This window comes from Gadus chalcogrammus, chromosome 18 (assembly GCF_026213295.1).
Source record: "Gadus chalcogrammus isolate NIFS_2021 chromosome 18, NIFS_Gcha_1.0, whole genome shotgun sequence".
Lineage (NCBI taxonomy): Eukaryota > Metazoa > Chordata > Actinopteri > Gadiformes > Gadidae > Gadus > Gadus chalcogrammus.
Window position 1 is genome coordinate 1167064 of NC_079429.1, and position 112500 is coordinate 1279563.

General features: G+C 47.5%; 8 protein-coding genes across 16 annotated transcripts; 3 read left to right on the plus strand and 5 right to left on the minus strand.

The window, feature by feature from the left end:
• Positions 1 to 344: 344 nt before the first annotated feature.
• nif3l1 (NIF3 NGG1 interacting factor 3-like 1 (S. cerevisiae)) lies at positions 345 to 3155 on the plus strand. Its single transcript, XM_056577194.1, has 7 exons — positions 345 to 502; positions 1001 to 1577; positions 1707 to 1863; positions 1955 to 2078; positions 2294 to 2432; positions 2605 to 2688; positions 2797 to 3155. The coding sequence occupies exons 2-7, from the start codon at positions 1004 to 1006 to the stop codon at positions 2979 to 2981; spliced, it is 1263 nt and encodes a 420-aa protein (XP_056433169.1). The 5' UTR covers positions 345 to 502; positions 1001 to 1003; the 3' UTR covers positions 2982 to 3155.
• A 2877-nt stretch (positions 3156 to 6032) lies between these two features.
• Positions 6033 to 10536, plus strand: tbx6 (T-box transcription factor 6). Its single transcript, XM_056577572.1, has 9 exons — positions 6033 to 6102; positions 7097 to 7301; positions 7500 to 7767; positions 8056 to 8199; positions 8320 to 8390; positions 8502 to 8555; positions 8723 to 8986; positions 9384 to 10053; positions 10276 to 10536. Exons 1-9 carry the CDS (start codon positions 6033 to 6035, stop codon positions 10534 to 10536), a joined length of 2007 nt encoding a protein of 668 aa, XP_056433547.1.
• Positions 10537 to 11006: 470 nt separating this feature from the next.
• On the plus strand, positions 11007 to 16686 carry prodh2 (proline dehydrogenase 2). 5 transcript variants are annotated; one of them, XM_056577097.1, is made up of 12 exons: positions 11007 to 11099; positions 11394 to 11551; positions 12210 to 12521; positions 12993 to 13183; positions 13404 to 13530; positions 13607 to 13681; positions 13808 to 13888; positions 14235 to 14378; positions 14630 to 14796; positions 15075 to 15185; positions 15596 to 15684; positions 15821 to 16686. In XM_056577097.1, exons 1-12 carry the CDS (start codon positions 11066 to 11068, stop codon positions 16003 to 16005), a joined length of 1674 nt encoding a protein of 557 aa, XP_056433072.1. In that variant the 5' UTR covers positions 11007 to 11065; the 3' UTR covers positions 16006 to 16686. The 5 variants fall into 5 exon arrangements, with proteins under 5 accessions (XP_056433072.1, XP_056433075.1, XP_056433073.1 ...); XM_056577100.1 differs by lacking the exon at positions 11007 to 11099 and having other exon boundaries at positions 11402 to 11452; positions 11489 to 11551; positions 12281 to 12521; XM_056577098.1 differs by lacking the exon at positions 11007 to 11099 and having other exon boundaries at positions 11419 to 11452; positions 11489 to 11551.
• A 288-nt stretch (positions 16687 to 16974) lies between these two features.
• Positions 16975 to 28519, minus strand: eif3c (eukaryotic translation initiation factor 3, subunit C). 2 transcript variants are annotated; one of them, XM_056577248.1, is made up of 24 exons: positions 28380 to 28519; positions 27712 to 27829; positions 27452 to 27517; positions 27046 to 27235; positions 26355 to 26480; positions 26197 to 26248; positions 25903 to 26027; positions 25693 to 25820; positions 25094 to 25241; positions 24674 to 24771; positions 24440 to 24581; positions 24212 to 24340; positions 23930 to 24023; positions 23485 to 23672; positions 22709 to 22933; positions 21082 to 21273; positions 20447 to 20618; positions 19741 to 19900; positions 19550 to 19615; positions 19377 to 19464; positions 18846 to 19011; positions 18149 to 18193; positions 17827 to 17874; positions 16975 to 17506 (listed from the first exon to the last, which is right to left on the minus strand). In XM_056577248.1, the coding sequence occupies exons 2-24, from the start codon at positions 27807 to 27809 to the stop codon at positions 17166 to 17168; spliced, it is 3087 nt and encodes a 1028-aa protein (XP_056433223.1). In that variant the 5' UTR covers positions 27810 to 27829; positions 28380 to 28519; the 3' UTR covers positions 16975 to 17165. The 2 variants fall into 2 exon arrangements, with proteins under 2 accessions (XP_056433223.1, XP_056433222.1); XM_056577247.1 differs by having other exon boundaries at positions 25088 to 25241.
• A 466-nt stretch (positions 28520 to 28985) lies between these two features.
• On the minus strand, positions 28986 to 35090 carry LOC130371435 (kelch domain-containing protein 1-like). Its single transcript, XM_056577208.1, has 13 exons — positions 34667 to 35090; positions 33417 to 33487; positions 32851 to 32968; positions 32477 to 32589; positions 32236 to 32326; positions 31560 to 31658; positions 31371 to 31445; positions 30930 to 30988; positions 30708 to 30838; positions 30345 to 30420; positions 29857 to 29941; positions 29615 to 29694; positions 28986 to 29415 (listed from the first exon to the last, which is right to left on the minus strand). The coding sequence occupies exons 1-13, from the start codon at positions 34760 to 34762 to the stop codon at positions 29217 to 29219; spliced, it is 1293 nt and encodes a 430-aa protein (XP_056433183.1). The 5' UTR covers positions 34763 to 35090; the 3' UTR covers positions 28986 to 29216.
• Positions 35091 to 35503: 413 nt separating this feature from the next.
• plekhm1 (pleckstrin homology domain containing, family M (with RUN domain) member 1) lies at positions 35504 to 48085 on the minus strand. 2 transcript variants are annotated; one of them, XM_056577261.1, is made up of 12 exons: positions 47917 to 48085; positions 47146 to 47235; positions 46037 to 46278; positions 45071 to 45724; positions 43231 to 43777; positions 42562 to 42715; positions 39699 to 40736; positions 39441 to 39586; positions 38839 to 39032; positions 38230 to 38293; positions 37755 to 37912; positions 35504 to 37233 (listed from the first exon to the last, which is right to left on the minus strand). In XM_056577261.1, the coding sequence occupies exons 2-12, from the start codon at positions 47197 to 47199 to the stop codon at positions 37125 to 37127; spliced, it is 3360 nt and encodes a 1119-aa protein (XP_056433236.1). In that variant the 5' UTR covers positions 47200 to 47235; positions 47917 to 48085; the 3' UTR covers positions 35504 to 37124. The 2 variants fall into 2 exon arrangements, with proteins under 2 accessions (XP_056433236.1, XP_056433235.1); XM_056577260.1 differs by having other exon boundaries at positions 47886 to 48085.
• A 25839-nt stretch (positions 48086 to 73924) lies between these two features.
• Positions 73925 to 77433, minus strand: LOC130371528 (B-cell antigen receptor complex-associated protein beta chain-like). 3 transcript variants are annotated; one of them, XM_056577337.1, is made up of 5 exons: positions 77339 to 77433; positions 76655 to 76969; positions 75103 to 75221; positions 74924 to 74977; positions 73925 to 74423 (listed from the first exon to the last, which is right to left on the minus strand). In XM_056577337.1, the coding sequence occupies exons 1-5, from the start codon at positions 77388 to 77390 to the stop codon at positions 74331 to 74333; spliced, it is 633 nt and encodes a 210-aa protein (XP_056433312.1). In that variant the 5' UTR covers positions 77391 to 77433; the 3' UTR covers positions 73925 to 74330. The 3 variants fall into 3 exon arrangements, 2 of the variants coding, with proteins under 2 accessions (XP_056433312.1, XP_056433313.1); XR_008893198.1 differs by lacking the exons at positions 73925 to 74423; positions 74924 to 74977 and adding an exon at positions 76302 to 76539 and having other exon boundaries at positions 75204 to 76210; XM_056577338.1 differs by lacking the exons at positions 73925 to 74423; positions 74924 to 74977 and having other exon boundaries at positions 75204 to 76539.
• A 7891-nt stretch (positions 77434 to 85324) lies between these two features.
• On the minus strand, positions 85325 to 109564 carry LOC130371647 (sodium channel protein type 4 subunit alpha A-like). The gene is given in 29 exon segments (XM_056577493.1): positions 85325 to 85582; positions 85783 to 85887; positions 86088 to 86150; positions 86152 to 86226; positions 86338 to 86370; positions 86372 to 86392; positions 86887 to 87126; positions 87128 to 87169; positions 88163 to 88285; positions 88607 to 88780; positions 89247 to 89401; positions 89794 to 89947; positions 90106 to 90141; positions 90374 to 90838; positions 92585 to 92941; positions 93185 to 93358; positions 94015 to 94253; positions 95113 to 95254; positions 95782 to 95943; positions 96487 to 96684; positions 97013 to 97154; positions 97449 to 97512; positions 98338 to 98595; positions 99079 to 99170; positions 99987 to 100115; positions 100797 to 100884; positions 101651 to 101771; positions 102628 to 102940; positions 108935 to 109564. Coding segments are annotated over 28 exon segments (4362 nt in total). The 5' UTR covers positions 102895 to 102940; positions 108935 to 109564; the 3' UTR covers positions 85325 to 85339.
• Positions 109565 to 112500: the final 2936 nt, after the last annotated feature.

Genomic DNA, 112500 nt, shown 5'->3' on the forward strand with positions numbered 1-112500 from the left:
ATATCCAGTGATGTAAAGGCATTCCATACATGATAGAATGCCAAGAGTATTTCAGCACTGGGACTTTTGACTATACATGCATCGGCCCGCATTACTGTTGCTTGGCAACAGCCCAGTCCCAGTCCAGTTTCAGAACTATTTTTGTGAGCCAAAAACATTATTTAATAAATAAATAATAATCCCTTGTCTCTTCATTGAGTTCTGAGAGTGCTTTAATACTAAAAATAGTCAAGGCTGTGATTAAATTCCCCGTATAACAATTACAACCATGCTGACCTCCAGAATAACCTCACTCGCTCTCGTGGGACAGCATGGAAGTCGCAATTGCTTATTTTGCCCCCTGTCGTTTGCCGTCGTCTCGAAACGGTTGCGCGCGCATCATAAGGTGGCCGACAGCAGCATGTCTTCCAAAACAAAACATATGTATTATACTTCTTTTCATTGCATGATTACTCATGCATGAGTTAAATATCTACCTGTGACAATATATTCGGACTGCAAGGTATGCAAGTACAAACTAAATCATGTCAATGGTTATTTTGTGGATACATACTTATTACGACCCGTACAGCTGTGCAACTTGTGTCACTAACATATTGCATTGCGTTTAATTCCCAATATAACTGGTCCTTTTATCGCCGATATAATGACATAATGTTTGCCATTCCACAACAGCTGCGTACGTTGTTTGTTTGTCAGTTGTCTGCAGTGACCGAACTTTTTCTAATGCCCAATTCATGCTATTTATATTATGTTAGTTTAAACGTTTAAAGGGTTTGTTTGTTACCCGGTAAACGGACAAATAATGCGATTAACTTAGCACGAAATGCTACTGGATCGCTCTGACAGTTCGTTTGAACATTGGAAATTGGGATCAGAGTTTGATTTAGTGCTGAATTCATCTTAGCCTCTTCGGTCAGATCTTATTTTTGTTAGTCCGTTTGTTAAAATGCTTTGTTTGTTTCTCATGTTGTTGACATGCCGTCTGTTTGTTTGACAGGTTATGTTCATGTGGTCTCGGCAGAGGACAACTTCTACTTTCTTGGCGTTTCTGCGGATCAGCAGAGCTCAGACCAGCAAGGAGATTCTGTCACTCACCTGTCACTCTTCCTCCTCCTCCTCCTCCTCTTCTCCCTCCTCCTGCTCCTCCGGCCTCCATCGCTCCGTCCATCAGCCTCTTTTCTCTCGCCTCCTCTCTACTCCCCCTTCCCCCTCCCCTCTGATGGAGCTAAAGAAGGTTCTAGAAGTGCTGGAGCAGTTCGCTCCCCTCTCATTGGCCGAGCCATGGGACAACGTGGGCCTACTGGTGGAACCCAGCCGGCCTCGACCAATCAGCACCATCCTGCTGACCAACGACCTCACCGAGGCCGTGATGGACGAGGCCGAGGCCCTGACCTGTGACCTCATTGTGTCGTACCACCCGCCGCTCTTCCAGCCAATCAAACGACTGGTCCAGAGGGACTGGAAGCAGCGATTGGCCGTGCGTGCGCTGGAGGGCGGGATCGCCGTCTTCTCCCCCCACACCTCCTGGGACAGCGTCCGGGGCGGGGTCAATGACTGGCTGGTGGCCGGGCTGGGTAAGGAAGTCACACGGGGTTCCCTAGAGGGGAACTGGGTTAGCTGAGGTCCTTGGACCCCCCCATGTTTAATGAGCTCTCTCTCGCTCTCTCTCTCTCTCTCGCTCTCGCTCTCTCTCTCTCTCTCAGGGTGTGGCCAGGTGAGTGTTCTAAGCCAGGCCCTCGCTAGCGGCCCCTGCAGGTTCAAGCTGGAGTTCAAAGTGAGGAACGCAGAAGAACTTCAGCCAATCGCAGAGCAGCTGAAGAAAGAGGACAGCAAGACCACACTGACCCACTCCGTCAATAGGTGACGCCTTAATCTGTTAGCTGTGATTGGGATTCATTGGTGTCCTCTGTTCTCTTGGTTGTGTCTGATCTGTTGCTTGTGTCTGGTCTAGCTGCGAGGCTGAAGGATTAGTGGCTAGTGTACTCTGTAGTGATACAGCGCTGCCCTCTGCTGTCCAGACGCTGCTACAACACGGAGTCGCCAGCCAGGCACTTGCCATACTAAAGACTGAGCAGGTACAGACAAAAACACAAAAGTGCGGCTCTGACCCAGTTCTGAGTGGGAGGTGTCACTTGGGACTCATGTCGAAATTGACGGTTTACTTTTATATCATTCAATTGAAACCCACCAAGTTCATGAGTTGAGGTCTAGTGCACCAGAGGACCGTGGGGTTGTGTTTGTTCCCTTACTGTCACCTTCTGATGATTATTGACCTTTGAACTCCGGCCAGCCTCCCCTCCCGGGTCACGGCCAGGGCCGACTCATCGTCCTGGACCAGTCCGTAACCGTGGCCACGGCCGTGGAGAAGATGAAGTCTCACCTGGGCATGAAGCATCTGAGACTAGCCCTGGGCTCTGGACACACACTGGGTGAGACAGACAGACAGACAGACAGACAGACAGACAGACAGACAGACCATCTAATACATTGTGTGTGTGTGTGTGTGTGTGTGTGTGTGTGTGTGTGTGTGTGTGTGTGTGTGTGTGTGTGTGTGTGTGTGTGTGTGTGTGTGTGTGTGTGTGTGTGTGTGTGTGTGTGTAGAGTCCACAGTGAGCCGTGCTGCAGGGTGCGCTGGATCCGGGGCGTCCGTTTTGAAGGGCGTCCGCGCCGACCTCTATGTCACAGGTAGGAGGCGGGACTTCCTGTCCCCTGTTGTTATATACAAACTCATCAGTTAACTCACCGGAGATATCTGAGGACCTAATAGAACACCTCTGTCCCCCCCCCCCCCAGGGGAGATGTCCCACCATGAGGTCCTGGATGCGGTTGCCAGTGGAGCCAGCGTCATCCTCAGTGACCATAGCAACAGCGAGCGTGGCTTCCTGGCCGTGGTCAAGGAGAAGCTGGGCGCGCGCCTGCCGGACTCCGTTACCGTGGCGATCTCCAAGGCGGACCGGGACCCCTTGGAGGTGGTCTGACCGTAGATGGTTACCGTGGTGATGATGATGTGACCATGACGACCAGGTTCTGCTGGTGGACATCAAGACCACCTGAAGAATAACAACAATATCAACAACAACAATAAGAAGTCCTCCATGTACATGCTGTCAGATAATAAACGGTTGCTTATCCATGTTATGCATCGTTATTGTGCCATCCTGGAGATATGTATTATGAACGATTTGTATCGATTAAGGATATTAAGATATTTAATGGATATTATTCAATATTTATTAATTTAAGGTTAGAAATATACATATATTCTACTCCATTTGGGATAGATGTGGTCACTCCAGACAGCGGCCTTATTGGCTAGAGAGCTCTGTTTCTGGAGAATGAGGATGAAGAGTTACTTTATTAATCCCAGATGGGAAATCAGGGGAATGAATCCCATGGCTGGTGTTTACTGTGACCCGTGAACCCGGCTGGAGACAGAGCACGGTCCAATGAGCTTTGGATAAACCTTAAAGCCTTGTCCTGTGTGGCCGGTAAGAAACACATTTCTGAAGAAAAAAGTGGTCTGGGCAAGCATGTTAGCGAGGGTTTGAAATAAAACATTTGCTGTGGATGGACCTGTTGAAAGATGCTGCAAAAAGAGTTTGAATGGCCCGAAAACGTTTAACATTAAAGCATTGTGTTTTTTATCCAAAGCAGTAATGCCGTGGCCTGAGAGCAGATTATATAGTTTGTCAACAGGCGCGACCTTAAGTCCTCTTAGAGGTGAGCAAAACTTCACATCAGACCACTTAGCACCTGGATGCTACACACTCTGAGAACCCGTCCTGCAGCCGAAGACCCCCCTCCCCTCCCTCTTCTCCCCCCTCCCCTCCCTCTTCTCCCCCCTCCCCTCCCCCTCTTCTCCCCCATCCTGTCCTCAGCCTCACTCCGAAGTCCTTGTGAATAAAAGTGTCTGCTAAATGACACAATGTCCCCCACCCTTCTCCTCTCTCCTCCACTCTCTTCCTTTCTCTCCTCTCCTTTATCCCTCCCATTCTCCTTCTCCCCTCTCCCCTATCTCCTACGCTCCTCACCCCTCTCCTTCCTCTCTCTCCTCTCTCCAGGAGGAACCAAAAGGCTCTACGGTCTCCATCATCAGCCATTACAGTTCTGTTGCTGCTGACACTTGTGACACACACCTGTCCTCCATAAACACATTACAGGGCCCCCGGCACACCCCCTCACACCCCCTCACACCTCCACTTCCCCTCTCCTGCAGGCTCCCTTTCAACGCGGCCCCCGGACCTCCCCACACACTCGCCCTGTGTAAACACGCGCCCCCAGAAGGAGCAGTAGGAGCCACACGTCACCACTTCCTCCGTGCGTCGGGCCCAGCTGTCTGGAGGGGTAAGAGGAAGGGGTAAGGGGTAGTAATGGGATTGGGCCTTTAAGGTGGAATTATCCTCCTTGTTGATGAGCAGACAACTCTTAGAATCACAGACCCACAGCATACCAATGGCAGCCACACACACACACACACACACACACACACACACACACACACACACACACACACACACACACACACACACACACACACACACACACACACACACACACACACACACAGAGAATGAGTGGAGAAGCTTCAAGAAGGTCCTGCTAGCTAGGCTGAGGTTTCTAGAAGAGATTTTCATGAGGACGTTTCGGGTCAACATGCAATCACATCCGTCTATTGGTCGTTCTGAACCGGAATAACTTCCTCCAGACAGGAGTGACCAAACTGGTCCTTAAAGTCTCCCGCTGAGACCATGGGGGTCCCAGGGTACACATAAACACACACACACACACACACACACACACACACACACACACACACACACACACACACACACACACACACACACACACACACAAACACACCCTCATACATTACGAGGGTTATTAGTCTGGCTAGTCAAAATAAACAACATTTCCACTAAGGTGTTTCAGAGTATTTCCACCTTATTAAGTACAAAACCTCAATATTATAAATATAAATCCTCAACAAAACATCAACATTATACATTTAAAACATTGTCAACCCTGAAGAAGAACATTCAGACAGAGATAGGAGAGATTAAAGTCTAGCTCAAAGTCTTTAAATATATGAACAGTTCTTGAGGTCTGGTTTAAAGCCTCTTTTAGTATCTGTAAAGTATGAACTGTGAGTAAAGCCTGCTTTAAAGTCTTTTAATATGTGTCAACTATTAGCAGTGAGTAAAGTTTGGCGGAACGTCTTTTAAGACCTGTGATTATGAACATTCATGGTATATAAAGTAAGGCTGGGGTTCTCAGAGTCTTATAGACCCAGCTGTCAGGTACCTTTGGCCCCGGACCCACTAAATATTCTGGTTTCTAAAATAGAGAAGAGAAGTGTCACAGAAGTGGGATCATTTCAAAATGTCTCTGGATACTTTTCATCAATACGGTCTTCACCTTGTCTTCAAACATTCAGATTAAAATGTAATGTAATATTATATAAAATTACTTGAAATTAAGTATTTTTTGTAATATAAAGTAATAAAAAGGAAATTAATTTGATATTAAGTAACATCTATTTATCATATATTACTTACTTACTTATTATCTAAATTTATGTCATCCTATATTTCTTACCTAGGGGGAATATAAGTAATATAATATAATACATACTAACTCTATATCAACTGTATTTCTTACCTTGGTTTGTGTGTGTGTGTGTGTGTGTGTGTGTGTGTGTGTGTGTGTGTGTGTGTGTGTGTGTGTGTGTGTGTGTGTGTGTGTGTGTGTGTGTGTGTGTGTGTCGGGGTTGCAGCAACATGAGGCTGCAGAGTCATGTGTGAATGTGGGGCCCCATTTGGCCCTATGTGTGAAGGCCCCCCACACCTATATAACCCACTGACCCACTCCCACACACATTCAGACACAGAGAGACACACAGCGACCAGGTGAGAGAGAGGCAGAGACGGGCAGATAGAGAAGACGTCATAGACAGAAGTAGAGGGAGAGCCAGAGCTCCATAAGTACGGACAAAGGAGGAAGTCAGGAACACGTGCCGGATTAGAGGAACCATGCTGAGCATTGAGAGGTACCCCGGACTGGCCCCGGGGCCCCAGAGACTGGCTGACTGCTACTACAGAGGTGAGAGAGAGAGAGAGAGAGAGAGAGAGAGAGAGAGAGAGAGAGAGAGAGAGAGAGAGAGAGAGAGAGGGAGAGGGAGAGGGAGAGGGAGAGAGAGAGGGAGAGAGAGAGAGAGAGAGAGAGAGGGAGAGGGAGAGGGAGAGAGAGAGAGAGAGAGAGAGAGAGAGAGAGAGGGAGAGGGAGATTGTGTGTTGTGAGTGGGCTAGATAGAGCATGTAACTGAGTGAGTGAGTGTGAGAGAGGCAAAATAAAAAGTGTGTTTGAGTTAGAGAAAGTGTTCGTTATATAGTGTGGGTGTGTGCTGTGTTTGTACATGCGTGTGCGTGCGTGCGTTTGTGTGTGTGCGAGCACCCGTTTCTGTGAGGCACAGAATGACAGAGAAAGTATGTGTGTGTGCGCTGTGTTTTATAAATGTTATTATTTTGATAGATTCAGTAAGTGGATCACAGCTGTATGCCAGCAGCTTCAGGGTTCAGATGAGTTTGACATGGTTTCCTAATTCCTTTTGAAACATTTGATAGTCTCTCTGGGGCCGACACACACTGCTGTGTCTCAATGGGCTTCTGAGGGCCCCTTCGTTGGCCCCTGAAAAAGACACAAAATATATTGAATAGGCTGAATCTACATATTTGGTGATTCTTCAATGAAATATATTATTATTTATCGCAATCTTAAAATACTTTTATATAGTTTCAAAGATTCAAAGGTTTTGATTTGTCACATAATCATACAGGATTTGCAGTCAAATGTTTGTGTGGCACACTATTTCTGTGCTTAAAATATAAATGAAAACAATACAATACAATACAATACAATACAATACAATATTCTGTCTATAGATTTGAACAGAAATGAATATTATAAATAATACAAAGTTTACATAACTGATGTGTTTGGAGGGAATAGGAAACGATGTAGGGAACAGGGAGTGAGGGAACAAGTGAGCCGAATGGACCCGGCTGGGGCTGACCCCTGCTGTCCCTCCCCCACACAGAGAGAGAGGCTCCGCCCCCACAGGGCCTGTTTCCTACCTCCTGTGACATGGCAGCAAGAGCTCCGCCCCCGAGGGCCCTGGCCCCGCCTCCCGTACCCACGGAGACCGCCGGCAAGGAGCAGGTGAAGATGGAGCTGGAGAACGCGTCGCTATGGAAACAGTTCAGCGCCGTCGGCACGGAGATGATCATCACCAAGAAGGGCAGGTGAGGTCCGGCCCCCAGAATGCACCTGGGCACACAGGTGTACACGTCTGGATAATATGGTCGAAGCTCTGCTCGCCCAATCAGAAACATGCTCACCTTTCCTCTCTCCTCTCCCCTTGGCTCCCCCCTCCCCTCTCCTCCCCCCTCTCCTCTCCCCTTGGCTCCCCCCTCCCCTCTCCTCCGCCCTCCCCCGTCCAGACGGATGTTCCCGGGGCTGAGCGTGAAGCTGTCCGGTCTGAACCCCGCCCTGCGCTACATCCTGCTGCTGGACATCGTCCCCCTGGACAGCTCGCGCTACCGTTTCCAGGGCGACGCGTGGCAGACGGTGGGCGAGGCGGAGGCCCGGCTGCCCGACCGGGTGTTCATCCACCCCGACTCCCCCGCCACCGGCGCCCACTGGCTGGGCCGCAGCATCGCCTTCCACCGCGCCAAGCTGACCAATCACACGCTGGACTCACAGGGACACGTACGTACCGGCGCTCTGATTGGCTAGGGACACGTACGTACCAGCTCTCTGATTGGCTAGGGACATGTCTGTACCGGCGCTCTGATTGGTTTGTTTGCACATATCTATATATATATATATATATATATATAATCATGTTTGCTTATGTATGTGTTAATTCCAGTGTGTTTATCCCTTTGTTTAATGTGTGTGTGTGTATCTCTACCATCGTGTGTGTGTGTGTGTGTGTGTGTGTGTGTGTGTGTGTGTGTGTGTACTGACCCAGTGTGTGTCCTGCTCTCCCTCCAGATCATCCTCCACTCGCTCCACCGCTACCAGCCGCGCCTCCACATCATGGAGGCGCGCGACATGCTGCGCTGGGGGGGCGCCCAGCACTCCTTCACCTTCCCCGAGACGCAGTTCCTCACCGTCACCGCCTACCAGAACCCCAGGGTAACACACACACACACACACACACACAAACGCACACTTACCCTTTAACCCCCTAACCATCTCAACCTCGCCTCACCCTCTCACCCCCTAACCGTCTCACCCCCTCTCCCCCTCCCCTAGATCACTGAGCTGAAGATCAGGTCCAACCCCTTTGCAAAAGGCTTCAGAGAGGATGGAAGGAACTGCAAAAAGTAACACACACACACAAAACCATATAACATGCACCCCCACACACACCAACACACTCACTCACACACACACACACACAATCAAACGTTAACAGACAGTTTTGTTTCCCAAAGACAAAGAGACGCACGTCAGAAACGCAAGATGACAGAACCCCTGGATCTGGGTACGTAGAAATATCAGTGAATAAATGAATAAATATGTGGAAACTCTGTTCTGAAGCACAAGCCTATACCAACTCTTTATTAAGGCAATAGTACTTACTCTTTATTTAAGCAGTACCTGTATATCAAGGCAGTAGTACTACCTCTCTACTAACTCTATAGTATGTCAGCAGTACTTACTCTCTGGTGTGTCTCCCAGACGGCTCCGAGCCCGGCGCCTCCTCCAGGGACCTGCAGGGTCTGCTTCTGGCCGCGCTGCCCCCGCTGCAGGACTCCTCCTGTGGGTTCAGAGACGAGGACCCGGCCCAGGTCCCGGAGCAGCACCTGGACCTGGGCCACTCCTTCATCACCTCTCACATCGACCGCATGGCCGCCAGCCTGGCCAATGAGATGCAGGACACTGCAGAAAGTCACGTGTCGGACCAGATGATTGACAGGTACGTGATAGACATGATAATTGATAATACCCAGAAAAGTGCTGTAGAGCAAAGTGAGTACCAATGTGTATTTCCCACCTGGGTGATGCAGCGGTTATTAGTCATAAAGCTAGGTGCGTGTTAGCATGCAGCTAGCGGTGTGTATGAGCATGCAGCTAGCTGTGGTTTAGCAGTACAGCTAGCTGTGTGTTGCGGTACAGCTAGCTGTGTTTAGCATTACAGCTAGCTGTGTTTTAGCAGTACAGCTAGCCGTGTTTTAGCATTACAGCTAGCTGTGTTTAGCAGTACAGCTAGCTGTGTTTTAGCAGTACAGCTAGCTGTGGTTTAGCAGTTCAGCTAGCTTTGTGTTGCGGTACAGCTAGCGTTAAAAGCTGACGGTGTGATTTTCCTTCCCCAGGTCTGAAACCTCCTACGAGCCAGGGTTCATGTCTGCTCCTCCTCCCCCCTCCTCATCCTACACCTCTCTCCCGGACGGATCCGACGCCGCTCTCTCTGCTGGGGGGTACCCCTGCCTACTCTCCTCCTACCCAGACCTCACCCCCCCGCCCTCCGCCACCTCCTCCCCCCTCCCCCTGCTCCCCACGTCCCCCCCGGCCTACCCCGCCCTGACGCCGGGCGACCCCCAGGGCTTCAGTCCCCACACCCCCCTCGACGCCCCCTACCCCCCCACCCAGCTCACCCCCCCCACCCAGGACCACGCCTCCCCCGCGGTCTTCAGCTACCCTCCACACGAGGCCACGCCCCCCCACGACCCCACGGCTCCGCCTCCCTCGGGGGCGCTGGTCAACACGTCGAGCGCTCCCACCGCGTTCCCCTTTCCCCCTCTGAGCCAACCCCAGACCACCTCCTACAGCCCCGCCCCCCCTCTCAACCAATCACAGCTCTCGTTAGCGTCCACCCCCACCCTTAACCAGACCCAGGCCCCTCCCTTCTTCCCTGCTCCAACTCTCAACCAATCCCAGTTCTCCTACCCGCCTCTGAACCAATCCCAGCTGTCCTCCTTCCCACTCAACCAATCACAACTCTCCTACCCCCCGCTGAACCAATCCCAGCTGTCCTTAGCCCAAGCTCCTCCTCTAAACCAATCCCAGTTCTCCTACCCCTCCGCGCCTCCTCTCAACCAATCACAACTGTCCTCCTTCCCTCTCAACCAATCCCAGCTCTCCTCCTTCACACACAGCTTCCCCTCCCCCTCCTTCAACCACCCCTCCTTCCAGGGTAACTCCTGCTTCTCCTCCCACCTCCCTCCCCCCTCCTTGGGCTTCCCCTCCTCCCACCTCCCTGGCCAGGGTCAGAGCCCCTCCCCCTTCTTCCCCTCCCCCGCTGAGCTCCACCCCGGCTCCCCCTACCTGCCGGACATGATGCTGCACCACCCTGGCCTCTCCTCCGTCGCCCAGGGCCCCGGCCTCTACTCCTCCTTCCCCTCCTACCCGCTGCGGCTGTGTCCGGACCCCCGCTCCTCCATGCCCGTTCCCCTCAGGCACGTCTACAGACCGCCCCCGCCCCCCCAGGGGTCCTACCGGGACATGGGCCCCCGTGCCGCCTACTGAGCGTGTGCAGTTCGGATCGCGGCGGGAGTCGATCGTGTCGCCATCGATGAGTTAACTCTGGACGTTGGACAGCGCTTTTAGAAGTGGTAGCTCCGGTAGAGTCGTAGTGGTACCGGCTGAATGACGTCATGAATACAGGCTGTTCATGTTAGGAATATGTTAGGAATATGTCATGGAAACAGAGTGATGATGTCATAAGGAGACTGACGTCATGAACAGGCTGAATGAATACGTGGTGATGACGTCATCATTTGTATACAAATGTGTAAATAGATGTTTTCTTGGATGTGTTTTTTTTACAAAGCTCACGGTAGGATGAAAAAATAAAAATGTTTGAAAAGTATGTTTGTCTTTCTATGCATCAGAAGATTATGGATCACGTTGTGTGTCCGGAACCAAATTCCCAACCACCTTACAAATGACCCTCATCATCACACACTATGATCCTAGTTGGCTGTAGGCTGGGAATGGTAGCGGTCTGTCCAGCTGTGACCTGACGGCGCTCCAGATAAAACAAGACCGGAGGTTAATGATTGGTCCTGGTGCTTCTCAAAGTCCAGCAGGTAAACACTCGGGCTCAAGTGAACCCGAGAAATGTAATCTTTTTCATTTAAAACCCGTCGGTTCGCTCACAGATTGTTAATATACACTAATAATATCATTTGTCTATATATGAAATAACACAGACAAATAACATGAGTTTGATTTTTATCATAACTCATAAAAAAAAATTAGTTCATGGTTAGCTAACTGGAACTACTCTAGCACTGACTGTGAGACCAGCGCCCAGACCAAGCCAGTGGTGGGGCTGGTGTTTGTTGAGCACTGGACACTGATTAATCCACGCTAACGCGTAGATCCTCCACCACGAGCACCAGCACTCCTGGACAGACACGCTGTCCCTGCTGCTGCCCCAGCGCCCGTCTCCCCTGGACCCGTCTCCCCTGGACCCGTCTCCCCTGGACCCACGCCTCCTGGTCCCGAAGATCCACTCGCTGCCACTCAAACTGAACTGGTGAGAACTCTCGTTCACAGCGGGGGATCAACTCTAGCCGAACAACTTCCGTCTGTCTTTGTGACTGAGTGTGTGAGTGAGGCCGACAGTAAGTGTGCGTGTGTCTGTATGAGTGAGGGGGTGAGTGTGTGTCTGTATGAGTGAGGGGTGAGTGTGTGTCTGTATGAGTGAGGGGGTGAGTGTGTGTCTGTATGAGTGAGGGGTGAGTGTGTGTCTGTATGAGTGAGGGGCTGAGTGTGTGTCTGTATGAGTGAGGGGGTGAGTGTGTGTCTGTATGAGTGAGGGGGTGAGTGTGTGTCTGTATGAGTGAGGGGTGAGTGTGTGTCTGTATGAGTGAGGGGGTGAGTGTGTGTCTGTATGAGTGAGGGGGTGAGTGTGTGACTGTATGAGTGAGGGGTGAGTGTGTGTCTGTATGAGTGAGGGGGTGAGTGTGTGTCTGTATGAGTGAGGGGGTGAGTGTGTGTCTGTATGAGTGAGGGGGTGAGTGTGTGTCTGTATGAGTGAGGGGGTGAGTGTGTGTCTGACTGCACACATGGTCGGTTGTATATGAACATACATCCTACCCTGACTGATGTTATTTGGCGGCCACTGTAGTCGAGCCACTCTTGTGAAAGAGAATGTTGCTTCTCAATGTGTTTTTTCCCGTTGATAAATACAGGTTGGGATTAATAGACAGAAGCTCACTCACCAGCAAGCGTTTAGACCAATCAGACCTGCTGTTGCCCTCAGGTCTCCAGCGGTGATGATGATGATGATGAAGACCACAGTCCGACGTCTGCTCCCCCTGAGGTTCCTCAGTACAGGGGCCCCCTCCTCCTCCTGCTCCGCCCGGGGGCCCAGGTTGGACCCCGGGCCCCTGAGCTTCCAGGACCCAGGGGCCTTCAGAGTGAAGAGCACGAAGGAGCTGCTCCGAGCCCTGGCCGTCTTCAGGTTCTGCTCCATCCCGCTCCTCGTCAACAACTGTGACAAGGTCAGGACTCCGTCCCTCCTCCAGGGCCGCCAACAGGAGACGTTCTGCTACGTCCTCTGTTATCTAGACAGGTCCTCAAGGAGCTGGGAGGGGTAAGGGCAATCTTGGTCAAAGGTGATCGTTTGATTCCCATCAGAAAGGTTCTATTCCCAATGTCCACATTTTGGTAGACCCCTACAGGCTCATTGATGACTTGTTTCTGAAGTCAGTGTAAGACGCTACAGACGAGAAGTCATAATTCATCACCTCAGTTTTCGCTCAATCTCCCCACCTCTGTCTGGGTCTCTCTATCCATCTCTCTCACTCTCTCCACCTCTGTCTGGGTCTCTCTATCCATCTCTCACTCTCTCTCCACCTGTCTGTCTCTCTCTCTCTCTCTCTCTCTCTCTCTCTCTCACTCTCTCTCCACCTCTGTCTGGGTCTCTCTATCATCTCTCTCTCTCTCTCTCCACCTCTGTCTGGGTCTCTCAGCTGCTGACGGTGGCAAGGGGCGTGTTGGGGAGGCGTGGCCTGTCTCTGTTGCTCCGCCCATTCGTCTATGCTCAGTTCGTGGCGGGGGAGACCGAGGGGGAGATCTCTCGCTCCATGACCAAGATGGCCGACCTGGGGCTCCGGCCCATGCTGGCCGTGCCTCTAGAAGAGGACCTAGGAGAGAGCACCGGGTAACAAAGCTGTTACACACTGCCTACCAAAGTTAAAGTCCTCCCTAGAATATCCAGTGCAGGACTTTTACTTTGGTAACCTGGGCCTGGAGCTGGACCCTCTAGCGCTGCGTGTGTGTGTGTGTGTGTGTGTGTGTGTGTGTGTGTGTGTGTGTGTGTGTGTGTGTGTGTGCGTATGTGCGTGTGTGTGTATCAGGTGTAACATCTCATCTCTCCATAGGGAGCAGAGGTATGAGGAGAACATGGCATCCATGTTAGAGTGTGTGAGACTGTCCCACAGCAACACCTGGACTACAGATCCCATGATGCAACTGAAGATCACCGCCCTGCTCAGCCCGGAGCTCTGTGTGAGTCACGGCCAATCAGAACCTCTTTCAGAGATCGTGTTCTAATGAGTTCTACTAATTCTCTGGTTGTCTTCAGGTGAAACTCACAGAGCTTCTCAAACACCAAACATCAGTCGACCTTGAAGTCCTGCTCAGAGGTCTCAACGGAGAGGTAAACACCAAACATCCTACACCGAGCCCCCATTGGCCATACATGGTCGTCAGGAAGTACAACTAGAAGAGGTGATGACCTCATATGATCACAAGCAACAGAAGCATGCCGCCTGGTCTCTTCCAGCCAATCAGGTTTCCCGGTTTGGATGAGCGGGAGAACGCCCACTTGCTCTGTGGTTTGAAGAGGCTCAACACGATAGCGGTGGTACGTATGTCGAGGATGTCGATGACGTCACGCTGACGTCACGCTGACGTCACGCTGACCGTCACGCTGACGTCACGCTGACTTCACGCTGACCGTCACGCTGGCCGTCACGCTGACTTCACGCTGACCGTCACGCTGACCGTCACGCTGACGTCACGCTGACCGTCACGCTGACGTCACGCTGACTTCACGCTGACCGTCACGCTGACGTCACGCTGACTTCACGCTGACCGTCACGCTGACCGTCACGCTGACCGTCACGCTGACGTCACGCTGACCGTCACGCTGACGTCGCGCTGACGTCGCGCTGACGTCTCGATGTCGCGGTTGTCCCGCCGTCCCTCAGGCGAGCGTCCACAAGGTGCGGGTCCTCGTGGACGCCGAGTACACCTACATGAACCCCGCGCTCTCCCTGGTCACCATGGCGATGATGAAGAAGTTCAACCAAGGCGGTGTCTGGATCTGGAACACGTACCAGTGTTACCTGAAGGTCAGCTGACCGCCCCCCCCCCCCCCAACGCAACGGTCAACAAGACACCAAATATATCACATACAGCTGTATAGCTATGGACGTGTGTTCATGTTTGTTTGTGTGTACTTGTGTATGTGTGTTCGTGTGTACTTTGTTTGTGTGTTTGTGTATGTACTTGTGTGTGTGTGTGTGTGTGTGTGTGTGTGTGTGTGTGTGTGTGTGTGTGTGTGTGTGTGTGTGTGTGTGTGTGTGTGTGTGTGTGTGCGCAGGAGGCCCGCGGCTTCCTGCAGGAGGCGCTGGACGTGTCCTCCAGGGAGGGCTTCAGCCTGGGGGTGAAGCTGGTGAGAGGAGCCTACATGGACAAGGAGAGGAGGCAGGCGGAGAAAGAGGACCGCCCAGACCCTGTTCACGACAGCTGGGAGAACACTAACCACAGGTACCCGCACGCACGCACGCACACGCACACACACACACACAGTCACACACACACGCACACACGCACACAAACACACATATAGGAAATAATCAAGTATCTGGATAAGCAATGAATATGATGATAAATTATGAATATGCCAACATAACCGGAGGAGATATTGTTTAATACATCGATATTATAAGCCTTTCATAGCCTAGCCTAGTCCGAGTTCTTGGCCTACAAGCTTGGGGTTAGCTAGTTTACAAATGCTAGCGACTCTTACTCTTTCTTTTCCTTAGCTACAACGGAAACATGGAACTCCTGATGGACCTCATCTCCCAGGATCCTCAGCGGTACCGCGTCATCATCGCGACGCACAACGAGGAGTCAGTCCGCCGCACCGTCCAGAGGTTAGCAGTAGGAAGAACCCGTGGCTAGCATGACGTCACACCATAATGTTAGCATGATACCTACCGAGAGGTACGCACGATGACTCTAAACCAGAATAATTAAAAAACATTGGGTCTGATGCTTTTTTTTGGCACTTTGTGAATCTGCTTCCAAACCAGTCAGTCCGCAATCTCAGTTGATAATAAATACATGACCTTTATGACTCCTATCAAACCATTTAAACAATTCATCATCGAAAAATAAAATAAAAATATCTAGAGATTATAAGGTAGTTATCGCCTGCGACCCCATATGCTTATCAGGCAACCAAAAATGGGGTCCCGACCCACTAGTTGGGAAAATTGATCTATAGACAGCAGTTCCTCTGTTTGTGATTGGATTAATTGTCTGTTGTGTGTCTGACTGACAGGATAGAAGAGCTGGGAGTAGATAAAGGCGGCGGCTCTGTGTGTTTCGGTCAGCTGCTAGGGATGTGTGACCACGTCTCCCTCACACTGGGTAAGGACCTCACCTCCTCCTCACCCCCTCATCACTTCCCCATCCACCAAATTACTCTGCATCCCATTCACCCAAAATGCTAATCAATGTATTCTTCCTTCCCCATGGCCCCCTCCCGACCCTGGCCGACCCCCAGCGGAGCAGGGCTATGCGGTGTACAAGTCGGTCCCGTACGGCTCGGTGGAGGACACGATGCCCTACCTGGTGCGCAGGGCCCAGGAGAACCGCACCGTGCTGCAGGGGATCCGCAAGGAGAGGGACCTCCTCCGGCTGGAGTTACACCGGAGGATGCGCCTGGGGAGAGGCGCCGCTAGAGCGTGATGTCAAGCATGGCAAGCGTCTACTAATGAGCAGGAGAGAGGACGGGAGAATCTGGGATGTCTTGAAACGTTGTAGACAGACAGTCATTGTTAAATGTATTATTTTGCGATACAAATAGTATCACACTTAGTGATGTAAAACAGTGATGAAGATACGTTATGTTTGGGGGGATTACAATTCATTGGTTTTAATGAGGAATATTTGGTGGCAATGGGAGCTTGCCGCATTTTCATACGTAGCCTACTCAATGTATCTAGACTAGAGGTTTACTTTTTTGTTAGCCTGTAGCTTATGTTTTGTTCAGCACATTCCTCTTTAAAGTCCCTTTGTCAACACGAAAAAGGGGCAAATGTGAGAGAAGACAGGATGACCGTCTTTTCAAACTTTTAAAATAACAGTCACTTGCCAAATGGAGAGAAGGAACGGAGGTGGGATATGCGACACTTGCACCGCGTCACGAGTAAACCTCCAGGACCTGCAGCCGCTGAAGAACCATTAACACCTCCGGTAATGGTGACAATCATGTTACACGTTTACTTCCCACTGTACAGACTCTTGACTTGATTAAAAAGAAATACATTGTTACATGACTAATCTCCTGTGAGTAAACATTAATTACCCTAGCACATTGTACATATTGCAAGTATTACTACCGTACTTACAATAAATGAATAGGCCCATCAGCTCACTCCATGCGTTGTTCAGTACAAGTCAATTAATAACCCGTTTCTCAGTTACTAAATGGGGTGCATGCTGCCATCTTTTTACCCCCCCCCCCCCCCCCCAACATCCCTGTACCCCAGACGAATCTGCGAGTTTACTGTATTTGCTGAGTGCTTTTCCGATTGACCTACTGACGCGTCACTTGAGATCAGCGCATCTAAACACTATTGCGAACCCGAGGCGCTATACTGACCCCTAGTGGCCAAGAGGGTAACGCACTGCACACGGCTTTAAAGGACAAACGGTACACGGTATAATTGGGTTGAACAGTTTATTTATCAACCAATAGGAATAGTTCACTGTGATCTGGTTGCGGTACAATGGCCGCACTTCAAACACCGTCATCACATAATAAAAGCCCGCCAGTGTAGAAAAGGAGGCTTGGAGAGGAGAGTATGGGTCTTCAGGCGGTCTGGGTTCAGGAGGCAGGGGGTCGTCTAGTAGTTGCTCTGGTCCCGGTTCTGGTGGTTCCTGTAGCCGCCGTAGCCGCCGCCACCGCCGCCGCCGCCACGCTGATAGCCCCCCTGGTAGCCGCCCTGGTAGCCTCCCTTGTAGCCGCCCTGGTAGCCACCCTGGTTGCCGTCGCGGTTGCCTCCCTGGTTCCCGTCGCGGTTCCCGTCGCGGTTCCCGTCGCGGTTCCCTCCCTGGTACCCGCCCCGGTACCCGCCCTGGTAGCCACCCTGGTTGCCGTCGCGGTTGCCTCCCTGGTTGCCGTCGCGGTTGCCTCCCTGGTACCCGCCCCGGTACCCCCCCTGGTAGCCTCCGCCCCGCTGGCCGTCTGTCGGGAGACGGGAGAGAGGAGGAGCAGCGGAGGTTAGGCTCAGGGGTCAAACCCACTGTTGCTAGGCAACAAGCCCGGCCCAGACACTTCACAGCCGGCCGGATACTCTTGTGTGTGAGTGTGTGTATTTGTGTGTGTGTGTGTGCGTGCGTGCTTAGATTTGTATGTGTGTGTATTTGGTGAAAGAAGGAAACATCAGATGCGAGGTTAACTGGACTACGAGATGAGGAAGAGTTGACGGTGTCATGAGGAAGGAGGTGTGGCTTGTGATTAGCATAGAGAGCTAGCTTAGCATGGTGAGCACAGTCGGTACCTACCTCCACCCCGGTAACCACCCTGCCGCTGCTGGTAACCTCCGCGGTTTTCTGAAAAATTAAGTTAAAACAAGTTGAACACCTCGCTGGCGCAGTCACACACTCCCAACATCACACGCCAGCATTCAGGAGCCAAGTCACAACCTTCCTGGTCATCAATTCATACAAATCCACCATACAGCATCCGAGCTCGCCGCTCAATTAGCAACCAAGCTACATGCAAAATAAGTGACAAATATATGCTATATTAGCCGCCAATTTAAACCAGCGTCCGAGCTGGTTCTCAGTCGTTTTGGGCGTCTGGTTTCAGACGGTCTTCACGTACCTCTCTGGTAGCCTCCCTGCTTCTGTTGGTAGGAGCCCTTCTGGTCTGAAACACAGGGCACATTGATAGAGTCTTTAGAGACTATCTTTAGAGTTATAGTAGCGGTGGTTTCTAGTGTGCCTGATGCTAGACTAGGTGTGTACAGGGTGTGGGCTCAAATACATAATAAGGACAATAGTTATTCATACAATCAGCATCTTTTATAATTTATAATATAATGGTTAATTGTTGTATACAATGCTCCTACTCCATCTCAAAACACACGTCAAACACTGCAGTACTCATGAGAGATGTTGACTGCCTCGTGTGTCTCCTGATATTAATGTGGGTGGAATATTTCATCATCCGGCCCGAGAGCTGTAAGCTCGTGGGCCTTTCCTCTTTGGTCCGGCTCGTTGTGTGTTTAGGCCGAGTTATTGTTCCACGTTGACGCAAAGACCACGCAGCCGCGTCCACGCAGCCGCGTCCTGGCAGCCGCCAACCCGTTCTGGTTCTAAGTCGGGGTTACGTCAGCGGACCAATCACAGCCCTTGCTGCCGAGTCGCCTCGACTGATGGTTACAATTCTTGGGAGGCGCACGTCAGGGACTCGAGGAGGGTCCGTGAACCCCCTCGCGTTGTGTCAACGTGGAACCATACCTGAGCCTTTAGCCCCTTGAGGCGGCCATGCCTGAGATAAGAGGGTCTCGCGGCCTCACCTCGGTTGAAGTAGCCTCCGTACACGCCCTGCTTGAGGTCGAACACGCGCTCGTTGTTCTCCACCAGGCCGCCCAGCTTCTCCGCCAGCTGCAGCGCCATGTTCTGCAGGGAGGTGGGCTCCGTGCGATGCATCACCACCGTCTGGGTGGGCTGGTCCAGAGACGCCTGGGACACACACACACACACACACACACACACACACACACACACACACACACACACACACACACACACACACACACACACACACACACACACACACACACACACACACACACACACACACACACACACACACAAACACAAAGGATCAGACATGTTCCGATACCTCGTTTCTGAAACACTAATCAGATATTTAGTCAAGAATGATTTAAATATGGCCTTTGACTGACACACACCCACCCGTATCGATAACAGTAATCTGATATTTAGTCTAAAATCTAGCAGTGGTCATGAATATGGTCTGTCGGATATTTCTTTGATCTTGAGGAATTGGGACCCTAAACCAATGCAGTGGTGCGACTCTTTACCATGAGCTCCTCGTTGATGATCATCTTGCTGATGATGGAGTGGACCATGGCCAGCTCCAGCTCAAACATCTCGGACAGAGTGCCCATGCTGGAACACAACACACAACACTGTCAGACCGCTGGACGCACAGCACCGTGCGGGCCAGGTGAGCTCAGAGGGGCCGCGCGGTTACCTGATGGAGTCGTACACGCTGCTGTACGTGAACAGGTAGGTCCTCAGCGACTCCTCCTGGATCTTCCTGCACGACAAACAACCAACAAATACTTTAGGCTACTTCTTCAGCAGCCCGCTATGGGTGGACTGTAACGCGTGTTACTAGGGGCCTGTGGTTGCTAGGGGGGGGGGGGGGGGTGTCCCTCTCACCTGACGAGCATCTCCCTGACGCACTGGGTCTCGGGGAACAGGTCCCACACCTTGCTGTTCATCTTCTCGTTGATGATGAACGAGTGGCAGGTGCGCCAGTCGCCCATCTTCATGGCCTTACTGGCAGCCACCACGTGCTCCCTCATGCTCTCTGGGGGGCCTGGGGAGGAGAGGAGGGGTTAGGACCAGGCGGCAAGGACCAGGCGGCAAGGACCAGGGGGCAAGGACCAGGGGGCAAGGACCAGGGGGCAAGGACCAGGGGAGTACCAGGAGTAGAAAATAGGGCTGGGCGATTAATCTCATTTTGATCGCGATTCGATTTGAATGTCAAACGATCACAAAATGAACATAATCGAGTAAAAAAAAATAAAGATATGTCTATATGTTTTTTTATGTTTTACAGAAAGGGCAGAACAGCCGGATACATATCTGTATATCAATATAGATTGGAACATTGTCTTTTTGACCATTTTGGGTATTTCTAAAGGCGACTTTTCAAAGTTCTGACTTGCGTTTTTTTGTTATGCTGGATAAATACAACACGTCTTCAAACTCAAAAACAATCGTTTGAATAATCGTGATCTCAATATTGACCAAAATAATCGTGATTATGATGTCTCCCATATCCGAGGCGTCCTAGTAGGGAAGGAGTCCCGTGTGGCCCTGCAGTGGGGACCCAGAGCGCCGCGTGGTCAGAGAGGCTCACCCAGCAGCGGCTGTCTCTCCCCCACTCGGAGCTGGTGGTGGAACTGTTTGCTGATCATGCGTCGCCGGGCGTCAAACTCGTGCGCCGCCATGTAGGGGATCTCCAGCAACATGGCCGACACCAGGTACACGCACTCCAGCAGCTCCAGGTTGATGTGCATGTGGAACGGCACCTGAAGACACAGGGGTCACGTGTCAGCGCCGTAGGACACTTTAATGTACACATCTGGGGACGTATGTAGGGCCCTGTTAAATACCCACAATGCACCATGAAAGAAGTGCACAACTGCTATGCACTTATCCGCGCATTACCTCCCACTGCGCACAGCAGTTTGCACTGAGCACAGAAACGTTCTGAATTCCCCATAAACTTAAATCGCATACTAGTGTTCGTTATATCTTGAATTAGGGAACTATTGGACCAATTACAACGAGGCCTTAGTTTGGTTTGTCTAACGAGCAGGAAGCAGCTGTGTGTGTGTGTGTGTGTGTGTGTGTGTGTGTGTGTGTGTGTGTGTGTGTGTGTGTGTGTGTGTGTGTGTGTGTGTGTGTGTGTGTGTGTGTGTGTGTGTGTGTGTGTGTGTGTGTGTGTGTGTGTGTGTGTGTGTGTGTGTGTGTGTGTGTGTTGACTCCCACCTGTCTCCTCTTCTCGATCTTCTCCTGCTCTGCGTTCCTCTCCTGCATGTTCCTCATCAGCAGGCCCTGTCCCAGCAGCTCCTTGGCGCGGCCGGACGACTGGATGTCCAGCAGGGCGTTGTGGGCGTCCTTGATCATGCCCTGGCGGAAGGCGCAGATCCCCAGCTGCACCATGGTTCTATTGTACAGGATCTGGATGAGACGCACGGGTTAGGGCTTGTTTACCTGTACAGGTGTGAGTGCAGCAGGTTACCTGTACAGGTGCGAGTGCAGCAGGTTACCTGTACAGGTGTGAGTGCAGCAGGTTACCTGTACAGGTGTGAGTGCAGCAGGTTACCTGTACAGGTGTGAGTGCAGTAGGTTACCTGTACAGGTGCGAGTGCAGCAGGTTACCTATACAGGTGTGAGTGCAGCAGGTTACCTGTACAGGTGTGAGTGCAGCAGGTTACCTGTACAGGTGTGAGTGCAGTAGGTTACCTGTACAGGTGCGAGTGCAGCAGGTTACCTATACAGGTGTGAGTGCAGCAGGTTACCTGTACAGGTGCGAGTGCAGCAGGTTACCTATACAGGTGTGAGTGCAGTAGGTTACCTGTACAGGTGTGAGTGCAGCAGGTTACCTGTACAGGTGTGAGTGCAGTAGGTTACCTGTACAGGTGCGAGTGCAGCAGGTTACCTATACAGGTGTGAGTGCAGCAGGTTACCTGTACAGGTGTGAGTGCAGCAGGTTACCTGTACAGGTGTGAGTGCAGCAGGTTACCTGTACAGGTGGGGGTGTAATGCTAAACCTTTAAAAGGTGAGCAATAAGCAGTTAACCTGTACCGACAGGTGTAGACTAGAACCACAGTTCAACCAGAATTTACATGTACAGGTATGGAGATTTACCCACAGAGATGTAAATGCAGTGGTTTACTTTTATAGGTGTGTGCGTAGCGGCTTAACTGTAGCGACGAGTGTAAGTGTTTACCTGCACAGGTAATCCGCTAAACTAACCTGTAGTGGTTTACCTGTACAGGTAATCCGCTAGTCTCAAAGTTTTGACAGCTGAGGGCTAATTTAGGAACCCAAAATTTGACTGATGGCCGCCAAAGGAACAAAAATTAGGCGGGAAACGCCGTCAGCATCCCAGTGGTGGAAAAAAAAACATTACCCCGTGGACCTCTGGGAGGGAGGCCAAGTGAGGTCTGAATCACAAAACTGAGGTTCATCCTTTCAAAGTAATGTACAGTCGGATTAAAACTAACAAATGTAAAAGGATTTAATTGAAAGCTAGAGAGTCGACTTTTCTCTTTCTATTTATTTATTTTTGTTTAAATTAATATTGATGTAATAAGTATAATGTATGTATTATTATTTTTTTTACTTACATCTGCAAGTCATTGCGGGCCGGCAGGAATGTTTCTGCGGGCCGCCATTGGCCCGCGGGCCGCACTTTGAGAACCAATCCGCTAGTCTAACCCGTGGCGGTCAGTATGGTCTTACTCCGTAGCCTAGCCTGTAGCGGTCAGTATGGTCTTACTCCGTAGCCTAGCCTGTAGCGGTCAGTACGGTCTTACTCCGTAGCCTAGCCTGTAGCGGTCAGTATGGTCTAACTCCGTAGCCTAGCCAGCTGCAGTCAGCGGGTCTCACCTGTACGGGCGGGTCGGCGTGCTGGATGTTGTCCTGCAGGTGGCTCATGAGCATGAGGTCGCGGGCCTGGTACCAGCGGGAGTGCAGTGCGTGGTGGTAGATGTGGCAGAGGATGGCGCAGGTCCTGATGCGGTCGGTGCGGTCCTTGGCGTAGATGAACTTGCAGAGGCGGTCCATGATGATGGCACTGTCCTCGCCCTCGCTCTCCTCCTGGTCCTGCTCAGACTTCACAAGGCAAGGTCGTAGGTCAAAGTCAACTTTGTTCTCATTGGCTAAATATGGACCACATGCAGAGGAATCGAAATCGGGATTATCACCGAACCACGTCCCTGTCCCATTGTTCCGTTTAGATTCAGGAGATCCCCAGCATGTGAAATAACACTTGATTAACAAGGTGTAAACTTCTATTTACGTTCAGTAACCTCTGCCGGTAGGTCCAGTTGTATTTCTGAATTCCTTATTCATTAGCCTGGGGATGACACGGTTATGTGAGCTTGTGTTATGTTGATGTGTCGCAAGTTTGCATCCAGAGGAATTCTACTCTGTGCTTGGAAATCGAAAACTAACGGAGAGATTCCGGAATACTACGCAGTTGGGAAGTGGCCCGTCTACCTGATCACAGGTCAAAGTGTAAATCACATCAAAATAACCATAAGACACAAAATATATAAATGTTTTCATGAACGGAACATTAAGGCGGCCACATGAACACAGGCCAGGTTAGTCTCGAACGCCTCCGTAGGAACACGGCTGTTTGGACAAAGACCCCCCCTCACCTTGGTCTCTGCCACTAGGCCGAGGCTGCGTCGGTGGGCCTTGTAGTCAAACTTGTAGTAGGTGTGCATGATGCGGCGCAGGTAGATGCGGCACACCTCCTCCGTGCTGCCCTTGGTCTCCAGGTAGGACAGCAGGCGGTCGATGATGCCGCACACGTGTCCCTCGTCCTTCAGGTTGTCCACGTACTCTGTGCACGTAAACAGTCACAGTCATCTTCAGCGTGGGGGTCACAGGGTGAAGCACCAAATCCCTTTTTACACTTCAGGAATGCCAAAGAAATACGACCCTACAGTTGAAAACTGTAGGGTCGTATTTCTTTTGAAAGGTGCAGGCAGCAGTTGCTGAACCAGGGTTATACCCGAGTGTGTTTCAGAGTGACGGGGGAGTCCGTCATGGAACACAATGTTGAATGGGGGTCAGAGAGGAGGAGTGAGTCGGCCATACCTTGGGAATGGGGGTCTGTGTTCTGCATGATCTTGGTGAACTCCTCGTCCATTCTCTCCACGAGCGTCAGGATACACCCTCGCACCCTGAAGGGCTGCAACACAAAAGGCAGATTACGTCTCTGTTCGCTAAAAACATTTTCTGATAGTAGAGATAATATTCCAGGTTACTAAATTACCTGATCTGATTGGCTCGTTACGTTGATTTACAGTTCATTTAATGAACAGCTCTGATTGGTGACATCATAGACCAGGTAAGTAAGCAGATCGTTCTGATTGGTACCTGTGACTCGATTATGGCCAGGTTCTCGCTGTCCTCGGCGATGTTCTCCCCGATGAAGATGTTGCTGTTTTCAAACAGGATGTCCAACAGCTCATCGATGCACTCCAAACACTTCTTCCACATGTCCGCCTGCAGGGAGAAGAAGGTCCATGAGGATACCGCCGCGGGTGCAACGCGTCACCCCCCCACAGCTCCATGAAGCAGCGGCCGCGTGCCCCGTGAAGTTACCTTCATGAACGCGGCCAGGTTGGGGTTGTAGTCGTAGAGGGAGGCGATGATATTGAACTTGATCTTGACCAGGATGCCTTGGCCCAGGTTGTGCTCGCCTGAGATACCAGCCAGCAGGTGGAGCAGCTCGATCTGGGCCGCTCTGGAACCAGGAGAACCAGGGTTAGAACCAGGAGGAGAACCACCAGAACCAGGCTCGGAACCAAGAGCCTACCGGTTGGGAGCGGGGGTTACCTGTCAGTTCCCTTCTTTCCTCTGGCCTGCAGGATCTCGTTGAGCTTCTTCACCACCACGGTCGTGTTGATCTCGGTTCCCTTGGCGAACATCTTGGGCTATTCCTGCCAAACAGGCAGAAGCGTTGAGACAGGAAATCCTCATCGTACCACCTAGCCTAGTCTAGAGTTTACCAGTAATTATTTAATCTAATCCTTCTATATTGTACTTAGAATTACAAGACTGAAAACAAACTAGTTGATACACAAATGTTAGAAACACAGACTCATCCATGTCGATTGAATTTGAGGCGATGTAGACAACGTTGTTCTAAAAGGAGGTGTTGAGCTCTCCGTACGTGACCGTTCAATGAAGCTAATGGAGTCTAAAACATGTCTAACATGTTACCTCACTACAGAGGGTAGTCTCCCGCACCTTTACCAGAGGAACGCCGCCCTTGACTTTCTCCCAGCCTCCCTCGCCCTCCTCGCCGGCCTCCTCCTCCGCCTCCTCCTCTAGGCGCTCCTTCTTCTGCTTCTTCTTCCTCTGCTCACGCTTCTTGTCCAGACCCTTCTCTCCCTCCTGGGTCCTAGGAGGCAGGGTACACACACACAGCCTGGTTAACACACAGCCTCCTCTCACCCCAGTCAGTCTCACACGGGGAGCCACCCGTATGTGATGGGTGGACCCCCGTCCTGATGCGATACCGATTATCTCCTCCCTCAGCCTAAACTGATGACCGATACGGCCTGCCGATTGTCTTGAGACGATACTTGGAGCCGATACTGCTTTCGCTCCCTCAATTGACATCGTAAAAATGACACAATGATGATTACAAATCCCAAATTGAAAAGGGAACAGTTATTGAACTGTCTGCAAATCATGCCAAGGGAAAAAAGAATAATAAATAAATAATAATCTGCGAATGTGTATCGGCCGCTACACTTAAAAAAACGCAAATATCGGCCGGCCGGCCAGCAAGCCAGTCTTATAGGTCTGTTTACATCCGTTAGCATGCAGGCTTTAGCACTCGTACTCACTTCTTGAGGAAGCGGCAGGCGAGCGATGAGCTCTTTCCCTCTCCATCTTCGGAGCTCGAACTGCCGCTGTCCTCCGAGTCCTCACCCCAGTCTTCATCATCCTCATCATCACTTGATGAAGCCTCATCCTGAGGAAGAGTTCAGTATTAGTGTATATTATACCTGTGTGCGTGTGCGTGCGTGCGTGCTTGTGTGTGTGTTTGTCCTCACCCCAGAACCCTTGGCCCCCTTAAGGAACTTGTTGGCCTCAGGTACGGCCTCCTTCTTCAGGAAGTTCTTAGCTGTCATGCCCTCTCCTCCCTCCTCCTCATCATCACTACTACCCGAAGAAGAGCCTGGAGCACAGCAGGAAGTCATCACACAGTGAACACCCCGTCACAATGAAGGCTACACCCATTTATTTTACGAATACTTAGAATCTGAAACGTATGAATAAAAGGAACACCTTTTGATGAAAACTTCTCAGTCCACATCAATATTAAAGTATCTAAACATTAAACTTACCCGATTCCTCCACCTCTTTCTCCTCTTCCTCATCGGCGGACTCTTGGGGATTCTAGGAGAGAGAGAGAGAGAGAGGGGGGGGGGGGGGGGGGGTGAGTGAGGGTCTAACGGCCATCCAGCAGAGCATGTAGTAGTGGTAGTAGTAGTAGTTCCTGTACCTCTTTGTAGGCAGCGATCTCCGTCTCGTAGTCGCGGTTGTACTTGCGGATCTTCTGCCGCAGGGAGCTCAGAGACTTGGCGTTGTTCTTGTTCATCTTCTTCTTGCCCTCCTTGTCCTCCCACAGCTGGAAGGAAGTGACATCACAACACATCAGTGCTCTGGTCCAAGACCGATAAGGATGAAAAGGCCAGCATGCTTAAAACATCCCTTAAATGTATGGATGCCATTCAGCATCTAATCTGGTTGAGGTCAACTAAAATGGTTAACCAACCTAGCTGAGGTAGTCCTCTAGTTATCTACCATGGTTGCGTGGTCCTCTCGTTAACCTTAAGTGTTTACTCTGGTTGATGAAGTATTCTAGCAAACTAACCTGGTTGAGGTAGTCCTCAAAAAAACAAACCTGCTGAGGGCTAACTAGCCTGGTTGAGGTAGTTCTCCAGTAGACTAACCTGGTTGAGGTATTCCTCCAGTAAACTAAGCTGGTTGGGGTAGTCCTCAAGCTAACTAACTTGGTTGAGGCAGTCCTCAAGCTAACTAACTTGGTTGAGGTAACCCTCTGGCTTACCAACTTGGTTGAGGTAACCCTCTGCCTTACTAACCTGGTTAAGGTAACCCTCTGGCTTACTAACCTGGTTAAGGTAATCCTCTAGCTAACTATCCTGGTTGAGGTAATCCTCTAAATAACTAACCTGGTTAAGGTAGTCCTCGAGGTCAGCCAGCAGGCGGATGTAGAAGGGGGGCACCCCCTCCTTGTCCACTATAGTTTTACTCTTGAGGAACGCTCGACACAGCTGATCAAACTCCTCCAGGCACTTCGCCATGTCTCGGATCTTCATGGCGTTCCGGATGGTCTTGATCAGGTTGGTCAGCTCCTCGAACCTGGCCACAGTTACACAACATCGGGTCAACACACCAGTCACTGATTCAACATACTGCAATGGCTTATAAACTGAAAGGAAGTTCTGAGTTAATACAAACAACCATCAATTGTTACGGTTTGGTTGGGTGTAGAGCACCTTGCATTGTTTGTTATGGCAGCGTTTCCCAGCTGATGGAGTTCACAGGTTAACAGACACTTTCTCATGGTCCACTCACCTCTTGTCCTTGGCACTGCGAACAACCCTCTTGGTGTCCTCCTCATCATCGCTAAGCAACAGCGACCTGGAGGGGTGGGCAACAGACGGTTGAGATCAATCCACTACCAACAAGGTCTGGTATGTCAGATACTGGCCAATGTTCAGAGTCTAGTTGGACAGATATACTTGTAACAGGTACAGGTATTGATTGGGGAGGTGGCCTGGTTACGCCTAACAGCCTGAAGTGTATGACACCGCTTTAAAAACACAGGTACTCACTGCCTGAAGTTGGGTCCCGATGTTTTGGGGGTGATCTCGTCCGCAGACGAGGATTCCTCCGACTCACTGTCGGAGCCGGTGGCGAAGAACCGCGACATGTCTCCAGGGGGGGGCTGATCTGGAGGACCCGACACAGTACGTTAGTTACATGCTTTCACTAAGCACACCGATACTAATCAACAGGTCATGGAACAACGATAAGTCAACTTTTTTGTTGCTTTTTGTATATGCTACCGCTATATGACCGCTTCAGTACTATCTCGATCTCATCATCCACATGCTAACAACCCCGCTATCGCTAGCCAGCATCACATGCTAACAACATGCTACAATTACGCGACGCCGGCTAACCATCGGCACTGACAGCCGGTTCTCCGGATTATGATGTCGTCATATTTCGCTCAGAGCCAAAGCTTTACGTATGGCAGTACTTCAGTAAAGACGCATAGTCCTAAGAAGCTACTGATATATTATGGTTGTTTATCAGCTGTGTGTGTACCACACCGGCCAGACCTAGAGGATGTGGCGCGGAGCTAATGCTAGCATTCCGCTACCGCTACCGCTACCACCACGGGGGTAGACCAGGGCCTTCCCATATGCCGGGGCGAACCTCCCCAACACACGCACCCGACACCCACAATTACAGCCACGGGTTCCCGGGGACTTACCTAGGTCCTTATGGAAATAGTTCTGTGGTGTACGAGGTCAGTTTTGTACGTTTTATAATCCAGGTTTGCGATTGACGGCCGCAACTGAAAGCGTGCAGAGTCGCGTAGGACACTGGCGAATGAAAAGGAAGTGGCTCCGGATCCGCGGCCGATCTGGTGTGGAGTAGGAGGGTGGTAGTGGTGCTGCCGCCTAGCGGATACTATACGAATATTTACGATTGAACCTTTTGGGACCTTACGTGTTGGACCAAAACAGTCCAAAAAAAAACATTTCACAGAAGAAAATGAAGTGAAGGCCCATTTATTGCCAAGCAAAAATCATGTTACGAATCTCACATTTCTTCAAATCCTTTTGTGTCGCTATAATGATGAGGCCCTAATCTTGGTACCACCCCTGGAACATCATAAACTACACACGCCCCCCCGTTTAGAATCAGATTTAGGAGCAGTGTTTATCTAGTGCTACTTAGTTAAACAAACTGGAGACACAGGACTTCAGTGCGGGGAGGTTTCACTTCAAGCCCATACAGATGCATTACACTCCAATTATGTTTTATCAGTATCTCTTTGACAAGGTACACAAACCAAATTACTTTTGTTTCAAGATCCCTTTAATTCATGATTGAGTACCGAACAATTAGTCCATGACAACCACTAAAGCGACAGACAGAAATGGCTTTTAAAAATGTTTATTAGATAATTTAAAACAGACTATTAACAGTACAATCAAGAACATTAAAATATATTTTTGAACCATTAAATCATATACAAAGATTCAAATTACAACGAAAACAAAGATGACTAAAATTAAAAAAAGATTGCCCATTCGTCAGCTCCTCAAGCTGTGGCCTCTAGCTGCCGCGTGTTGGCCCCTGGTTGCTGTGATGGGGGCCCTGGGGGCCTCGTTGGGGCCGCTGGCCGCTGGCTGGAGAAGAAGGCCAGTCTTTTCCAGACCTCCTTGAGTGTCCGGCGCGGCAGCCATGACAGCTGCTGCGTTAAAAGGGTTTGGTTCCTCGCCACGGCGTCCTCGCTCAGTCTACAAGAGGACCAAAACAACAACACATTTACCCTTCCAGTTGCCATGGGCGACGGCCGCTGCATTTTAACGACAAGTGTGACCGTGTATATAATCGATAATCCCCGACAGACGAGTATCAATACGTTTAAAGTAGTGTGAGGGTTAGGGTTCAGGGGGCCCCCGGGGGTCCGACTGTCGGGGGTCAAGGGGTGCCTACCTGCTCAGGGAGGAGGGCTGATTCTGGAAGACAAACATGTCCTTGGAGTGCTGTTGGCGTGGAGACCGGAGAACCGCCACCTTAAACAAACAAGCATTGAATTACGTTTTGGGTCAGTCCAGACCGATGGAATACAGACCTAAAACCACCATTTAGGTTAAAGTAGCGCATGTGCTTTGTTGAAATTAATTAATTCAAAGAAGACGGCTGTATGATGAGAACAAGGAGATCTGCTGACGTACAGAATCCATCTGGATGCAGAAGTTGCTACTTCCTCCGAACACGACCACCTGGTCGCCCGCACCACGACACGCAGAGTGACACACCCTGGGAGGGATGGAGCCACAGGCGAGCATGTCAGCTGATTGGTTGGAAAGGTTATTCCTGCTTGGGCTTGTGGGGAAATCACTTCAAGGTCCCATGACATTCCACCGGGTGTGAGTGTGATTAGCCGGTACAAGCCGTTTTGAAAATCTGCCTCTTCTGACATCACAAGTGGGCGTGTCTACCTAGATGTGTGCTGGATAGATCAGTCTAATGGCCTACCCGGTGAACTGTAGCAAACGTTGCTCATCTATCCGTCATACATCTAGGTGGACACGCCCACTTATGATGTCAGAAGAGGCAGATTTTCTAAACGGCCTGTAACGGCTGATCACTCACACCCGGTGGCATGTCATGGGACCGTTCATGCATGAACGGTATTTTCCGGCGTGGTCCGCCTTTGTACCTGGGCTTGTCGTGGTGTGGATGATCGGTTCTCTCCGTCCACTCCTTCGTCAGTGTGTCAAACTGCCAGGCGTCACCTTAGAAAGGGACACAGGTTCACGGCTCGCTGCACACCATGCTCCTTACTACACAGCATGTTTCCAAAGCGATTGATCATTTGACACAAACAAATCTTTTATTGATTTTAAATGATTTAGTAGCTGCTGCTGCAGCAAAGAAAAAGTCTGACACATTCTCCAGTTGCAAAAAAATTGTACGTAGCAACGGCCTGCTGTTCAGAATTAACAGACAATGGAATTCCATTATTGACCAATCAGAATAGAGTATTCAAAAAAGCTGGGAAAACCTTTACAGCCAGACTTACTGCGCCCTCTGGTTTTGTCGACGCCCACCTCGTTGGCCCCAAAGCCTCCGTACAGGAGGAGGGTGTGGTCAGACGTGGGCGTGAGCGTGTGCATGGAGCGACCAATGGGCACGGGCGATGGGCAGACGTCACTGGGCGGAGCGAGACACAGAAAGAGCATCAGCTTCAGTGTTCCTCATGAAGCGGACATGATTGATCAGTGAGAGACGGGGAGGGACTTACTAGCATGTCCAGGTCCAGGTGTCCAGATCCAGACAGTACAAGTCCATATCCTTGGAGTCCTGTCCATAAACACACCATCGTCAGTAAAGTCAAGATACATTCCGACACATCAACAGTGGTGTGGACTCATTTAGTTGGAGTGCACCCCCCCCCCCCCCCCCCAGATTACCCTAGGGGGGCACTGGACCACCACAGTCTAGTTTATAGGATGCTGGAGAGAATGCCTATTTTCTTAAAACAAACAAAATATTAATTACGACAATCAGTTACCAAACTGGAAACATAAAAAAATAAAAAACTATAAAAAAAACGTTGCGAAGTTAAAATACGTTTCGAAATATGTTCGAATCCTAACAACTGCCCGATTCAGTTAATGGGTTATCCAGTGGATATGGATAATGGACAACCCAGTCACCCATCTCCCTCAAACAAATGACTCACCAGCCCTCCACAGACAAAGCCTCTGTTCCCCAGGACAGCACTGGCATGGCAGCCCCTAGGGGGGGGGGCCGGGCCCTGGGGGGGGGAACGAGGACCGAGGGAAGGGGTCAAAGGTTAATGCAGGCAGAGTCAAGCACTGTGAGGCCTTAGAGGAGACGGTGGGGTGTGCCGGTCGTGGAGGATGCACACCTGCGTCTCTGCCATGCTCCAGGTGTTGGTTTGCGTGTCGAAGACGTTCACCTCGTTGTTCCAACCCCAACACCGGAAATATGTTGTCCCGATCGCCGACTGAGGGAAGAACAGTGACACCGGTTGCCAAGCAACCCATAGAAAATATTATGATTCCATGAACCACTTTTACAGGCATACATATCTTTATTTAAATATTATATGCAAATGTATATTGCCTGGCCCCCCTAGGGTAATCTGGGGGGGGCACTCCAACTAAATGAGCCCCCACCACTGTTGATGTGTCGGAATATATAGTTGACTTTTAGGCATTTTATTTTCCATTAACCATCACAAATGTAACAAAGGATTTTCCCCAGGATCAACCGTCATCCGAATACGCAGACAAGAAAAATGTTATACCGGCAGCTAATAGAGTTCTAAAGGCGTTCTACTACTGACCAATAGGAAAGTAATTCTGGAGGCTAGTGCTACCAAACCATCCGTCCACCAGCCTGGAGCAGCAGCCGGGTCCAGGCTGCTGGTCCAGGCTGCTGGTCCAGGCTGCTGGTCCAGGCTGCTGGTCCAGGCTGCTGGTCCAGGCTGCAGCCTGGAGCAGCAGCCTGGACCAGCGGACTGCGGGCGGGCAGTTCCACCGCTGTCCTGCTGAAGAGGAGGTGAAGGTGTGTTTGTTTACCCAGGACGTTTCCTCCACGATGAAGCTCTCCGCCGACGTGTTCCTCACCTCCTGGATGGTCTTGCAGCCGTAGCCCCCGAAGTAAATCAGCCTGTTGCCATGGAAACAACCTTTATTATGGGATGCAAAGAAACCGTGCACACGCACGGACTGGCAGAGTGTCGATCACTAGGATACATCGTAGATGGGCAGGGTACATCCTTTGTGGATTCCCTATATTTCCGAAACTCAACATTCCGACCTGTCTTTGTGGACCCAGCAGGAGTGTTTGTTCCGGGGCGAAGGCGTAGTTCCATTGGTGTCAGTTTTCCGCCTCCAGGTATAGCATTCCTCCGTCAAATCCACACTGAAAAACTACAAACACCACAACACTGAAAACCGTAACGCAACCCTTGGTTCACGGACAAAAGTACAAATACAAAACACAGTTCCCTGGAATACCAATACCACACAAAAAACAACAACACTTGAGGCAATGAGCAAACAAAAGGTTCCCGGTCCCCATTCGCCCAGTGCCAGGACATCGCTCTCACAGCCATCAGGGTCTGATGTCAACCTGCCGCCAGAGGCTAATGTCAACTGGCCAGGTGGGGTCATCAGGTGGCAGAGCCTCACCTGGTTGGTGTAGCCCATGGGGTCGCAGCCGGCGAAGACGTACAGCGAACCGTCGAGGAAAGAACCGCAAGGCCCAGACAACTCTGAGGGTGTGTCACCCCCGATCGCCCGGCACACCCTGAGAGAGTGAGTGTGAGTGAGTGAGTGAGTGAGTGAGTGAGTGAGTGAGTGAGTGAGTGAGTGAGTGAGTGAGTGAGTGAGTGAGTGAGTGAGAGAGACAGAGACAGTCAAATATACACAGATAACGTTTCATGCATTTGTTTATGTCAATGCAGAGCTTTTACTGTAGAGCCAAATTGAAAGGTACTCCACTAAGCCTGTATATGTATTTATTACTAAACAATGCATGGCAGTGAGCATGCAGGAAATAACCTAATTAACCTACCTACCCAACCTATACCATGATCATCTTCAAATACACCAGCCTCTACCCTGACCACAAGGGTTTAAACTTGGGAATCTCAGCTTTCTGGGAGAACGTTGGGAGACCTTGTTTCCATCTGCGATAACAGTCTGTAGTAGTGGCCTTCACGTCAGCCTGATGATATGAATTATGATAATCTCACCACTCTCCGCTGTCAAGATCACATTCCCAGATCTCTCCAGAAGGCAGGATCAAGTCTACCCCTGCTGCCACCTGACAACACAAGAATCCAGTATTAAACATATTTAACAAACACATTTCTGTATCAATGCCATGTTTGCGATCAGATCTGGCCACCTGATCACAAAGTAAACACAAGCCCGATAATCAAGTAGAATACAAAGCTGAACAAACACCTGCGTGGGTGGGTCTCAACTCAACATAATGAATCATAATATTTAGTTGCCTTCTGCCCCCCCCCCCCCCCCCCCCCCCCCCCCCCCCCCCAATTAAGTAGCTACTCTCCAATATGTATTTGTACATAGGTTTATGCTTTGATCTGATCTCAGGAATGGACTGGCCATCGGCCCTACGGGGCACTTACCCGGGGGGCCGACGACAGTAGGCCTATTCCATCTTTTTTCTTATCTTCTTTTATTTACATTTTGTTGTCCGACAGCCACAACCCAATTACAGGCCAAACCGGCTGGTGGATGAGCTCATACGTCATTTGTGTTTTTTAGTTAACCGAGGCCGTACGCAGACATGGCTCAGCGCACTGCTTGTCCCGCGGCCACACAGTAGCCCTACTACGACACTTGGTTTAACCCCTCCTATTTTCCCAATTGGCACACAGTAATCTTTCATGCCCTGATGAAGGCCTACAATGACCGAAACATGTTGGCAACTTCTTTAGAATTATATTATGAAATAGCCTATTTATTAAATCTTTTTAAACTTTAATACGAGTGCCTTGGTCTGCTTTATCTTTTTAGAAACTATGTCTTTTGTATACTAAATAGTACCCTCACACTTACTGATTCACTTAATCAGAACTGCGCCGTAGCCCTCCAATCTTACCGGCCAAAGTAATGTTGGAAACAAGTGAGGGCCCAGTGCTGCTGCCGCCCTATCTGTTAACGCATTCTCCCTTTTTTTTTTTTTTTTTTTTTTTTTTCTTGCAGTCGAGACCAGTTTAACACTTCTAATACAATCCCATCTACTTTTGGAGATCTTCCCAACATCTGCATGTAAAATGCATTTTGTGGAAGATCTTGATATGATAACTGCTCAGCTCAGAGTCAGTCCTGACATAAACAAAGCCTTATTGTTTCACTAAACAGCTGGGAAGTATGTTTAGATGTACCCCTCCTCAAACTTTACCAGGAATCTTTACCAGTTCAGGGTCGCATATCTTCCCCATTCCCCATAAAGCAAGATATCCATGGTTACCTGGTAGCCTCCCCACACGTAGAGGATGTTGTCGTCTATGAACGCCGTGTGGTTGCTCCTCTCCGGGGGGCTCTCGGACGCGTGCAGCCGTTCCATCTTGGAAGAAGCGCTCAGCGGGCTGGAGCTGGTCCCAGCCTTCTGTCTCTAGACGGGCTGACGTATGGAAGAGCTGGAGCTCAGGAGATTGGGAGTTATTGTGTTTGTACGAGAGCGATAGTAGCCTGCGGCCTCAGGTTACTTGGTTTCCGTCTACGGGACAAAGGCGCAGGAACGTGAGCTAACGCGTTGGACAGGATTTGAGGAATTACATTCTTCTCCTCCTCCTAATTAAAAGACACTTGAGTTTTAGCGAAAGCGATGATGATGATGGGCGCCCTCGCTACAGTCCTGTCCTTAAAGACTCACACAGGTGACAGCTGTGCCCCTCCGCCTATCACCGTGTTATCCCGCACGACGTCATTATTGACAACGCGGTTTGATTGGATGCGTCTCCTCGCTCAATAAATTGACGGGGAGCAGGTATGAAGGAGGCGCGTGCCGGTGTTACACCGAATTCTGAGACCCACCGAAAAGTGTGACCACAGGGGGCGCTGTTGCACATTTTCTGCAACATGCACGAAGCACGAGTTTGCAGCAGACAGACATGAAGTCAACAAAACGGTGTGCATTATAACAAAAACATAAATAAAACATAGGATCTCCCCCCACCGCCTCACCACGTTATTTTCAATATGCTTAATATATAGATTTGATTATCATTCAAATCTATATAACAGACCCAAACATTGGATAGGGCGCGAAATGATCACACATTTTCACTATTATTTGTCAACTTATTCTTCTGCACCCTTTGAGAAAAAAACATCTAGGATTTATGTTAAAAGCATTTATTGTTATAATAACAGCAACCTACTGTACAAATGCAGAATGTAGAAAACTGACCATTCATAAACACAAAGTACACACACCAAAATCCAACTTCCAAACGCTTTATTTGACTTTATCACCATTGCCATGTAAGCACTAATATAAATGTGATGAGATTGATTAAAAAAACACATTAATATCCTGAGCCTAGTTGTTTTGGCAGAGTTAAGATTCAAGCGCTGACCGTTACCCCAGGTTCTCTCCGCATGCAACTCCCAACACCACAATCACCAATCATAAAGAGGTTAAAACCGTAGTTATCAGCATGTTTTCCTGTGATCATATATCACATGAATAAGAGCCGTGTGCGAGGGACCCTAAGCGTCCCTTTAAGAAGAGGGCCTCTTTAACAGTCATGCTTCAGTACAAAAGAGCCACACGTCAGACCTAGCTCCAAGTTTAAAATCTTTAAAAATCACAAAATCCTTGTTATATTCTGTTTAAATTCATATACATTCAACACATGATGTTCAGAATATTTTCATTAAGACCCCATGGAGATGACTCAATTATAAACAGACAAGACAAACCGTGACCTCCGTTCACACCGCACACGCCGTCTGGCATGCGGTGTGAACGGAGGTCATGGTTTGTCTTGTGTGGTGTGAATGGGAGTTCTGGTTCAGATAAGGAAGGCACAATACCACCCAGAAGAAGGTCACCTGTCCCAGGTTCAGGACCACAACTCTGTAAGCATGGGCCGGAACAGGAATTGTCCTTCAAACTTAAGAGCAACAATGGTGATGAGGAAACGTTGGATTAGCATTTCAAATGTCCTTGGCAAATCATCCTTGGCACCGACCTTCCGTTCCCCGTGGGCTCTCTGGTGGTGAGGAGCTATGGACGAGTGCGGGAGCGCTCGCATACCCGGGACCACAGCAACAGCACCAAGCCCCGCTGTGATGCAGCCCCAAGGGGGATGAAGCTGGCCCCCGGTGGGGCCTAACCCATGGGTTGGTAGAGCTGGCCCACAGCCTAGCATGGCTACATTGGAGAGTGGCATAGGGTAGCTGCAGTGGGGTATGGCTTAAACAAAGCACTGCGTAGCTACAGTGTAGCATAGCCTGGCTACAGAAAAGTGTAGCCAAGATGTGGTATGGCTTCAACATAGCCCATTGTAGCTACAGTGTAGCATAACCTGGCTAAAGCATAGCAAAGCATAGTCTAGCTACAGTACGGTGTGGTTACTACAGTATGTACCCCAGCTACAGCATGGAGTAGCTACCATGTAGCGTAGCATAGCGGCAGTGAGGTAACGCTTAAAGGTAGCGTAGCTAGTGTGTGGTGTGGTGATGGCGAAGAGAGCTCTTCAGGTATACCGCTCGACTTCCGAATTGCTTCCAGTCTTCAGAATTGCACTTGAGGTTTCCCCACGTAAGAAATAAATAATTGATCTGAATCATTCTGCTTCAGTCTGACCCGGGGTGGGCGTTCCTGGCCCGGCCGCCTGTCTGTCTCGGGGTGGATCTGCCCCGGTCAGGTATGCCTGGTTCAGCCCTGACCCCGTGTGGGTCCAGGTGAGGGGGTGCGGTCAGTCCTGGAGGTCTCTCTCCAGGTACTTCCTGAAGCGGAGGCAGCGGGGGCAGGAGGAGGAGCCCAGTTTACAGGTAGCGTGGAACACGGCCTTACACTCTCCACACCTGGAACACAGACCCGTCACCGTCACTTTCACCACATGGCATCACTATCAAATCATTAATACCATCACAACATGGCATCACTATCACAACATTAATACCATCACAACATGACATCACTATCACAACATTAATACCATCACAACATGGCATCACTATCACAACATTAATACTATCACAACATGACATCACTATCACAACATTAATACCATCACAACATGGCATCACTATCACAACATGACATCACTATCACAACATTAATACCATCACAACATGACATCACTATCACAACATTAATACCATCACAACATGGCATCACTATCACAACATCACAACATGACATCACTATCACAACATTGCATCACTATCACAGCATCACTATCACAACATTAATACTATCAGAACATGACATCCTTATCCAATAATAATAATGACAATATGACAATGACAATAATTCTGTTAACATTACAGGAAGACTGAAAGGGAAGCCGACGGTGTGTTTGGGCTGTAGGTCCCCCACCCACCTGCTGGTGCGGTCCAGCTGGAAGGGGAAGATGATGTCATCGGCATGGCAGATCTGGCAGATGAAGCCTCGCTGGGAGCAAAGGTCACACTGGTGCACATGCTCAGAGCACACCTGGACCAGCGACGACAGGTAGGCTGAATACTGGCCCTCGGCTATCTACACACACACACACACACACACACACACACACACACACACACACACACACACACACACACACACACACACACACACACACACACACACACACACACACACACACACACACACACACACACACACACACACACACACACACACACACAAGATAGTGTCCGGATGAGGTGGCAGGGACGGTGTGAGGGGCGACATCATCAACAAATACACCAGATCATCAAAGGGAGGTCAAATACAGTCAGTCAAGTGAACAGATCAATCAGGTAAGGCCAGTAGGTGACAGGTGAGGACAGGTGAGGGCAGGTGAGTCATGGTACCTGGCGGAGGTCCCTCACACTGTAGAGCTGACTGGACTCCAGCAGGTAACTGCGTGCCCCCATCCTGAACACCAGACCATAAAAATATAGAGAAACACGTTTAAAACTATGACAGGTCAACCTCGTTAACCCCATCACCTTAGCTATTATAGGGCAACCGTAGCTTCCATTCATTTCTGCTCTTAGTTATGAGCAATAAGCTGAATGCAATTTAAGCAGTGTATTGTTTTTCTTTCAGTGCAGGGCCAGGTGAATGACATCAGAGCTACGGGGCCAGGTAAGTGACATACATGGCCACCTAAGGGGATGTCATGGGTACCTGGCCAGGTGAGTGATGTCATGGGTACCTGCCCAGGTGAGTGAGGTCCTGTGTACCTGGCCAGGTGAGTGATGTCATTGCTACCTGGCCAGGTGAGTGATGTCATGGATACCTGGCCAGGTGAGTGATGTCATGTAAATGTTACCTGGCCAGGTGAGTGATGTCATGTAAATGCTACCTGGCCAGGTGAGTGATGTCATGGGTACCTGGCCAGGTGAGTGATGTCATGTATACCTGGCCAGGTGAGTGATGTCATGGGTACCTGGCCAGGTGAGTGATGTCATGGGTACCTGGCCAGGAGGGTCTTGCGGGCTACGCTGCGGCAGGCTGACAGGTAGTCTCCCAGCGAACACAGCGCCAGCCTCAGCTGGTGCACCTGGGCCATGGGCCGGGCGTGGCCCAGCAGCCCCGGGTTCAGCTGCTCCAGGTTGAGGAGGGGTTCATCTTCCACCTGGCCCATGAGCCCGAGGACCCGCCGGGACACCTGCAACGCACATACAGGCCGACTGTGTAGTAGGGCTGCTCCATTGTGGGAGAGAATCATCATCACCCTTATGATGGTCAATATTGAGATCACGGTTATTCAAATGATTATTTTTGAGTTGAAAACATGATGCAATATTCATGATTTCTCTCCAAAAAAACCTTTTTAATTGAGGACTTTGAAATTTCTCCTTAAAAAAATTTACACAAACAATGTACTGATACGTGTCCAGCTGTTTTATACAACAGTCAATGAATAAAAATAAATATTCAAAGAAATAATAATTATTTCGATCAAAATTAGATCAATCTCCCAGTCCTACTGTATGTAAACATACGCACATAGTAACACATGGTCACTTTGAGGAAGACACAGGACGCCACACACACATCCCTCTTGCCGCCTTACCTGTCGGGGAGTGAGGTCCCAGTTGTGGACCATGCGGGAGGGGATGATGCTCAGGTCACCATGGTGACAGGAGTCACAGTAGTACCGGCCGGAGAAGTCACACAGCCGCGCTTTGGCCTGGGACAGACCGATCTGCCGGGGGCAACCTGCACACAGACAGTCAAATGGACGCGCACACAGAAATACACATATTCAAATACACACACAAAAAGAGACACCTATAATCACAAAAACACACACTCTGATTTGCCTGCTCACCTGCACAGGTGAAGCCCTGAGCGTCCAGGCCGACGTGCGCAGGCACGCTGAACATCTGCTCCAGCATCCCCCCGTCCTCCTTCAGCGCGTGCTGGACCAGCCGCCGCACGTTGCCCCCCGACCCCGCCCCCGTCCCCTCCTCCCCGCTCTCCAGGTAGGAGTCCAGCGCGCCCCGGATCAGAACCCTCCACGACCGGGCCTCCTCGGCCGTCTGGGCCCGCAGCCGCAGCATCTCCCCGGAGCTGGTCAGCAGCTTGAAGAACTCGGGCCCCCCCAGAGACACGTCCGGCACCACGTCCCGGATCTCCTCCACGGGCAGGCTGACCCGGACCCCCCCCTTCTGGCCCTCCTCCGGCACCCCGAAGCCCCGCAGGCGCTCCAGGGACAGGGAGAACACCAACGGCTCCCAGGCGCTCCCCCGGGCCCCGGGGCCCCTCGAGGAGTGGGAGTACAGCACCGCCTCCATGATGGCGTCGGGCTCGGCCTCGCCGCCGCCGCGCCCCCAGTCCAGCTCCTCCGTGGGAGGGGGACCCGGGGCCGCCGACCCAGGGTCCGCCCCAGCTCCCGCCGCACCGCCACCGGCGGCCTCCTTCTCCCCGCCGGAGAAGGAGGCGCGACGCAGGGGGCTGGCGGGGGCCGGGGACGACGAGCCGGGCGGGGCCCTCTCGTCCTTCTCCCTGTCGTCGGCGAACTGCAGCTCCTCCCAGTGGTCGTCGTGGCGACTGGCGGGCTGGCACTTCTTAGCGGCCTCCACGATGCGGTCCACCCAGTCCTCGGCCTCGCCGCGGTCTGCCGCCCGCAGGTAGAGCCGCTTCCGGGGGAAGGAGAGCGTGAAGCGGCCGCCGGAGGGCGAGGTGTGCCGCGCCCCCTCGCAGCGCAGCAGGGAGCAGTTCTCGGCGCAGGTGCGCTCGTCGTCGTCCAGGTAGAGGCGGAACTCGAAGGGCGACAGCTCGCAGTAGTAGTCCTTCCAGATGCCCATCCCCCCACGGCGCTCCAGGTGGCCCAGCTTCAGCAGCCCGCGGAACGGGTTGGACAGCCCTGGTGCATCATGGGAGACGGGTTCAGGAGCGATACTAAACTTGGCTAACTGACCCTTAACGGTTGAGGTAATTGAGGAATGTGGGCTAACCCGTGTTCAACTCACCTTAACCGATTTACTACCAACCCTCGCCATGTCAAACTAACCCTAACCATCTCCGACTAACCCTTCATACCCAACTCGCCCTAAAACTGCGTTCACACCGAAAGCGACGGGCCAACGCGACGCCAGACAAGGTCATCGCAGAGACTCGGATCAGGCGACTTTTGTCGCTAGAAAAACCTGCGACGCGACTTGATGCAATGCGCGGCGTGAACGGCCTGGTACAGGCGAGAGCGTTCACGAGGGTTTAGTAGCGCGACACGATGCGACACGTCACTCGAGTTGAAGCATTTGAACTTTGCCCGCGACATACGGCGGCCATCTGCGTTCACTCCCTGAGTGACGTAACATAACGGCCAATCAGCGTTCAACCGGCCATCCGTTCCCTGCAGTGCAGATCGGAGTGAACCGCAGCATGGAGGAGACAGTGATGGTTGCCGTTTGCGGCTCCCAGAGGCCGACCGATATATCGGCAGGCCGATATTATCGGCCGATATTAGGCATTTTTCTAACTATTCGGTATCGGCATTTATTATGGCCGATAAATGCATATAAAAAATAAAAGTTTGTCCACCAGAGGGCGCTCTAACGCCCCAAACCCGCTGTTTCAGCCAGTCCGGCAGAGTGAATGACGGAGATCGACGGAGATCATCGGTGTTGTTCATGTGTGTTCATGGTAAGTTGGCAACTGTCACGAGACATACATTGCTTGAATAACAATTAAAAGAACATCCCCATCAATTCTCTAAAGTCGATAAGCATGACTTAATTCATGACTACCAATGTCCAGTTTTGCTGTTGTTACGTGTTAGCTGAGAGTGAAAAGGATTTAAAGGATAACTTCAAATAACCAATGTTAGGGAAATCTGTTTGTTTTGTTGGGCGTTTCTGGATTTTTTTTAAATATATATATATCGGCCGATATATCAGCATATCGGATTTTTAAATCACAAAATATTCGTATCGGTATCGGCCTTAAAAATCCTATATCGGTAGGCCTCTATGTATAATAGCACATAATATAATATAACATATAAATATCTATATAATATAATATATAATATTTCTTTATCTTTATTCAGACCCCATTAGCTTCCACAGCTGTGGTCGCTAATCTTCCTGGGGTCCACATAAAGCAAAAATAATAAACAGACATATAAACATACATGCAGTACAAAAACCTATCAATATCACAAAAGTGAGAACACTGTATATACAACACTTCAATACATTGTACAAACATCACTAAATATCACGGCCAAAAGCTGTGTGCGCCTCCGGATGATATTATGAATTGCGTCGGGTTCTCTGACGTCTCTGGTACAACCACAACAACTCAACTTCCTCAAACACGTTGGACTAAAGTCGCCTGATAAAACTTGCACAAATCACTACCGCAACGGATTTGTGACTGTGTGACTATGTCACGCTACCAAACTCAGTATATTTGGCTGCGTCATCCATTCCCTCACTCTGCACCTCAAGCTGGTTTGTGGTGAGCGTTCTGGCGCCGATTGGCTGCCGTGCATCACCCAATAGGGTGCTAAACACTGGTGGTGGTTAGTGAGGTTCCCCCCTCTATAATTGAATGAATTAAATTAAATTAATTAATACCCAACTAACTCTAACCTAATCACGTCAAACCAACCCTAACCATCTACAACAAACCCTAACCTCACCATGCCCAATAGGGACGGGGGGGGTTCTAGGAGATTGGATTACCGGCCTGCCTGCGATGGACCACCCTGGCGGGGGGGCCCTCAGGTGGCGGAGCCTCGTTGGTCTGCAGTCCCGACGCGCCGTCCTCCTCCGGGTCCGACTCCTCCCCCAGGTGCGGCTTGTAGATGTCGTCGTCCGAGATCCAGGAGCGGGAATGCTGCGCGGGGATTGATTGGACACGCTGTTGGGGTTAGACAGCCGTCGTCTGACCAGAGCTCACCAGCAGGTCGTGATTTCACCAAAAAGCGTTACTTAGTTATCAAATCTTACTTGATAACTAACTTATTTATATTGTGGTTTAAACAGAGATACAAAAGGGAACAAAACCACAAGCAAGTAAGTCATTTCCAGGAAAAACAATCTGAATCACAGGGACGCATTTAAGAGGAACCAATGAACCCACAACTAATATGGTTTGATCACGTGTCAAAACGTGATGGTTGAGATGCGTGTTGGGCAAGAGGAACTATTATTTTTTTCTATTTTTTTGTTGCATTTTTATGCTTTATTATAGAGCGAGATAGAGAGGAAGGTCTGGGTGACGGAGGGGAGGACGGGGGCGAAGGACCACGGGCCGGACGCGAACCCGGGCCGCTGCGCTCAGGACTGAGCCCATAGGGTACCCGTCTACCCGCCGAGCCACCGGGGCGACCCAGGACCGGAGGCACTCACCGACAGAGAGTCTGACGACTGCCTCCTGCTGACGACGCAGGCCGAGCGGGGGCGGACCCCTCTGTTGGCCTGCGGCTGCAGGTACCCCTCCCCCCACGCCTCTCCATTCGGTTCCTTCTGCAGCGTCTCAGGACCCCCCGTGGGATCGTCAGGGTCCCACCCCGACCCCGCAGGGTGGCGCGGTGCGGGGAGCGGGTCGGCCCCAGCTGGGACGGAGAGGTCCACGTTGTTGACCCTCAGGGTTGGGGGGTCTGGGGCGGGCGGGGTCTGGCTGAGGGTCGGTCCGCCCCGGTTCGGGCTGTGCTGGACCTCCTGGTGGTGCTGGGACGGGGGGGTCTGGTGGTTCTGGGGGTCCTTCTGGGCCGGGGGGTCCCCGTGGCTCTGGGGGGAGGGGCCAGGGCTCCTGGTCTCCCCGTCGGACTCACTGGAGCCCCCCGAGGTGCTGGTCCCGGAGCAGGGGTCCCGGCCAGCGCTGGACACAAAGGAGGCCTCCCTGGTGGAGTCCTGGCTGTCTGGTGCGCCCCCCCCCCGGGGGTCCACGCCGACACTGCGCACACACACACACACACACACACACACACAGACACAGACACAGACACACACACACACACGCACGCACACACAGACACACACACATAGACAGACACACACACACGCAAACACAGACACACACACACACACACAGACACACGCACACACAGACAGACACGCACACGTACAGACATGCACGCACACACACACACACACACACACACAGACGCAAACACACACACACACACACACACAGACAGACAGACAGACACACACAACCAGCAGACACACACACACACACACACACACACCCTTTAAAACTATGACTTCAACAAGAAGGACCTTTGGACTTCACTAAATACCTCTAAAACATTGGAAAGAGTGAATGATTTCCACTGAGTTACATTATATTACTAAAGTTTCTTTCTAAAGTGGTAATAATACTCTCGAGGATCCCATTAGTGATCTAGACTAGAGATAATATAACACTCTTGGGTGCTAATGGAAACCTTCCAGTGTGTTAATAGGCTCGGATGTCCATCTAGTGATAGTAATAGACAGGGTAGTCCTACTAGTGATAGTAATAGACAGGGTAGTCCTACTAGTGATAGTAATAGACAGTGTCGTCCTACTAGTGATAGTAATAGACAGTGTCGTCCTACTACTGGTAGTAATAGGCAGTGTCGTCCTACTAGTGATAGTAATAGACAGTGTAGTCCTACTAGTGGTAGTAATAGACAGTGTAGTCCTACTAGTGATAGTAATAGACAGTGTCGTCCTACTACTGGTAGTAATAGACAGTGTCGTCCTACTAGTGATAGTAATAGACATTGTAGTCCTACTAGTGGTAGTAATAGGCTATGGGGACCTACTAGTGGTAGTAATAGGCTATGGGGCCTACCAGTGGTAGTAATAGGCTATGGGGCCTACTAGTGGTAGTAATAGGCTATGGGGCCTACTAGTGGTAGTAATAGGCTATGGGGCCTACTAGTGGTAGTAATAGGCTATGGGGGCCTACTAGTGGTAGTAATAGGCTATGGGGCCTACTAGTGGTAGTAATAGGCTATGGGGCCTACTAGTGGCAGTAATAGGCTATGGGGGCCTACTAGTGGTAGTAATAGGCTATGGGGCCTACTAGTGGTAGTAATAGGCTATGGGGCCTACTAGTGGTAGCAATAGGCTATGGGGCCTACTAGTGGTAGTAATAGGCTATGGGGCCTACTAGTGGTAGTAATAGGCTATGGGGCCTACTAGTGGTAGTAATAGGCTATGGGGCCTACTAGTGGCAGTAATAGGCTATGGGACCTACTCTCTGGGGGCCCTCCGGCTGGGGGCCAGGTCCAGGTCCAGCTCCTGGCCCTGCAGGAGGCTGTCAGAGCTGATGCTGGAGGACAGCTGGGAGGACGACCCACACGTCTCCAGGCTGAGGGTAGAGGAGTGCAGGGTGGGCTGCTTCAACCCTGGACCCCCCTGGTCCCCTGGGGGCCCCTGGTCCCCTGGGGGCCCCTGGTCTCTTACAGGTTCCTCCTGGACCCCTTCCTGAGGATCCCCTACCTCAGACGAGCCCGAGGACTGAGACGCCGTGTCCCGTGACTCCTTGCTCCCGGGCGTGGCGGGGCGGGGCCGGCGGTTGAGCAGGAGGGCGTCGGCCTGGGAGGCGGGGCAGAGGCCGGCCAGGGCGAGGGGCGTGGCCGTCCACTGGTTGAGCACGGCCGACTTGTACGAGAGGCTGAAGGAGAGCGAGGCCAGGCCCTGGACGTAGCTGAGCAGCACCTCACGGTCCTCGGGGTGCAGCAGCAGGGCGCTGGGCTGGTAGAAGGCCGGCAGCTCCGAGCCGTCCCGGAACAGGGAGGCCAGGTAGCACTCCAGCAGCCCGTGGTTCAGCGCCAGGCGGAGCCAGGCCCGGCTGCGGCCCACCTCCGTGCCCACGAAGCTCAGCTTCTCCAGCTCCGTGATGACGTCCCTGGGGATGGGCGTGTTAGAACCCCGTGGAGCTTAGTTTATATGCACGTGTTTTTCATTATCCAGAGAAACTCTCTTTGGAAATGTGTGCTGTAGAAAGCCTACAAGTGGACTGTGCACACTGGCCACTGAACCCAGTTCCTTTCGCCTGGGCGCAGCACACTATCTGCTAGACTATGCTGCCCCTTACGAGGTTAGGTCAGGTTAAGGGTTAGGTCAGGGTTCAATTAAAGGTTAGGGGGGGGTTATGGCAGATTAGGTCAGGGTTAAGTTGAAGGTTAGGGGTTTACGGCAGATTAGAGGTCCAGCTCACCAATGAGTGACGGTCTTCAGGAGGTTCCAGAAGGAGGGTTGGGGGAGGGGCCTGTGGTCCTTGCGGCCCCGCCCCCCTGCCTCACAGTGGACGTACTTGTTCTTGAGGCGGTGGATGAAGATGGCCTCCAGTGCGCAGCACAGCAGGTTAGCATCGCTGTCGTCGCTGGTCACCGCCGTGTCCGACTCTACGTAGCGCTTTTGCAGCGCCTTGAGGGACAGGGCTAGCTTCTCCTTGATCAGCTGTACAACAGAGACACCCGTCACCATACTAGCACACAGCAACCAGCAACTACAGCATATAGCACAAGCATGCTAGCAGCATACAGCAATAGCAACTAATGCTACATCAGCATAGGGCGACTAGCAACTAGCGCTACCAACTACCATTACAGAAGCATACAGCAACTGACAGCAACTAGCAACTACAGCATATAGCACAAGTATACTAGCAGAATGTAGCAATACCAACAATGCTGCAATAGCAAAGGGGAACCAGCAACTAGCGCTGCCATCTACCATTACACTAGCACACAGCAACGTGCAACAATGTCATATAACACTAGCATACAGTGCTACCGACTATTTACACACGCATCAACAACTAGCATACAGCAGTAGCACACAGCACTGACATGACACTGGCGTGTAGCATCAACAGCTAGCCCACCCGTCATATGCGGTGTCCCTCAAGGCTCAGCCTAGGTCTCGTTCTCTTCGTCCTATATCTTGGCCATATCATCCGACGCCTCAACACCTTCTTGCACACCTGATGATACCAAGGTATTTCTCAATTCCACCCCCAACCTAAATGCCTGCCTCGATGAGAACATATCCTGGATGACAGACAACTTTCTCTGACTAAACAGCAGCAAAACAGACATGCTCCTGGTCGCCACTCTTCATCGAACCCGCGGTAACCCATCAACCTCGCTCTGCATCGCTGGCTTCTCTATCACCCCGTCATCTGTTGTTACAAACCTCTGCATACAAATCAGACATCTCTCTGTCCTTTGAACAGAGACACAGAGTGTGAAGGTGTGTTGTGACTAGTATCGCATGTCTCTGTGTGGTTAAGGTGTGGTTCAGCCTTAAGAGTGGTGTGTTTACCTGTCTGATGTCCTGGCCTTCTGCGGTCAGGTCTGGAGTCTGTGTGGCCAGCATGGCACCTCATATGAGATACCAGTCCCCCGCAGCTTACTGGAAAATATAAAGAACTCACTATTCCCTCAGGAGGAAGGAATCACAGATAGTGATAAAAAAGTAACATGCTGAAGACCCCTGACTAGCCACCGGACTTATCTGTCTGGAAACAGTATTTCATACAAAACGTGATTTTTCCGTTCGCTACTAAACACGCACACACACACGCACACGCACGCTGGCACACACACTGTGCACTCTTTGTAATGCAGTCATGTGAGGGAGATGTTGCTGCTGTAACGACACGTTCAAGGGAAGTAGAGAGGACAGAACATGTACTTCCTCAACCTAATAGTACAGGATCAAATGGACGTCACATGACACTTCCTGCAGTAGTGCTAAAGATACACGTTTATAAATACGCAACAACAAACCATTTATCACTAAACGACAAACACGAGATGAACCGTATACAGTATATACAATCCAATAAACCAATCATAACTAACTAAGTCTGCTAACCCAAACAAGCTCACCTGTACCGTCTGACAGTAGCAGAAGCTGCTTGACCTCGGTGTTTAGACACAGAACAGAGAAAACCTCTTAAAGCTGTATCCAAGTCAAACTTGTTTAATTGATCCTCGTTTCAATGTTTATTGTCACGCATGTTTACGTTAACTTGCTAGTTAGCAGTGATAACTACTCACCATGCGAGCTACATATCTTGTCATTACACACCTCAAACAGCGACACGGCTTCTGTCAGGGTGAACAGATACCCGAATCCTTATCTGGAACACGGTATTCATTAATCCGAAATAAAAGTCAAATCCAGGAGTTTGTGTTCCTCGACAAGCGAGCCGATTGACATAAGGGAGGAGCGGTGCATCATGGTAGTTTGAGTGAAAGGTGTGCCAACCAAACCCGGACCACAAAGAGGTGCATCCTGGGATTTGTAGTGAAAGGTAGCAATTCAAAGCCAAACCAGTTGAATCAAGTTCAAATTAGTTTAAATATATGTAGGCCTACAAATATTACGCATATTAACTCTGTGAGGGTGACATTCTCAGGTTGAACCGTTGGAAGTCAAGACATGCCAGATCAATTGGTATCGCATGGAATAACTTTATTAAGGGCCTTTTTCTCTAAAATTAAGATTTTATTCATATCATATATATTGTACGGAAAACATTACATGATGCAAGCCACATATATAACAAACATCCCCAACACCACATCAATGCAGAAAAATATTGTAATCAAATCCAAATAAGCCACAAATAACTTACTTACACACCTTTTTATATTATATATATTGATATTTTATAATTGCTTATATTGAGTATATAGCTATTTATTTTTTGTACAACTTTGGGTAGTCCTTGAACTTGTAATGAAAGGAACTAATTTAACTTCTGCTGTGACACCAACAGTTTATCTCCTCAGATAATGTAGCAACCAATTTAGGCAAATCCCCGAGTAAAGCTTACTTCATACACGTATAGTGATCAACTCCATTGCCTTGGATAATGGTTTAAATATTGTTGCAAAATTGAGTTTCCCCACTTTCATCAGATAGAGGGCGGGCATGAAGACAGACGTTAACTCTAAGGGAATCAGGGCCGGGTAGTTGATGAGACAGAAGTAATTCTCCTCACTCCTCACAAAATATTTTCCGAAGAGGATCATGATCATCGTAGGGAGGTAGTTGGCGACGTTGACAAGCAGACTCGTGGAGATGATGTCGAGAGCTCTCTTCTTCAGTTGGTGAGGCTCACCTCGGGACGTCCTGGACCTACTCAGTGTCCACAGGAGGCAGCAGTCACAGTACACGATGACCGCCGCAGAGGAGAGGAACGGCCACCATATGGCAGCCACAGACAGCAGTTCTTCGTTCATGATGAATGCAGCCCCGGTCACCAAGGAAGTGAGCCAGATTACAGCGGTGATTATCACCCTGCTGGAGAGTGTCTGAGAGCGGTAGCGGAGGGGGTGGTGGACGGCCATGTAGCAGTCCAGGCACATACAGGCCATAAGCAGGGGACGCCCGGTCAAATTGAGATTGAAAGTCACAAAGCTGATATTCAGGAGAATCTTGTTGTCAATAAAATAACCGCGGAGAACATCAACCGGCAGGAAGGCCAGGAACACCAAGTCCATCACGGTGACATTCAGGGTGAACACGGTGTTGGGGGTCCAGGGCTGACCTCCTCTGTAGTGTTTGTCGACCAGGTCCCACAGAACCCAGATGGATAATGGGAAGCCCAAAATAACCACCAGAATGCTGAAGAAGGCCCAGAAGCCTTCAAGCAACTTCGGACAGTCAATCACACTGCTGTTGTTTAAGGATGGGAGCGTAGCGTTCAGAGCCGGAGAGTCCATGTCCAGTACCACCTGAATACCAGGAGAACCGACGCTGCCAGGTAGAGAACGTAGAGTAGCAACGCAACACTGATCTGCTGGACTGGCATCTCTCTCTCTCTCCTTCTCTCTCTGGTGAAATGGAAGCATTTGCATGCGTTTGGCAGTGATGGATTCCGACCAGGCGCATATATATATATGTATATATTGTGGCATCCCGCCCCTGAAAACTCGGCCCGGACAGGTCCGAGGGACAGTGGAGGACGACGGGGTATACCGCCGCCACCCACCAGCCGGGGACAGGGAGCACCTGGACCTTCCCCCCAATCAGCGGGATGGGGGACACCTGGCGGCTGGGAGGAGGAAGACACGGAACCAGCATAAAAGAGGCTACGGAGCGGGGGCAGGGACAAGGCAGGATTACGCACCGAACGAGAGACCTAGAGGCTCACGGAGACCCTAGAGCGCCATTGCATTAAGAGAGACTCCTGAATAAACGCTGAAGACGGCTTAACCCATTGCTGCCTCGTGTTTAATCCTTGGAACCCGGCTCATTCCCGGAGCCGGTTACCACAATATATATATGTATGCATATATATGTTTGTATATACACTGTTTATAGTAATGAACCTTTGGCTCAAACCTTTGCGGCTGTCCTGATTTATTTCTCTCGTCACAAATTATTGTAAAGTTGCTCAGCTTCATTCTCACTATTTGAGGTCAAAATGTGCTCAGCAGCCATCTAACAGCTGCAGGACCTCAGGTAGCAATACAGGTAGGAATAAAAGACTGTAGGACCACAGGTAGACCTACAAGTAGGAATACAGAGGACATCAGAACTACAGATATGATCAAGAGTAGGACTACAGGCAGGTCTGCAGGGAGAACAATATGACAACACGGGTAGGACTAAATGTAAAACTATGAGACTACAGGTAGAATTATAGGACAGTCACAAGTTGACTTTGAAAGAAAGCTGGACTTTACGGTTCTACATCAACGACGCTATTCAGCTTTATTAAATTCAATTATTAATTTGAAAGCTTTATAAAACGAAAGAAAATGATTGGGTTCAAGGCTTACTTTACTGTGCTTTATTTCACCGGATGAACAAGTAATAATAATGCTATTATACAGTTCAACTCACATTTAGAGCTAGCACATAGACCTTACTCTTTGTTGATTGAGACAGTTGAGATTTGACCCCCAAAAAATCGATATGTATTTTGTAGGAAATAAAATAGTGACGGATTTGTTCTGGTTTTTGCCACGATGTACAAGCCCTGTCCTCATAGAGCGCTCCCTCACACATTCTCACACACACACACACACACACACACACACACACACACACACACACACACACACACACACACATTCAGAGAGAAACATGCAAAGTGATAGATTTGAATATGGTGAAGTTTTCACAAAGGCATCTCTAAACTGTTGTGGAATGTTTTGACAAGCTGTGTGTGTGTGTGTGTGTGTGTGTGTGTGTGTGTGTGTGTGTGTGTGTGTGTGTGTGTGTGTGTGTGTTACAGGTGTGAGAGAAGGCGGTTTCCAATTTATCTAAACAATGATCACATGGTCATCTGCCATGTGACTTTCTAATTATGAACACTATTAATACAAACTAGAAGATGCATTCCCTGCAGATATTGCAAGGAGCGCTGCAGTGCAAAGTGAGTTTGTAGATATGTTTTAGGAAAGCCACATAGTTTACGACGTAAAGAAATGTTAAATGGCTGAAATCAAGGGATCTGAACAGTCTAAATGGAGTAAACAATGTGAACATGCACACCATTTGAAAAATGTAATATGGGGGAAATAAATAAAGTGACGAGTTAAACAAATAGCTAATGCGATAAAGTTTGAATACATTTTAGATCAGCTATAGAATGGCTGAGCTGTTCTGTGTGTGCGCGTGTTTGGGGTTGTTTTTTGTGTGGTTTGCTAGTAACTTGGAAAGTTATGTTATTGGCCTTATTCCTTCACATCTAGTTAATCTAAATAAGGAAAAAAATTATGAGGCCCATACCGTTGGACTCCTTTGAGTCTCAGCTTTAATGTGGCATATTGTTTGTGTAGATAGCATGCGTTGCCAGATCGGTTGAATTTCCATCCCAACTATAGACCAAAAACCATCCAATCACTCAAGGCATGTAAAAGACCAATGGTGAGCACATTTAAGACCGGAATGCGACCTCATTGACTTAATAGCTTTTACGTTGCACACATATTATTAACGCTGTGGATGTGAACTTCTGATTTTGGACCTTTTGAAATAGAAACACGTCAGATCAATTGGTATTGCAAGGAATCACTTTATTAATGGCTTTTTCCTCTAAAATTAAGATTTTATTCACATCTCTCACATTACGCTGGCTTTCAATCCTGCATTGTACAGAAATTACATGATGCAAACCACGTACATAACAAACATCCCCACCACCACATCCATACAGAAAACATTGTAATTGAAACCAAATAAGCCATAAATAACTAAAACACATTTTTATATCGACACTATATATTTGCTAATAATGTGAAATGTAGTGAAAGGCACTCATTTAACTTCTGCTGTGACACCAACAGTTTATCTCCTCAGATAATGTAGCAACCAATTTAAAGGCAAATCCTTTTTTTGTAATTTAAAAGAGTACCGCTTGCTTCATACACGTGTAGTGACCAACTCCATTGCCTGGGATAATGGTTTAAATATTGTTGCAAAACTGAGTTTCCCCACTTTCATCAGATAGAGGGCGGGCATGAAGACAGACGTTGACTCTAAGAGAATCATTGCCAATGAGTAGATGAGACACAAGTAATTATTTTCAATCTGAAAAACTAAATATCTTCCGAAGGGGATCATGATCATCATAGGGAGGTAGTTGGCGACGGTGACAAGCAGACTCGTGGAGATGATGTCGAGAGCTCTCTTCTTAAGTTGGTGAGGCTCACCTCGGGACGTCCTGGACCTACTCAGTGTCCACAGGAGGCAGCAGTCACAGTACACGATGACCGCCGCAGAGGAGAGGAAAGGCCACCACATACCAGGCACCTCCAGCAGTTCTTCGTTCATGCTGAATGCAGCTCCGTTCACCAAGGAAACGAGCCAGATTACAGCGGTGATTATCACCCTGCTGGAGAGTGTCTGAGAGCGGTAGCGGAGGGGGTGGTGGACGGCCACGTAGCAGTCCAGGCACATACAGGCCATAACCAGGGGACGCCCCGTCAAATTGAGACTGATCGTCACAAAGCTGATTTTCATTAGGATCTTGTTTTTAAAAAAAATAATGTTGACAACATTGACCGGCAGGTAGGCCAAGAACACCAAGTCCATCACGGTGACATTCAGGGTGAACACGGTGTTGGGGGTCCAGGGCTGACCTCCTCTGTAGTGTTTGTCGACCAGGTCCCACAGAACCCAGATGGATATTGGGAAGCCCAAAAGAAACACCAGAATGCTGAAGCAGACCCAGAAACCTTCGAGCATCTCCGAACAGTCGGAAACAGAGCTGTTGTTTAAGGCTGGGAGGGTAGCGTTCAGATCCAGAAAATCCATGTCCAGTACCACCTGAATGCCAGGAAGCAGTCCTGCCAGGTAGAGAACGTAGAGTAGGACTGATTTGCTGGACCGACCCCTGCTGGTCTCAACTCTCTCTCCCTTTATCTTTCTCCTTTTCTCTCTCACCCTCCCCTTCTCTCTGTTCTCTATTTGCATGCTATTGGCAGTGATGGATCCCGACCAGGTGCATATATGTGTCTATATGTATGTATATAGTAATGAACTTTGGCAGTTTTGAATCAAACTTTTGCTATTTTTGATTAATTTCTCTCATCACAAATTTTGAGAATCTGCTGATATCCATTCAACCTATTTGAGATCATAATTTGCTAAGAAACCATCCAAAATCTGCAGACCATAACTTGACCTCCAGTTTAACAGGACCTCAGGTAGCAATACAGGTAGGAATAAAAGACTACAGAACCACAGGTAGACCTACAAGTAGAAATACAGAGAGGACAGGAGAACTACAGATATGATGGACTACATAACTACAGGTAGGTTTTCAGGAACAATATTACAACACGGGCAGGACTATATTTAGAACTATGAGACTACAGGTAGATATAGGACAGTGACAAATTACCATGAGAATTTTGCCTGTGATATTAACAATGAAGGCGTTACAAAGATGGTGGTGGTTAGTGAGGTCCCCCCTTCACTGTAGGCGTCTTTGAGTGTTATTAATTATTATTATTCTTCATGTTTAACCTCTGTTTTTCTTTTATTCCTAGTCTGTTTTACATAGTTTTGAATGATGACTATATGCTCTGTAAGGTGACCTTGGGTGTCTTGAAAGGCGCCTCTAAATTAAATGTATTATTATTATTATTATTAAAGAGAGCTTTGTTTGTATGGTTCTACATCAATGGCACTATTCAGTTACAAAACGCAACCTAATTATTAACTATGACGTTATGTGGTATACAAGGAACATCTTATACATCTCCCGCACACACAAACCTCACAAGGTCTGTGCAAAGAACCCACTGCCAAAAGCAGAAAATGGGTCTTCAATGAGATGACATTCATACACAACGCACAAAATGGCGTGTAAAAGACCGATGGTGAGCACAATTAACACCTGAATGCGACCTAATTGACTTTAACGATGCACACATTAAATCTATGAGTGAGACATTCTGAGGTTGGACCTTGTGAAGTCAAGACACGTTAGATAAATTGGAATTGCACGGAATAACTTTATTAATGCCTTTTTTTCTATATCTCTCACATTACACTGGCTTCCAATCCTGCATTGTACAGAAATGACAATACATTACATGATGCAAACCACGTATAACAAACATCCCCTCCACCACATCCATACATAAAAACATTGTAATCAAATCCAAATATGCCACACATAACTAAAACACAGCTTTCTATTATATATATATTAACACTATATATTTGCTATTATTATGTATAGATTATTTTATATACAATTTCGGGTACTCCTGGGACCTGTCGTGAAAGACTCAAATTAAACTTTCTGCCTTGACACCAACAGTTTATCTCCTTAGATATTGTAGCAACCAATTTAAAGGCAAAATAATATTTTGTGGTTCAACAGAGTAAAGCTTGCCTCATACACGTGTAGTGATCAACTCCATTGCTTGGGATAATGGTTTAAATAATGTTGCGAAATTTACTTTCCCCACTTTCATCAGATGGAGGGTGGCCATGAAGACAGACGTTAACTCTAAGGGAATCAGGGCCGGGAAGAAGATGAGACAGAAGTGCTCCCTGAAACCCATAAGAAAAATATATCTTCCGAAGAGGATCATGATCATCGTAGGGAGGTAGTTGGCGACGGTGACAAGCAGACTCGTGGAGATGATGTCGAGAGCTCTCTTCTTCAGTTGGTGAGGCTCACCTCGGGACGTCCTGGACCTACTCAGTGTCCACAGGAGGCAGCAGTCACAGTACACGATGACCGCCGCAGAGGAGAGGAAAGGCCACCACATACCAGTCGCACCAACCAGTTCTTCGTTCATGCTGAATGCAGCTCCGTTCACCAAGGAAACGAGCCAGATTACAGCGGTGATTATCACCCTGCTGGAGAGTGTCTGAGAGCGGTAGCGGAGGGGGTGGTGGACGGCCATGTAGCAGTCCAGGCACATACAGGCCATAAGCAGGGGACGCCCGGTGCAATTAAGACTGAAAGTCACAAAGCTGATAAACAGGAGAATCTTGTTGTCAATAAAAAGAACGTTGAGAACATCAACCGGCAGGTAGGCCAGGAACACCAAGTCCATCACGGTGACATTCAGGGTGAACACGGTGTTGGGGGTCCAGGGCTGACCTCCTCTGTAGTGTTTGTCGACCAGGTCCCACAGAACCCAGATGGACAATGGGAAGCCCAAAAGAACCACCAGTATGGTGAAGAAGGTCCATGAGATTGAGCCTTCGGGCATCTCTGAACAGTCGTACACAGAGATGATGTTTAAGGTTTGGAGCGTAGCGTTCAGAGCCGGAGAGTCCATGTCCAGTACCACCTGAATGCCAGGAGAACAAACGCTGCCAGGTAGAGAACGTAGAGTAGCACTGATCTGGTGGACTGGCCACTGCACACTACTCTCTCTTTCTCTCCTTATCTCTCTAGCATTTGCATGCTTTTGGCAGTGATGGATTCCGACCAGGTGCATATATACATATACGTGTATTTTTGTATGTACACCGTATATACAGAACAGAACATTTATCTGAATCCCAGACCATCCGCACCGGATCCCCCCAAGGCTGTGTTCTTTCCCCTCTGCTCTTCTCCCTGTACACAAACAGCTGCACCTCCAGTCACCAGTCTGTCAAGCTCCTGAAGTTCGCAGACGACACCACGCTCATTGGGCTCATCTCTGGCGGGGATGAGTCCGCCTACAGGTGGGAGATTGACCATCTGGTGACCTGGTGCAGCCAGAACAACCTGGAGCTTAACCCTTTAAAAACAGGGGAGATTATTATGGATTACAGGAAGAACCCAGCCCCATACACCCCCATCATCCTGTGTGGCTCCCCAGTTGACTCTGTGGAGTCCTGCCGCTTCCTGGGCACCATCATCACCCAGGACCTAAAATGGGAGCTCAACATCAGGTCCCTCACCAAAAAAGGCCAGCGGAGGATGTTCTTCCTGCGCCAGCTGAAGAAATTCAACCTGCCAAAGACTATGATGGTGCACTTCTACACTGCCATCATTGAGTCCATCCTCACCTCATCCATCACTGTCTGGTACACTGCTGCTACGGCTAAGGACAAGAGCAGACTGCAGCATATCATACGCTCTGCGGAGAAGGTGATTGGCTGCAACCTTCCATCCCTCCAGGACCTGCACAGCTCCAGGGCTCTGAGGCGGGCAGGCAGGATTATGGCCGACCCCTCCCATCCTGGTCAGTAGCGGTTCCTGGCCGAGCTCACCAGGGAGGCAAACATGAACGCGCATTCATGAACGCGCGCAGTGCACCCGCACATGCATGTATTTTCTAAAGCGTAGGTCTACTCGCGTGACGCCTCGTTTGGTGGCGCCGTTAGAGATTATAATAATAACTCAAAAAAACTAGACACTTGATAGACACAGTGTATCAGCAGAGTGCAATGCTTCTAAACTTTTAATCAAACGTGCAGACAAAGTTCAACTTCAAAAAGTAAAGTTCATTCATGGTGCGTGCTACTTAAATGTAATGCAGCGTGCAGGTTCAACGACACGTATCTTCCAATCATATAAATATAATATTGTGGAAATTGCATTAAATCGAACGAGACAATTTCTCATGTTGAGCACACAAATGCGTGACTCGTTTATTTCGTTAGAAAACCAAAACATTAAACTAACATTTAATGGGAAAGCGATCCCTGAACAACCAAGACAGAGTAAGGTTAACAACATAGGTGAAGGTGAATTATGATAGATGTATTCACTACGATATAATTAACGAAATCGTAGGCAGCAGGCAGTCGGACAGATTTTTTGGTGTGTTGTGAATAATTATTCCAAATCAGTCTTTTCGGTTTTTCCCAATGATGTCGTTCTGTATGGCTTTTGATGTCCCTTTGAAAACTGTGGCTGATTCTAGATGTTGAGCTAGCACAGGGTCTACCTCACAGTAAGACTCCACCAATTCAACGTAATTGCCCTTATTAAGGCTATCAGCTGACTCATTGTGCCCACAGAAGGCCTGCTCTTGCTTCCCAAGATATACCACTGAAATAATCATTTTACGTAGTATCTCCCGATTTCTTCTCACAAGTTCATTGTGGCGCTGGGTAGTGATGCTAGCTGCCTGGCTAAGGGCTTCATCAATCCGCACACGTCCAAACAGTTTCAACTTTAAGTTGGAATTAATGTGGCTCTTGGACTTGCCATGTCTCTCCATGGCTCTTTGCAAGTTCTTCAAAACATCAAATCCAATGCTAATCCATGGGTTAGGTGTAGGTGATTCATCAAACAAAATGCAAGGCCAGCAGAATAACTTCAGACCCGAGCCAGCTAGCCATTCCGTCCGATCGTAGTTCTCCTCCTTGAAGCTTTGTGTGCCACCTGCTTTTGTGGTCTGGATCAAGTTCAGTTTCGGTGTTGGTCTTCCATTCTCTTTTATCTTCAGCTGATGTTCAAACTGTAGCCTCGAAAATTTGTGTTCTTTTAGAAATTTTATTATATTGTCCTCCATGTTGTTATCGTTGTTAGTCGTTATCCTTGTTAGCCGCGGCAACTAACAAGAAAGAACGCTAGCTAATTTGCTCAGAACATTATAAAAAAAAAAAAGATATGCTGACTTGTGATTGGTTGCAAGGAGTAGATGAGGCTGGCCTCCCTTCCTATGTTTAACATGGTATCGAAGATTTACCTCGCAACAGTGAAACTGAATTGTGATTGGTTATTTTTTATTCCCAAAGGCGGCAAAAGTGAGTTTTGGCCTCTTTGCCGCCGATGCCTCCAGTGGCCAACCTTGGACACAACATACTGAGAGTAACGTTGGCTAGCCTCCGCGCTTGTAAAGGCACTTTACAAGCGCGTAAAGGCACTTTACTTTTTGAAGTTGAACTTTGTCTGCACGTTTGATTAAAAGTTTAGAAGCATTGTACTCTGCTGATACACTGTTAAGTGTCTAGTTTTTGTTAGTTATTATAATCTCTAACGGCGCCACCAAACGAGGCGTCACGCGAGTACATGCATGTGCGGTTGCACTGCGCGCGTTCATTAATGCGCGTTCATGTTTGCCTCCCTGGTGAGCTCGGCCAGGAACCGCTACTGACCAGGATGGGAGGGGTCGGCCATAATCCTGCCTGCCCGCCTCAGAGCCCTGGAGCTGTGCAGGTCCTGGAGGGATGGAAGGTTGCAGCCAATCACCTTCTCCGCAGAGCGTATGATACGCTGCAGTCTGCTCTTGTCCTTTGGCAGGTTGAATTCCTTAACAGGTCCCAGGACCACCACCCCCACTGACTGACACTGACTCCGGCACTCATACTCCCACAATATAAACAGGCACATCATTTAAAAAAAAGTAAATGGTTGGAAACAAATAAAGTGACCGCTGAAAGAAAAGCGCATGGCATTGCTAAAAATACAGAAATGTAAAATGAAACGTCAAATGTATTGCCCTGCACTGTGTGTGTGTGTGTGCCTTTAAAGGGAAACTTCACCCATTTCCATTAAGCTTTGTATCGTTAGAAACCCACTCATATTTTTGAATGGTCGTGCATCATTCCCTTATTTTCTGGAGAGACTGGAGGGATCCGTATCGATCTCCAACACTTCCTGTTTAAGATGACGCAATATGACGATTTTTGAGTAGAATTAAATAGGAGGTGTACGAGGGGAGGATTCTCGTAAGACTACAAGCAATAGTCCCACCCGGCGCAGATCTAGATCAGCGGGAGTGGCCAGCGAAGCAGGGCATCGTGGTGCATGGTGGGAATTGTTGTCTTCAATCCACAAGCGCCAAAAAGTCACTTTCTGCCTTTTCTCGGTCAAGACGGTACCAAATTAGAATTGTAATTTGTAGAATTTATTATTCGACTACATATAGGACCCAATTTCAATACATATTCATGCCTCCACCGGTGAAATGCTCCTTTAAGAGAATAGCGAGCCGATGCGTGATTAAAAGTAGCTCAATATAGTGGGAAAACCGCCCAATCTGGCAACACTGCCCAAACATCCTCAGAAAGTAGCCAAATCTGGCGGGAAAAGTCGCCCAATCTGGCAAGTAACACTGAACGTGATCACGCTAAATCAATGAGACCAACTGAAAATGGTATGAAACCAAAACTGTGATTCTGAATAAAGTTTAAATGATATCGAAATTCCGTTGGATATTATTGAAGATACAAGTGTGTATATTTGGTAAATGGTTTGAACGAAGGTAAACGGTTGAAATTTGACAGAGTTACGATGTCTTAAGTAATTTAAGTGTCGGAATGGGAAGACGGCTTCAATGGGACCAACTGTAGAATATGACGGTTTGAAACTAAAACTGTGATTCTGAAGAGAGTTCAAATTATATCGAAATACCGTTTAGATATTATTGAAGATACAAGTGTGTAGATTTGTTAAATGGTTTGAACTAAGATAAACGGTTGAAAATGTATTTAGTTACGTCTTTAACAGTTGAAGTACCAGAGGACGTCTCTGCTTTCCTCCCATTGATACCCATGTTAAAAATAAGATAACATTTTAAAAGTTGAATATCTTAAAAAGTATTAAATATTTATAAAATCTGAAAAGAAGCATGTTATTATTCCAAGTGTAACACCTTTTTGGATTTGCATATTAAGAATTCTTTATGCAACAATATTCTGGGCCAGATTACTAGGTTCGACTACTGGAGCAAGATGGATAATTAATGAGACGACACACTTAGTTTGACGACTTATTATTCAAAAGTTGTTTCTTTAAACAGTCCAAAACAAACATAACCTTATACTTTATAAGTCACATAAATCCCGTAAACGACATAACCTTGTGCCCAAGTAGGAAAATAAGTTTAAAAAAATGTAACCCGGGATTGTAATTGTCTCTTGCGTGTGGTGATTGTTCCGTGTTGGATTCTCGCACGATATGCGGATTAGTAGTGGCCGTGCGGAGCCTACCACTCAGTCGATTACTCACAACCGGTCCAAAGAATTTAAAATGTTCATCTCAGTGGATCCTGGTTCAATGGTAGCTCGCCATCTTTGGACGGGATCGGTCAGTGTGGAATCAATCAAGCGTCAAAAGGAAAAACCTGACCCTGTATAACACAGTCTGAATAATATTCAAAAACCTGCATTCTCAAATTACTCATTCAACACAGTCAGAATAAATCTATACATTTAAATCTACATTCAAAAGGTCCTCGTTATACATGTTGCATGAAACTCTTTACCAGTGCAAACATTCATAAACCAACAAGAGAAACCAAATATCAATGAGGCATTTCTCTTACCAAAGGTTAAATAACTTGCTGCGGCTCTCCCGCAGCATCAAAACGGCGCCCGCGTGGCAGCGCGAGGCAACGGTAAAGAAGGGAAAACCCTATCTTTAGTTCATCACACAATTCAATAAAAGAGCCCTCAATGCACTTCGAAATGTACACAGCCTCTTTAACATCAGTATAACTTATATTTTTCTCATAATAAAATGTGCAGAACTAGTCAACTACGTCGACGTGTAGAAACAGCATTCCTTACAGACCCTCACGTAGACAGGCTTAATGAGTGGCGCTAGCCGTTAGCATATGTTTAGCTTCACACGTTCATGAGTCAGACCACAGTTAAACTCACCGAAAGTATTTTCACAAGAGAACTGCGTCGCTCTGACGGTTCATCTGTTTGTATCTGCGTTTGGTTATCTGACTAAAGGAATAGCACAGTGGCTTGTTCTGGCTCGGAGCATAAACACATGCGTTCTTCTCCCTCTCATCTCCCTACGTGCGCAACTCACGGCACTCTCACGCGACCAACTCCTCCCGCAAACAACAGCTCACACTTCAAAATAAAAGTAACTTATATTGAACTTCAATCGAAAACCAACGTAACGTCATACACTTCAAACTAAATAGTTCGATCAATACAACATTTTAACCAAGTATATTCCTTCAATAGCCCTCCAATTGATGCTTAGCCCTTATATTGACAGGGGGTTACACAAGCTATTCTGAATATTAATTTGAATGGAGTCTCTAGGTAAACAAATTAGGAAGGAGATAGGTCCCAAAGTTTGTAGAGATCAAGAAAGAAAGAAAGAAAGAAAGAAAGAACCAAAGAACCAAAGAACGAACCAAAGAAAGAAAGAAAGAAAGAAAGAAAGAAAGAAAGAAAGAAAGAAAGAAAGAAAGAAAGAAAGAAAGAAAGAATACAACTAACCCTAGAACAATAGTTGAGCGCTGCATGCAGCACTCGCCTAATTCAACTGTTAAACTGTGATTCTAAAAATAGTATAATTGATATCGAAATCCCAAATATGCGAAAAAAAACACAGAGGAAAACCATCGAGTCGAATGAAGACGCACAAGGACACGCATTGGGTCAGCAGTTAACAACCAAAAGCACCCAAAGAGCGTTGATTGATCTGCTGAAGAAGGCCCAGAAGCCTTCAAGCATTTCCGGACAGTCGAACACAGAGCTGTTGTTTAAGGCTGGGAGGGTAGCGTTCAGAGCCGGAGAGTCCATGTCCAGTCTCCCTTTATCTTTCTCCTTTTCTCTCTCTTCCTCCCCTTCTCTATTATCTATTTGCATGCTATTGGCAGTGATGGATCCCGACCAGGTGCATATATGTGTCTGTATGTATATATATAGTAATGAACTTTGGCAGTTTTGAATCAAACTTTTCCTCATCCTCATCGTCATCCGCTTATCCGGGGTCGGGTCGCGGGGGGAGCAGCTCAAGCAGGGGGCCCCAGACTTCCCTTTCCCGGGCCACATTGACCAACTCTGACGGGGGGATCCCGAGGCGTTCCCAGGCCAGTGTTGAGATATAATCTCTCCACCTAGTCCCGGGTCTTCCCCGAGGTCTCCTCCCCACTGGACGTGCCTGAAACACCTCCCAAGGAAGGCGCCCAGTGGGCATCCTTACCAGATGCCCGAACTGCCTCAGCTGACTCCTTTCTAAGTAAAGGAGCAGCGGCTCTAATCCGAGTTCCTCACGGATGGCTGAGCTTCTCACCCTATCCCTAAGGGAGACGCCAGCCACCCTTCTGAGAAAACTCATCTCGGCCGCTTGTACCCGCGATCTCGTCCTTTCGGTCATCACCCAGCCCTCATGACCATAGGTGAGGATAGGAACGAAGATCGACCGGTAGATCGAGAGCTTTGCCTTGCGGCTCAGCTCTCCTTTCGTTACAACGGTGCGGTAAAGCGAACGCAATACCGCCCCCGCTGCTCCGATTCTCCGGCCAATTTGTAGGTGTAGTGATCAACTCCATTGCCTTGGATAATGGTTTAAATATTGTTGCAAAATTGAGTTTCCCCACTTTCATCAGATAGAGGGCGGGCATGAAGACAGACGTTAACTCTAAGGGAATCAGGGCCGGCTAGCTGATGAGACAGAAGTAATTCTCCTCACTCCTCACAAAATAATTTCCGAAGGGGATCATGATCATCATAGGGAGGTAGTTGACGACGGTGACAAGCAGACTCGTGGAGATGATGTCGAGAGCTCTCTTCTTCAGATGGTGAGGCTCACCTCGGGACGTCCTGGACCTACTCAGTGTCCACAGGAGGCAGCAGTCACAGTACAGTATGACCGCCGCAGAGGAGAGGAACGGCCACCACATGGCAGCCACAGACAGCAGTTCTTCGTTCATGATGAATGCAGCTCCGTTCTACAAGGAAGCGAGCCAGATTACAGCGGTGATCATCACCCTGCTGGAGAGTGTCTGAGCGGTAGCGGAGGCACATACAGGCCATAAGCAGGGGACGCCCGGTCAAATTGAGACTTAACGTCACAAAGCTGATAAACAGGAGAATCTTGTTGTCAATTAAAGCAACGTTGAGAACATCAACTGGCAGGTAGGCCAGGAACACCAAGTCCATCACGGTGACATTCAGGGTGAACACGGTGTTGGGGGTCCAGGGCTGACCTCCTCTGTAGTGTTTGTCGACCAGGTCCCACAGAACCCAGATGGATAATGGGAAGCCCAACAGAAACACCAGAATGCTGAAGAAGGCCCAGAAGCCTTCAAGCAACTTCGGACAGTCAATCACACTGCTGTTGTTTAAGGATGGGAGCGTAGCGTTCAGAGCCGGAGAGTCCATGTCCAGTACCACCTGAATACCAGGAGAACAGACGCTGCCAGGTAGAGAACGTAGAGTAGCAACGCAACACTGATCTGCTGGACTGGCATCTCTCTCTCTCTCCTTCTCTCTCTGGTGAAATGGAAGCATTTGCATGCGTTTGGCAGTGATGGATTCCGACCAGGTGCATATATATATATGTGTATATATATGTATGCATATATATGTTTGTATGTACACTGTTTATAGTAATGAACCTTTGGCTCAAACCTTTGCTCTGTCCTGATTTATTTCTCTCGTTACAAATTATTGTAAATTTGCTCCGCTTCATTCTCACTATTTGAGGTCAAAATGAGCTCAGCAGCCATCGAACAGCTGCAGGACCTCAGGTAGCAATACAGGTAGGAATAAAAGACTGTAGGACCACAGGTAGACCTACAAGTAGGAATACAGAGAGGACAGGAGAACTACAGATATGATCAAGAGTAGGACTACAGGACTACAGGTAGATGGAGTCCCTGAGCCCACACACACACGCACACAAGACTGAGTACACACACACCCCCCCTGGACTCACCGCCTACTGGACTCCCTCCCCCCTCCCCTGCCCCTTCCCCCCTCCCATATGCGTTTGTGATGTTTTGATGTGATGCTTATGTGTTGAGGTGTTTTTTTTTTTTTTTTTGCTAATCCCTACACTGTGCCCCCCTTATAGGAGCATAGTTTGGGGTATTGACAATTTTTTTTCCCCCTCGTTCCCTCTTGTCTTAGCTTTGAAACTTTCTTATATAACGCGGGCCGCATGATTCTCCGTGAACAAGCGCCTGACAGTCTCTCCGTCCTGTCTCCCCACACTGTCTTCTATGTTTCTTGGACGGATTGTTACTGGGAATTTGTCGATAGTTTAAATGCTCTTTTCCCTCACTCTCCACCTCATCCCTAACTCTCCACCTCAAGCTGGTGTGTAGTGAGCGTTCGGGCGTCGATTGGTCGCCGTGCATCACCCAAGTGGGTGCTACATATTGGTGGTGGTTAGTGAGGTCCCCCCCTTCACTTTAGTCGTCTTTTGAGTGTTATTAATTCTTCATGTTTAACCTCTGTCTTATAACTTTATGCTCTGTAAGGTGACCTTGAGTGTCTTGAAAGGCGCCCTTTAAATAAAATTATTATTATTATTATTATTATTATTATTATTATAGGTAGGTCTGCAGGTAGAACAATATGACAACACGGGTAGGACTAAATGTAAAACTATGAGACTACAGGTAGAATTATAGGACAGTCACAAGTTTCCGTAAGAATTTTGCCTTTGAAACTACAATAAACGGGTTCCAAAGAAAGCTTGACTTTACGGTTCTACATCAACGGCGCTATTCGGCTTTATTAAATTCATTTATTTATTTGAAAGCTTTATAAAACAAAAGAAAATTATTGGGTTCAAGGCTTACTTTACTGTGCTTTATTTCACCGGATGAACAAGTAATAATAATGCTATTATACAGTTCAACTCACATTTAGAGCTAGCACATAGACCTTACTCTTCGTTGATTGAGTTTTTTGAGATTTAACCCCCAAAAATCTATATGTATTTTGTAGGAAGTAAAATAGTGACTGATTTGTTCCAGAACAAAGTGCTAGGTTGTAGATTTTCCATTGCTTTCCAAAGACCCAAAGTTGCTGTCGAACACGTCAATATGAGTACTGAATATCTATATTGTATCTGAATAAGTAAACATTGAAATTATATTTGAAATCTTGTTTGATAATCAGAAATTACCTTGTTTTCAAAGTATAATATATCATGCATAAGATTCAATGGCTTTTAGAATTCTAAATATTGAGGCAGTTTTTTGCCACGATGTACAAGCCCTGTCGTCATAGAGCGCTCCCTCACACATTCTCTCTCACACACACACACACACTAACACATTCAGAGAGAAACATGCAAAGTGATAGATTTGATTATGGTGAAGTTTTCACAAAGGCATCTCTAAACTGTTGTGGAAAGTTTTGACAAGCTGTGTGTGTGAGTGTGTGTGTGTGTGTGAGTGTGTGTCTGTGTGTGTGTGTGCTACAGGTGTGAGAGAAGGCGGTTTCCCGTTTATCTAAACAATGATCACATGGTCATCTGCCATGTGACTTTTTAATTATGAACACTGTTAATACAAACTAGAAGATGCATTCCCTGCAGATAATGCAAAGAGCGCTGTAGTGCAAAGTGAGTTTGTGGATATGTTTGAGTAAAGCCACATAGTTTACGACGTAAAGAAATGTTAAATGGCTGAAATCAAGGGATCTGAACAGTCTAAATGGAGTAAACAATGTGAACATGCACACCATTTGAAAAATGTAATATGGGGGAAATAAATAAAGTGACGAGTTAAACAAATAGCTAATGCGATAAAGTTTGAATACATTTTAGATCAGTTATAGAATGGCTGAGCTGTTCTGTGTGTGCGCGTGTTTGGGTTTGTTTTTGTGTGGTTTGCTAGTAACTTGGAAAGTTATGTTATTGACCTTATTCCTTCACATCTAGTTAATCTAAATAAGGAAAAAATGATGAGGCCCATACCGTTGGACTCCTTTGAGTCTCAGCTTCAATGTGGCATATTGTTTGTGTGGATAGCATGCGTTGCCAGATCGGTTGGGCAATTTCCAGCCCAACTAAAGACTAAAAACCGTCCAATCACTCAAGGCATGTAAAAGACCAATGGTGAGCACAATTAACACCGGAATGCGACCTCATTGACTTAATAGCTTTTACGTTGCACACATATTAACTCTGTGGATGTGAACTTCTGATTTTGGACCTTTTGTAGTCAAAACACGTCAGATCAATTGGTATTATAAGGAATCACTTTATTAATGGCTTTTTCCTCTAAAATTAAGATTTTATTCATAACTCACATTACGCTGGCTTTTCAACACATTTTTATATTATATATATCGACACTATATATTTGCTAATAATGTTTACATAGATATTTATTTTTTAGTAACTTTGTTAGTCCTGGGTCTTGTAGTGAAAGGCACTCATTTAACTTCTGCTGTGACACCAACAGTTTATCTCCTCAGATAATGTAGCAACCAATTTGAAGGCAAATCCTTTTTTTGTAATTTAAGAGAGTACCGCTTGCTTCATACACGTGTAGTGACCAACTCCATTGCCTGGGATAGTGGTTTAAATATTGTTGCAAAATTGAGTTTCCCCACTTTCCTCAGATAGAGGGCGGGCATGAAGACAGACGTTAACTCTAAGAGAATCAGGGCCAGGTAGTTGATGAGACACAAGTAATTCTTTTCAACTAAATATTTTCCGAAGAGGATCATGATCATCGTAGGGAGGTAGTTGGCGACGGTGACAAGCAGGCTTGTGGAGATGATGTTGAGAGCTCTCTTCTTCAGTGGGTGAGGCTCACCTCGGGACGTCCTGGACCTTCTCAGTGTCCACAGGAGGCAGCAGTCACAGTACACGATGACCGCCGCAGAGGAGAGGAAAGGCCACCACATACCAGGCACCTCCATCAGTTCTTCGTTCATGCTGAATGCAGCTCCGTTCACCAAGGAAACGAGCCAGATTACAGCGGTGATTATCACCCTGCTGGAGAGTGTCTGAGAGCGGTAGCGGAGGGGGTGGTGGACGGCCATGTAGCAGTCCAGGCACATACAGGCCATAAGCAGGGGACGCCCGGTCAAATTGAGATTTGACGTCACAAAGCTGATTTTCCTTAGGATCTTGTTGTCAATAAAAAGAACGTTGAGAACATCAACCGGCAGGTAGGCCAGGAACACCAAGTCCATCAGGGTGACATTCAGGGTGAACACGGTGTTGGGGGTCCAGGGCTGACCTCCTCTGTAGTGTTTGTCGACCAGGTCCCACAGAACCCAGATGGATAATGGGAAGCCAAAAAGAAACACCAGAATGCTGAAGAAGGCCCAGAAGCCTCCAAGAATATCTCTCTCTCTCTCTCTCTCTCTCTCTCTCTCTCTCTCTCTCTCTCCTCTCTCCTCTCTCTCTCTCTCTCTCTCTCTCTCTCCTCTCTCTCTCTCTCCTCTCTCTCTCTCTCTCTCTCTCTCTCTCTCTCTCTCTCTCTCTCTCCCTCCCCTCTCTCTCCCTCACACCCTCTCTCTCTCTCTCTCTCTTCCTCTCTCTCTCTCTCTCTCTCTCTCTCTCTCTCTCTCTCTCTCTCTCCTCTCTCTCTCTCTCTCTCTCTCTCTCTCTCTCTCTCTCTCTCTCTCTCTCTCTCTCTCTCTCCTCTCTCTCTCTCTCTCTCTCTCTCTCTCTCTCTCTCTCTCTCTCCTCGAAAGTAAGAATTCGCCATGCTTATGTTGGCCCCATGTGAGATTCTGACCAGGTGCCATATTATATGTATGTATATGTAACCCTTGTCCCAGTGCTAGTTTAAATAATTAAATCCTAGAGTGGTTAATACGAATAAGACTGAGGCCTGGGATCGTTGATTTAGGAAACTACACACTTTGATTCATATGTTACTGCTTGGATAATTTTAATAACTGACCACCACAACTGATCTTTAATCATATAAAGTATTCAATCACATATTTTATTCACAAAATGACAATACCTAGTCCGAATGTATTTTATGAAAGAAACAAATAAACAAATAAAATAAATAAAATCAGATGCACGGGATTCTCCACATTTTACAACAATGCAAACTCAATGTACCACAAACACACACCAAAAACTAACCAACAACTTAAACTTTAAATGAGGTTAACCCGTTGCAGGCCTGTTAGTTGAAACTTGTGTGCGGTGGGGCCTAAAAACTGTACTGGCCGCTTCACTCAGCTTGAGCTCAAAATGAAAGCAAGTGCAATGTGTAAATCCAGTACTCACGAATATCCAGGGTGTAATGGTAGTAGGGGCAGAAAGTGATTGGGGAGGATATTCTCACGAAGATATGATGGCCATGGCGGTGGCAATTCCAAACACACACGTGGGGCAATGGCGGTGGCTAAGTCACAAGGAAGAAAACACAGAAAACAGCAGGGCCATCTGCTGGAAACACCCCTCTCCGTCTCCAACGTCCAGCTCCTTTAAGCATATTAATCCATGAGAGCCATAATATCAACACTATTTCATATCGGAACTAGCATTAGCTTTGCGATTAACTTAAGTCACAATACAAAACTACGATATGCGGGCAACATTAACACAGAATGCTACCGCTAACTAGCAACGTCGCTAACCGCGTTACACATCCAGTACTCTTTGTTACTATAACAGTTAGATATAGCACAATGGAGGCATACACATCGTATTCACCTTTTTGCAGGTCACAAAGAAGTTTAAATCAGGACCACGAGTAGTCGACCTCACGATAAAACGTAACTGCTTCCCACACTACGATGCCTCTTCTTAGCTCTCAGTCCGGTCAGGTTTCTTTCTCTACATGTGCTCACTACTCCCCACGCTAACCTGCTGCACTAGTCCCGCCCTTTACACGTTGAGACTTTATTCGGATTGGCTTGTGAAGTTTTAATACAACCAAAGACAAAACAAATTAAATGATTTACGTGTGACAGGTAACAGGTTAAGTTAAACATAAACACGGCTTCTTCCTCTTTTATATCCTGAATTCACAAATATTTTAGACTTGATAAACTTAAAGACCTTTATATTAATTTATCTTTTAACTGTAAATAGTTTATTAAACGTATTGTATTTATGCTTTTAACCCGCACACATTTAACCTCCATTTATTATTATGAACTCTATTTATTTATGAACAGTTAACACAGCAGTTTATTATACTGTTAATTAGTTGTTTAATGCTCTGTAACTTATGGGTTTTGTACAGGGCTACATACATCATTAGATCTGTCAGTTAAACGCGTTATTAACGACGTTAACGCAAACCAATTTTAAAAACGGCGTTAAAATTTGTATCGCACGATTAACGCAAATTATTTTATTTACAAAACAAAACAAAGAAAAATATTTTTTTTTTTTTTCCTTTGGCTCAAAAACAAAGGAAAGCAGTAGCCTGACTGGCTATGTTCCAATGACATGTGTTCAAAGCAGGTCCGTTAAGTGCACTATAGGCTCTTTTTTTTTGTATCCCCCCTGTTTTGCTCAGTATATGCCAAGGTTTTATCATAAAAAATAATTTGCACCAGGCAAGCTGATGCACTTCAACATGTTGATAAGAGAATTAAAATGAGAAGAATTATGGACAAAAAATCAAGGGATATTTAGCATAGAAAGATATTTTGGCGATCAAAAATCGTGAGTTAACTATGACATTATAGCGATTATCACGATTCATATTTTAAATGCGCTTGAACAGCTCTAATTATCATTAGTGCTGGTCTGTCAAGGTTGATAAAAATTTAATCGCGATTAATCAGAATATTCATAGTTACTCGCGAATATATCACACATTTTTTTCTATTGTAAACCCCTCGATGTTTCGTGCTGCTAAGCCTTTTAGTGAGATCAGAGAGTGTTGAAGAAAGTCAGTAAGAAGGAGACAGAGCCGCAGTGAATTCAAACCCTTTCCACTTTCCTCGGTAGGTGCTGACAGTTGGTAAGGCCTACCGTAAACTTAACAATAACAACAACAGTTTCTGTTGTTTAGTTACAGTGTCCACAAAATACAAGACAAACTTGTAATTGACACCAATAAGAAGCCACACAACTAAAACAAAACACCTTTTTATATATATATCGACACTATATATTTGCTAATAATGTTTACATAGATATTTATTTTTTATACAACTTTGTTAGTCCTGGGTCTTGTAGTGAAAGGCACTCATTTAACTTCTGCTGTGACACCAACAGTTTATCTCCTCAGATAATGTAGCAACCAATTTGAAGGCAAATCCTTTTTTTGTAATTTAAGAGAGTAGGCCTACCGCTTGCTTCATACAGGTGTAGTGACCAACTCCATTGCCTGGGATAGTGGTTTAAATATTGTTGCAAAATTGAGTTTCCCCACTTTCATCAGATAGAGGGCGGGCATGAAGACAGACGTTAACTCTAAGAGAATCAGGGCAGAGTCGGCTCCAGAGCAGATCTACTGGAGGGGCATGGGTCGCCAGCGGGGGGGCACTGCCTTTTGTGAAATATTTTAACGCAAAAAAAGGGGGAGGGATGTCGTGGATGCTAAACGCAAATAAATGGAGTTTAACCACCTCTGCTATGTCATAAATAGTTTATTCACATCAACAGTTTATGAACCTCCAAAAAAACATTAAGTAGGCTAGGCCTGGCACTGTTTATAAACCTAGAGAACAGCCTCCACAATAATCAAAAACACCCCTGACAACCTATAAGCTTTAAGCCCAGTTCAGACCAAAGATTCACCTTGCAACTCGCAACTCCTTGCTACTCCTTGCGACGAGACGGGCTGCGACGTTCTAAAACTGGGCCGTTCACACTGGCTGCAACGTGCTGCAACGGGCTGCTGTGAACGCTCTGGCACAGCTGAGAGCCGCAACAGCATTATTTGCGTAGGTTAGGTTAGATTAGTTAGGTTTGCAATTAGTTAGGTTTGCAATTAGTTTTATTTTGCTTGAGAGTAGGCTAGAGTTACTGTGTTTTGTCATTCTCCGGATATCGGATATTTCAATCGGATATTTTTATGCTGAAGTGGACAGTACGGTACCGGGAGAGTAAGGCCGTGACGTACAAGTTGTTCTGTGCTGTGATTGGCTGAAGAGAAATAGTTAAATTGCCGCGTTCTAAAACTGGACCTTTCGATTTCCACAGCCTTAAGAAGCCCGTTGTCAGATAGGGCCTTATAGAAGCGGTCCTACTCGTGCAAGTAAATAACCTAATGACCTGTGTAGGAGGGCATTATGACGCGTGGGGGCCGGCCCCCAAATGCCCCCCTAGCGCACACTGAATCAGGGCCAGTAGTTTGATGCGACACACGTACTATTTCAACTCATATCTTCCCGAAGCGGATGTGATCATCATAGGAAGGTGTTGGCGACGGTGACATAGCAGGCTTGGGAGAGATGTCAAGAGCTTCTCTTCGGGGTGAGGCTCACCTCGGGACCCTGGCCCACTCAGTGTCCCCCGGATGGCAGCAGTCCCCAGTACCGTGACCGCCGCGAGAGGAGGACAGGCCCCACCCTACCAGGCCCCTCATCAGTTCTCCGCGTGCTGACAGCAGGCCGCCTGGTTTGGCGGGCCACGGAGGAAGAATTGGCACACAGATGGTGTGGTTTTGAACTGAATCAGCAGAAGAATGTGATAGGTGAGAAGAACGATAGTTTTATCATCACCCTTCCTAAATTTAATTCAACCCGTATCATGCGTTAAATCTATGTATCAGAATGATTTAAGTCAACTGCGTTATTCATCAGTTATAACTCAGAAACATCTCCGTGGAATAGAAATAAAAAAGAATTCCTATATTTAATCCGTCACTCCATACCTAGTCCACTGACGGCGCGACTGCATGGAATAAGCATCTGTCCAACATGTGTCATATAACATAATATTTTCATGTGACACTGTAAACACATAATCAAATGTCAATTAAATCCCAAGTGTGGAAAACCAAGCCACACTCTCATCACAATCGTTGTCCGTTACTCTTGATGCTTTCATGACAACTCAGGCATTAAAAAGGGGTTATGTTCAAGAACATTTTACGTGGTGATTACCAACTGATTATCCAAGGTGTTCTCGGCCCAGTCTTATTACCTTAACCCTATAAATACAGAGGTGAGCGCGTTGTTAATGCTGCCACCATATGGCACTTCTGGGCGGACCCTGCAATGGAAGGATTCGGAGGGATAGGGTCTTTACGGACCATAACGATTTATTGGTAGGCTACATAAAAATATGTAACTCTAGTCTTATGTAATTCTGGCACTATGCGCTCCTTTCCACTGACAGAGTTCACTGCTGCAAGCAACATGTTGCCACTCAATCTGCAATTTTGTTGTTGGCGATCCCAATCCCGTGACCGCCGAACAAACCTACCTTTCGGGCCTCCATCTCACACCACAAGTGTCTCCGCTTCAACCTCGTGAAATTTCGCTTTTTTTTTTTGATTTTCTCAGTACTTCTGCCATTGTTTCCGACAAGACATAAATACTTGCATCTGAGTCCTCTTTTTATATGCAGATCGAATTCATGAGGTAATTTGCATGACCATTTATGGTTAAAAGGGGCGTTTACAGGGCGGCACGTTGAAGCTGATTCAGCTGCCGCACACTTGTAGGCACTCTGTGATTTATAAAGGCAAAGATTGCGTACGGTGTGCGTACGCAGGGTTTTATAAATCTGAATATTTTTTGGTGCACGCAAAACTTGGCTTCTGGGCGTACGCACATTTTAGTAACGATCCCACGCACAATTTTATAAACGAGGCCCCTGGGGCCTCATGTACTAAGACTTGCGTGGATTTCATACTGAAACTTGGCGTACGCCAAAACCCAGAAACTGTCTTACGCACAAATAAATTCAGATGTATCAAAGTGTGCGAACGCATGGATCCAAGCACGTTTCTTTTGTACATCTCGATCAACGTGGAATTGAGCGCACATGCCGAGGTGCCAAACTCCTCCCTGTCCACGCCCTCATTTAAATATGCAATTTCATTTAAATAGGCCTCTGGACCTGAGATTCACCTCTTAATCCGATCACCTGGCACCATGAACAGAGACAAAAACGAAACTTCACGGAGTCTGAGCTCGAGATTTTGCTCCACGAGGTAGAAATGCGCAAGCATATGCTATGGAACCCTGTCAACAGGGATAAATGCAAAACAAAAGAGAAGTGAGTGGGAGTGTATTTGCGAGGCCGTCAATGCAGTGGGGTCTCAGCAGCGCACACACTCTGAAATTAAAAAAAGTGGTCAGACCTCAAGGTGGAGGTGAAGCGGAGGGTTTCTGCCCACCGCCGAAGCGTGACCGCAACAGGTGGGGGGACGGGAGTGGGGGAAACTCTCCCCCTTCGATTTGAGAGTGGCCGCTTTGATCGGTGACACAGCTCTCACCGGAGTGGTGGGAGCCCATGAAGGGGACGCCGATCATCCCCAAGGTAAATATGCTGAGTCATAATGCTGTAATTATACTGGTCATACAATTGGCTGCTTGCAATACACATAAGTCGTGCGTAAGATGCCAGGATATAAAGACTTTGACTCGTGTTTATTAACTTACATTTTTATTTTTGAATAGACAAGCAAGGAGAGGGCACGGATTGCTCCGTCGGCCCCCGGCGTCTCCAGCGCCCTTCGGATTTGACCATTTGCGATGTCCTCTAACAACGCTAACGCAGACATTTTTAAAACTAATTTTCTTCATCCATTGCGCATGCTTTTATAGCCACCCATATAATGCAAGGTGTGTTAATTGTTCATTAGTGTGTCTCTGATGTGCCAAATCACTCTGAGTCATTGTTTTCACCTTTTTTCCCAGTTTCCCAGCGTCACCTCTAAGTGTCGCCAAAGGAACAATAGCTGTAGAAACGTGCGTACGGACAGCTCTGGAGCTGCGTGGGGATCCGCACATTTTTACGGTCATTTCACGTTTTTGTACATTCTGAACGTGAGCGTGGAAAAGGACGTACGCCACGTTTTTGTGCGTACAGCAACCTTAGTACATGAGGCCCCTGGACTATGGGGAAGACGACTGCAGGTAGCACTAAAACCTGCCCGGTCTCCAGGGTCAAACAGACGGCTCTGTCGAAGCACGGGACGCTCAACTCTAGGAAACTAGGAATTCAACTCTCTACTCATTCATGTGTTCAAAGGTTTATTTGTTATTTTGCATCCAAATATACTCAACCAACCGGCAAGAAGATATCGCCGTTACAGGACTGGATGTTATCTGAGAAGCTATGCGTCGCCGTGGAGATGACGGTCATGATGATTGCGTATTGTTGTCACGGCGACGGGGGAAGGGTTGCAACGGCCACGGTTGAAGGCTAGTCCCGGCGCCCTAGGACGGTCGCCCTGACGACGCCTGCGGGTGGTTGTAATGACAGCAATCGAGGGGGGGGGGGGCTAGTTGTCAGGGCAACATCAGTCTTCCCAGGGGGCCTCGGGCCCCCCTGTCTGGGCGTAGGCCGAGATGTCCTCGTAGAGCGCCCCCTCACACGTCTCCACCACCAGGCCCTGGGAGAGGGAGCGCCACACCGTTACACACACACACACACACACACACACACACACACACACACACACACACACACACACACACACACACACACACACAAACACACACACACACACACACACAGAAACATGCAAAGAGATATATTTGAATACGATGCAGTTTCCATTGAGGCATCTCTAAATGGTTTTGACAAGCTGTGTCTGTGTGTGTGTGTGTGTGTGTGTGTGTGTGTGTGTGTGTGTGTGTGTGTGTGTGTGTGTGTGTGTGTGTGTGTGTGTGTGTGTGTGTGTGTGTGTGTGTGTGTGTGTGTGTGTGCGCGCGCTACGGGTGTCAGAGCAGGCGGTTTCCTGTTCATCTAGATAATGATCACATGGTCATAAACCATGTGACTGTTTCTAATTATGAGCAATATTAATACAAATAATAACTAATAAAGTAATAAATTATTTCGTCCCTTCAGTGAAAACCAAAGTGCTATCAGAACAAAAATAACAGAAACCTCATAAGTATGGTCTTGTTGTGGATCCTCATAAATGACATCTTCTTTTTTAACCTGAGAGAATAGCAGGAAAACAGCATTTCAATTATACATGTAACCACTATCTTCATATCAGTAATGATAATCAGCTATCTATATATCGCATGATATGTAACAAAACAAGTGTTTTCGCGGCTCACTAGAATGTATCTCTGCACCAGCGGCGCAGCGGCGCAGATCGCCAACATCAAGGTCTGCAGGATGATGAACGCATCTTTCATCTTGCTCCTCTTCTCCGCCTTGGAGACGTTGAGAGCAGCTGCATGGGATGAACCAAGTTACATCGCAGTACTTCCAAGACAACTAGTTTGGCGTTTGCCTTACAGTGTTCCTGCTAAAGGCCTCGTCGGTTTGTTCATAGATCAGTGATGCGAGGGTGACTTTGATATTTGATTTCTCTATTCTTTTTTTTTTTCCCGTTGAATTTGAAAAACACTTTTCAGAACTATCCTCGTCCAGCAAGGAGTGAAAATGTTGGAATAAGTATGCAAGGCCAGTAGGTGGTGGTGTTACTCTTCTGCTATAATATGCGAAAAAAACAGAAGAGAACCACAAGTCTGCGTACAACGCCTTCTTCTCCACCACGTCGTCATAATTTTCAAACACACCGTTTTTTGGCCAACTAAACCTCTGTTGTCATGTGGACGCAACTACTAACTAAGGTGGCAATGGAGCGCAAAAACTGCAGCAAAACCAATTTTCTGGAAAAACTAAGAGGAAATATTGCAAAACTATTTCAAAATCGGTATCTACCACATCCAACCCAGTAACACCACCTGGGTGGAGTTAAGCGGCCACCTGGGTGGAGTTAAGGCTCCTCCCAGCCAGGGCCAGGTGGGGCTGCTTAAACCAGCCATTCATCAAGCACATTAATTAAACGTTGTCAAACCAACAACCACATTTTCGGGATAGCCTTCTTTATCTAAACTTGCATACCTCCTATAAGTTGGCCCAACTTGGTACCTCCGTTGAGCAATAAGCCCTCATCCTTACCTGCTCCTAAATGAACTGTCTCTGTGCTGTGTAACCTTCTAGACACTTCTAAATTCACTGTTATGCCGCGTTTCCACTGCAGGGTGCGGTACGGTTCGGTTCGCCTCAGTCCGGTAGGGAGGGGGCGGTATAGCCCAGCTCAGTTCCGAGCTCGCGTTTCCACCGCCGACAGTACCCTTTATGGTAGGCCGGATGTCGATCGCCGCGGCAGCTACGTCAACATCATGACATCATAGCAGCGCGACACAGTGTAGCCTGCGCAATAAAAACAACGGAAAGGTTTTACGTTATTGTCGCGTTTTACATGTCGCGTTTTACGCGATATGTTCATTGTAAATAATAATACCTCGAGGCTACTGTTTGTTTGTTTTTATCCCCACGTCGCTCGGAAGTGACGATTCTGTCGACCAATCAACGGAGGGGGTGTGTAGCTCGAATTTTTCGGCACCCTTTCAGTCGTCTCAGTACCCCAACGGAGGAGTACTGAAGACGAGGGCAAAACGAGTACGGCTCAGTCCGGGTCACGCCCACTTTTGGCGGTGGAAACGCAATCCGTACCGCACCTTTGCGAACCGTACCGCACCCTGCAGTGGAAACGCGGCATTAGTCTCTCTGGATAAAAGCGTCTGATAAATGACTAATTAGAAAACGGGTCGGCCAGGCTGGGTCCTCCTGGTAACAGAACCCAGAGAGACTCACGCATGACCTGCAGGCCGGTCCCGGCTCCCCAGGTGCCGTTGACCTGGCAGTAGTAGACGCCGCTGTTCGAGGGGCTCACGTCCTTGAGGAAAAGAAAGGCGTGTTTCCGCTCCGTCTTCCCCTTTATGGCCACTTTGCCGGTTGGCCTCATCGGCGCCCGGGCCACCGAGTCTGAATCCTTGGCCCAGAACCAGTCCACCAGCAGGGGCGGATCCAGCGGATCCAGCGGATACTCGCAGTAGATGATCGCTCTGCGTCTCTCCATCACGCCGTAGAACCGAGGCTTCTGGGTAATAGCGGCCTGGGGGAGGGGGGCTGGGGGAGGATAAGAGAAAACGTCATTCACCGCAGAAGGGAAACCGCTTGGTAGTTTGTTGAAGCGTGGAGAGAGGCGGTTCCCCTTCATAGTTATTGGAGCGTTTCAGTTTTTAAGACAACATGTAAAACAAAATGAACTCAAAATATTATCTTCACCTCAGTAATCGCCGTACTACATGAAGAGGTCAAAAACAAAAAGGATTCTCCTAATATACAGTTTCTCTAAAATAACATTAGAGAATTACCAGTTTGACCAGATTGAGTAGCTTTGGAAGAAATGGCTTGAAATAAACTACCATAATGTGCGTATGAGTAGGCCTATTTATATTATATATTTATAATATAGTTTTACTGAGGAATATTTACCTGATAGGTTGACCAAAGCCAGTCCGCAAAGTCCAACCAGGAGCCAGAGCATGTCGGATGTCCGGAGGATTCTGTAGAGATCTTCTTTCGTTCAGGAGTTGTCTGTGAGGCTGGTGAGTGGGAGGGGGGGGGGTGTATCTAGAGAGTAGGCCTATCAACACAGACCGGCGCACACAGCTGGGTATGTGCGGAACATTTCCACCGCTAGGGGGAGCCACACCCACGCAGGAGGCGGTAGCTTGAGACACCTGCAGAGTTGTGATAGCATAATGCTAAGATGCTTATGTTGTTTAATTGTCCTATTTTGTCTCACTGCCGTCAATAACAGCCGTTTGTAGTTCATCTATCGAATATGACCGTTAAACAAAACAGTTGTAAGTGAACCATTGCAGATTGCAACCAGAACAGTGAAGAAGTTCAAACAACAGAAAAGTATCTGGTTTGTCTCAAAAATCAAAATCTGTTAAAGAGAAGCGGCTTTTGCATCGAACTAGACAATGTTTCAATCTTTATAAGTTTTAATTTTACAAAATAAATTAGCTTGTGTGCTGCTTAAGTTTTATCCCTTCCCTTGACAACGATTGTGAACAGAAGTGAAATGCTTTGGCCGTATTACTGATGGAAGGATTTTGAAGTGGGTTTGGCTAAGTTTAACATGTTTAAATTGGCTAAACGGCTCTGTTGAAGCAAAGGGATGAGGAACTCTGTTTTGAAAGTCGATTCAGAGAGGTAAACACGTCAACACATCCAGGAAATCCCCTCTCTGCTCATTCACCAGTTCAAAGTGTGTTTATTATTTTACTCAAAAACATGAACAAAGCGGCCATGCCATGGAGACAATAGTCATGATGAATGTGTATTGTCATGGCGATGGGTCGAAGGTCGTCATGGTGATGTTGATGGTGGATGGTCGTCATGGCAGGTCAGGTCGAAGGGTTTGTCATGACAACCAAGGGGATGGTTGTCATGACGGCAGGTTGCCAGAGCAAAGTCAGCTCGACCAGAGGGCCTGGGCCTCACTGGGTTTAGCGTAGGCTGAGAGGTCCTCATAGAGTGCTCCCTCACACATCTCCACCATCAGGCCCTGGGAGAGAGAGCACCACACCATTACACACACACACACACACACACACACACACACACACACACACACACACACACACACACACACACACACACACACACACACACACACACACACACACACACACACACACACACACACACACACACAAAGACAGACAGACAGACAGACAGACAGACAGACAGACAGACAGACAGACAGACAGACAGACAGACAGACAGACAGAGAAAACTATCACAGAGAGAGAGAAAGTGTGTGAGAGAGAGATATTTAACCATTACATACATTGAGAGACTGAGAGACCAAACCATTACAAAGAGAGAGAGCCTTCCATTACACAGAGCGAGAGAGAGGAATTTGCATATACTGCAGTCTTCAACGAAGGCTTCTCCAAACTGTTGAAGCATGGAAAGTGTCGGCCAGCTAATAGTGTGTGTGTGTGTGTGTGTGGTGTGTGTGTGTGTGTGTGTGTGTGTGTGTGTGTGTGTGTGTGTGTGTGTGTGTGTGTGTGTGTGTGTGTGTGTGTGTGCGCGTGTGCGTGCGTGTGTGACAGGTGCACGGGGCAAGCTGTTTCCTGTTTATCCAGATTATGGTGATCAGATGGCCATAAACAATGTGCCTTTCTATTACTATGAAATGTATAAATTAAAATAACTACCAATACCAATAAACAATGTCACCACAAACAACATTACTAGCAACACAAAAATATCACAAACCTCGTAGATGTGTTCTTTTGGTGGTCCTCATAAATGGCTTCTTCTTTTTTACCCTTAAATAGTAGCAAGAAACAGCCTGAAACTACATATATCTATCCACAAACTAAATGTAAGCAATCATATTAAACTTACTATAAATAGCATAAACATGTTACAAAAACCAGTTGTTGTCGCGGCTCACCAGAGTGTAATCTCCGAAGCAGTGGCGCAACCACGCAGATCGCCAACATCAGAGTCTGCGTGATGATGAGCGCATCTTTTACTTTGCTCCTCTGCTGCACCTTGTGGACGTTGATATGTCCTGCAGGGGACACAACGGCATATAGCTTTACTCACAGTAATTAGTAAGTTAGACTTAAACTAAAAGTTCTGTATTCATCTTAAAGGCTTTGTCCTACCAGGGAATCAGTATCAGTTTGTTCAGCGATTAATGATGTGATTGTGACATTGATATTTTATTTAGCCAACATTAAGACTTTCTTTTCCTGTTGGCATTCTAAAATAACATACATGTGGTTAGACCAACAGAAATAATAGGTTAATCAAGTTTTACAGCTGAACTTTCGTACTTCCAATAAGTAGGCTTTTATTCATAGGTAGTCCTTATCTCTTATGAGTTTACCCCCATATAGGTTTTGTTTATTTTTCTCCCGGTAAGGCAAGATGTCCAAATACCTAGAAGCTCCTTTATCACCTGTCTTTGTAGTACCGTCTAACTGCTCCTTGATGTCTCTAAACAGTTTGAACCCTATCTGCTCCTTAAATGTGAAGTGAGTAGGATTCAGTGGCATCTAGTGGCTGGGTTGCAGATGCAACTGCTGAAACACCGGGATAATGTTATCGTCTATCGAATTGCAGGTGTTAAGGGATGAGGTTCCCTGAATAGATTTATAAATTGTATTTAGTTATTTAAGTAAGAATAACGACTGTTATAAAAAATGTAGACGCGTCCTCTCCAGAGCCTAGGCCATTCAGTAGGCCATTCTGGGCTACTCTAGAAACATGGCAGTGCATCACGGCGGGGTCCATGGAAGAGGACACACACCCTATGTAGATAATAAAGGCTAAATCTGAGGTAACAAAACCACAACTCTTATTTTCATTGGATGACACACTAATCAAAACATAGTGCTAATTCAATTCAATTTCACACAAATCACTTCCGTCAGATTGCTACAAAATTCTACCCATGGCACCTTTAAGGACCTGTCTCATTCACTATCCAACCACCACCATCTCCTCAATTCTCTGTCTCCGTATTTACTTGCAACTTAATAACCTGTCCCTGCACTCAGTGTCTAGCCTCTACCTGTGTCTTGATGACCTGTATTTTTACTGTCCGACCCCCCCCACTCTTTTGTTGACATTTCTCTGATATTCCCTGTAAGCCCCCCATGATAAAGGTGTCTGATAAATGACGTTAGTATCAAACGGGTCGGCCAGGCTGGGTCCTCCTGGCACCAGAACCCAGAGAGACTCACTCATGACCTGCAGGCCGGTTCCCGGCTCCCCAGGTGCCGTTGACCTGGCAGTAGTAGACGCCGCTGTCCGAGGGGATCACGTCCTTGAGGAAAAGAAAGGCGTGTTTCTGCTCCGTCTTCCCTGTATGACCCAGATTGTCTTTTGGCTTCAACGGGCCCTCGGCCTTCTGGTTCCATTCCGTGGCCCGGAACCAGTCCACCTGCAGAGGTGGCTCCAGCTGACACACACAGTAGATGACCAAGCTGCGGCTGGACTTCACGCCGTAGAACCGAGGCTTCTGGGAAATATGAGGGGCCTGGGGGAGGGGGGCTGGGGGGGATAAAGTTGGAACAGACTTCATTCAAACCAGAAGGGAAATCTCAATTGAGTTTGTTGAGGCGTGGGGAGAGGCAGTTCCTCTTAACAGTTTCAAGACATCCAAGCAAAACTTAATTACCTTCACCTCAGTAATAAACCTTTCTACAAGAGGTCAAAAACAACATGATTCTTCTAATCTACAGTTTCTCTAAAATATTAATAGAGAATTAAAGTTGTACCACATTGAATAGACTTGAAAGAAACTACCATAATAATCCTTCATTTTTATATAACATAATTATATAATATGCTTTAATATAGTTAGGTTTATATTTACCTGATAGATTGACCAAAGCCAGTCCACAAAGTCCAACCAAAGCCAGAGCATGTCTGATATTGATATTAGGAGTGATATTAGCGAGGATTCTGCAGAGATCTTCAGTTAAGGAGATGTCTATGAGAGGCTAGGTTAGGAGTGGTGGGGCGACGCGTACATTGAATCATCGCTAGGCAAATGCAGAAGAGTAGGCCTATCACCACGGACCGCTACACACAGCTGGGTATGCGCGGAACATTTCCACCGCTAGGGGGAGACACACCCAGGCAAGAGGGCGGTAGCTTGAGACACCTGCAGAGTTGTGATAGCAGAATGCTAAGATGCTAATGTTTAATTTTCTCATTTTGTCTAACTACCGTCCATAACAGCAGTTTGTAGTACATCTATCGAATATGACCTTTAATCATTACAATTTTAAGTGAGCCATTGGATCAAGGACAGGCAAGAAGTTCAAACAGACAAATCAAGGGGTTCAAGAGAGGTGGCTTTTGCTTCTACATAGGCCTATGCAACGTTTCAATCTTCAAACCTTAAAATTGTACAAAATGTGTTCGAAAATTAATAAATCCTCCACCATGACAAAGTTAAAAGAGATAGAACCTTTAAAAGTTTCTAAACAACGTCAACACAGCAATGCCGTTCAGACGGTATGGTAAAACTATCCAATTGATCTAATATAAAAGCGATCTTCTTTTGTTCAGGAGGGCCCAGGGAGACTGGTGAGGGGCTGGTGAAGGTTATGATTGTATCTCATCGGTAGGCAAATCTAGGCGAGTAGGCCTATCACCACAGACCGCTGGGCATGTGCGGACCATTTCCACCACTAGGGGGAAGCACACCGACGCAGGAGTGTGGTAGCTTGAGGCACCTGCCGAGTTGTTGTTAGCAGAATGCTAAGACGCCTAATGTTATATACTCGATGCTACACCCCTGCCTTCAGTAATCATACTGTTTGTACTATAATATATGTTATATAACCTACTAATTCAATTACAAAAATATCTTAACTTTGGACTCAAACATTTGGGCTATGTGAAGTTTGACGTTTAGAGGTCGCTGCCTTCAGTTTGGTCAATTGTAATCATTAAGTAGAGGAGGCGGCAGAATTGTTTCGATAGATTCAAGTACTAGTTGTCTAAGTACCAGGTTATTGTCCTTTAAAAGACACTTTTCTCCACCCTTCTATCTCGCACCAGCCTCTATTGCAGTAACCTACTCCTTGCATGTAGGTCGGTCTCACAAGAGGGCACCCTGATGCAACGTCACTATTAATTTAAAATATAAAATTAATACCGTTAGAAATTTAAAAAAACATTAAGACCATGTTGCTGTAGACCTTACGTTTCTAAACGTCACACAGCAATTACCGTTCATACTGTTTTATTCTAACAACTTCATTTTGTAAACAATAATAAGTGTATAAATATACAATACCGAAAAAACTCAAAAAAATACATTTACCAACTCTGCGTATCGTTATATACAAGGCATAGTGACGGTGTACTCTTTTATCATTCAATCTCTATCAAAAATGTAAAACAGGTGTATGGCTAACTCTATTGTACAAAGAAGACTAAACGCTCATCATTAGCTTACACATTTGAGTAGAGTTTAAGACTTAAGAAGAGTGTGGATCAACTGTCGAGATGAGTTTCTTAGATCCAGAAAGGTCCAGTGATGTGTCCAAAAATAAAAAGGTGTATCTTTAACACTTTCCCATCCAATAAAAACAGCAGCAGATGAATTGGGCAACCAAATAAAATATGTCTGTTTCTGTTGCCTCATTAAGCAATGTAAACATTAAAATATAGAGTTCACATTCAGACAAAATGTATCAGTAATACTAATAACCCGTAGGCCTAATAATCACTGCAATTTAGTTGACGTATATATAATCAATTTGGAGGATAGAACCTGAGTCTATTTATTTTTTGCAATATACGGACCTAATGTATTCAGACAATTTGTATTCAGAAAAGTGACCCAAACTAAGCAGGAAAAGGAATTTGCCCAAGTTTTGGCAAATTTTCTAAAATATTAAATGAAGTAACGTCTCTTCTGAGACAGGTTTTAACTTTGTAAGACAGAGAACAGAGTTCAGCAAAAATATTCTAGCCCAGATACCGTGACTCCTGAAATACATAAATCCTCGAGGTTAAGTACTTTGGCAATGCAATATTTTAGCTTTTTTTTTATTGTGGTTTGAAACTGGGCTGCATATCTCATGTACAAAGTCTCAGGTTTTAAATACCGATTGAACCTACTGCTGTGAGTGATGTGGATCTGGGTATTAGCATCTTAATTAACACCACAATATATTTTCTTACCCAACATAAGCAGACGTCATAGCCCTGACTTAATTAAATATGGTGAGTGTGTAGCCCCCAAAAGCCAAAGCCTTAAGACGCTTCTCACTTCGTTATTTTTGCGTGACAATATAGCATAACAAAACATAAAATATGTTTTACATCGGGCAAGTGATTCAACTCTTCATGACTGTGGAACAATCTCTCACGTGATGTCAACAACTTACAACTTATGCTAAAACCACCAGCGCTGCGAACACTGCTAACGCCGCCAACGCCGCCAACGCGCCAACGCCGCAACGCCGCCAACGCCGCCAACCGCCGCTGACCATAGACTCATGGGAACTAAGATGGACGGAGGTGAAGCACTGTTAGTTATACCACAGATTCATGAAGGACCTCATAGAGAAGTCCAAGGCCTTGCGCGTTGGGGGCAGAGTGCAACACCACATCGCTGGTCACACTCCACGGGACCACCAGGTAGGTTGGGCCCGTTTGGGGGCCCACACATGAACGGTTTCTTCGGCTCGGAGGAGCCTCTAGATCCACCTGCTCCACCTCCTGATCGGCCAGGCTCCACCTCGCTACCATAGAACACACGCCATCCGCTGGCCAGCACCCCTCCTTCTCACCGAGGTCCTCCTCCTTGACCTTCATTACCTCTTGTGGCGCCACCATGCGAGGAGGCTGGCGGATGGCGCGCTTGAGGAGGTGCCTGCGGTACGCACGCTGAACGACCCCGCGCAGCCAGCTCCTCCTCCTTGTGGCGGAAGGTGCTTGGTGATGGGGGCGAATGAGTCAGAGGTGGGGTTTGCTCATGACGAACTTCGCCTTGATGCTCTCGCCGACATGGCGGCCATCTCCACCGTCTCTCCCAGACACCATCTGCGTGACCGCCAGCAGGAACGTCCAGGCAGTGAGATGCGGATCTCCGATCACCAGCGGAAGATCCATCTCGATCAGCTGCAGGCGGTTCGGCTTTACCTACCCGCAGCGGCATCTGCAGCGCGTCACAGAAGTCCGACAGGCGGGCGTACTGCTACGGAACTGGGTCCCTTCCAGGTCAACCTTCTCCCAGGTCTCGTTGAACATCTCGAAGTCTTCCTCGCACAGCGCGTCCCCGCTCTCCTCCTGCGCACGTTGAAGTTCTCCAGGATGATGGCGATGTACAATGTTGACCACCACCAAGGAAGGAGACGATGGATGTAGCTGCAGAAGAACATGATGGCCATGCCGGGGTTCCCGCAGTTCCCCCGCACGTCCGTGCCTGGGTTCTCGAAGTCGGGGTCGCAGTCGGGCGCCTCCCGGTTCAGGATTGGCAGCAGCAGGCTGGTCCCAACCCGCAGAGGTGGTGATCTCGAACAGACACACGATGCTGCCCCCGAACGTCTCAAAGTTGAACATTGTCGTCGATACCGGCCTGCTTTTTGACATAGGCGAAGTTGGACATGCCAAATATAGAAAAGATGAACATGATGAGAAACAGCAGCAGGCCAATGTTGAAGAGGGCAGGAAGTGACATCATGAGGGCAAACAGCAGGGTGCGGATGCCCTTGGCTCCTTTGATGAGGCGCAGGATCCTGCCGATTCTGGCCAATCGGATGACTCGAACAGAGTGGGTGACACAAAGTACTTCTCTATGATGTCAGAAAGCATCGTGCCTGAAAAATATAACACATGATAGTTAGAGGTAAACACATTATTTAAAAGAAGAGTTTCAATAAGTTATAGTCAGAGCTCAACACACCGGCTATGGACAAGATGACGACGACAAAGTCAAAAAACGTTCCACCCATTCTTGAAGAAGTACTGCCGCAAAGCAAACAGCTTCAGGGTACACTCCCCGGTGAAGACAACGATGAAGGCCACGTTGAGCTTGAAGAGGAAGTCACTCTTTTCAGGACTCTGGTCGTCTGTCTCCACCATCATGGTTACCATATTGAGGCAGATCAGCACCATGATAAAGATGTCAAAGACCTGCTGGCTAATGAAGTCGAACACCAAACCTTGGATCAGGTTCTGTTGAGGGTCAAAGGTCCCGGGGGGGGTTGAGGGTGGGAAATGAGAGGGGAGGGGGGAGAACATGAACACCATTAGTGTGTTTGTTAACACCTGCAGAGGTCAAGGCTAAAGATCAGGGTCAAAGGCTCTGGAAGCATTCCTGCTGTGTGGCTCAGAGCCGGTATGATGTACGATGAGGTGTTACAGAGGGGACGTACCGTGGGTCGGGGGGTCGGTTTCTGAGGTTTCTTGGACCCTAGTTTCTTCATGGCTTCATAGTATTTCTTCTGTTCCTCAGTCATGAAGATGTCCTTGTCTCCAAAGTGCACAAACCCAACAGAGGCATGAACATATACATCTTATCTAGTTCAGCTAGCAGTTTAATGAATTAATGGATGGATGGTTGGATTATCACAAAACATTTGGAAATTCATCATGCAAAGCCTTTGGAACTAAACGTTAGCACTAATTAACAACGTCAAAGCTACATTTGCAGGTCGAGTGAACAGGTGAGGAGACTTATCTTCTTCTTCTGCTGGTTGAAGTTGTCAATAATCACACCGATGAAAAGGTTGAGAGTGAAAAAAGGATCCGAAGATGATGAATATGACAAAATATATGTACATGTAGAGGTTGATTTCATAGGAAGGCTGTTCATCCACCTGCAGCATAGATCAGCATGAAACCAAAGGAAGTCCTGATATACATTCAAGTCATTTTAATTTGAGTGATGTTTAATTTAGATATGAAAAATGTCCAATAGCGATTGTTACCTCTCGCGAGTCCACAGCAGCATACATTATGTCCCATCCAACCTTTGAACGTGGCCTGAAGAGAGAAAAAAAAACATTTTAATCTTAACTGGGGACTACAGATAAAATGTGCTTTTTTTGCTAGCTCTGGCACATTTACATTTTGAGTGTAAATAGTTGTGCATTCTCCCTGTTAAATAATCTAATTAATTAATGATAAGATGAAAACACAAATGTATTAAAAATCCTCTCCAATCATATATTATAAGGCTATTAAACTTGAATGTTATGGTCACTAAGTCTGAATGGCAGCCCAATCAGTGGCTGAGGCCTACCACAACACTTTGTGCCAACCCCAGTCCTGTGTCATTTACATTGAAAACCTATTGAAAGACATTTAAAACTCATCTCAAATGTTACCAATTCAAATTCTAGACGTGAGCGTGAGCTCCTCTGCGCTCTACTGAAGCATGCAAAACCACGTGGTCGTACGCGTGGTTTGGTAATGGTCTGAAACGGGCGGTTGAACGGCGGCACACGGTCCGTCGGTTTGCAACGGGGTCTCCTCACCACTTGCAGCAGGGACAGGTAACCCGTGGCGACGTTGTCGTAGTTGACCTTGACGTTGACCCAGCGGGCCTCTCCGGTGGCCTGCTGCAGGGCCAGGCAGTCGCTGTGGTTGTTGACCTGCTCGAGGAGGAACAGCTCGTCCGACGTGGTGTTGATGCAGCGGTAGAACTTGCCGGCAAACAAGTTGACGCCCATGATGCTGAAGATCAGCCAGAAGATCAGACACACCAGCAGCACGTTGAAGGATGGACGGGATGGCCCCCACCAGGGCGTTCACCACCACCTGTCAGAAGACCGGTGGGAGGACAGACAGGTTGACAGACAGACCGACAGACAGAGAGATATCAACGGTCAGGTAGAACGGAGACACAGGAAAACAGACAGACATACAGGATATCATGGATTGATATAAAGACAGCTTGTCAGGTGGATCGACGGGACAGACAGAGACACAGGTAAAAAGACAGACAGAAAGACAGACAGGATATCAGACTGATCGATAAATAGAACTACAGGTTACAGATGGATCGATGGTGTTTCACCAAGTGGTTCACCACCACTTAGACACAGGGCCGTCGTAAAGGGGTGAAAGGTGATGACGATTCTAGGGGCCCACAGCCCAGGGGGGGCCCATGGCAATAAAAAAAAAAAGAAAAAAAAAAAAAAAAAAAAGTAACTACCAGCCCATAGTAGTAGGCCCCCCCCCCCGCTGTCAACAATTGCTCCTTCCACACCCCCCGCTCCTTCCACCCCCCCCCCCCCCGTCCACAATTGCTCCTTCCTCCCCCCCCCCCCCCCCCCCCCCCCCCCCCCCCAGTCAACAATTGCTCCTTCCACCCCCCCCCCCGTCAACAATTCAGCGCAGGGGGGCCCATCAGTACCTCTTGTATAGGGGCCCAGGACTTGTTGCAACGGCCCGGCTTAGACACCCTACACACCTCCTGTCAGAGATCAGCTTCCTAGACCTTCATCTACTGTTAGGGCGTTCTACCAGGCAGGTTTCACCTTGACCAGCCATGTTTTTTTAGTTTTAATACACCATGCGTAACAGTAGCTCATGAACGTTGCCCAATTTGCCATAATTTTAAGGGTTGATAGTTCCAGTTCCCCCATGGATACCAAAACCTCCGTATTGACTCCTACCTCTGTTCCATCAGCCCTGGCAGCCATGTTAGGAGGTATTGGGAAACATCAGTTAGTAGAGTTGGTGGAAGACAACTTTCATACGTTTGGCAACATGGATGACATGAGACTGTGTACCATGTGACCAACTCACCCTCATCCCCTCGAATCTGGAGAGGGCACGGAGCGGCCTGAGCGCCCTCAAGGTCCTTAGGGACTTGATTGGTCCCAGGTCTGAGAAGCCCATCAAGTTAGCACCCATGCTAATCAGAGACACCTGTGGTGGGGCCAAGACATATCCTAGTCACATGTTACAATCAGCGTGTCAAATTAACATTTCTTGCATTAGCAACCCCGTCTGGTGGACTGTAAACTTCAACAGGCCACCCATCTTTCTTACGCTTTAAAGAAGCTCTCATCAAAAATACACCCCATTTGTCGACATTGTAAATTCATACCATTGATAAAAGTCAGCCACATTTTTTTGGTGGTGGGTTGTCTGTTTACTTCCTGGTTTCGTTGGAGAACAACGATCCCACAAAGATCATATAAAGCGTTTATATTTTCACAATCGGTAACTCCAGGTGATGGAACTCACATCCACGATGAAGAAGTCCAGCCAGCACCACGCGTTGGTGAAGTAGGTCTTGAAGCCGTACGCCACCCACTTGAGGACCATCTCTATGATGAAGACGTAGGTAAAGATCTTGTCGGCGTACTCCAGGATTATCTTGATGGTCCGACGGCGCTCTATGTAGATGTCCTCAAACGCCTGAGACAGTAGATCAGATCATTACCGTAGGTAAATCGTGGGTCTCCAAGTCACTGTGGACCCCTACGACACCAACGGCGTAGCCGCAGTAACATAGAGAACGACGTGTAGCCACGGTAACTTAGAGACCGAAGCTGTGCTCAGAACAGTAACTGGATGTCTCGGAGGTCAACGATTCAAGACCAACCGTCCGAGTCCAGACTGCAGATCTGTTCGCTCCCTATAGCACTGAGATGGATGGTGACATTTAGCATAGATTGAACCTCTTATTATTGGATATACATTACAATTTATAGAGAACATATTTTAGCACTGATTATTGGTTATTGACTCAAGGTTATGGATGAAGGATTATTGGTTATAGGTTAAGGGTTATAGTTAACTGATTACTGGTTATTATTAAAGGTTCTAGAGAACGGATTATCATTAATATGTGAGGATTATAGATTATTTGTAAAAGGCTGACCAGTGCTCCGCTACTGAGCAGGATCATGAAGATGATGAAGGTCTCGAAATAGTCGTGTTCCACGATGGTGAAGCAGGTTCTCCGGATGTTCCACCAGGTTTTGCCCCGGCCCTGGTTGATGTCCACGCTCAGACAGGGCCACCGCCGCACGCAGTCTGAGGGGGGAGGAGCCAACAACAGCCAATCACAAACACACTGACTGGGAAACTACGTTGAGGGATTAATCAGTGTAGTCGTAGCAGTGTGGATTTAAAAGGGGACATATTATACCACCAGGTGTGAGTGTGATTGGCTGTTTTGAAAATCGGCCTCTTCTGACATCACAAGTGGGCGTGTCCACCTACTGGATAGATCGGTCTACCGGCCTACCCAGTGGACTGTAGCGTTGCTCATCTCTCTGTCATACTTCTAGGTGGACACGCCCACTGGTGATGTCAGAAGAGGCCGTTTTTTTCAAAAGGGCTTGGACCGGCGAATCGCACTCACACCCGGTGGTATCATATGTCACCTTTAAGGGTTATGTTGACTTAAATAGTAGTAGATGTACCGTCAGTGAAGCAGGACTCCGGATCAACCGGTTCTGGCTCCTCCTCTTCCTCCAGCTCGGGTTCGGGTTCGGGGGGCTGGTAGTCGACGGTACTGCAGTCTGAAGAGTCTCCGTCGTCCTTGGTTACGCGCATCAGCTGCCAGGGAGATGGAAGCTGAGGTCAGAAAAATCAGAAGACAGAGGTTGAGTTACTTAAGGATGCTAAGAATTTGAGCGTCGCCAAGCTGAGCGTCTGTGGAAGCGCTGCGCTAACATGCTTTGCTCACAATGCTAGCAGGAGCTTTGGTGCGCTTTAAGCCATCACTTACTCACTTTGAAAGGATCATGTACATGAGAATGTAGTTTTCCCTGGAAAGGGGTGAGAATATTACGATGCAATTATTATTTGTCTACATATAGAGAGAGAAAGAGTAAGGTAGATCAATATTTCTGGTTATTAATGGTTATTTCTACTGGTATAAATTACTATCTGGAATTGCTTCAAATCCATTTATGAAACAAGGTAGCTAAATATAACCCCAACATTTATATCCACACCTATAGTCCAACGTCTAGTCTCTCTGGAACGTCTGGCTCTTACATTGGAACGCACATTCTGCCCTCGATCATCCTCATCATCCTCTTCATCGTCCTCATCGTCCTCATCGTCCTCATCGTCCTCATCGTCCTCATCCATGTTCTCGAGGTCCGACTCCCCCTGGGCCATGGGGACGGTGAGGACCACATCGTAGTCCAGCGGTCGCCCCCGCCGGCCCTCCACCAGACAGTGAGACATCCCATCATCCTCGCTGGCTGCCGGACCCTCGCCGGCGTCCAGGTGGTTCATCTCCACCGCCCCGCCCCCCTTGGGTCCCTCCAGGCGGCTGGTGACGCGCAGGAACAGCGGAGCGAGCAGGCGCCGGAGGCGGGTCTTCACCCAGGCCACGCCCCCGGAGATCCGGTTGATGGCGATCTGCAGGTTGTTGAGCTCGCCGTCCTCGTCGGCGGTCGACAGGTTGTCCCCGCTGAACGAGCTGAGCAGCAGCGCCAGGAACAGGTTCAGCACCTGCACACGCACGCTACTGTTATACACGCTATAACATGCTAATAACATACTCCTAAAACATACTATAACATACTATCGACACACACTATAACATGCTATAACATACTACTGTTACATACTATAACATACTACTGTTACATGCTATAACATACTACTGTTACATGCTATAACATACTACTGTTACATGCTATAACATACTACTGTTACATGCTATAACATACTACTGTTACAATATATAACTTACTGTTACATACTATAACATACTACTGTTACATGCTATAACATACTACTGTTACATGCTATAACATACTACTGTTACATGCTATAACATACTACTGTTACATGCTATAACATACTACTGTTACATGCTATAACATACTACTGTTACATGCTATAACATACTACTGTTGCATGCTATAACATACTACTGTTACATACAATAACAAAATACTGTTACATACCAAAACACACTACCGTTATAACAAACTATAACATACTATGCTACCTTTTCGGAGGTCGTGCCCCTATAATCAATCATTTAAACATTTTGCATGTGTCTACACGTAATAATAATAATAAATAATAAAATGAAATTTAACGAACATCTCTTTCATACACACTATCTCGTGACCAGCTCAGAATGACATGACCGCCGTAAGAAGCGGATCTTTATTCGAAGGTGCATACTGTTTAAGGATGTGGTAATAAGGCGGTTTAATAATGTGGTAATAAGTCTGTATTCAAAGTCTGTAGCACCTACAAGCCTATTAGGTTAAGCCCCGACTGCTAACGTGTGTGCTTGGTCTCGGATACTCATCACATATCAAGTGGTTCTGATGAGGAGACGCCAATAAATATTGTGGTGCGTTGCAGTGGCGAGGGGTCTATCTTTAGGTCGCCGCTGGTTTCCTGGTTCCCTAGGTTCAGACGGGGATCGGGTTCTCTCTGCCTGTGAATCAGCAGCGTCGCTTCCACACCCAGAGCGTCGCGGCCGGATCACAATATATCATATAGGATGTTTGTCATATGTATCATATCCTATGTCCAATGCTTGTCGTATTATATTGCTTTTAAAGTACATATCATGCATTTTACATAACATATTTAGCATCAATGGGATCAATATAAGTATATATTATGGCATAAATAATTTGTATTATAACTAGGCTATATATAATTATAATTATGATTAATTATAATTAATTACATAACACAAAATCAAATAACATATTATAATATTATATTTAAATTAATATTATAAAATATTATATATTTATTGAATATACCACTTTATATGTAATGTGTGCATGTAATACGAATTCTATATATAATACAATATAATGCAATATTATATATATGTTACTATATACATACAGCATATATACGTGTACTAATACAGTAGCTATATGCTGCTGGCGTCGTGGCTGATTTAGCAGACCTCAGATCACGCTGACAGGTCGTCAGAAGCTCTGGCCCTCACTCATCAGTAAGTCATCATACCACTAGTCCTTCCTCTAGGCTCCCTCAGCTGTTTAGGACCTCAGTTCACACCCCTGCTTGACCCTTCACCTCAACCACTATACATAGAACGCACTTGAGAAACATGTTTTGGGATTTTATTGTCGTTAGGCCCGTCGTTAGGCCCGTCGTTAGGCCCCTCGTTAGGCCCCTCGTTAGGCCCCTCGTTAGGCCCCTCGTTAGGCCCCTCGTTAGGCCCCTCGTTCCCTAGATCTGTTCTCTACTCACCACCAGGTTTCCGATCACCATGACCATCATGAAGACGATGAGGCACATGCCGGTGCCCGCCACCTCCATGCAGTCCCACATGGTCTCGATCCACTCGCCGCACAGGATGCGGAACACGATGAGGAACGAGTGGAAGAAGTCGTGCATGTGCCAGCGCGGCAGCACGCAGTCCACGGCGATCTTGCACACGCACTCCTTGTAGCTCTTCCCGAAGAGCTGCATGCCCACCACCGCGAAGATGAAGACGATGATGGCCAGCACCAGGGTCAGGTTGCCCAGAGCCCCCACCGAGTCACCGATGATCTTGATCAGCATGTTGAGGGTGGGCCACGACTTGGCCAGCTTGAAGACACGCAGCTACACAGCACCGCAGTCACACGCACATACACACACACACACGCACACACACAGGTCACTGGGGTAAGTGTAGTTAGCAGCGTCTGTTAAACGTGGTAACTATGGTAACCAGAGGAGCAGTGATGCTTCTGTGTTGTTGGGGTAACGATGGTTACAGTGGTAACAGTTTTTTTGCTATGGTTACTGTAGTCAAGGCGGGTGGCCCGTGGTAACCAGAGCGGAGTGACGGCCGGGCTCTCTCACCAGACGGAAGGAGCGGAGGACGGACAGACCCTGGACGTCGGCCAGGCCTAGCTCCACCAGGCTCATGGTCACGATGATGCTGTCGAAGATGTTCCAGCCCACCTGGAAGTAGTAGTAGGGGTCCATGGCGATCAGCTTGAAGAACATCTCGGCCGTGAAGATCCCAGTGAACACCTGGATAAAAGAGACCCCCCACCCCCCAGTGAACACATGAATCACCATGACCCCCGTGAACACATGAACCCCCACGACCCCCCTCCAACATATGAATACACATGAAATCCCAAGAGATCCAGAGATCCCGTGAACACATGAATAACCCAGATTCTGTGAACACACGTGTAACCAAGACTCTCATGAATACATAAATAAACAAGACCCCTGTGAACACATGAATCACAGAGACCAACTGTGAACACGTGCATAACAGAGACCCTCATGAACACATGAATGACAAAGACCCGTGAAGACCTGAATAACAGCAGCCATAAACCGACACACACACACCACCACTCTCCCCACCAAGACCAGCAGCTGAACCTCCCAGTCTAACCCAGTCTAACCCAGTCGAACCCAGTCTAACCCAGTCGAACCCAGTCGAACCCAGTCGAAGCCAGTTGAAGCCGGTTGAACCCGGTTGAAGCCAGTTGAACCCGGTTGAACCCAGTCTAACCCAGTTTAAGCCAGTTGAAGCAAGTTGAAGCCAGTATAACCAGTCTAACCCAGTATAACCCAGTTGAAGCCAGTTGAAGCCAGTATAACCCAGTTTAAGCCAGTTGAAGCCAGTATAACCCAGTTTAAGCCAGTTGAAGCCCAGCTCAGGGACCCACCAGGTTGCCCACGGACAGCATGTGGTCGAACTGGGGCGTCATAGGGTAGTGCTCCATGGCCATGAACAGGGTGTTGAGGACGATGCAGATGGTGATGGCCAGGTCCACAAAGGGGTCCATCACCACGAAGTTGACCCAGTTCTTGGACGTCACCCAGACGTCGCAGCAGTCCCACTTCAGGAAGAGGTCGGCGAATCGGTACCAGCCGGGAGGGCAGGGTCTCTGGGCCTCCTCCAGCTCTAAACAACACACAGCAGGACGTTTTACACACCACACAGGAAGTTACACACACCGGACAGGAAGTCACAGGTGTGTTGATGTTTCAGATCAATCATCGTCATTGGTATTAGTATTGGCATTCACATCCTATGATCCGTTCAATCAACATCCAATCATCAGAGTCTGATCAATGGAGCTTCCTCCTCTCCTAAAAGTTATTGATGATGATCATGTCCGAAAAGGTGGGTTCAACATATCGCTTCCTTTGGACGGGCAGTGCTTAACGCTACTTTAAAACGCTGACTGTTGGAAAAATGATGGCTATGCTGGATGTGTATGGAAGGGCAGTGCTAGTTGTACATAGCCTATGTCTTATCAGCAACATGGGTATCTAAGTCTGTGTTTAGGTTTGGGCCCGGCTTAGCACCAGGAGGGTAGAAGGTCTATGAGTCCGACTTGAACACAATGTCATTAGCACTGCTGTGAAGCTAGTGCCAGACATTGCGACTGTCCTGACCTTGGTCCTCTGGGTGTACAGTGTCAGTAGCCGCATGCTAAGCTTAGCAATTACAGCCCACAGTAGTGTAGCCTGAAGGGGCTTGGGACGGAGCCAAGAGAGCCTCTATAGACGCTGCTTGGCTCTGCACTTCATTTGACCTATGGTCACGCTACCACAGGCTTAGCATAGCAGCTATCGGGTCAAATGCAGCTGCACTACCACTGGCTTAGCATAACACACGCGTTGGCCTAATGTGGCTACGCTACAGGCTTAGCGTAGCCAACTCGTTGTTCTGATGCAGCTTGGTGACAACAGGCTGCAATTATATTTCATGCAAGCTTTTTTTCAGCTTTTTCTGTCGGCTTTTTCCCGGGCGATACCTTCCATGGCGGCGACCGTGGCAACGGTGAGAACGCTGGCAGTTCGGTGTTTGAGGCCCGGCGCCTCCAGGTGCACCACACTGAGGGCGGAGCCCCGAGACCCCGCCTCTTCGTCCTGCTTCACCTCCTCTTCACAATACGGCTGAGGAACATTTTGAAACCCAGGTGGTGACAGGGTCGGGTGTAAAACAGGAATAACCAGGTGTTAATCAGACGTAAGACAGGTGTCGGAAGGTCTGAACCAGATGTCAACCACATGTTAATAAGATGAGCTATAAACCAGGTGAGAACCAGGTATAAACCATATTTTAACAGGATGAGGTAGAAACCTGGTATAAAATATGCGCAAGCAAGATATAAGCCAGATTTAGGCCAGGTATATCCAGGTGTTAACAGGATGGGTTGTAAACCAGGTGTAAACCAGGTGTTAACAGGATGGGTTGTAAACCAGGTGTAAACCAGGTGTTAACAGGATGGGTTGTAAACCAGGTGTTACCAGGATGGGGTGTAAACCAGGTGTTAACAGGATGGGTTGTAAACCAGGTGTAAACCAGGTGTTAACAGGATGGGTTGTAAACCAGGTGTTAACAGGATGGGTTGTAAACCAGGTGTTACCAGGATGGGTTGTAAACCAGGTGTAACGGGTTGTGAGCAGCAGCAGATCCTCACCTGGGTCATTGTGGGCACCCTGATGAGAAGTCGCGGGATGATGCGACCGTTACAGTCCTTCAGTACTTCGCTGCCGTCCCCCTCCTCGTCAAACTCAAACTCCGTGTGGTGACTCAGGGACTTCTTACTGGTCAGAGTCGCTTGGCTGCCTACAAAAGCTTCCTGTCAAACAAAACAATGGCTTCCTGTTGTCGACCGTGGACCAACAATTACTACAGCAGAGGGCAGCATGGGACACGTGTGGCTGTATGTGTCTTACTGTACATTTACACTTGGATCGAATGCGACTTATAACTGTTGATACACACACAATGGCGGAGTGAACCATGCAAGGCGACAGCCAGCACGTCGGGATCAGTGATGGTTAGGTCTTGTCTTGCTCAGGGACACCTCATGACAAGTTAACCCGCTCTACCTCCTCAACTACGCAGACACTGTAAGCACCTCAGCGCAGAGAGAGAGAGAGAGAGAGAGAGAGAGAGAGAGAGAGAGAGAGAGAGAGAGAGAGAGAGAGAGAGAGAGAGAGAGAGAGAGAGAGAGAGAGAGAGAGAGAGAGAGAGAGAGAGAGAGAGAGAGAGAGAGAGAGAGAGAGGAGAGAGAGAGAGAGAGAGAGAGAGAGAGAGAGAGAGAGAGAGAGAGAGAGAGAGAGAGAGAACGAGAGCATCGATATGTAGGGTTAGGGTGTGTGTAACAGCAGACCATCACCTGGTCTTGGTTCCTCAGCTGCTCTAGCATCCGCTGGAACTCCTCCTCCTTCTCCCGAGCCTCCCGCAGTGTGGCCTCGTTCTGCTCCTCGTACGCCATGGCCACCACGGCCAGGATGAGGTTGATGAGGTAGAAGGAGCCCAGGAAGATGATCACCACGAAGAACAGCATGTAGGTCTTCCCCGCCGCGCGCAAGAGCTACACAAACACACACACGACTGGTTTACCATGTGGAGGAGCGAGATTAGGCGGAGAAGGATAATAAGTGGGTCAAGAAGAGGAGCAGGAGGAGGAGCAGGAGGAGGAGCAGGAGGAGGAGCAGGAGGAGGAGCAGGAGGAGGAGCAGGAGGAAAAGGAAGAACAGGAGGACGAGAGGGAGGAGCAGGAGGAGGAGGAATAATAAGAGGATCCAGAAGAGGAGGAGGCGCAAAAGGAGCAGAAGGAGGAGATGGAAGAACAGGAGGACGAGAAGGAGGAATAAGAAGAGGAGAAGGAGCAGGAGGAGCAGACTGAGAAGGTGGCCGACCAGCTGAAAGAGGTTCTCCCAGTAGTCCTGGGTCATGAGCCTGAAGAGAGCGAGGAAGGCCCAGCCGAAGGAGTCAAAGCTGGTGTAGCCGTAGTTGGGGTTCCTCCCCGCCTTTATACACTGGTAGCCCTCAGGACACTTCCTGTTGACACCACACCCACCGGCCAATCAGAGACAAGGTCAACCCTGTCCCATTTACTACCTGATAAACTACTCAACAATCCACAATTAAAAAGAATTCAATGTTTACAAATCAAAGCAAAGCAAAGCAAATCACGTTGGTGTACTAGTGTAGTGGCATAGTAGAATATGACCGTAGTTCTCTAGTACTGTATGAGTGTAGTACTCTAGTACTGTAAGAGTGTAGTACTCTAGTACTGTATGAGTGTAGTACTCTAGTACTGTACGAGTGTGGTACTGTGGTCGGAGTACTCACCCAGCGTCCGAGCTGTTACCGCAGAGCAGAGCGTCTAAACTGCCCTCCAGATAGTATTGGTTATCTACGAATAGAACGACATCGTCCATCAAAAACCACAACATCATCATCGTCGCCTCTCAATAAGTAATGGATAATGTATAGCAGGGCGGTCATAATAGGGATATGATCCAAGACAGGGGGGTGATGCAAGAATCTGACATGTAGCGGAATTAATTGCCTTGAATCACCCACTGAATAAGCATGGCTTGCATGGCTATTTACTGAAGAAAGAAATACAACAAAAAAGGGTTGAATTGATTTATAAAATATTGTATTGCTTGTATTGCTAAAGAAATCATTAGATGGTTTGAACTGCATCCATAGCAATGCTTTCTTAGGATTAACCCTGTTACAGCATCAACCATATCCCAGTCCCTGATTTGCCTCGATGACATTTTAACTTCCGGAACTCTATGTGGGCGACCGTAGGATCTGGCTGATGCTTGTAGTGAAACCGAATGTGAGGTCACATGATCAGGATGTTCTCCAGCACGGCCTAATTGCTATGTGGCAATGGAGTATGTTTGTCCCTTTTTGAACAGATGAGCAACTGATTGAGGTTTTCTGCCCATAACTGCAAAAGTATGTTGACATTCTCCTCAAACAACGTCATAGCCCATATTTAGTGTTAATTTCATGCCTGTCTTCTTCAATTTTGTAGACCAGCTCATTGAGTCTTTTAATCTCTCTTACGTTTACACTTTTTATTTTCTTCACTGGGGATATTCCAGCCATTAACCATGACTCCAAATATGATCAAATAAGTATTAAGATCCATGGTATTTTCCGACGGAGCAACGTTTTACGTTACTCAACGTAACGTTTAAGTCGTACATACAAAACCTACCGGTATTTTCGATATATTCCACAAAGTTGAAGGTGTGGTTGGAGGCGAGCGAGCCGTTGAGGGCCGTGGCGTTGCTGAAGTCCCCCAGCAGCGTGTCGTTGGTGGGGGGAGGCCAGCGGATGCACTTCTGCCGGAGGTTCCCCATGAAGAGCTGGAGGCCGACCAGGGCGAAGACGGCCAGCGCGAACACCGTCAGGATCATGACGTCCACCATCTTCTTCACTGACTGTATCAGAGCGCCCACGATGGTCTTCAGACCTGGGGACACGGCGGGGGTCAGACGGTACTCAGACGATACTCAGACGATACTCAGACGAAACTCAGACGATACTCAGACGATGCACCGGGGCCCCAGAACAAGTGGTTACCCGGTCGGACCTAGGGCTGGGCAATTAATCACATTTTGATCGTGATTTTGTTTTTTGGGTCAAACGATCTCCAAACTAATTCGTACATTATTATTCGATTTGAACAAATTTGAAATGAGTTTTTGGAAAGAAATGCTGAATAAAGTCATAATTTTTTTAAACTCAAAGATAATCGTTTCAATAATCATGATTTCAATATTAACCAAAACAATCGTGATAATGATTTTCCATAATCCAGCAGCCCTAGCTGGACCTGTTGTCCCAGAGAACAATAGTTGTCTCTCCTAAACTTTTAAACATTATAAGCATATTAAGTGAATCTATTATTGATTCTACTTGTAAATCCATTTCCGCTGCAGAATGAAAGCAGTACCAGGAATCACAGTGATGGTTTTGAGCGCTCGCAGGACCCTGAAGGTTCTCAGTGCCGAGACGTTGCCCATGTCCACAAACTCAGTGAGGTACCTGGAGAGAGAACCACACGTTAACCAACACCAACCACCGCCAAAAGATACACACACACACACCATACAAGACCACAAGCACCACTCACGACCAGACCAGAATATTTCATCGGTTGTCAAAGTAGATCCCACTTTGATTGTAATATTTGTCATTTGGAAGTTGCTTTGGATAAAGGTGTCTGAATATTAATATTCCTATTCCTTCAGCCTTTCATGAATATATAATATTACACATTTATGTAACGTAGGTCCTATCGCTTGGCTTAGTTCTATTTTTAATTTGCTGCTCTGAAGAATTGGAGTGGCGTTGGTGTAACTGAATCGTCCGAGGGCCGCAGATGACACAGACTAACAATGTGTTGACTTCCTCAGCTCGTCCGGTCCGGACGTTGTTACCATGACCTGCTCCTGCCGGCCCTGGCATGTACACAGATATCAACTCCCTGGCTTCAATTGTAAGGCTGTGTCGATAAGATACCGTACTTGAACTTCTCGAAGATTTTCTAGCATCCCCTTTAGCAAAGAAAATCCCAAAGCAGCTTCAATTCAGCTGCACGTCCTTAAGGAGCAGCTAGGGGTTTAGACCTCTTACTCTACGATGTCGACAGGTCGAATGTTGACATTCGAACCCGGGACCATTTGGCTGTCAGTCAAGTAACCTAACTACCAATACCATCCCGTCCCTGTTACCACAGAGATGTTCTGTCTGTTTAGCCATGTTGTGCCAGTCCTATGGTGTAACTAACGTATTACCTTTATGAAGCTAATAGCGATTTGAGGTAATAACTATATTTCTGTGTGTTGAATGTAAACTCACGCCATGCTGATGACCATGAAGTCCAGCCAGTTCCACGGGTCTCTTAGGAATGTGAATGGTCCAATAACGAAGCCTCGTGCCAACACCTTTGTCGTCGCCTCAAACGTGTAAATTCCAGTAAAAACATACCTGAAACACACGTGTAAATACCAGTAAAAACATACCTGAAACACACGTGTAAATACCAGTAAAAACATACCTGGAACACGCGTATAAATACCAGTAAAAACATACCTGGAACACACGTATAAATACCAGTAAAAACATACCTTGAACACACGTGTAAATACCAGTAAAAACATACCTGGAACACACGTATAAATGCCAGTAAAAACATACCTTGAACACACATGTTGTTAACAGATTTCATCTGATTAAAAACCATATAAAATTAGATTACACTACACTTGAAAAGAATAGATGAGATTTGGATTAGATTCGGATTAGATAATGAATATGATTAGAACAGGATTCAATTTGAATTCGATCAAATTAGATTAGTGATAGTTTATACTATGACTATGTAAGGAAAAAAAGAATGATTATAACAGGATTAGATAACATTATATCAGAATAGTCTACTCTTGTTTTGATTAGATACAATCTGGATAACACTATTCTAGATTATATTATATTAGACTAGATTATACATGACTAGATTAGGACTATATTCAGTTAGATTTGACCAAGGCAGACTAAATTAGATCTAACAAAATTATTTTAAATCAGGATTAGATTACATTAGACCAGATTATGCAGGATTATATGAGGTCAGATTACATTAGATTACGTTTGATTAGCCGTACTCACTCTACGGTCTTGCTCCAGGGAGGAGGGTTGCTCATCGTCATGAAGACACAGTTGGCAAGAATAGTTATCATGATGAACAAGCTGAACAATATGATATAGGAGTTAAGGACCATGGCAATCACGGTAAACCGCTAACTAATCTGATCATCTGGGTTAAGGTATGACCACATCCATTATGATAGACATGATCAAATGTTTGATAATCTGTGTACCCTTTACACATATGATAAATCACCTGATCACATTATCTGATTTGTGCTTTTAAAAGGTAATCAATGGATGAGGATGTTGATCAATAGCTGTGGCGTATGTGTGGACGTCGGCTGGTTGGAGCGGCCTCACCTGGCCAGAGTCACTCTGATTGGACTCTGGGGCGGGTTGAGGTTCCACACCTGTTGCACATTGAGCAATCAATGTGCAAGGGCTGAGCAAGCCATCACCACGCACACTCTTCCTGCATGGCAACACAGAGCACAATGCCCACGTACATAACCATGCAGTTCATTATCTGTATCGGAAGGATATGAAAGAATGAGGATGCCAACCATGCTGTTTATGGGGTGGATCAGAAATGAATTTATGACTGTCGATGGATTGTGTCAGGAGGATATGAATGGATGATTTGAACCATGCTTTATACGAGGTGCGTCAGAAGGATATGAATGGATGATTAGAACCATGCTTTATACGAGGTGCGTCAGGAGGATATGAATGGATGATTTGAACCATGCTTTATACGAGGTGCGTCAGGAGGATATGAATGGATGATTTGAACCATGCTTTATACGAGGTGCGTCAGGAGGATATGAATGGATGATTTGAACCATGCTTTATACGAGGTGCGTCAGAAGGATATGAATGGATGAGGATCTTGATGGCGGCCCTACGGACCCGACTGAAGGGCGTGAGGGAGTAGCAGGCCGGCTCGGCGTTGAAGCGGAAGATGGTGTTACCCCTGCTGACCACAATGAACGTCTGGGAACGCACACACACGCACACGCACACACAAATAAAAATATAATATATTATTAATACTAAGGATGCTCCAAATAGATTGTGTAGTATTAATCTGAGCTCAGTAGAAGGGGTGTAACTGTACTAGAGTATTGTAGTACTGGTAGAGTATTGCAGTACTGGTAGAGTATTGCAGTACTGGTAGAGTATTGCAGTACTGGTAGTACTGGTAGAGTACTGCAGTACTGGTAGAGTACTGCATTACTGGTAGTACTGGCAGAGTTTTGTAGTACTAGTAGTACTGGCAGAGTATTGCAGTACTGGTAGAGTACTGCAGTACTGGTAGTACTGGTAGAGTACTGCAGTACTCTACCAGTACTGCAGTACTCTACCAGTACTACCAGTACTGCAATACTCTACCAGTACTGCAGTACTGCAGTACTGGTAGTGTACTGGTAGTACTGGTAGAGTACTGGTAGTACTGGTAGAGTACTGCAGTACTGGTAGAGTACTGGTAGAGTACTGCAGTACTGGTTGAGTACTGGTAGAGTACTGCAGTACTGGTGGTACTGGTACTGGTAGTACTGGTAGAGTACTGCAGTACTGGTAGAGTACTGGTAGAGAACTGGTAGAGTACTGCAGTACTGGTAGGTACTGGTAGTACTGGTAGAGTACTGGTAGAGAGTACTGGTAGAGTACTGGTAGAGTACTGGTAGAGTACTGCAGTACTGGTGGTACTGGTACTGGTAGTACTGGTAGAGTACTGCAGTACTGGTAGAGTACTGGTAGAGTACTGCAGTACTGGTGGTACTGGTAGAGTACTGCAGTACTGGTAGAGTACTGGTAGAGTACTGGTAGAGTACTGCAGTACTGGTACCTTCTGGGCTCGGTAGAAGGGGTCGGGGTCCTCCAGGGGCGTGTTGAGCATGTCCCCCGGGGGGTCCCCGTAGATCATGGGGATGTTCTTTCCCGCCTCCAGGTGTACGTTGGGGGCCTCGGGGGCCCGCCCCTCTACTTCCTGCCCGTGCCCCACTGCTTCCTGGGCCCGCCCATCCTCCTCCGCCAGCCTCTCGATCTGCGCCAGGGAGTCGGCCGTGAAGAGGCGGAACGTGGCCATGCCCGAGGGGGGGTGCACGGCCGCCATCTGGGCATGGCGAACCCCGACCACACCGGGGGTACGCTACTGACACCTGGAGGGAGGGGAGGGGGGGGAGGGGAGGGAGGGAGGGAGAGGGGGAGGGGGAGGGAGAGCGAGAGCGTGAGAGAGCGAGAGGGAGGGAGAGCTTTCCACAATGCACAATTTTAGATTTGCTCGAGGGTATGTTTAACAAATTGTTAGAAAGTGGTGTTGGTCCAAGCACACAAACACAAAGTGTGCAGATTAAATTGACCTGTTATTGGGTCCAAATCAATAAACTGGGATAAACCCTAGAACAGTCAGTCTGCAGGACCGCATCCGTGTTATTAGTGTGTACCCTACCTCCAACGGAAACACCAAATAACGAATTAGGACTACATCCATTTGTAATTACTACTTCAAAGAAAGTGATCCCGAGACCCTCCAATACGAAGGCCTTACTACCAGAGAGAGACCTCTCTGCCTGCTGGTTCTGGAACCAAGACCAATGTCTAAGTAAAGTCATAAAAGGATGCTGCCTGGATGCATCTCCTTCTACGGCCTCCAAGTTACACACACACAGACACACACACATACACACACACACACACACACACGCACACAGACACAGACACTGAACGATGTATGTGTGTCTGTCTGTCTGTGTCTAAGTAAGTCATAAATGCAAACTCTATGGATGCATGCCCTACACCACCCTCCCAACACACACACACACACACACACACATCGTGCAGTGCATCGTCTACATGTGTGTGTCTAAGTGTGTGTCTAAGTGTTCGCCAGGCCCCTTCCCGACATCATGTTACTTATTAGCTTAGCAGACGTGTCCTCTCCACGTTTAACATCCCCTGGTTATTTTGGTTCTTAGTTTTCATTTCCGCAAATTTCGCCCCGGTGTTAGAGAACCAGTCTCTGGAGGAGGTGAGCTAGGGTAACCTCCTCCACTAATCACATGACTGACAGCCCAACGGAAGAGAAGGGTCCAGCTGCAGGCTTGGGCGTTTCCGTCATGACACAAGAACGCCCTTTAGGCGTTCCAGGTAGCGTTTCATCTACCAATCACGAGGCGTTTCGAAAGGCATACTGGGTTTCGCAAGGCATACTGCGAAGCACAGTCGCAAGGCATACTATGCTTTTTTACCAATTTTACCTCTCTCATTAGATTTAGCAATCATGGAGCCCCCACTTGGCTAACGTTAGTTCTATGCTACCCGTACTTACTACTAGAAAATCTAACTAGCGAATGTTCCGGATGTTGACAGCCGTGTGAAGAAGAAGGGGGTCGGTGTTGACGGTGAAAGTTAGGCCGCTTTATAGTCCTCCGTAAAGTGCTGTACGCAGACACGGAGAGCCCTCTCCATAGCCTGTCGGAGACCCTCTCTGTAGCTTAAGGGCGCATCCAATGTTTTTTAACTACTCGTCGGCGGAAAGCTCTGTGATTGGTCCTCTTAACAAAATAATTTCTGGAATCACTTCTCCGGTTTGACTTGGCACCTTATTTACTTTGTACATTGTTTTCAAAGACCAAATACGAATATCAACCTGCATCCCAATAAAACACAAAATAAGATTTGAAAAGCTTTGGAAGTTTATTTACAACACTGTTTAGATGGTTTCGGAGTAGTACACTTTGACATTTTAATACAGTTCAGCGAGAAAGGCGACGAAGAATAAGAAGGGGGCGTTCCAGTCTGCGTAAACGGGAAAACCCACCACACGAGAACGCCCATTAGTGTCTGCAGTGGGATGACCACTCACATCATGGCACGCTCTGATGACATCCCCGACCCTGATCGAACTTGAAAGCTATAAGATGCTGTCTCACTGCAGTGGCCTCCATACAGGACCTGGTCCGAGGCATTCTGCAGGATGGCAGCAGAGGACCAACACAGAGAGGAGAGATACAAAAAGACCTTAGTAGGTAGCAGACTAGGAGGTAGGAGACTAGGAGGTAGGAGACGGTAGGAGGTGGGAGAGTAAGACAGTAGGAGGTGGGAGCGAAGAAGGTAGGAGATGAGGAGACCAAAAGAAGATAGGAGTTGGGAGAGAAGGAGGTAGGAGAGTAGGAGTTAGGAGACCAAAAGACGGTAGGAGGTGGGAGAGGAAGAGAGTAGGAGGTATGTGAGGAGGAGGTAGATGAGGTGGAGACAAAAAGAAGGTAGGGGGTGGGAGAGAAGGAGAGTAGGAGACCAAAAGATGGTAGGATATGGGGTAGAAGGAGGAAGGAAAGTAGGAGATGTTGCCAGCTGCTGATCATCTATACGCCTCCAGTTACATCAGAGCCATGAGGCTGCACATTCCACCAACACATATACACACACACACACACACACACACACACACTCTTTCACTCGACGGCACACGCCAACACTTAACACCACCAACAAGCAACACACACAGACACACACACACATATATAAACACACACACAGACACACACATACATGCACAGAAACACACACGAACAAACACACACAGCGTTTCATGACATGCACACAAGGACTCACGCACAGACTCACAAGCCCCGTCTAACACTTGTCTCGGTACTACTACACTCAACCCTTGATCACTGCATTGATCCTATCTCCGCCCGCCCCCTGGGGTGAGGTGGGGGAGGGAGGAGGGTACTAGGGGAGGAAGGGGCAAGAGGGGGGGGGGGGGGGGGGGGGGTGGTGGTTGTCGGTGCTTCTGAAGTGATCCGAACCTAAAATACCCCGGCAGAGGATGGATAAGTTTCAGTCCGTCTCCGTGCGAACGATCTGCGTACCCGACATTAACGCTATGACTACGAGACCGACACAAAAACGTCAGGTTTTTATTGTCCACAATAAATCAATATCCATGGAATATAAGGTCTAAAGTAGATCGTAAAGAGTTTAGCGAAGACAGAATGTCTGGACCCAAAATGGTAGCCCTTTGAGTTGGTTATAAACCATTTCCTGTTCCTTTGCTGTTACAAAATATTAATTTCGGAAGGACAATTTAAGTCTGAAAGTGTCAGAACGAAGACGCACGTGGCGCGCATAACGCACACAGCCAAATCCACAGATGTGGAGCTGCGACGCAAGGAACGAAAATATTCCTAAACAAACTTTTTTAACAATCTTTGATATGCTTAAATTACATAAGCTTTAGTCAATAATAAACATGTAATCTTCAGTGTCAGTGAATCTCGTCCAAACTGCCACACTATACGCTACATGAGACGACCTGATTGGTGGAGGAGCAGAGAGCTGGTGCCACAGCTGCTGCAGCTGCCAGAACTACATTCTTCTCCTGAAGCTAGGCTAACAGCTGGCGGCAGTTTACCCAGCTAACCGCGGCTACATACTGTGCTTACCACAGCTACATACCCAGCTAGCGACAGCTACACAGTGAGCTATAACCACAATGCCTAGCTTAATGCATCTAACTGCGGCTACATACAGAGCTAAGCTCCGCTACACATTGAAGTATAGCCACAGCTATGTGCACAAGCTTAAAAAAGCTAGCCGCTAAAGACCTAGCTACCAACAACTACATACCTACATGCCACATACCTAACAGGATCTACGTACCACACTAATCAGCACTACAGACCTAGTTAACCACAGCTATATACCTAGCCCTATAGACTTAACTAGTTACTTAGCTAATACTATTGTGCTGGCAAAAATTATACTGTTAACGTCATAGTTATATTTAGCATAATGATGCTTGCTAATGTCTTGGTGCTAGCTCAGATTTGTGTGAGCATCTCCTCACCCCAGTGTCCAGCATATCAGAAGTTATAGACAGAAGAGTTACAGGGAAACAAGGCTTCCAACTCCTCCATATGGGTGGTGTTCTTCTGGCTGGCTCCACTCAGAGTGGTACCTCAGGCCTGTGCTTCACTCTTCAACATCCTGCTGTTCAGCACAGATAAGGGTCTCACTGAGCGACTCTCCACCTGCTCTTCACTTGATCTAGATTACCATCCCCAAGACCACTGGAGAACAACCTTATGACATCAAAACGTGTTGATACTGCCCAGAAAAAACTCACCTTACCTGAATCATCAGAACTTTAACCTCTCACGATACCTGACCCATCTGAGCTCAAACATCGGACCGTACCTTAGCTATCAGAACTATAACATCTCACTTTACCTAGAACTCTAACATCTGACCATACCTTAGCTATCAGAACTATTACACGCCCCCTTGCCTGAACAAGCTGAACTTTAACCTCTCACTGAACCTTAGCTATCAGCAATTTAATATCTCACCTTACCTGACCCATCAGAACTTTAACAGCGTACAGTGCCTTAGCTATCAGAACTATATCATTTGACTTTGTCTGACCCACTAGAACTTTAACATCTTGCCGTAGCTTAGCTATCAAAACTTGAAGATCTCACAAGGCCCAAGGTATTATAACTTTGTGATGCGTCTCTTTCTACAAGAGATGTGCACATCAGGGTTATGAAATAGTGATCAAAAGGAGCATCTCCATTCAATACAGTCAATCCTCTTCCCCATGATATATTATGTACCAATGAGAACGTCCCCAGTGTCTCGCACCTGAGAAGCTTCACCTGGGGCAGGTGAGAGGATAAGTCCAATGCACGAAAAATCTGAGAGCAGAGAGGAATCATATTACTTTAAGTTATCACAGTAACACATCTCCCTCACCATCTCCTCAAAACCAGCGAACCCATCGTCTGTAGACCACAGCGTCAGTCCGACCGGCACAGAATATTACTCCCATTCAAAACGGCGGGCCAGAAGTTTATATAAAACAAGAACAATGCAGCTGGTAAGAGGGTTACGGGAATAATGAAACGATGAGTGGGATGTGTTTGACCTGGTTTCCCCCTGTGTGACACCTTGCCAGGCTGTCACATGGTTTGAGTTGGTGAAAGAAACCCAAAACCAACACCTTCTTGGTCCAAGAACCTGTGACCCGAGACTCTGCCTGTACCACACACTCCGCCATGCCTCCCAACACTGCCCTGCTGCTTCAGTGTACAGGGAGAGAGCCACCAAACATGGCTGTGATAAGACATGGAATATCGTTTGTTTGGTTCTTAACTTTGCCCCCTACCCCCCCCCCCACCGAATTTCCCGTCTGGGACGTATAAGGCACCATCTTATCTTATAGTAATAGTGGCCAACATTGTGCTTTTCTAAACTGAAACAGCAAGAAGAAGAAAAAGTCAGAAGCACCGATGTCCTGGTCGTAGGATCACAGACCACACAACTAAATGTTTGAGTGTCAACATTTGAGAACCTTGTCCACACGGAGGGAAGCTATAAATAGGGGCCAAGAGACCCTGGCCTGCACCAAACACACGTGCCTTTTCTGACAAGCTCACACCTGGCAGGTGAGGGCAAGAGCTGGATGGGACTCTCCAGGGGGCCGCTGCGTCACAAAAGGGCGGCAATGACGCAACGCATCGGAAAACAAAGCGCGGAGCAACGTCAGATGAATATGAAACCTGCAGGATTCCAATCCAAAGCTGTAGTCGATCTACTAATATACATCTCAAACCAATGACAAGTCGATGAGAGATTATTGGGTTGATCGATGATGAGGTGGAGAGTAAACTCGACTCAATTAAAAATGTAGGCTGCATAAAAGTTCACTCATACAATTTTAAGGCATACAATTTTAATTAGGTTTCCTTAATTAGAATACTATATATATATATATTAAGTATATTTAATTTTTAAAAACAAACGTTTTGAATGCTGCTGCAGGCATGTATTGCCTTGTAGTCGATCAATGGGGCACGTTATTTTGCCTGCTAAAAACTGTAATATAGGCCTAATGTAGTCTCAGTGTAGGCCTACTTAATGCTCTATATAATAAAACCAATGTCATCAAGATTATTCTAAAACCAAGCAACCTCCCCATTAAACGAAACAAGCAGGGTCATCAGACCACAAGGTCTAACAACTTTAACCTCAACACGGACATAAAGCCGAGCCCTCACAAAACAATTTTGCACACTATTATTAAACTTTATTGGCCTGTGAGTTTGTGCGCCACTAAAGTCTGACCGTTGAACAGCCCAACGTCTTACCTTGCGCCGCAAAACAAACTCCAGAAGTCTAGAGTCCTTTCTCCGGAACCAGGACCTTTCTCAATAACCAGGACCTTTCTCCGGAACCAGTACGTGGGGGCGAGACTTGAAGTTCGGTAGATACTTGGACTGAGCAGTCGGTTCCTCGCGGGCCGGACAGTCCAAGGGGCAGCTGAGAGTTGGAGGTGAAACCGGAGATTTGCGGCAGGTAGGATCAACGCGTTAAGCCATTCCGACGCTTGGACTGAGAAACCCGTCGCTGCCCAGCTGTCGGCGATCCGGGTTTTCCATCTTTTTATATTTAATCCATATGCAGTGCAGTAGTCTTCAGTCTTCTGTGAAGTAGGCCACCTGTGCAGTGGGCCTACCTGTGTAATCGTCCACACGCGTGTTGTAGCCTACCTATGTGATACTTGCGCAATGATTACGCATTCTCCGCGACTCGTGCAACCCAGTGCGCAGAGACGCTATAGCCTACACTCAAACAATCCCAACTCTTAATCGTGGCCTGAATAAACAAAAGTACGAGGCCGTGGAACAATAGTCATCACGGGGAATCATTCCTTTATGTGATGAGTGGATTGGTGTAAAAGGTCGTCTGTGCACTGTGACTTCAGCGAAGCGGGACGAAGAGAGTGACTTAAGTGAAGGGAGGTGGGTGGGGGGGGGGGGGACTCTGGCGGATCCAGCTCCCTCTGCAAAGTTCTTTCTGCGCAGGTCGTTTCCAGTTTTGCTCTGGTTCAAAGGAGCGGAGCACGAAGAGACAAGGAAGACGATCCATGTGATTACAAACGCAAACCGGTGTCGTCTTATTCTCGGAAAGTCCGAGCTGAGATTTCCCCTCGACCCCCTCCTCCTCCTTCTATCCACTCCGGCTGTGATTGGTCAGGACGCGGCTCTGAGAGGTCACTCATCAAATCAAAAGTCATCAGAACCTCAACACCGACTGTGTTCGGGGCTTTTTATCCACATGATAAATCGGCAATATAAACACACTGCTCAAATAAATGCATCATATATAACCTAGAGCCTTTTTAACTGGCCATTTCCACCATCCTCATTTTAGGCAAACATTAAGGAATTAATTTCCTCAACATAATAAATAGTTTTAATGGTGAAGGAAGGAAACTAGCGACTCCATCTGGTGAAAGGAGGAACGGAATGTGTCTACAAATTAATAACAGCAAAATGAAAACGAGACAGAGCATCTAGGCTAAGAACGTCAAACATAAAAAAGAAAGAAAAAGAAATGATCCACCCAACAAATAGCGTGACCAAGAAACTTCTTTCAGTCACCTCACCCATCCATGCATCCACAACACATCAATTTAGTCATTCATTCATCCATCCATTTTGTAAACCATTTAATCCATCCATCAATCATACCTCAATGTATCCATCCATTTATACATCGATCCAGACAGGTGATTAATGAGTGATTAAGGAGCAGGTATGGGACAGAGAGTGTTAACCTGAAGAGGAAGCGAATGGTGCAGATGAGGAGGGCGGCCAGGGACACGGCATACCGGCGCTTCAGGGGACCCATACCGGCCGCTAGCTGGAAGCAGAGATCAAAGCGTTTCCTGCGGTTGAACTCCGGCGACTTCTGACCTCGGGGGTCCAGATCTCCCCGCACCTGTTCTCCCGGCTCCTCAAGGTCTCCGTCGCCATGGTAACAGGCGATGAGTAACGGCCGCTTAGCCCGTCCCATCCACAACCAAGAGACAACCCGTGAGAACCATCGCGTTGCATTACATTTATTTTGCTGACGCTTTCATCCAACGCAATTTAGAATAAGTGCATTCATACAGAGCCCCCCGGGGTCACATCAAATAACAACGACATGAAGACATAAACTACAAATTGCAAGAATCTTGCGAGTAGAATAAAGCCACTGCTACAAGTGCTTCATTTTAGAAACATTTTTTTAACGGGATGCAGTCTGAGCAGAGGATTTTCAGTCTGCGTCGAAAGACGTGCAGTTTCTGCTGTCCGGATTTCGGCGGGGAACTCGTTCCGCCCTCGTGGGCCCAGGACAGCAAACTATCGGGATTAAGTGGATCAGCAATTGGCTGACCCTCATATTTAGAGAGCAGCGAGACGTTTGGTACACCGAGCACAAATGTACGCAGTAGGCCTATAGGCACCCACAGGTCCCCACCGAAAACTCCATGGATCTTCGACGACCGTGGTTGAGGATCCAGGGCAAATGGACGTCGTGCCATGACGTGACCTAATTAATTTTAACAACGCCAATTTGGCCGTATATTAATTGAATCTACTAACTAGAAAATATGTCAATTATAATAATACTACCAATATTTTAAAGGCACCCAGTGCAACTTTCGAGGCTTAAAAATAAACATTCAATTTCTAGTCTTTTTTACACGTAGTAAGTTTCAATAACTCCATACCATTACATACCGACATTCAAGCAGCAAAGATGAGACGTCGTTGTGTGCTGAGAACTGATAGAAAATCGATAACAACAACAATGCCGCCATTTTCTCTATTTTTTGTAGCCTACAATAAATAAAGCAGGCTTCCAGTCAATGGAAAAATGGCTTCTCCCCACCGGCGATTGTTGTTGTTTACGATTTTCTATCAGTTCTCACCACACAGCGACGTCTCATCTTTGCTCGTTGAATGTCGATATGTAATGGTATGGAGTTATTGAAACTTACTACGTCTAAAAAAGACGTAGTTTATTTTTCATTGAATGTTTACATAAAGTTGCACTGGGTGCCTTTAAAATTAAGGCCATGCACATTTTTTTATAAACTGGTTGCATCTCTCGAATCCAGGTAAAAAAGGTCTGTCTATAGGCCCATTGTGCGAAATGGTTGGCCTAAATAAGCCACGCCAACATGGTCTGATATACTCAAGTAAATCATTAGTCTGTTGGATAAGCGTCTGCTAAATGCAGCTATGTATGTGAGTGTGTGTAATTAAAGGAGAAATCCGGTGTAAAATGGATCTGGGATATGTTTAGTATGATATCAAGTTGGAATGTTCGTTTGGGAGCAAAAAAGCGCTTCTAGATGCATTCTTAAGTTGGCTGTTTTTAGCCGATTCTACCAAAACGCTATAAACTTGGAACGATGGGGGCATGTGTTATGGTAAAAACAAAATTGCTATTCTAAAGCACTTAAAAGGGTAGAAGTAGCCTGACACTTCTTTGGTAGTATAACAAGGGTCTTAACATATAAAACGAGGCATTGATAACTTTGTAAGTGTACAGATTGTTTATTAAAAAGGACAGAATACCATCAGTATTTCACCCGTCAACGCCATTTTGTTTTTAAGACTCGATAAGTAGATTGGCGAACACAAAGCTTGCGTGTTGTTGACGGATGTCACAATCTCTGTTGTCAATGCTTCGTTTTTTATGTTAAGACCCTTATTATATTATTTACCATAGCACATGCCCCTATCATTCCAAGTTTATAGCGTTTTGATAGAATCGGCAAAAAACAGCCAACTGAAGAATACGTCTATATGCGCTGTTTTGCTCCAAAACGAACATTCCAACTCCTTATCATACCAAATCATTCCGAATTTTTCTC

Bases quoted from the DNA above. Each gene is read 5' to 3' on its own strand.
- nif3l1 (XM_056577194.1), top strand. From the start codon at position 1,004: ATGTTCATGTGGTCTCGGCAGAGGACAACTTCTACTTTCTTGGCGTTT. The intron at 2,079-2,293 runs GTACAGACAAAA...AACTCCGGCCAG, and splicing joins CCATACTAAAGACTGAGCAG to CCTCCCCTCCCGGGTCACGG. The intron at 2,433-2,604 runs GTGAGACAGACA...GTGTGTGTGTAG, and splicing joins GGGCTCTGGACACACACTGG to AGTCCACAGTGAGCCGTGCT.
- tbx6 (XM_056577572.1), top strand. From the start codon at position 6,033: ATGCTGAGCATTGAGAGGTACCCCGGACTGGCCCCGGGGCCCCAGAGA. The intron at 8,200-8,319 runs GTAACACACACA...CCCCTCCCCTAG, and splicing joins CCGCCTACCAGAACCCCAGG to ATCACTGAGCTGAAGATCAG. The intron at 10,054-10,275 runs GCTCCTCCTCTA...CTCCCTGGCCAG, and splicing joins CCCAGCTGTCCTTAGCCCAA to GGTCAGAGCCCCTCCCCCTT.
- prodh2 (XM_056577097.1), top strand. From the start codon at position 11,066: ATGATTGGTCCTGGTGCTTCTCAAAGTCCAGCAG. The intron at 13,531-13,606 runs GTGAGTCACGGC...GGTTGTCTTCAG, and splicing joins TGCTCAGCCCGGAGCTCTGT to GTGAAACTCACAGAGCTTCT. The intron at 14,379-14,629 runs GTCAGCTGACCG...GTGTGTGCGCAG, and splicing joins CGTACCAGTGTTACCTGAAG to GAGGCCCGCGGCTTCCTGCA.
- eif3c (XM_056577247.1), bottom strand. From the start codon at position 27,809: ATGTCGCGGTTCTTCGCCACCGGCTCCGACAGTGAGTCGGAGGAATCC. The intron at 26,481-27,045 runs GTTAGTTATTTA...ACTTCCTTCCAG, and splicing joins TCGAGGACTACCTTAACCAG to CTGTGGGAGGACAAGGAGGG. The intron at 23,673-23,929 runs GTATGGCCGACT...TTACGTGCACAG, and splicing joins CACAGACCCCCATTCCCAAG to AGTACGTGGACAACCTGAAG.
- LOC130371435 (XM_056577208.1), bottom strand. From the start codon at position 34,762: ATGGAACGGCTGCACGCGTCCGAGAGCCCCCCGGAGAGGAGCAACCAC. The intron at 32,969-33,416 runs GTGAGATTATCA...TCACTCTCTCAG, and splicing joins GATCTTGACAGCGGAGAGTG to GGTGTGCCGGGCGATCGGGG. The intron at 32,590-32,850 runs GTGAGGCTCTGC...TGGTGTTTGTAG, and splicing joins CCATGGGCTACACCAACCAG to TTTTTCAGTGTGGATTTGAC.
- plekhm1 (XM_056577261.1), bottom strand. From the start codon at position 47,199: ATGCTGGCCACACAGACTCCAGACCTGACCGCAGAAGGCCAGGACATC. The intron at 40,737-42,561 runs GTAATCCAATCT...ATGATGCACCAG, and splicing joins GGTCCATCGCAGGCAGGCCG to GGCTGTCCAACCCGTTCCGC. The intron at 39,587-39,698 runs GTGAGCAGGCAA...GTCTGTGTGCAG, and splicing joins TCAGGGCTTCACCTGTGCAG to GTTGCCCCCGGCAGATCGGT.
- LOC130371528 (XM_056577337.1), bottom strand. From the start codon at position 77,390: ATGCTCTGGCTCCTGGTTGGACTTTGCGGACTGGCTTTGGTCAACCTA. The intron at 75,222-76,654 runs GTGAGTCTCTCT...CATCCCATGCAG, and splicing joins GACCGGCCTGCAGGTCATGC to CTGCTCTCAACGTCTCCAAG. The intron at 74,978-75,102 runs GTGAGCCGCGAA...CTATTCTCTCAG, and splicing joins TGGTGCAGAGATACATTCTA to GTTAAAAAAGAAGATGTCAT.